At 46.2% G+C, this 104178-nt stretch overlaps 1 protein-coding gene across 8 annotated transcripts; it reads left to right on the top strand.

Annotated features, from left to right (window-relative positions):
• The first annotated feature begins 41503 nt into the window (after positions 1–41503).
• SPTLC1 (serine palmitoyltransferase long chain base subunit 1) lies at positions 41504–103153 on the top strand. 8 transcript variants are annotated; one of them, XM_036278507.1, is made up of 15 exons: positions 41504–41584; positions 44500–44607; positions 47292–47386; positions 52403–52496; positions 52983–53055; positions 66327–66459; positions 82635–82764; positions 87192–87281; positions 91033–91140; positions 91655–91750; positions 92104–92200; positions 93455–93509; positions 98837–98954; positions 102047–102120; positions 102738–103153. In XM_036278507.1, exons 1-15 carry the CDS (start codon positions 41528–41530, stop codon positions 102823–102825), a joined length of 1416 nt encoding a protein of 471 aa, XP_036134400.1. In that variant the 5' UTR covers positions 41504–41527; the 3' UTR covers positions 102826–103153. The 8 variants fall into 8 exon arrangements, with proteins under 8 accessions (XP_036134400.1, XP_036134391.1, XP_036134392.1 ...); XM_036278498.1 differs by having other exon boundaries at positions 102706–102833; XM_036278499.1 differs by lacking the exon at positions 102047–102120 and having other exon boundaries at positions 102706–103151.
• Positions 103154–104178: the final 1025 nt, after the last annotated feature.

Raw genomic sequence — 104178 nt, 5'->3', positions numbered from 1 at the left:
TCTAGCAAATCAAATTTAGCAATACATCAAAAAAATTATTCACCATGACCAAGTGGGATTCATTCCAGGGATACAAGGCTGGTACAATATTCGCAAATCAATAAATGTGATACACCACATAAACAAAATGAAAGATAAAAACCATATGATTGTATCAATAGATGCTGAAAAAGCATTAGATAAAATCCAGCACCCATTTCTGACAAAACGCTCAGCAATGTGGGAATAGGGGGATCATATCTCAACATGATAAAGGCCATATATGAAAGACCTACAGTCAACATCATACTCAATGGGCAAAAATTAAAAGCATTTCCCTTAAGAACAGGAAAAAGAGCCCTGGCCAGTTTGGCTCAGCGGTGGAGCGTCGGCCTGCTGTCCGTGGAGACCCGGGTTTGGTTCCCGCTAGGGGCATGTACCTCGGTTGCAGTTTGTCCCCAGCCCTAGTTGGGTCGTGTGGGTGGCGACCACTCGATGTGTCCCTTTCACGTCGATGTTTCTCTCTCTCTCTCCCTCCCCACTCTATCTGAACAAATAATGGAAAAATGTCCTCCAGTGAGGATAAAAATAAAAAAAAAAAAGAACAGGAACAAGACAGAGATGCCCACTTTCGCCACTCTTATTTAACATAGTACTAGAAGTCTTTGCCACAGCAATCAGACAGGAAGAAAAAATAAAAGAGATCCAAATTGGAAAGGAGGAAGGGAAACTGTCATTATTCACAGATGACATGATACTATATGTAGAAAACCCCAAAGACTCCATCAAAAATTTACCAGACTTAAGAAATGAATTTGGCAAAGTAGCAGGATACAAAATTAACGTCAAGATATCGATGGCATTCTTATACGCCAATGACAAACTCACAGAAAGAGAAACTAAAAAAAATCCCATTTATTATTGTGGCAAAAAAATTAAGATACCTAGGAATAAACTTAACCAAAGAAATAAAGGACCTATGCACAGAAAACTACAGGTCATTGAAAAAAGAAATAGAGGAAGATATAAAAAAGTGGAAGCACATACACTATTCATGGATTGGAAGAATTAACATCATTAAAATGTCCATACTACCCAAAGCAATCTATAGATTCCATGCAATCCCCATCAAAATACCAATGGCATACTTCACAGAATTAGAACGAATACTTCAAAAGTTGATATGGAACAACAACAACAAAAAAAAAAAACCTTGACTAGCCCCAGCAATCTTGAAAAAGAAGAACAAAGTAGGAGGGATCACATTACCAGATTTCAGGTTATACTACAAAGCCACTGTAATCAAAACAGCCTGGTACTGGCACAAGAACAGGCATATAGTCCAGTGGAACAGAACAGAGAACCCAGAAATGGACCCAAGGCAATATGCTCAATTAATATTTGAAAAGGTGGCAAGAGCATACAGTGGAGTAAAATCAGCCTCTTTAATAAATGGTGTTGGGAAAATTGGACAGCTACATGCAAAAAATGAAACTAGACCATCAACTTACACCCTACACAAAAATAAACTCAAAATGGATAAAAAACTTAAATGTGACTCATGAATCCATAAAACTCCTAGAAGAAACTGTAGGCAACAAAATTTCAGACATCATACGCAGCAGAATTTTCACTGATACATCACCTAAGGCAACAGAAACAAAGGAGAAAATGAACACATGGGACTACATCAAACTCAAAAGCTTCTGCACAGTGAAAGATACAATCATCAAAACGGAAAGGCTACCCACTGTATGGGAGAGCATAATTACCAATGATATATCAGAAAAGGGGTTCATTTCCAATATATATAGAGTGCTTAACATGTCAACAAAAGGAAGACAAAGAACCCAATTAAAGAATGGGCAGAGGATCTAAATAGACACCTCTTCCAACAGGACATACAAATGGCTAAGAGCCCTATGAAGAAATGCTCAACATCATTAAGCATCAGAGAGATGGAAATTAAAACAACAATGAGGTATCACCTCACACCTGTCTGAATGGCTGCCATCAACAAATCATCAAACAACAAGTGTTGGCGAGGGTGTGGAAAAAAGGAGACTCTGGTACACTGCTGGTGGGAATGCAGACTGGTGCAGCCACTATGGAAAACAATATGGTGTTACCTCAAAAAATTAAAAATTGAACTTCCATTTGACCCAGTGATCCCACTTCTAGGAATATACCCTAAGAAGCCTGAAACACCAATCAGAAAGAATATATGTACCCCCATGTTCACAGCAGCACTATTTACAATATTTAAGATCTGGAAACAGCCCATGTGTCCATCACTAGACGAATGGATAAAAAAGCTGTGGTACATATACACAATGGAGTACTACGCAGCTGTAAGAAAGATCTCTTATCCTTTGAGACGGCTTGGAGAGACCTGGAAAGTGTCATTCTAAGCAAAACAAGTCAAACTGAGAAAGACAAGTATCATATGATCTCACTTATCTGTGGACTATAATGAACATTACAATCTGAGTGATGGGGTAGCCCCAGAGTCTTGGAAGTGGGGTACAGACTGACTGTCTACAGAAGAAGGGATCGGGGGGAAAGATAAACCACAGAACTTATATGCATGTGTGCATGGGCAACAAAGCTGGGGAGAGGGTGGGGAGATAGGAAAAGGGGAGAATCAGTGGGGGGGGGGAGAAACATCTATAACAAACATAAAAAATTAATTTAAATTAAAAAAAAAGGGGGGCGGGGAGGAGAAACATCTATAACAAACATAAAAAATTAATTTAAATTAAAAAAAAAAGATTCAAGGTCATGAAAGTCAAGGAAAGACTAAGGAACTGTTCCCGACTGAAGGAGATGAATAATACACAACAGTTAAATGTGAACCATGGATCTGAACAGGATCTTTTTGCTATAACAGATTCTATACACAAGTGGCCAAAATGGAAAAGAATATGAGGATTAAATAATAGAATGTATTAGTGTTACTTTTCTGACCGTGAAGGTGGTATGCTGGGCAAGTGGAATGTGCTGAGTGGCAGGAAGTTAACACTAAAGGAATACGGGATGTTTGCACAATGTCAGCCATTTTCTCCCAAATGGTTCAGGGAAAAACTGTTCTTTGCACTGGCCAGTTTGGCTAAGGGGTTAGAGTGTCGGCCTATGGACCAAATGGTCCCAGGTTCAATTCCTGGTCAAGGGGACGTACCTGGGTTGCAGGTTTGATACCCAGTTGAGGTCATGCGGGAGGCAATCAATGTTTCTCTCACATTGATTTTTCTCTCTCCCTTCATCCCTTCCACTCAATCAAAAAAAAAAAAAAAAAATCAATGGAAAAATATCCTCAGGTGAGGATTAACAAAAAAAAAAAAAAAAAGAAGGAAAAAACAAAGAAGAAAAAAAACAAAAGAAGAAAAAAAACAAAACAAAAAATGAACTTGAAACTTTCTCTAATTTTAAGACTTTGTGAAAAATAAATAAATCAATAGAAAAGTGAAAAAGACTTAGGCAAATTTTATTTCCCCATAAGGAAAGACTTCTGAATCAGTGTTTAAGGTTACATACTATAAGTCCAATGGCACTATAACAATTACTATACATCCAATCGGTAGCCACAGCAGCAGATATCAAAATGATGTCTGCCTAAATTTTTAGGACCAAATATAGGGATGAAATTGGAAAATTTTTAAAAAACTTATCAACTAACACCACTAAAGTATGAATGACAACTTGGTTGTTTGGGTGTTATTTAATCAAGTGGTATTTGGGCAGTTTGATCATGTATAACATAATAGTGCTGGCTTTCATTTACAAAATCTGCTTTAAACTTAGATGAGAAAATTCAGTTTAGAATACTATATAAATTTTCATCATACACATATGATCCCAAAATATTTTTTAATGAAGATTTCACGTCATGTGTTAAATGAAAGACAAAATGTTATGTAAACAAACCAGTAAACAAATTTTTTTTTTTTATCCTCACCGAGGACATTTTTCCATTTTTTGTTCAGATAGAGTGGGAGGGAGAGAGAGAGAGAGAGAGAAACATCGACGTGAAGGGACACATCGAGTGGCTGCCACCCGCACGACCAACCAGGGCCGGGGACAAACTGCAACCGAGGTACGTGCCCTTAGCGGGAACCGAACCCGGGTCTCTCTTTACCGCAGGCCGACGCTCCAACCGCTGAGCCAAACCAGCCAGGGCCAGTAAACAAATTTTTATTAAAAAAATAAAATGGCATCGGAGTGAATGGAAGCTACATAGACTGTCTCCCAAGAACAAACTGGAATTACAACTAAAATAAAATTAAGTCATAAGGAAAAACCACCTGAAGAGCAGCTGGAGAGACCCTTTCCCCAGGGACGTGAGAAGGACCCAGATGGAGCCTGGTGGGAGCTGCGGAGGCCTGAGAGGGCTGCTGGGTGCCCGCGGGCTCTGATCCACTGTCACTGACCAGCTGTCACTCACCGGAAAGGAGCGGGGGGAGGTCAGATGTTACAGGGGCATTCCCTGCCAAACAAGGGGGCTGGGCAGAGGGAAGATAGACACATGCTCAGTAAAGTTGGGGTGACAGGGATGGCGGTGGCTGTCAATCACACCTGGGAATGGAGATGGTTGGCCAGAATGGGCGTGGCCACTGCCAGCCTGTGGAAATGTGGGGATATTTAATCCCCTAAACAAAGGAGTTCAATCTCTTGGGACTTCTGTTGCTGGGGCGAGCTCCCCTGTACCCTCCCATGTGACCCACGGCCACGTGGACCCCACACACAGCGCACGACTGGACCGCAGCTGGCCTGATGCTGGACTGGACCTGGCTCCAACATGGAAAGGGAGCTCTGGACACTGGCTCTGCTTCTAGCTCTACTGAAACCCCAGCTGCACTTCTGTGCCTGGGCTCGGGGGAACGGGGCCTTGGAAACCCAGGGAACAGACACGAGCCAGATGTGTCTCTGACCCAAGATCCCTGTGTTTCGTCTTGTCCTCATCAGTCTTAGTCCACTCTCGGTTTATCTCTTCTTTGCCCTTCTCCACATCCCACCACAAAACCTCAAGCCAACTTGATAAAACCCCATCAGCCCAGAGAGGAGAGTGTGAGCCATTCAAATAAAGAATATAAATATGTCATTTTAAAAGTCTGGACAAATTGGTACTAGTGTTTATGTCTATGGGTAGATTGGGAGATGTTTAGCTTTGGACACGACTGGTTAACAATTTGTTAAGGGGGCGGAAAGCACAAATGCATAATTTATGCTATCCTGATGAGCCCAAGGATCCTTAAACAGGGACAGGTGGGATCGCAGGTGACTGATTCACAGGAAGAAGCAGGTGGAGCCCGCCTGAGCTCCCAGTGCGAGGGCAGCAGACCCCTGAGATCTAGAGAAGCTGTCAGGCTGATGCCTGGTTTGTGCCCCAGCAGAGGTTCAGGGCTCCCAGCGCTTTTGAACGTCTTTGGCGCCCTCTCCTGGAAAATCTGCTGCACAGCTGCCAGAGCTGAGCATGTGGACAAATGTGTTATGCAGAGACAGAAATCAAACACCCGTAATTTTTAACAATGAATGTCAATCCTGGTTCTGCCGTCCTGGAAAACGATTTCTTACTTCTGCAGCGAAAGATTCTCAGAGCACTAACGGGTCTGCCTACTGGACAGTGATTCCAGTTTGGACAGAGTCTGAAGTCTTGTTAGAAAGATGGGCCAACTCACAGCCAACCGATCAGTCTCAGGAACTCAACTGTACATGAGCACAGAACGGCCCAAAGGCTGTTAGGCTTGTTTTAACACTGGAAGTGCTGAGAGTCATTAGCTGTTTCTCCATGGAGTCTGGAACGGGAGGGCCCTCAGCTTACCAAATAATTTTCAGGACTTTCACCAAGGGGCTGGCTGGCCTGGAGCAGCCAGCCAGCCCTTCTGTAAGCTGCAGTGTCTGTCAGGGAGTGTCAAAGGAACCCCCGGGAGGCCCACAGTGTGATGTCATCCCTGTGGTCTCACCTGCTGGGACGGTGTGATGGCAGAGCTGGAGGCAGCCCGTGGGGACAGAGAGGTCTCCCGGGCCTTCGGAGGTGCAGGCCAACCTCACAGACACTACACAGAATGTTTGCAAACCTAGGACAGCGAAATAATCACCAGGTTCTGACTAGACTCAGCCAGGAACTTCCATGGCCTTGGGTAGGACGGGCATTCTGGGCAGTTACCCACCAGGGGGAGCCCTTGTTTCCCTCCAGCCTCCAAGCAAGTCAAACCCACTGTTAAATGGGAAGCAGTGAGGAGGGGCGTGAAGGGGTGTAACCTCTAAACAGTTCTGTACAATGGCTGCCATCCCTGAAGACACTGTTTTAGTATATTTGGGGCCCTATTAATTACTTTAACTAATAAAGTCCACGAGGTCCCATTTTGTCAAGTCAATTTTATTTATTTATTTTATTTATTTATTTTTAATCCTCATCAAGGATATTTTTCTATTTATCTTCAGGTAGAGAGAGAAGGAGAGACAGGGAGAGAGAGATAAACATCGACGTGAGAGAGACACATTGACTGGTCGTCTCCGCATGACCCTGACCAGGGCTGGGGACAAACTGTAACTGAGGTACGTGCCCTTGGCTGGAATCAAACCCTCGACTCATTGGTCTGTGGGCCAACGCTCTACCGCTGAGCCAAACAGGCCAGGGCTGTCAAGTCATTTTTAAGTGCCAAAAATCTAATTTAACTTTAACGCATTGGTCATTGGGTCATTGGCCACACCCACCATGGGATATTTTTGGGACGATGGGTGCCGTGACCAAGCGGAGTTCAGGCTAGCCAGGGTTCCGTAGTTAAGGTGAACATACTCACTGTCCCTGTTTTGTGCTCAGTAACTTCCCTGTGATTATAGGGGAGCTCTTGTTCAAAGTCAGCAGTATCCCAAGGTAACACTGTAACGAGCCCCAGTTGATTGAATACATAAAAGTTTGCCAACTGATACATTTCAGTGGGTGTCCAAGTTCATGCAGAACCTGCACTGTAGCAGTGCAAAGCCTCTATCTCTTTTAGTAACTTCCGGATTTCCATCTGGGTCGCGATGGGAGTCTCTTTCTCAGTGTTTGGTTGTTTTCTCCCCCAGATCCAGGCTCCTTTTTCACGTCGGACATGTTCCCACTTTCCGTCGCTCCTCTCCCGTCTGTCTTTCTGCTGCTGTTGTAACTGGATATGCTTCCAGAGATGTTACAGGCTGAATGCGTGTGTCCTCCCAAATGCGCACGTTGAACCCCTCGCCCCCCTGCGATGGAATTGGGAGGTGGGCCTTTGGGAGGCGATTGGGGTTAGATGAGATCATGAGGGTGGGGCCCCCATGATGGCGTTAGCGCCCTTATGAAGAAGGAAGACAGAGGCAGCGATCTGCAAGCCAGGAGCAGAGTCCCCACCGAGAACAGGATCTCCCAGCCCCTTGGTTTCAGACTTCCGGCCTCCGGAACCTGGAGGAACAAATGCCTCTGTTGAAGCTGCCTCGTCCGTGGGGCTCTTCCCGGAGCTGAGCCGAGACAGGACTGCCTCTCTCTGCCCTGCTCACACTGCTCGCTTCTGTCCTCCCGAGAGCCAGGGTAGAGTGCCCACGGGCATGGCTTCTCACAGGGTTTCAAGACCACGGCTTAGCTGGGTCAGAGTATGCCCTCACTGTGCCAAAGGTGCCGTGAATGTATTTTCTTTCTTTTTTAAAAAATATTTTTTCCTTTATTGATTTTAGAAAGAAAGAGAGGGAGAGGAAGAGACAGACACATCCATGAGAGAGAACATAGACTGGCCGCCTCCTGCATGCCCCCCACTGGGGATCGGGCCCACAGCCTGGGCATGTGTCCTGACCGGGAATCGAACCGGGACGTCTTGGTGCAGGGTCGACGCTGAACCACTGAGCCACAGCGGCCGGGCTGAATGTATTTCTTGTAAGCTTGAGGATCAAGGTCTCCGTTAGCACAAGCACAGGCAGCAGAAGCACTGAAGGGCCCTGGCGATGACTATTTCTCTCTATTCTCCTTTTCCTTTTTGCTTAACTCCCTAAAGACCGCTCTTTCCTGAGCAACCACCAAACAGCTCTGTGTCTCACACCAGGTGTGGTCTGTCCCGAGCCTGGCTGGGTCACAGTTTCACTGTAGGACACATGGGTAGAACCCCGCTGAGACACATGACCTGGGGACACCTTACAGGACCCCAACCCACACCCCCATCCAAAATAGTAAAATCCACCTGACATCTGCCAAACCTGCAACATTGGAGCCCAGGGGGGCTACACAGCACTGCAGAGCAAGTGAGCTGCCCACCACCCGCCAGAACGGGGAGGTGAGGGTCCCCAGGGCCGCGGGCCCTGGCCCCACGTCCTGCACACCATGCCCTGCAATGACAGGGGAACCCCACCCAAAATCTGGTTTGGATATGCAAACTGGTGATGCCACACACACACAGAGGTGTGAAGGGGTTATTACATATGAAATTAGACCTCTGGGAGAGCAGGTCTCTCTCCAGCTGATCCCAAGTGGCCTGGGGCAGCCGGCAAAGGGGACCAGCCTGAGTTCCGGCTGAGCTTAGGGGTGGGCCAGGTGACAGGGCCCTGCGGGGTTTGGGTCTCCTGCTGATGCCGAAGGAGGGCGCCCAGGTGGTCTTGTCTGCTTGCCCAGATGTGGGACCCAAGGTGGAGACAGAGGGGGGTCCAAACTGGGGTCCTGCCTCTCACCCCACTCCCTACTAGCTAGTGCTCCCCTGCACCTTCAGAGGCCTGGGCCCCTCCACCCTGGGTCCCTGTCTCCGTCCTGCTTCAAGGGACACGTCACATCACAGAAAGCAACCCCCCCACACCCCACCCACACACCGCCGCCACCACCAGGCAATGCCCTGGTCCCCTAGTCTCCTGCACGCTGGTTCCCACGTTCCTTTCAGCCCAGAAACGGTGTCGTCAGTGCCCAAGAGCCACAGGAGAGAGGCAGCCCTGCTCTGGGAACGCCTCACAGTACGCAGGTGAGGGGAAGTCGCCGGGTGATGCAGGACCTGGAACCCATGGCTCAGCCTACCTGAACCGTGTGGGAGGGGCCAGCAAAGGGCGCAGCCTCTGCAGAGGGTATTGGAGGGGAGGGTTCCAGCCTCGGGGGCGCAGGGGCCTGGGGAGAGTGATGCGGGCTCCATGTGGCCGGCTCGGGCACCCCCTTGCACAGGGCGTGCCCAGCAGGCCCGCACTGCGCGCCCCTTCTCCTCTGAGGGGTCTACGGCATGGGGGGCCGGCCAGGCCCACGCAGCTGCAGACACAGGCCCCGCAGCTCAGACTGCACACAGACGTGCTCGCGGGCGGAGGCCCCACCAGGCCGCGGACATGGCCATCAGACGACGGGAGGGCCTGAGAGGCAGTCGGTTTGCTTGCCTCGGGCTAGTGGCAGTCGAGCTGAATCCGTTTCATTAGCTTTTTTCCCCACAAATGATTTCATGTTATTTATATTTAAGGTACTTTATGGTTATTTACTAAAGGAAAATACTTAATATCTGTAACAGTATTTTCAGCATATTTAACTCTGTGGTTCATCTCTGACCATCCTTGAGTTCGCGGCATGAAGTTTTCAGAATTAAAATCAAAGTCCTCCTGCCCAGATAGTGTGGCTCAGTGGCTGAGCGCCCACCCCTGCACCAAGAGGTCGCCGGTTCGATTCCCGGTCAGGGCACACGCCCAGGTTGTGGGACGATCCCCAGTGGAGGGCGTGCAGGAGGCAGCCAGTCGATGTTCTCTCTCATCGATGTTTCTGTCTCTCTCCCTCTACCTTCCTTTCTCTCTAAAAAGTCAATAAAGAAAAAAAAATTTTTTTAAATCAAAGTCCTCCCCTACTGGTCGAACACTTGTCTCTGGAGCCCAGTGACCTACGCTGACCTGGCAGGCTGTTCAGTTCCCTGTTCTCCTGGAGCCGCCGAGGCGGGGCTGGGCTTCGTACCGCCGGACAGTTCGGGACCGCCGAGTCTCCTGCCCTGCTGTGTGCCCGCGATCATGAATAACCCTCGCCCCACCCAGGGAGCCCCACTCAGACTCTGAGTGACGCTCAGGTCCGGGACAGAACACACCCGACAGCCTCTGAGGTCAGCCTTCAGGCCGCGGGCCTCGTCCACGATGAGCAATCACGAACGACCCCTGAATCAGAACCAGAGCAGTCCTAGATGTACATCCTAGGTGAGGCCCCCAAACACCCCGCATCGCATGGCGTTCTGGACTACAGAGCAGAGGTACTGTTCCCTGAAACACGCAGAGCACAGTCGGGAGCGAGACGACCGCAGCAGGCGAGAGGCATCCACAGGGCCCCTGAGCGGTCCGGCATTTCCCACCAGGACTTCGGAGCGCCGCCTACCGGACAAAGCCAGCAATAAAGCGTCCACTGGAGGCAGTGGCCTTCAACTGCAGGCCCGGGGTCCCGTTCCGGCCCTGGTGCTGTGCTGGACCACACGGTGAACATCATGCCATCGAGCTGCGGTGTTGGAAGCAGAAGCTAAGGGACGGCCTGCTTTCTGCTGTCTCCGTTGCCTCATCTCTCTGGGATCAGTTTCCCATATGCTTATCATCCAGGTTTCTTCTGGGAGTTACCAGAATATTTTCTTGTTTCTTGACATTGACCCTCTTTGCCCACGGACCCAACATCTGCATCGGCATGTTATTCAAACATGTTGGTCAATGCTCTCTTCTAAGGCCCTGGGGGCACACAGACCAGACACGTTTCACTTGCAGGAACCTCCGTCTCGCAGGAGAACAGTAAGAAACGGGCAGTTAAACCTCCAAACACTGGAGCTCAAGGCCCCTCGGAAAACACTTTTGGAGCGCCTCCTGTGCCCTGGCAGAGGGCCTAAGAAGGTGGGCAGATGGACAAGGCCCAGCTTCTGCAGGAAGAGAAGGCTGAGGATGACTACTAACTGGTTGATTGGGGGTGGAGGGAAGTAACAAGGCTCTTGAGGACCCTGGAACCCCCCTCATCTGTCCCTATCACCTACCCCCCGCCCCACTATGGACAATTGTCCAGACATCATTGCACAAACCTCTTTAGCCCGCATGTTGAGCTGTTACATTGAGGTCTTTGATCAGTTTTCAATTAATTGGTATATATGGTGTAGGGTCCAACTTCACTTTTTGCAAATGAGTATTCAGTTTTCCCAACATTATTAAAAAGACTGTTCTTTCCCCCAGTGAATGGTCTTGACATCCTTGTCAAAAATCATTTGACAGGATGTGTGAGTTTATTTCTAGGGTCTCTATTCTATTCCATTTGTTTATATGTCTTGTCTTTATACTAGTACCACACTGTTCTGGTTATTGTAGCTTTACAGTAAGTTTCGAAATCAGGAAGTGTATACCCAAACTGTGTTCATTTTCAAGATCGTTTTACCTATTCAGGGTCCCTTTAGATTCCATATAAATTTTAGGATGTGTTTTTCCATTTTTGGGGAAAAAAAGAAAAAAACTCATTGGGATTTTGATAGGGATTGCATTGCAATCATAAATCACTTTGCTATATCAACACTGTCACGTTTGGTGGAGTTTTTAGGGTTTTCTATGTACAGAATCATGTTATCTGCAAATAATGAGAGTTTTACTTTCTCTTTTACAAATTGGATCCTTTTTATTTTTTCTTCTTGTCTAATTGTTGTGGTTGAGACTTTCATAACTATGTTAAATAAGAGTGGTGAAAGTGGGCATCCCTGTCTTATTCCTGTTCTTCAGGTGAATGCTTTTAGTTGTTGCCCATTGAGTATGATGGTTGGCTGTAGGTTTTTTGTATATGGCCTTTATTATGTCAAAATATGGTCCCTCTATTCCCACATTGCTGAGTGTTTTTATCAGAAATGGGTGCTGGATTTAGTGTAATGGTTTTTCAGCATCTATTGATAAGATCATATGGTTTTTATCTTTCATTTTGTTTATGTGGTGTATCACATTTATTGATTTGCAAATATTATACCAGCTTTGTATCCCTGGGATGAATCCCACTTGGTCATGGTGAATATTTTTTTGATATATTGCTGGATCCAATTTGCTAATATTTTGTTAAGGATTTTGGCATCTATGTTCATCAGGGATATTGGCCTGTAGTTTTCTTTCTTTGTAGTGTCTTTATCTGGTTTTGGAATTAGAATTATGCTGGCCTCTTAGAACGTGTTTGGAAGTCTTCCTTCTTCTTGAATTTTTTGAAATAGTTTGAGGAGAATGGGTGTTAGTTCTTTGAATGTTCCATAAAACTACCCCGTGAAGCCAGCCGGGCCTGGGCTTTTGTTTGCTGGGAGTTTCTTGGTTACATCTTCAATGTTTTCTGTTGTTATTGGTCTGTTCAAGTTTTCTGTCTCTTCCTGGTTCAGTTTTGGAAGACTGTGTGATACTAGAAATTTGTCCATTTCACCTAGATTGTCCAATTTGTTGGCATATAATTGTTCATAGTATTTTTTAAGAATCCTTTCTATTTCTGTGTTGTCAGTTGTTACTTCTCCTTTTTAGTTTCTGATTTTGTTTACTTGGGTCCTCTCTCTTTGTTTCTGGTGAGTCTGGCTAAGGGTCCATCAATCTCATTTATCATTTCAAAGAACCAGCTCTTTGTTTCATAGATCTTTTGATTTTTTTTTTTTTTTAGTTTATATGTCATTTATTTCTGCTCTTATCTTTACTATTTTTTTCCTTCTACTTGCTCTGGATTTTTCTTTTTGTTTACTTTCTAGTTCTTTAAGTTGTAGAGATATTAGAAGTTTTTTCTTGTTTTTGAGGTGGGCCTGTAGTGCTATGAATTTTCCTCTCAAGACTGCTTTTACTGCGTCCCATAAATTTTGTGTTGTTGTATGTTCATTTTCATTGGTTTCTGAGAAGTTCTTATTTCTTCCTTGTACTCCTTGGTAACCCATTCATTGTTTAATAACATGCTCTTTAGCCTCCATGTGTTCAAATGTCTTTGCGTGTTCTTGTTGCAATGGATTTCTAGGTTCATGCCATTGTGATGTGAGAAGATGCTTGATATGATTTCAGTCTTATTGAACTTGTAGAGACTGAGCTTGTGTCCTAACATGTGGTTTATCTTTGAGAATGTCTCATGTGCACTTGAAAAGAATGTGAATTCTTCAGTTTTGGAGTGTAATTCTCTGTAGATATCTATTAAATCCATTTGATCTAGTTCATCATTAAGAGTCTGTGTTTCTTTGTTAATTTTTTGTCTAGAGGATCTATCCAGTGATGTCAGCAGAATGTTGAAGTCCCCGGCTATGATTGTATTGCTGTTGATTTCTCCTTTGAAATCCTCCAGGGGTTTTTAAATGTATTTTGGTGCTCCTATATTGGATGCATATATGTTTACCAAGGTTATATCCTCCTGTTGGATAGATTCTTTCAAAATTATGTAGTGACCTTCTTTGTTTATAGTTATGGCCTTCGTTTTGAAATCTATTTTATCAGATATGAGTATTGCTACACCAGCTTTTTTTTCTTTTCTGTTTGCTTGAAAGATTTTTTTCCACCCCTTTACTTTCAACCTATGTGAGTCTTTTGTTGTGAGGTGGGTCTCTTGTAAACAACATATATATGAGTCATGCTTTCTTATTCAATCAGCTACTCTGTGTCTTTTGATTGGAGTGTTTAATCCTTTTACATTTAAGATTATTATTGATGTTTGTTTATTTATTTATTGCTATTTTTGTTTATTGGGGTTATGTTTCTCTTCTTAATTCTTCTGCTTATTACAGCAGTCTTTTTAACATTTCTTGGAGTGCTGGTTTGGTGCTAATATATTCCCTTAGCCTTTTCTTTTTTATTTTATTTATTTATTTTTATTTCACCTTCTATTTTGAATGATAGCCTTGCTGAATAAAGTAGTCTTGGATTCAGATACTTGTTTTTCATTACCTTGATTATTTCATGTATTCCCTTTTGGCCTGTAGTCAGCTGATAGCCATATGGGGATTCCTTTGTAGGTAATCTGTTGCTTATCTCTTGCTGCCTTTAGGATTCTATCTTTGTCTTTAAGTTTTGGCATTTTTATTATGATGTGTCTTGGTGTGGACCTGTTTGGGTTCTTCTTACTTGGGGCTCTCTGTGCTTCTATTGCTCAGTTTCTTCTTCTGGCACTCCTATGATGCAAATGTTGTTACATTTCATATTTTCCCACAGTTCTCTTAAGTTGTCTTCCTGTTTTTTAATTGTTTTTTTCTTTTTGGTTCTATCCTGTCTTCTAATTCACTGATCCAATCCTCAGCTTCCTCTACTCTGCTGGTTATTCTTTCCAATATTTTCTTTATTCCTGTTATGTCATTCTTCATATCTGCTTAGTGGTTTTTCATTTGTAATTGGTTGATTTTCAGTTTCTATATCTTTACTCACACTGTGGAACGTCCTCATAATCATTACTCTGAACTCTACCTCTGATATCTTGCTTAATTCCATTTCATCTATATCTTCTTCTGTAGAATTCTGTTGTTCTTTTATTTGGAATTTGTTTCTTTGTTTCACTACTTTGGCAGTCTTAGCGGGTTTTGGAGCCTGCCAAATTTTCCCTGTGGGTGTTGATGTTCTGCTGGTTGTGGCTCCCTATACTGAGTTTAGGTGAGTGTGAGAGGACCCACATTAAATACCACTTTCAAGTCTTAACTTCCCTCGGTAGATTTTCAGTCCAAGAAAAGGTCTAGTTATCCTCTAGCTTTTGCCTTCAGGCTGTTAGTCTCAGTTACTTCATGAGCCTGGATTTGTAGCTCTCAGCTGAATAAAAAATTCCTCAGGTGTAAGATGATTTCCAGTCAGTGTGGCATTTGCTTTTGGTGTGTCTCAGTGGATTGAGCATCATCTCATGGACTGAGAGGTCCCGGTTTGATTTCTGGTCAGGGCACATGCCTGTGTTGCAAGCTCAATCCCCAGTAGTGGACACTCAGGAAGCAGCTTATTGGTGTATCTCTCACATTGAGCCTCAATTTGCATTTCTCTGACCTGGCTGGTGGTGTTGAATTCCTGAGGGAGGGGGTCATTTCTTCTCCCTGGAGCTCTTGTAAGAGGCTCTTTGTGTAAAATGGTTACCATCCTGTGAGGGAGTGATGCAGCACAAAACTCCCAGTGTCCTTTCCTCCAGCTCTCTCCTGAGCCAGGAGCCCCGGCCTCTCTCCACACAGTTCCAGTCCAGTCCACCCTCCCTCTGCCAGAGCCCAAGGTGAGTGGCTGTAGCTGATCTGGTGCTTTTTAAAACCCCCACTTTCTCCATGGGAACCGCACACAGCTGTCTGTGGGCTCCCAGCCCATCCTCTCATGCCTCTGCAGTTTCCACCAGGCTTGATTTGGTGTCTTCTTTCTGTCCCTGGTTACATGTGTTCTCTCCAGCTGCTTTTCAGTTGGTTGTGTCTTTATTTTAGTTGTACCTTAAGTTTGGTCCCAGGAGACAGTCTGTGTAGCTTCCATTCACTCGACCACCATTTTTTCCCCAAAATCTATTTCTTATCTTTTATAATGTTTTGACATCTTGAGGCCTCGTGGACCTAGAGAGGGACTGATCCTCCCAGGGTTAGCCAATTCCTAAAGATAGCAAACAATTTGCCTGCAAGCACGCCTTTGATATGCAAATAAACTAATCCAGAGACAGGGCCCCCAACCACTTCCATTATCTAACTCACACACCAGGCCAATATTCTCTCTACCCTAACCCACCCCAGGACCAAGTACCAGACAACTAGCAACCACTTCTACAACCCAGAGCCTGCCAAAATCCCACTGTCCAGTCCTAAACCTGTCCAGATACTTATCCTTCTTACCCCTTCCTTACCACAAAACAACAGTAAGGCTCTGGGTCATGCTCTCAGCTCTCCTTCAGCCTCCAGACCAACCCTGGTGCTTCCCCCTGTGGCCCTGTATGGCATGGCATGACCCCTTCTCTTGGGAACTGTAATAAACTCCTCTTTCAAGGGAGGCATCAATCCATATCTGTCATCTTAGCATACCTGATAAAAATAAATCTCAGGTACATACCAAAACAAAGCGGAAATGGGAGGGATCTTGACAGAGCCAAGATATGACCCCAGGAGAAAGAGAGAGGAAAGGGAGGAAGGTTGTCTGCAAGGATCTTATATTGAACTGTGGTTCTAAGGCATGTTTGGCAGGAATGTTGGGGAGGCCATAAGGCGAACTCTACTGACAAATGAGTCCCCACACTCTCAAAACAAAGTTGGCTTTGGTATACTTGCTGAGCTCAATGGCAGATTGTGGGAATCATAGCTTCAGCACAAACACAGCAATAAACTTCAGAGTGAGGCAGCTGGACCAATGGTCAGTTATGCCCTCTACATTTGGATGTGAGAGGTGCATTTTTGTGGACACTAAAGATAACAATTCTAGAACATAAAACAAATAATTTGAAACAGAATTAAATAGATTGGTTTAACCCATCTATTGATTAAATTCAAAACAAAAAAGGATTAGTAAACAGGAAAATGGATAAATAAACATTTTTCAATAGAAAAATTGAGGGTAAAAAGAAGGAAAAGATTGAAAGTATAAACATACCACATGAAAAACAGTGAAAATGTGTAACAGTAAAATATTTGTAGTGCAATAAAAATTAAAATAAAGAATTGGACAGAAATCTTATTAGAACAAGTACTGGCCAATATTTCTCCAAAATTAATATCAAGCCACAGATTTAAGATCTACACACATAAAAATAAGCCACACGTAGGTTTATCTTACTGAAATTGCTAAAAATCAAAAACAAAGAGGGAAAAGAAAGACATTTTGCTTTTAAAGGAATAAAAAATACTTCTCAAGAAAAATTATAAAATTGAGAAAATAATGAAACAACATTTTTGAAGTACATAATTAAAATAACTGCCATCTTGCCCTGGCCAGTTTGGCTCAGCGGTTAGAGCGTCGGCCTGCGGTCCGGAGAGACCCGGGTTCGGTTCCCGCTAAGGGCATGTACCTCGGTTGCAGTTTGTCCCCGGCCCTGGTCGGTCGTGCGGGTGGCAGCCACTCGATGTGTCCCTTCACGTCGATGTTTCTCTCTCTCTCTCCCTTCCTCTCTCTCCCTCCCACTCTATCTGTACAAAAAATGGAAAAATATCCTCGGGTGAGGATAAAAATAAAAAATAAAAATAAAAAATAACTGCCATCTTATAATTCTATATCTAGTAAAGAATATACTTTAGAAATGAAGGTGGTGCCTGGCCGGTGTGGCTCAGTGGCTGAGCATCAACCCATATACCAAGAAGTCACCAGTTTATTCCCGGTCAGGATACATGCCCACGTTGTGGGCCCAATCCCAGTGGAGGGCATGCAGGAGGTGGCCAATTGATGTTCTTTCTCATTGATGTTTCTATCTCTCTCTCTCCCTCTCCTTCCCTCACTCTCTAAAATCAATAAAGGAAAATAAATTGTTTCTAAAAAATGAAGGTGGTGGATTCCAGTCAAAATGACAGAGGAGTGAAATGCTGTTCTTGCCTCCTCCCATGTGTAGATTAAAATTACAACTAGCCCTGGCCGGTTTGGCTCAGCGGTTAGAGCGTCGGCCTGCGGTCCCGAGAGACCCGGGTTCGGTTCCCGCTAAGGGCATGTACCTCGGTTGCAGTTTGTCCCCGGCCCTGGTTGGTCGTGCGGGTGGCAGCCACTCGATGTATCCCTTCACATCGATGTTTCTCTCTCTCTCTTCCTCTCTCTCCCTCCCGCTCTATCTGAACAAAAAATGGAAAAATGTCCTCGGGTGAGGATTTAAAAAAAAAAAAAATTACAACTAAATTAGAGAACAATCAACCTGGAGAAACATTATAAGATTAACTGAATAGAAGTCCTATGACTAGGCATATAAAGAAGAAGCCACGAAAACCACCTGAAATCAAGCTGAATGGAAGTCCTACAACTACGAAATTAAATCGGGGGCGGCGGCGCAACAGGCTGGTCCCACACCCAAGTGTGGCGGATAAAAATCAGGAGGCTCCCGCGGCTGGGAAGGTCCTTCCTGAGGACTGAGGGGTCCCCGTCCCACACCAGGTGCCCCGCTCAGGGTTCCAGTGCCAGGAAGAGAATCCCCATAACTTCTGGCTGGAAAAACCTGCGGGAACTGAGGCTCAGGGAAGCTGAAGCGGCTGGAGCCCCAGGCAGCTCCTTAAAGGGCCCGCACTCGGACTTATCGGACTCGCTCCCTCTAAGCTTGGAGGGGAGGCAGCTTGAGGGGCACCAGAGACATACAGGGAAGAACTGAGCTGTTTGGCACTGGAGCAAGGGCTGGAGAGGGGGCTTTCTCTGGGACAAACGTGCTGTAAGAGGCCTTTGTTCCTTTGGTGAGCCCTTCCCTGGGGCGGCAGACAGCCACCATATCTGGGACTCCAGCAACCTGGCTCACACTGGTAGCCCAGCCCTGCTGACTCCCTGAGGCCCCGCCCCACCCCACCCAACTCTCAAGCCCACCCAAGCTGTTGCCACTTGCCTAACCATAGGATTGGCCTGTCTTGGATCCTGCTTCAGGTTTTTCCTAAATTCTTTCAAACGAGCAGCATCTGGTCTCAGTGAGCCCCATACCTCTCATTAAGTAATACACTGAGACACAGAGAGGCTGCCAAAATGAGACAGAGAAACAGGTCCCAAATGAAAGAACAGAACAAAACCCCAATAAAAGAACTAAGCGAAATGGAGATAAGCAACCTAACAGACACTGAGTTCAAAATACTGCTTATAAGGATGCTCAATGAACTTAGTGAGAACCTCAGTGAACTTAGGGAGGGCCTCAAGAGCATAAAAAAGGATCAGTTAGAAATCATGGATACAGAGTTAGAATTGAAGGAGGCATTAACTGAAATAAAGAATAATTTACACAGCTTCAATAATAGAGTATGTAGATCCAAGGAGCAAACCATCGATTTGGAATATAAGGAAGCAAAAAATGCCCAATCAGAACAGCAAAAAGAAAAAAGAATCCAAAAAAATGAGGATAGTGTAAGGAGCCTCTGGGACAACTTCAAGTGTGCCAACATTCGCATCTTGGGGGTGCCGGAAGGAGAAGAGAGAGAACAAGAAATCGAAAACCTGTTTGAAACAATAATGGCAGAAAACTTTCCTAACTTGGTGAAGGAAACAGACATACAAGTCCAGGAAGCACAGAGAGTCCCAAACAAGATGAACCCCAAGAGGCCCACACCAAGACACAGCATCATCAAAATGCAAAAGGTTCAAGACAAAGAGAGAATCTTAAAAGCAGCAAGAGAAAGGCAGCTAGTTACCTACAAGGGAATTCCCATTAGGCTCTCAAAAGAAACTTTGCAGGCCAGAAGGGAGTGGCAAGAAATATTCAGAGTGATGAAAAGCAAGAATCTACAACCAAGATTACTCTATCCTGCAAAGCTGTCATTTAGAATCGATGGACATATAAAAACTTTCCCAGACAAGAAAAAGTTAAAGGAGTTCATCATTACCAAACCGTTATTATATGAAATGATGAAGGGTCCTTTTGAAGAAAAAGATAAAATGTATGAACAAACAAAATGGCAATGAATACATATCTATCAACAATGGAATCTACAAACAAAATGAACAGGTAGAACAGAAACATTCTCATAGATACAGAGAACATTTTGTTGGTTGCCAGTTGGGAGGGGGGTTGGGGGAATGGGTGAAAAATGTGAAGGGATTAAGAAGCACAAATTCATTGCTAGACTGACAAACCTCAAAGGGAAAGGGGTTGGGGAGGTGGGGAGAAATAAACCAAAGAACTTATATGCATAACCAATGGACACAGACAATAGTGTGGGAAAAGGTGGGAGGGGGGCGGGAGTGGGGAGGAGGGGGTCAATGGGGGGAAAATGTGGAACATCTGTAATACATTTTACATCCAACAATAAAGATTTGAAAAAAAAAAAGAAGAAGAAGAAGCCACATTGAGACTGGTAGGAGGGGTTGAGTTGCAAAACAGGAAGGTACACACCCATGTGTGGCAGATGACAGTCAGGAAAGGTATTTCAGCTGAATAAGATCCTGCCTGAGAAGCAAGGTGTCCCTGCCCCACCCTGGCTCCCTAGTGCCAGGAAGAGGAGCTCCCACAACCTCTGGCTGTGAAAATCAGTGGGGATTCCCTCTGTCAGGGTGAGAAGGAAGGCCACTGGAAACCGAGGTATCCTCTTAAAGGACCTGTGCTCAGACTCAATCACTTGCAGGCACTCACCGTGGGCTACAATGGAAGGACATCAACTTGGAAGGCACCAGAGATACAGGGAGAAACTAAGTTTTGTGGCTCCAAGCGAAGGGCTAGAGTGACAGCCGTCACTGTCTCTGTGTTGAACTCTCCGCCCACATGGCAAAATCTGAATCTGCATTAACCTGGTGAGCCGCAATTGCTCCACGCTGATGACTCCATGAGACCATGCCCCACCCGACTCATTCAACACTAGGCAGTCAGATTTAGGCTCACACCCATGGAGGCTCTTTTAGCAGCTGGTCCTCACATGCAGCCAGCAGGCGGCAGCAGACCTTTGGGTATCTGTGCCTCTTACTGAGCAATCCTAGGCCTGGAAATGGTGGTAGCTAACCTCTCCCAGCACAGGCAACTACCAACTCTGGATCACTTTCTAGCTCCTGCCAGGCAAGCCAGGTCAGTCACAGGCAGTGGCTCAACTTGGCCTGGACCACAGCCCCTCCCAAGAGACCTGAGAAATAACAAACCAATCATTGGCTTCAGACGACAATAGAACACCAACCAATTAGCTCCACAAGTGGTAGACCCAAAGGGTGGTCTCAGCAGGCACCAGAGCCTTTTGGGGTGAATACCACTCCATGGGGCCAGCCCTGCACAGTAGCTAATAATCTGTGGTCATGGCCAATCCTCACAGCCAGTCAGCCTGAAGGTAAACCACACCCACTGATGTGCCAACAGCAATCAAGGCTCAACTACAATAGGAAGGCACACATATCCCCCACAAAACACATTCCTACAGCAACCGGCTCAGGTAATCAGGAAGACTGCACCACTGGGCCCCATAGGACACCTACCTCATAAGGTATCTACCAAGACTGGGATACACAGCAGATCTACTTAATACACACACAAAAAATAGATGCAGAGAGGCAGCCAAAATAAGGAGAAAGAGAGAGAGAGAGAGAGAGAGAGAGAGAGAGAGAGAGAAACATGCCCCAAGTGGAAGAACAAAAGAAGACTCCAGAAGAAGAACTAAACAAAATGGAGGTAAACAATCTACCAGATACAGAGTTCAAAACACCAGTTATAAGGATGCTCAAGGAACTTAGGGAAGAATAGATAAAGTCAGTGAGAACTTCAACAGAGAAATAGTAAGCATTAAAAAGAACGTAGAAATCATACAAAAGAACCAGTAAGAAAATAAAGACTACATTAACTGAAATGAAGAATAAACTGGAAGAAATCAACAGCAGATGAGAAGCTTGAATTGACTCAATGATTAGGAAGACAAGGTAGCAGAAAACACCCAATAGAAAAAAGAACTTTAAAAATCAAGATAGTTTAAGGGACCTCCAGGACAACATCAACTATAGCAATATTCATATCATAGGGGTACCAAAAGGACAAAAGAGAAACCAAGAAATTGGGAATATATTGGAAGAAATAATAACTGAAAACTTTTCTCACCTGGTAAAGGAAATAGACATACAGTCCAGGAACTGCAGAGAGTACCAAACAAGATGAATCTGAAGAGGCCTACACTCAGACACATCATAATTAAATTGCTACAGGTCATAGAAAAAGAGAGAATCTTAAAAGCAGCAAGACAAATGCAGTTGGTTACCTACAAGGGAGCTCCCAAAAGACTTTCAGCTGATTTCTTGACAGAAATTTTTCACACTGCCAGAGTGGGTTGGCACAAAATATTCAATATGATGAAAAGCGAGAACCTACAACCAAGACTATTCTACCCAACAATACTATAATTTAAATTGAAGGAGAGATAGACAGCTTCCCAAACAAGAAAAAGCTTAAGGAGTTCATCACCACCACATCAGTATTACAACAAATGTTAAAGGGACTTATTTAAGAAGTAGAAGAAGAAAATCATAAATATGGATAATAAAATGGTAATAACTCTGCACCTATCAATAATCATTTTAAATGTAAATTGATTAAATATGTCAATCAAAAGACATAGGGTAGCTGAATGGATAAGAAAGTAATCCCCATACATATGGAGTATACAAGAGACCCATTTCAGATCAAAAGATACACAGAGACTGGAAGCAAAGGGATGGAAAAGGTATTTTATACAAATGGAAACAAAAAATAAGCTGGGGAAGCAAACTTGTATCAGACAAAATAAACTTTAAAATAAAGGCTATAATAAGAGACAAAGAAGGATATTGCATAATGATAAAGAAATCAATTCAACAAAGGGATGTAAACATTTGTACATTAAACATGTAAACATTATGTCAACATAGGAATAAATATATATATATGTATATATACACACACACACACATACACACACACATATACATATATGACAAATATTGATGAACATGAAGGGAGAGACCAGTCCTGGCTGATTTGGCTCAGTGGTTAGAGTATCAGCCTGTGAACCAAAGGGTCTTGTGTTCAATTCCAGTCAAAGACACGCGCCTGGGTTGCAGGCTTCCCTGGCCCAGACCAGGGCCGTGTGGGAGGCAACCAATTGATGGGTCTCTTTCACATCAATGTTTCTCTCCCCCCACACCCCCATCCACACTCTCTAAAAAAAAAAAAAAAAAAAAATCAGTGGAAAAATATCCTCAGGTGAGGATTAACAAAAAAAGGGGGGAGAGATAAACAGTAATATAGCCATAGTAGGGGACTTTGATGCCCCAATGACATCAATGGATAGATCTTGCAGAGAGAAAATCAACAAGGAAACAGCAGCCTTAAATTGTGTATTGGACGAGATGTACTGAACTAGTATTTCTCGGAGCACTTCACCTGAGAGCAGCAGAATACACGTTCTGTTTAAGTGCACATAGAACCTTTGCCAAAATAGAGCACACTAGGCCACAAACACCTTTTCATAAGTTTCAGAAGACTGAAAGCCTATCAAGTGTCTTTTCTGAGCACAATGGAAAATAATTGCCAAAAAATCCCCCCCAAAACAAAACACAAACACATGAAGGCTAAATGACATGCTCCTACACAATGCAGATCAAGGAAGAAATCAAAATATATCTTGAGACAAATAAAATGAAAACATAACACCAAATCTATGGGCATTGTTAAAGCAGATCTAAGAGAGAAATGCATAGCAATACAGGCCTACCACAAGAAACAAGAAAAATCACAAATAAACAATCTAATTTTACACCTACAGGAACTAGAAAAAGAACAATAAACAAAGCCCAATAGGAGGAGAAGAAAAAAATAATGAAGAATAGAGCAGAAATAAACAAAATTGAGTGTAAAAAAATATGAAGATCAATGAAACCAAAAGCTATTCCTGTGATCTCATGGCTTCACAAGTGAATTTTACCAAACTTTCAAAGAATTAACACCTATTCTTCTCAAACTATTCCAAAAAACATTTTTAAAGGAAAGGCTCCCAAACTCATTTTACGAGGCCAGCACTATCCAAATTCCAAAACCAGACAAAGACGTTACCAAAAATAAAAAATAAAATTATAGGCTGTTATCCCTGATGAGCACAAATACAAAAACCCTTAAAATATTAGCAAACCAAATCCAGCAATACATTAAAAAGATCATACACCATAATCAAGTGGATTTATTCTGGGATGCAAGGGTCATTTAACATCAGCAAATCAATTAACGTGATACACCACATGAACAAAACAAAGAATAGAAGTCATATAACCATATCAATAAATGCAGAGAAAGCATTTGACAAAGATTAGCATTCATTTATGGTAAAAACGCTTAGCAAAGTGGGAATAGAAGAACATAGCTCAACATTACAGAGACCATATATGACAAACATACAGCCAACATCATACTCAGTAGCTAAAAGCTAAAAGTGTCTTCCTTCAGATCAGGAACAAGACAGGGTTGTTCACTTTCACCACTTTTATTCAACATAGTATTGGAAGTCCTAGACACTGCAATCAGACAAGAGGAAGAAATAATAGACATCCAAATTGGAAAGGAGGAAGTAAAATTGTCATTATTTGCAAATGACATGATACTATATAGGAAGAACCCCAAAGAGTCTACCAATAAAACTATTAGAACTGAGGAATAAATTCAGTAAAGCAGCACGATACAAAATTAATACACAGAAATTAGTTTCATTCTTATATACCAACAATTCAAATGAGAAATTAAGAAAGCAATCCAACTTAAAATCGCATTTCAAAAAATACCTAGGAATAAATTTAACCAAGGAGGTAAAAGACGGTACTCAGAAAACTATAAGACATTGAAGAAAGAGACTGAAGATACAAATAAGTAGAAGCATATACCATGCTTATGGATAAAATGAATTGACATTGTTAAAATGTCCATATTACCCAATGCAATTTATGGATTCAATTCAATCCCTATCAAAATTCTGATGGCATGTTCCACAGTACTACAACAAATAATCCTAAAATTTATATGATACCACAAAAGAGTCTGACTAGGCATAATTATCTTGAGAAAGGATAACAAAGTTGGAGATATCATACTACCAGATATCAAACTCCACTACAAGTCTATAGTAATCAAAACAGAAGGGTACTGTCATAAAATCAAACACATAGATCAATGGAACAGAATAAAGAGCTCAGAAATAAACCAATGTCAATTAATCTATGACAAAAGAGGCAAGAATATACAATGGGGTAAAGGCAATCTATTCAATAAACGGTGTTGGGAAAACTGGACAGATAGATGCAAAAAATGAAACTAGACCATGTTCTTACATCATATACAAGAATAAAGTCAAACTAGATTAAAGACTTAGTCCTGGCCGTTTTGGCTCAGCAGTTAGAGCATTGGCCCGTGGATCAAAGGGTCTCAGGTTTGATTCTGGTCAAGGGCACATATGTCGGTTTCAGTTTGGTCCCCAGCCTGGAGAAATCCCCAGAAAAATAATTAAATAAAATGAATGCAACCAAAATACCAGATGCAGAGTTTAAAACAATGGTTGTAAGACTGCTCAAGGACCTTGGGGAAGAATGGATGATTGTAGTGAGCACTTAAATAAAGAGACAGAAGGCATTAAAAATGACATAGAAATCATAAAAAATAACCAGTCAGAAATAAAGAATACAATATCTGAAATGAAGAATATACTAGAAGGAATCCACAGCAGATTAGATGCAGCTGTGGATTGAAACAGCAACTTACAGGACAAGATAGTAGGCACCGAAGCAGAGCATCAAAAAGAAAAGAGAAGTTGCCCTGGCCACTGTTGCTTAGTGGTTAGAGCATCCGCCTGCACATTTGAGGGTCACAGGTTCAATTTCCAGTCAATGGCACCTACCTGGGTTGTGGATTTGCTCCCTGACTCCCAGACAGGGTGCATGTGGGAGGCAACTGATTGATGTGTCTGTCTCACATCAATGTTTCTCTCCCCTCCCCTCACACACACACACACACACACACACACTTCCCTCCCACTCTCTCTAAATGGAAAAAGTATCCTTGGGTGAGGATTAACAACAACAACAAAGAGAATTTCAAAAATGAGGAAAGTCTGAGAGACCTCTGGGACAACATCAAGCATAACATCTTCATCATAGGGGTATCAAAAGGAGAAGAGGGCAAGCAAAGAATAGAGAACCTGTTTGAAGAAATGATGGCCCCAGACACACCTAGGAGCTGCACACAGAGGAGACACAGCCACACATCAGGTCTCCTACATATGCATGTCTCTCCTGAGAGGTTAGCAGAGTTCAAGCTCCAAGTACCTTCGCTCAAGTCTTCTGGAGATTTCTAAGAGTCTCCTCACACCAACCAAGACCTCCTCATTTGGACTGAGCAGCATGGCACTCACGTGCCAGTTCCCTAATTTGAACATCAGAACCCTGTGCCTCTGTTACAGCTCAGATTGCTGCATGTGATCCCGTGTCAGATGGGCTCAAGAATCAGAGAGCCCATGGACATGGACAATAGTGTGGTGAAGGCCAAGGAGGGGGGGCAAGGGGAAGGAAAATGAAAGACATCTGCAACAATGTCAAAATTAAAATTTTTTTCTTTATTGATTTTAGAGAAAGGAAGTGAGAAGGAGAAAGAGATAGAAAAATCAATGAGAGAGAACATCGACTGGATGCCTCCTGCATGCCCCCCACTGGGGATTGGGCCCACAACCTGGGCATGTGTCCTGACCGGGAATCAAACCTGCAACCTCTTAGTGCCTAGGATGATGCTCAACCACTGAGCAACACCAGCCGGACAACACCTAAATTTTTTAATAAAAAAAGAATCAGGGGTGTGAATGGTACACTGAAGTACAGGATAAACAAGGTTTTCATGATTGTATTAGTTTTCTCAAGCTGCCATAACAAAACACCTCAGACTGGGCAGCTTAAACAACAGAGACAGGTCTCAGTCTGGAAGCTGGGAGTCCGAGACCATGGTGTCGGCAGGGCTGGTTTCTCTGAGGCCTCTCTCCTTGGCTAGCAGACGGCCGTCTCCTCCCAGCGACCTCACACGACTGTCTCTCAGTGAATGTCTGTCTTAATGTCCTCTTCTTATGTCCTCATAAGAAGTCAGTCCCTTGTACACCTGTCAGATTAGGTCGGGGCCCACCCGATGACTGCACTTTAACTTAATTACCTCTTTAAAGGCCTTTTCTCCAAATTCAATCTCATTTTGAGTTACTGGAATTAGGATAGCAACATATGAATTTGGGGGACGACAATTCAGACCCTCACAATGACCTCATCCAGGATTCCTTGGTCAGCTCTTGGGGTTTTTTCTCCTCTTTGTGGCCAGGACATCCATGCACCTCTTTTCCTGGCCCATATTTGGGTTTCCAAAATCAATGTTTTTCATCATTCAATAAATTTTTTTGCATGACTTAGCTCCTTACATGCTGGACTGGACCAGAAGTCTGGTTAGGGTTAGGGTTAGGTTGCAGAGCTAAAACTAAAAGACACAGGGAGTCCCCAGCCCTCCCAACCCCATGACTGACTGGTCCACCAGAGTCTCCAGCAATTCACCAGTTTCAGTCCACGTTTTGCTACCCAGCACCGGTTCCCACCGAGATGTCTGCTGCTGGGCTCCTGCTCCAGGGAGCTGTGGTTCTCTGCATCTGTCTGTCTGTCTCTCCAGTTCGGGGGCCGTGGTTTGCTCTGTGACCTCACTCCTCCGATGGGCCTAAGGAGAATGGCTGATTTTCAATTTGTTCAGCTTCTACTTGTCATGAGGATGGAGTGGTGACTTCTAAGCTCCTTGCTTGCTGGACTGGAAAGCAGAAGCCTGGTTTCTATTGTCTATTTTTTATGGTAGGTTTTACTGTATAAGTAATACCTGAATGAATTGTTGTTGTAAAAGACTCAAGGACTGCCTGAGGCTGCAGAGAGAAATACGGAAGTCCTTTTCACCCTGCCCCCACGCCTCTGTGAGCGTCAGCGCTGCAAACTCAGGTTCTCACGGTCAAGATCAGAGAAAGATGTCCTCCTGCTTCTGGCAGGAGGAGGAGAGTAAACTACATGCAATGAGCCAGGGCTCTCCGCTCTTCTTCACCAGGCCTGCTCTCGCTCTGGGGAGAGGCGGACCCGGCCTGCGTGCTCTGGGGGAGGTGAACGGCCATCCCCCGCCCCCTCGAGCCCTCCCGTCTCACCCGGGAAAGAGGTGGGGGCTGCGCAGTGTTGGGGAAGGTCACAGTCCAGGGCACAGGTTCACCCAAAACCTGAGAGCTCATCCGAGGACTCAACACGTCCCCTCCTCCACACCCACCATCACAGTACTAACGGCCTGCTCACCGGAGCTCCTCTCACCAAGTACATTATGCCTGGTTTCAAGAAAAAAATGACGAGCCATACTAGAAAGGGAAAAAAATTCATACTTTGAAGCGACAGAGCAAGCATCCGAAACAGACTCAGACACAGTGCGGATGTTGGAATTATCCAGCCGGGGCGCTGAAAACAACTGTGGCCCGGCCGGTGTGGCTCAGTGGTTGAGTGTCGACCCACACACCAAGAGGTCGCCGGTTTGATTCCCGGTCAGGGCACATGCCCAGGTTGTGGGCCCGATCCCCAGTGGGGGGCATGCAGGAGGCGGCCAGTCGATGTTCTCTCTCATCGGTGTTTCCATCTCTCTCTCTTTCCCTCTCCCTTCCTCTCTCTCTGAAATCAATAAAGAAAAAAAAGTAAAAAATAAAAATAAAACAACTGTGGTATGCTAAGAGATTTAATGGAGGAAGTGGACACTATACAAGAACAGACTGGCACCGTAAGCAGGGAGATGGAAATGTCCAGAATAAAAGGCAACACCACAGCTCAAAACATCTGACATAAGTGAAGATGCCTTTGGTGGGCTCCGCAGTCCACTGGACGTGACTGAGGAGCGAATCTCCGAGCTTGAGGTATCTCAACAGCAACTTCCAAAACTGCAAAGCAAAGAGAAAAGAAGACTGAAAATAACAGAAAAGAATGTTCACACACTGGGGTGACTGCAAACAGTGCAGCACGCATGTAAGGGGAACACCAGGAGAAGAAAGAAACAGGAACACCAATATTTGAGGCAGTAAGGACGGAAATGTTCTCCAAATTTCTGTCAGCCACCAAACTACAGCTTCTGAAAGTTCAGAGGACACCAAGCGGGATAAATGTCCAAAATAAACTACACTTAGGCACGTCAAATCCTATCTTCAGAAAACCCGATAAACACCTTACCTACAGAGAAACAAAGATAAGAATGACATTCAACCTCTCAAAAACCATGCAACCAAGAAGACAGTGGAAGAAAATACAGGGTGGGGTAAAGAAGGCTTTCGATTGTGAGCATGAGAAACAGAGTTTATTCTTCTATTAATATTTATTAATGATTGCATTATTTTCTGAACAAACAACCGTAAACATAATTTTGCCCCTACCCAGGATTTAAAGTATTAAAATTAAAAAACCACCAACCTAGAATTCTTACCCTAAAAAAATTATCATTCAAAGTGAAGGAGAAATGAAGGCTTTCTCAAATAAACAAAAATTAAGGAAATTTGTTGCAAGGAGACCTACCTTGTAAGTAGTATTAAAAAAAATCTTACTCTGGCCGTTTTGGCTCAGCGGTTAGAGCATCGGCCTGTGGTCCAGAGAGACCCAGGTTTGGTTCCCGCTAAGGGCATGTACCTGGGTTGCAGTTTGTCCCCAGTCATGGTTGGTTGTGTGAGTGGCAGCCACTCGATGTGTCCCTTTCACGTCAATGTTTCTCTCTCTCTCTCTCTCTCTCTCTCTCTCTCTCTCTCTCTCTCTCTCCCTCCCACTCTATCTGAACAAAAAATGGAAAACAATGTCCTCAGGTGAGGATAAAAAAAAATTCTTCAGCCTGGGCTGGTTTGGCTCAGCGGTTAGAGCGTCGCCTGTGGACCAATGAGTCGCAGGTTCGATTCTGGTCAAGGGCACATACCTCAGTTTCAGTTTGTCCCCGGCCCTGGTCAGGGTTGTACAGGAGGCAACCAGTCGATGTGTCTCTTTCACATCAATGTCTCTCTCGGTCTCCCTCTCTCCCTCCCTCCCACTCTGTCTGAAGACAGATAAAAAAATATCCTCGGGGGAAGAAAAATAAAATAAAAACAATGTATTACTTTTCACACCCCACAAGAAACAGAGACATGAACAGTATCGTCCTGTAGTTATTTTCACGGTGGATTACATTGCTGATGTTCCTTACAGGGAATGAGAAAGTGTGGGGATGTTTGTGAATTTCTAACCACCTGCTCGTTCCTTCCGGGATTCTGAGCGGTTTCAGCAGTCCTGTGTCCACAGCGCTGGCATGGCGGGAAAACCCTTTCCTCTCCCTGGAGATGAGCTCCAGGGCTCAAATCCACATTTAATCCTCAGGAACAGGAAGGGAGCCGTGTTCGGATGGGTGGCCTTGCAAACCTCTTCAACTCTCTTGTGCAACCCTGCTGTTGAGAAACCCAGCTCCCGGCACCCAGCGAAGGAGGCCAGGATGCTGTCGAACTCGTCCTGCTCCTGGTGGATCCTGAGTGCTTGCCTTCAGACACCCTGCACATAATTCCAACCAAGTTATTCAAGAAAACCCAGGACACTCCTGCTGCCCTGGTCCGTCACCATTCCCCCTCAAACAAGGTACACTCCAGGCCCAGCTCGCGCCTGCCACACACCTGAGCACTCAGCTGTTTGGAATGAACACAGAGCGGTGGTTCATTTCCTCCGGTCTGTGATGTCAAAATAAAAGTGACTCTGCTCGAAAGCTTGAGGCTAAAAAGGATACAGTTTCATGTTACAAATCTAATTGCATCCAACTCAGCCCAGACTTTGGGTGAAGGAAGGACTTTGGGGCTCCCCCTGAGAAGGCCTGGGCCTACATTTGTAGGGCACTTTGTACAAGATGGAGACCAAGCCAGCTTCCCTAATCAAGTCAATGTGAGAAGGGGGAGGGGGCGGACAGGGACTCTGAGGAGCCTAGGGTCCTCTCGGGCTCCCCTTGGAACTGACCGGTTCACACCGGAGTACGTACCAACTGGACCAACATGGTGGCTCATGACGGGCTCCCGTGTTGCCTCTGCCCATTTCACTCGTGGCTGTCTACCCCTTGTCTCCCAGGCAGGTTCTGTTCCTTTCAACCAACCCCAGGTTCATCCAGGGGCACAGGCTACTGTGCAGGCCACAAAGTGGGTCACAGCAGGCACCTTAGCGACCCCCGTGGTGGACAGCTCAGGAGAGGACCGAGGTCAAGAGGGTGGAGGGACTCACCTGAGAGCACTGGGCGAGTGAGCCCCACGCACGGGGCAGGCGCGGGGGCGCTTAGTCACCAAAGGGCTACACTTACTCACGATGCCGAAGTGAACTGGGCCAAGCGTCGACTCCCTCCTTGAAACCTCGGTCGCTGATACGGGAGGAAGCAGGGAGACAAATCCGTACGCATGTCCCTTCTGCATGATGTCTGATCACATTTCTGTCCGTGGGACATGTGAATGCCTTCCTCACTCTGGACGACGCTGAGAAAGCCACCAGCAGCCTGTCCGGTCCCATCTCAGCTCCGACTGGACAAACCCTCCGACATTCTGGTGCAGGCTCCCTGCACCCGTCCCCACTGAAACGGACTCTTCTAGTGACCACAACTTTCAGTGATGGCTGTCTACTGTGCTAGGTGCTTCGTGGTCGTTAAACAATTGTATCTTCATGATCACCCAAGAGGGCATGCCCATCGCTGTGGTACCAGGAGGTACCACAGCACTAATTAATAGTACATTAATTTTATGTCATAGTAAATTAATAGCACTCCAGTCTGCCTCCAGTCTGTGACATAAAAAACAAAGAGAAACAAAAAAGCAGAGGGATTCTTAAAAATATTCTGAGAACCGCAAAGCTGGACTGGAGGCCAGATCCATCCCACTGGCCTTCATTCGGGGGCTGTGGCCTCCTAATCCCACTCCAGCTCCCAGATGTGGTCTGCAAAGCCCTCTGGAAAGAATTCAATTTAAACTTTTTTATTATTATTATTATTCCGTGCTCACATCATACTTGAAGCCCAAGGAGGATCTACAGCCTCCGGTCCTTGACTATCTAACAGGGAGGACTGACTTCATTACTTTGTTTCAAGTCTTTGTCCAACAAAGAAATGGAAAAGGAGAGAGAAGGGAGCCGGGGAGGGAGGGAGAGAGGACAGGCTAGAGCGGACACTTCCTGTATGGGAAAGGTGTTCCAGCAATGCACAGCCACGTGTCAGTCCACACACGCGAGTGTGCACATATGTGCAGGGCGTGTGCACATACAAACAGAGAGGCAATGTCCATATTTCACTCTCATGTAGGAACTGGAAAGATTCTATTGTACAAGATGATGAGTCATTTTGAAATGGAAATGCAAAAGGCATCTGAAAGCTGCTTCCTGAATGACAAGTGCAAGTCATCCATCCCAACCAGCAGAGCAGGGAGAGGGGCGGGGCGTACCATGACCACCTGGTGGGAACCAGGGAAGGTAACTGATGGTGTGGGTGGAAAGCGCCCCACCCAGCCCTGCCTGGTGCCTTTGCCCTCGCTGCTACTCATCACTTCTCCTTCTGCCTCTTTTTTTTGTTTAATTGATTTTTAGAGAGAGAGAGGAAGGGAGAGAAAGAGATAGGGACATCGATGAGAGAGAACATTGATGGGCCGCCTCCTGCATGCCCCACACTGGGGACTGGGACCACAACCTGGGCACATGACCTGACCGGGAATCGAACCAGTGACCTCTTGGTGTGTGGGCTGACGCTCAACCACTGAGCCACACCGAGAGACCTCTTAGGCATGTTAATCTGTACTTTAAAAAAATGTACAACAGGACTTCCGGTCAGGATGGCGGGTAGGTAAACGCGGTATCCGTCCTCCCACAACCACATTAAAGTTACAACTAAACTACAGAACAACCATCATCCAAAACCGCCTGAAATCGAGCTGAATGGAAGTCCTACAACTACGGAATTAAAGAAGCAGCCGCATCGAGACTGGTAGGAGGGGCAGAGGCAGATGAGCTGGCCCCACACCCACATGTGGCGGGTAAAAATCAGGACACCTGGGCTGGGAAGGTCCTCCCTGAGAACTGAGGGGTCCCTGTCCCACACCAGATGCCCCGCTCAAGGTTCAGTGCCAGGAAGAGAATCCCCATAACTTCTGGCTGGAAAAACCAGCGGGAGCTGAGGCTCAGGGAGGATGAAGCGGCTGGAGCCCCAGGCAGCTCCTTAAAGGGCCCGCGCACGGACTTATCGGACTCTCTCCCTCTAAGCTTGGAGGGGAGGCAGCTCGAGGGGCACCAGAGACATACAGGGAAGAACTGAGCTGTTTGGCACGGGAGCGAGGGCTGGAGAGGGAGCTTTCTCCGGGACAAACGTGCTATCAGAGGCCTTTGTTCCTTTGGTGAGCCCTTCCCTGGGGCGGCAGACAGCCACCATATCTGGGACTCCAGCAACCTGGCTCACACTGGTTGCCCCGCCCTGGTGATTCCCTGAGACCCCGCCCCGCCCTGCCCCACCCAACTTTCAGGCCCACCCAAGCTGTTGCCCGTTGCTTAACCATAGGATCGGCCTGTCTTGAATCCTGTTTCAGGTTTTCCTAAATTCTTTCAAACAAGCAGCATCTGGTCTCAGCTAGCCCCATACCTCTTGTTAAGTAATACACAGAAACAAACACAGGGAGGCAGCCGAAATGAGGAGACAAAGAAACAGGTCCCACATGAAAGAACAGAACAAAACCCCAAGAAAAGAACTAAGTGCAGATAAGCAACCTGACAGAGGCTGAGTTCAAAATACTGCTTATAAACAGTATTTTGGTCAATGAACTTAATGAGAACCTCAAGAGTATAAAAAGAACCAGTCAGAAATGAAGGAGGCGCTATCTGAAATAAAGAATAATTTACACAGATTCAATAGTAGAGTAGGTAAAGCCAAGAAGCAATCAATCGATTTGGAATATAAGGAAGCAAAAAACACCCAAGCAGAACAGCAAAAAGAAAAAGAATCCAAAAAAATGAGGATAGTGTAAGGAGCCTCTGGGACAACTTCAAGCGTGCCAACATTCACATCTTGGGGGTGCCAGAAGGAGAAGAGAGAACAAGAAATCAAAAACCTATTTGAAACAATAATGGCAGAAAAATTCCCTAACTTAGTGAAGGAAACAGACATATAAGTCCAGGAAGCACAGAGAGTCCCAAACAAGATGAACCCCAAGAGGCCCCACCAAGACACATCATCATCAAAATGCAAAAGGTTCAAGATAAAGAAAGAATCGTAAAAGCAGCAAGAGATAGGCAGCTGGTTACCTACAAGGGAGTACCCATTAGGCTGTCAGCTGATTTCCAAAAGAAACTTTGCAGGCCAGAAGGGAGTGGCAAGAAATATTCAGAGTGATGAAAAGCAAGAACCTACAACCAAGATTACTCTATCCTGCAAAGCTGTCATTTAGAATCGATGGTCATATAAAGTTTCCCAGACAAGGAAAAGTTAAAGGAGTTCACCACCACCAAACCGTTATTATATGAAATATTGAAGGGTCTATTGAAGAAAAAGATAAAATATATGAACAAACAAAATGGCAATGAATACATATCTATCAACAATTGAATCTACAAACAAAATGAACAGGCAGAACAGAAACATTCTCATAGATACAGAGAACATTTTGTTGGTTGCCAGATGGGAGGGGGGTTGGGGGAATAGGTGAAAAAGGTAAAGGGATTAAGAAGTACAAATTGGTTGCTAGACTGACAAGGGAAGGGGGTTTGGGGGAAGGAAGAAATAAACCAAAGAACTTATATGCATAACAATTGGACACAGTCAACAGTGTGGGGAAAGGCAGGAGGGGGGCAGGAGTGGAGAGGAGGGGGTCAATGGGGAAAAAATAAGGAACATCTGTAATACATTCAATAATAAAGATTTTAAAAACTATACAACAGAGTTACTGTAGACTTGTGTCCATGTGTTACAGAAGCCCGAGAAAATCAATACAGACTGGAGCTGGGGAGTGGGGTGCTGCCCTAAGAAATACTGAAACTGTGGCATGGCTTTGGAATTCGGTGATGGATAGAGGTAGGAAGACTCTTGCGATGCATGAGAGAAAACACCTAGATGTCCCTGAAGAGACTGTAACTGGCATGTGGACTCCAGAGGCAATCTGGCGAGGGCACGGAAGGCAATAAAGAACATGACGATGAAAGTTTGTTATCTCAGAAAACGCTTCTCTCTTGCCCGGCCCATGTGGCTCAGTGGTTGAGCGTCGACCCTGCACCTGGAGGTCCCGGTTCGATTCCCGGTCAGGACACATGCCCAGGTTGTGGGCCGGTTCCCAGTGGGGGGCATGCAGGAGGCAGCCCATTGATGTTCTCTCTCGTCGATGCTTCTATCTCTCTCTCCCTCTCCCTTCCTCTCTTTGTAAAATCAATAAAGGAAAAAAAATTTAAAAAAGAAAACACATCTCTCACCAAGAACGGAATGTCAGCAAATCTGGATGTTAAAGGCATTTTGCCGAGGGCTCAGGAGGAAATAGGAAGGGCAATCCGTGTGACATGGTGGCGAGGAACTTGGCTGAATGGTGTCCTCAGTGACTTGGAACGCAGGACTTATAAGTGACAAACAGGGACGGTTAGCTGAGGACGTTTCTAAGCAAAAGGGTGACGTGTCGACTGTTATTCATAATACAATGTGAGGAAAGAGGTAAATGGGGGAAGGAGCTGTCAAGCGGAAAAGAAACCAGCACTTGAGGATTTGCAAGGTTCTTGGCTTATCTGTATTAAAGGATGAACGAATGAGCAGATTTACTGTTGGGCAAGTGTGCTCTGGAGAGAGTACATAGGGCAGCTGGACAAACGTCTGCCGACAAGATCAGGCACATGGATCCACTCAACCTCTCAGCAGAGCCAGGGATAGACATGGAGCCCCCCAGGAAAGATCTGTGGGGGACCCTCTTGTCCAACGGCATGAAGCTTTATGACATACACAATGGGCCCACAAGGTGGTTGAGAATGTTGTATCAGCACAAACACTTCCGGCATGGTCTGAAGGGACAGAGACAGGACAAAGTGAGAGAGGGCTCCCAGATTTTCAGAGTCTTCGGGCAGGAAAGGGGCTGGCAGAGCTCCCGAGCACATGCTGCCTTTGAAGAAGGAAGGACTACGAAGGCCGAGGTCCAGGCTGCAGGGCTGAGAGCAAAGGCCTATCAAGCTTCCATGGGTACAAAGGCCTATGGAGCTCCCAGCCGGTGTGGCTCAGTGGTTGAGCGTCGACCCTGCACCAAGAGGTCACCGGTTCAATTTCCCTCAGGGCACATGCCCAGGCTGTGGGACCAATCCTCAGTGGGGTCATGCAGGAGGCGGCCAGTCGATGTTCTCCCTCATTGATGTTTCCATCTCTCTCACCCTCTTCCTTCCTCTCTCTCTAAAATCAATAAAGAAACAAATTGAAAAATATTAACAAAGGCCTTTGGAGCTGTAGGCCCAGATGGTGTCAACCTGAGCCACCGGGGATCATGCTCAGGCCTTGCAACCAAATGAAACTTGCCCTTCTGTCTTCCTTATTTGTTTGAACTGATAACTTCTTTTTTCCTTCCATTTTCTCCCTTTTGGAATGGGAACGTCTATCATATACTTGTTGCACTGTTGTATTTTGTATGTGACCTTCTAGTTTCTTTCTTTCTTTTTTTTTTAATCCTCACCCGAGGATATTTTTGCATTTATCTTCAAATAGAGCAGGAGGGAGAGAGGAAGGAAGAGAGAGAGAAACATCGATCTGAGAGAGACACATCAAGTGGTTGCCACCTGCATGACCTCAACCAGGGCCGGGGACAAACTGCAACTAAGGTACGTGCCCTTAGCGGAAACTGAACCCGGGACTCCCTGGTCTGCAGGCCGACACTCTAACTGCCAAGCCAAACTGGCCAGGGCATGACCTTCTAGTTTCTTGTGGGGGACCCTCAAGTAGGTAAAAAAGAATTTGCTCCTGGATGGAGTATGCCCAGAGACTCACCCATACCTGATTTAGATGACAAAGATGAAGATTGGGGACTTTTCGAGCTCATAACATTTAGATGAGGGTTAAGACTTTTGGAGCTGTTGGGATGGGAGGAATATATTTTGCCTGTGGGGCAGACGTAAGAGGCCAGAGGTTCGACTGCAGTGGGTCGAATGTTCGCCCATCAAAAGACATGACCATGTCCTAATCTCTAAAACCTGTGAATATGGTCCAGCCAATGTGGCTCAGTGGTTGGGTGTTGACCCTGCACCAAGAGGTCGCCAGTTCGATTCCTGGTCAGGGCACATGCTCAGGTTGTGAGCCCGATACCCAGTGGGGGACATGCAGGAGGCGGCCCATCGATGTTCTCTCTTATCGATGTTTCTGTCTCTCTCTCCCTCTCACTTCCTCTTTAAAATCATAAAGGATAAAGAATTTTTAAATAAATAAATAAATAAAACCTGTGAATATGGCCATATTTAGAAACAGTTTCTTTGCAGATGAGATCACCCTGGATTATCAGGATGGGCCCTAAATCCAATGACAATTGTCTGTAAAGAAGTACATAGAGGACCAGCAAAGAAGAGAAGGCTGTGTAAAGACAGAGGCAAACATTGTAGTTGTGCAGCCACGAGCTAAGGAATGCCTGGAGCCCCCAGGAGCTGGGAGACGCAGGAAGGAGTCTCCCCCAGAGCCCTTAGAGGGAGTACAGCCCTGTCAAAACGTCTTGCTTTTGAATTTCTGGCCTCCAGAACTGTGAGAGAATCATTTTCTGTTGTTTCAAGCCACCCAGGTGGTGATAATTTGTTATGGCTGCTCTAGGAAAACAATAAAGAGAAAATAAAACTGCTGCATAACAAAAAAAAACCAAAGTAGCGGCTTAAAATAATAAGCATCACCTACTTTGTTCATGAATCTGGGGGTTATCTGGGTTTAGATAGGCATTTCTTATTCAGGGTCTCTCAGGTGGTTGTAGCCAGAGGGTGGCTAGACTTGGGCCATCTCGATGGCACCTTCCTTCATATGTCTGGCACCTGGACTAGTAATGTTGCCAGATAAGTGCATTTCTCTGACACTAGTGGGAGTGGGGCCCTTGTGATATCTTGAGAAAATAAACTTTCTAACACTTGCACCGGAGAATGATTTTTATTTGCGTGAAATTATATCCCTGGGGTTCTAAAGTCCCAGTTCCCTTAACCCGGTCCTGCAAGACATGCAGCTGGGGCTCTACCAGAGCTGGAAGCAGGGCCAGTGTCCACAGTGTCCATTCCAGGGTGGAGCTGGGTCCAAGGGAGCATCAGGCCAGATTCAGTCCATCAGTCCATTGTGTGGGTCCCATGTGGCCAAGAGCCACGTGGGAAAATGCAGGGGAGCGTGCCCCCTGCAACAGAAGTCCCTAGAAAGCAAGAGGGCCAAGAGTCAGGAGAGGGAACTTTCTTTGTTCAGGAGCTTAAATATTCAGATTTCACATCCTTGCAGTGGCCACACCTACTCTGGCCAACCACATTTCTAGGTGATTGACAGGTAAGCATCTTTCCACGCCCCCTAGACTTTACCAGGCCTGTGTCTAAATTGCTTTTTCCAATCCCTTCTCCCAGTGATCATAGGAAGTAGACCTGGAGTGTTGAAGTGCAGCTTCCTGGCAAAGCTGTTTAATGGCATGCCTATGTTATCCAGTCTCCCTTTCACTCCTTAACTGTTCATAATAACCAGGCTCTTAATGGTATCTGTGAGACCCAAACAGCTAGGGGCTGGAGCTGGGGCCCCTTGGTCACCTCTTTCCTCTCTATGTGGTCCTCCCATGGTCCTTCTACATGGCAGCTGCATTCTGCTGCAGAAGCTGTCACAGAGACGTGCCCAGCCTCAGGGGAAGAGGACATAGACTCTGATTCTTGATGGGCATGTGAAGAAATCCACAGACAGTACCACTGACTCAATTCAGGGGAGATGGTGACGTTCTGCCCTCAGAGTTGTGTTGCTTTGGGGGGCAAAGAAGCTGCAATATCTATATCCCAGCAACCACCAGTCACCCACCCAGTCATGTGCTGCCCAGGAAAAACATTCTCAGATCCTTCCAATTCTCCAGGAGAGCAGGGAACAGGGGTTCTGGCAGCCTGAAGGCAGGTCTCTGACAAATGCAGGTGACAGCTGTTGGATTGAAAGCACCCGGGGGAGGCAATGTGGACGTCACTGTCCTGGATTCCAGGGGATGTTGGCACAGTTCTGAGATCGTCAGGGACCTAGTGCCAACCTCACGTGGAAGCTTAATGCATTGTGCTCGTGCCTGTCCCGAGACTGGGGAAAGTCAGGATGATGAAAATAAATGGCACTGGGGAAATCTGTGATTCCTTTAGGAAAAAATAATTCTAAGGCCCATGTCTCTCATCATACAAAAACATAATTTCCAGAGTAATTAAATAGCTCATTGTAAACAACAACAAATTGTTACAAGTGTGTGGGTGGTGAAAATGGTCTTTCTAAGCAAGATACAGCCCCAAAGGGAACAAAGGAGCAGGCTGGCACATTGTGTACAGTTTAAAACGTAGCGAGGATAGAAGACAACAAGAACAACTGGACAAAAGTGGGCAAAAGTAACTATCACATATGACAGAGGAAAGCGTACCATATTCGGAATGTATGAAGAGTGCCTATAAATCCTTAAGAACATGAAAAATAACCAATAGAAAAACAGGCAAAAAATATGAACTGGTTATTTTCAGACAGACCAGACATGCCAATAAACATATAAGAAGTTGCTAAACCTCATGAATAACCAGCAGCATGGAAAACAAAACTCAGTGAGGTATCGTTTTTATCTCCATTAAATTGGCAAACACTTTAAAAAAGATCGATTACCTCAGTACATATGTAAATGCTGCTAGCAAACTCTATATAGAACAGTCTAGCTTTAGTGTTTCAGTGAGCTGGGACTTGTGTAAAACCTGTAGTGAAATATTTTTAAACTCTTGGAATAAATTTGTACCAAGCAGATTTTGCCTGTTTTTAGTAAAGACTATAATTATTTAATAAAACTACTACTAACTGTGTAATGAATGTTCCAACATGCTCCCCCAGTACATGGCGTTATATTATAATATTTCACAGAAGATACCAGCAAAAAACAAAAACAAAAAATGATTGTTTATCTTCATGGGCTAGAGTGTGGTTATACTTCCAAACATTTTAGATTGGTGGAGCCATCTGGAGAACAGCGTGGCCGTATTTATCAGCATTAATAACATGCATACTTTTGACTAGAATTCCACTTTGACGAGGCTTGAAAGAAACCCCGACATGCACAGGAAAACATACTCACGTAGATATTTACTGCGGCACTGTTTGTAATGGGGAAAAGTGGGAAAAGCCTCGTGTCCACCAGTAGGGACATGTTTAAATAAAAAGAAACAAATATATGTAACCAATTAGTCCAAAATATAGTCTTCTTTGGCCGTTAAAAATACAAGATTTATAGACAAAACACGACAAGAAAAAAATAACAGAAAAATGCAAGTTGTGGAATAGTGTTGTCCCTGTGATCCCAGTTGCATTTAAGAAACCCAATGTAGCCCTGGCTGGTTTGACTCAGCAGTTGGAGCATTGGCCTGCGGACCAGAGAGTCCTGGGTTTGGTTCCTGCTAAGGGCACGGACCTCGGTTGCAGTTTGTCCCCGGCCCGGGTTGAGGTCGTGTGGGTGGCAACCAGTTGATGTGTCTCTCTCACGTTGATGTTTCTCTCTCTCTCTTCCTCCCTCTCTCCTTCCTGCTCTATCTGAAGATAAAAGCAAAAAAAAAAAAAAAAATTCCTAAGTGGGTTGTGCTGGTTAGTCCAGTCCCAGGCCTGTCGCTTCCTTGGTAAAGATCAGTTTTTACCTCTATTGAGCCCTGTCTGTTATCTCTTTGCATCTAGGCTAAGTATCTTTGAAATGTCAGTAATTTTCTTTCCCAGACCCCCAGAAGGCACAACCACCATCACAAGAGATCCTCATGGTTATCTTGTGGCCTGCACTTCATCCCTACCTGTTGTTAATGTTAAGTGTCATCTACCCTGTACCTACCCATGTAGAAGTATGTATCTCTCCACTTTACTTCTGATTGGAGAGATGAACCCCCAGCCTTCTCTGGCCTCAGTAATCTACCACCAGTGGATTACACAACCCTCCTTATCTTATCTCTTTTGATTCCAAAGTATAAAATGAGGCGCAACACTGCCACTGTCGGGAACATTACCTCCGTCTGGGAGATTGTTCTGGGCATGTCTTTATGGCTCAAATAGACTTTGATAAAACTTTCCTGCAGGCTGGACACTGTGAGGACACTGGAAGATTCCACACCTACAGCTGTGATGACACCTGCAAGGCCTGGGTCCATGCGACACACGGGTAAGTACTCTGGATAAGTTGGCTATTTGAATTCCTCGTTCAGTGTTTTTATATTTATTATTATTTTTTCCTTTACTGATTTTGAGAGAGAGAGGAAGGGAGAGGGAGAGAGAGATAGGAACATCCATGAGAGAGAACATGGATGGCCGCCTCCTGCACGCCCCCCACTGGGGATCAGGCCCACAACCTGGGCATGTGCCCTGACCGGAATCCAACCAGTGACCTCTTGGTGCAGGGTCAACGCTCAACCACTAAGCCACACGGCGAGGCCCTAGTTCTGTATTTTTAATGACAATACATTCCGGGATTGCTTATGCGATTCAAAAGCAAAGATTATGGCTTTCAATCACATTACCACGCCCTGCGCCCACATGCATGCGCAAGGCAAAGGCCGTTTGTTTACTCCGTCCACCTCCACAGCCCAGCATGCGGCCTGGCACCCACAACCGCGTGGGCACCGAAGCCGCAAGAACCACCCCTCCCTCCAACCTGGGAGCCCCGAAACCTGAGCTGGGTGGGTCAGAACCCCTATCTTCTCCTCGCCTGCACGGGCGCGAGTGCGCACGCGCGAGGAGGGTTGCCCAGCGCTCGGTCGCCCCGCCCCCAGACACCTACGCCGGGCTGGGCCGAGCGGCGCGCTGTGTGACGTCACTGAGGCGCGCCTTCCGGAAGGGAGCCCAGCGCGGACCATGGCCACCGCGGCGGAGCAGTGGGTCCTGGTGGAGATGGTGCAGGCGCTCTACGAGGTGAGCGTGGCCGCCGAGGGACCCCCGGCCACAGCCGGGCCTGGGGGGTGGGCGGCCCGCGCGGGAGGGCTCGGTCACGCCCGGCCGCGTCCCTAGCTGGGGCTCGGGCGCGCACCGCCCCGAGGGTGTGGGCTGGAGCTGCCCGGGCGCCGAGCTCGCCCTGGTGCTGTCGGGGCGCAGGAGAGAGGCTGGGCCCCAAATGCCAGAACTCGGGCGCTGGGGAGCGGGTGGCAGGAACTGCAGGCACGAGCTCGGCCTGGGAGGCACCGGGAAGCCGTGCGGCGGGGAGGTCGGGACGGAGGGGGGACGGCGGCGTTTCCGCGGGCGCGGTGAGAGCAGCCGGCTGTGGGGCTGAGGAGCGTGAGCGGCACGCAGTCGCCGTCCTTCCGTCCGCCTTGTGAAGAGACGGCTGTTTGAGTGGGTCTCTCGGGTGTGCTGGAGAGGCCGGCGGTGTGGCCCAGTGGTTGAGCGTCGACCCTGCACCAGGAGGTCCCGGTTCGATTCCCGGTCAGGGCACCTGTCCAGGCTGTGGGCCACATCCCAGTGGGGGGCGTGCAGGAGGCGGCCATCCAGGTTCTCTCTCATCCTCTCCCATCCGTGTTTCTCTCTCTCTCCCTCTCCCTGCCTCTCTCTAAAAGCAATAAAGGGGAAAATGACCACCTGGTGACTTAGTGGCCATGGTATTGGACAGCACAGGTCAAGACACTGGGCCTAGTGCACTAGGCAAGGAGGCAGACATTCTCGTGCTTGTAGAGCTCACATTCATTTACAGGGAATCTCAGCAACGGCAGGTTAGGCTCAGCGGTTGGAGCGTCGGCCTGCGGACCAGAGAGTCCCGAGCTCGGTTCCCAGGGGCATGTACCAAACAATGAAATAAAATATAAATAAACAAATAAAAATAAATAAATAAATAAATAAAGTGAGCCCTGCCCGGTTTGGCTCAGCGGTTAGAGCGTTGGCCTGTGGTCCAGAGAGACCCGGGTTCCGTTCCCGCTAAGGGCACGTTCTCGGTTGCAGTTTGTCCCCGGCCCTGGTTGGGTCGTGCGGGTGGCAGCCACTCAATGTGTCCCTTTCACGTCAATGTTTCTCTCTCCCTTCCTCTCTCTCCCTCCCACGCTGTCTGAACAAAAAATGGGAAAAAATGTCCTCGGGTGAGGATTAAAAAAATAAGTGAATCTCAGTTTTTTAAATTTAACATTGCTCCTTCCTGGCATGGGTGATGACAGTGTCAGCCAGGGCAAGACTGATCAGGACTTGCTGAAAAACTGTTGGCAGAGCAGCTGTGGCATGAGTGATGTCCAACATTAGGCTCGTTATAGTAAAAAAAAAACAAAAAAAAAAAGAGTTGCTAAGTTTTAATATTTATTTTTGTATAAATGAATAACTTTCTGTTTTGTTTTTGCTCTCTTTTTGAAAACTGCGTAACTGACCAAGAGTGACACTTGAGTGAAGTCCTCCTAGATGTAACATTTCCAGGAAAAGAAGTGGCATTTGTAAATTGTATTAATTCACTAGACAGTATCTCAGTTTTTCTTAGGATGCTTTCTTTATGGAGTGGGATGTGTAGTGAGTTGGACAGATGTTTGACTATTAGAATTCAATTAGTGAGGAACCCAAATGGATAGTTATCAGCAAATTTTAAAAGTCATCTTATCCCAGCCGCTGTGGCTCAGTGGATAGAGCGTGGGCACATGGACTGAGAGGTCCCAGTTCGATTCCCGGTCAGGGCACATGCTGGGTTGTAGGCTTGATCCCCAGTACGGGATGTGCAGGAGGCAACCGATCGATGTTGCTCACATCGATGTTTCTCTTTCTCTCTCTCCCCCTTCCTCTCTCTCTAAAAACAAAAAAGTCAATAAAAACATTAACAAATAAAAATAATCTTAAAGAGAGATTTCTGTTCTTGCTCCTGATTTCTGTGCACTTGGTGGGTAGAATTTGAGGAGACTTGGGTAATGTACTCTAAAGAGAAATAATAGTGTGTGTATTGTATCAAATGTATATAGTTTGAAAGTCATTTGTACATTGACCTGGAAGTTTACATATGAATTTTTCAGCAGTTTTCCTGTCTCCACATTCTGGATTTTTTTTTAACTGCGGTGACTCATCATCACTTCCTTCCAGTCTAATGTTTGAAAATAATTGTGTTTAAGTTTCTAAATACCTCTTTTAAATTTTCTGGTGGCAAACTGTTGGATAGAGCACCTTGTAACTGACGGGTTTAGGTGACATGTGGAATCTTCCACTTGCACTTTTTGTGTCTAGTAGTTGAGCAATGATTAAAAGCCCCCTTGGGCTCTTTATCTTGAACATGTACAGCTGAAAAGAAGACGTGACACAGATAATCTCATTAAGGTGTCTTTGTGCCTGTTGACATGGAAAACACTACATACTTTAGGGGAAAAAAAGACCTGCTGTCCCTTTAAGCATTTATAAGGTCTTTTTTTTCTCTGCCACATTGTAAGGATTTAAAGAGGCTTATCAGAAGAATACAGAAAATGCAGCAAGACATGCAAAACTCTCTAAGAATTGTGGAAACTGGTTTTCAAATAATTTTCTTAACTTGCCATGGGGTTCTAGAAGGCTTGTGAAGCTGTGATGTATTTGTTATAGTCATTTCCCAGCAGTAAAAATGTAAATCACCTATAGGATCTCATAGTGATGTTGTTTGACCCGTTGGGATTCTGTGTCAGATGTTAATTTGATGTGTTTTAAGCTGCAGTATTAGAGAATGTTTTATGTGTAGAAGAAACTGCCTACTGTCAGAAATGGGAAAAGATTGAGTAGACATGGAAGGAGCTTGGAAAGTCAGTTCTAAGAAGTAATAGGTTAAAGGTCATTGGAGGCAGCATTTGCAGGTGAATTAGGTTTTAGACGTGTTCATTTCACTTCTTTTGTGTTTGGCTCATCCTTAGGCTCCTGCTTACCATCTTATCTTGGAAGGAATTCTAATACTCTGGATAATCAGGCTGCTTTTCTCTAAAACTTACAAATTGCAAGAACGATCTGATCTTACAATCAAGGTAAGAAATTACACCTCTTTCATTATTTAGTGGGTGATGATAGTTGCTACATCTTTCCAAAAAGGGCTTGTGGCCAGTGCTACGCTAAAATATTTCCTGTAGTGTGTGGAAATCACCGGGAATGACACACATGGCAGGCCAAACATGGGAAAGCCAAGTCCTGCCAGGGGAGCAGCCTGGCACAGACGTCTGAGCTGTGCTGGGAGACAGCAGTCCTGCGAATGAGGAGGAGCGGCAGCACGGCTGCTGCTGGATTGTGGCTCCGTGTGCAGGACTCAGGAGTTGCTCTGGAAAAGCCGAACTCCTGAAGCCTGTGAACATTTTCCCTGCGGTCTTCATAAAGGAAGTTCAGAGTTGGAAAGACTCCTCCTCACCCCGCACTCCCCACCTCCCACCCCAAATGAATTTTGATCAGCTCTGATGGTAAGGGACCCGGCTCCAGCCCACGCCACGCGAACCTTCGGCAGCAGAGCGCCTAGAGGCTCTGGCGCTGCTCAAGGCCGTCCGTCAGGGCGCGGGATGGGGCAGGAGCGCTCAGTGACCGCCAGCGTTTCTGTCACTGGGATGGTTGTGCCAGTGCTGAGGGAGGCGCGGATTGTGAGAGAGCACGTCCCACACAGGTCTCTAAAGCTCTGGTTCACAGGCAGCATTGGTGCAGCACAGAGATGGAGCCTGGGCTTTCCTTTCCTGCCTGGAGCATCCCCAGGAGGAAGTGCGAGCGGAGGGGAGTCACCACAGAGTGTGCAGTTGCCTCCCTGGCTTCCCTGACCAGCTGCCGTCCTGATCGATCTTCATCATGACACTGTCAGGCACTGTCCCCTAGGGAACATGCGGCATATGGTTTCCAGGGCAGAGCGTTTCGGAGCCTGGGTAAAGCAGAACAGGTGTCTCATTGCATGGTTCTTGTAACCTCCGAGGTGCCAGTGCATACTTGAACCCCGTCTGCAGGAACCTGACCACAACTCTCTCCCTCTTCCCCCACACCTTTTACTGAGTACTGGTGGGCCCTGGCCAGTTTGGCTCAGCGGTTAGAGCATCGGCCTGCGGTCCAGAGAGACCCGGGTTCAGTTCCCGCTAAGGGCGCGTACCTCGGTTGCAGTTTGTCTCCGGCCTGGTTGGGTTGTGCAAGTGGCAGCCTCTCAATGTGTCTCTTTCACATCGATGTTTCTCTCTCTCTCTCTCTCTCTTTCTCTCTTCCTCTCTCTCCCTCCCACTCTATCTGAACACAAAATGGAAAAATGTCCTCAGGTGAGGATAAAGAAAACAACAAAGCAAAATGAGTACTGGTGGGATTATTGTGCCGCAGAACGGACGCTCTTTCTGTAGCATCGCAGTGAGGCTGGGCCTACAGGCCAGAATCCCGTCCGCGCTTTTCCTTTGGTGTTTGGGAACTTCTGTGAATGAGTAGGTGGCCATGAAACAGATTTCTAGCCACACTCTTTAAAGGGGTTGATTAATCCAAATATTCTTAGTTTTAGTTTAAACTTATCAATCCACACATATACACATTTTTTAAAAGAGTTATACATATACATAGTTTTAGGACAACCCTTTGCAAGCACATTGAGCTAGAAGGAGATTTAGTGTCGCTGACGTGGCCTCTGCCAGCAGTGGAAGGAAAGAGACGGAGTGTGGGAGTGAGACGTGCCCTTCCCAGGCTGATGGGTCTGCAGAGGCTCTCGAGGAGCAGGGCCTCTCGAGTGGACTCTAACGTCTCTGCGTGGTAGCGAGTGGACAGTGTGCACGACGTGTACTCCGGGCTGTACGGGTGCTGTTCTCCTCCGTGAGGTCGCTGGCAGAAACCGATGAGAAGTGTGCTGGTTGATTTATTCGGCCCTCGTTTGTGAGTGCCTGGACATCGGGCGAATGTGCTTCCAGTCCTGCTCGGGGTTGCCTTCCAGGAGGGAGAGGTACAGAAGCGTTTATTGGAAGTGTGAGACCAGAACGATTGAAGAGGGTCCATTTGCGAGGCGAGAATTGCTGTGACCTGATGTTAATACAGGTGCCTCATCCCATCCTGTACACCCAGACTGCCTTTTCAAAATTCCCTTTTTTTCTGATTCACAAAGGATAAGAAATGCAAAATAGTTAAAATACTAATAATGCATGAAGTAACAGATAAAAGGAACAAAATAGCTTTTCATGAGAAAATCTAAATGAAATTCCATTACAATACTGGTAGAGAGTTTTTTCCTGTATTTCATCTACACCTGCAGAGGCTTGTAGGAACAGTGCTTTGTGATCTGGCTGACCCCCTCCCATGATGCCCCCCTCGGTAACCACTCTGGTGTGGCTTCCTGTGTTGTCTTGGGGTAGAGCTGAGCTGACTTAGCAGAAAGCATGCTTGGCACCTTTGTGTTGTAGACTTTCTTGGTTTACAGTCAGTATGTCGTACTTCATACGACCCACAGTGAACACTTCTGATGATAGAAGTAAAGTGTTCTTAAATTTTCCAGTCACCCCCAGAACTACTTGCAGAAAGAGCATTTGGCCTGTGATAGGTGAGGAGGTTAAGTGCCCAGAACTCAAAAGTGATTCTGTTTCATTTCTAGCCACCAAGTAGACGTCTGAGTCCAGCAGTGTGTTCGTTATGACGGTTCCACTGCAACAACAGTTTAGATACTGCTGAAGCCCCTGTCCATGGACTCGCACTGTGCTGGGTTTCACCATCTTTTCTCCTGCAGGAAAAAGAAGAATTGATTGAAGAGTGGCAGCCGGAACCTCTTGTTCCTCCTATCTCAAAAGACCATCCTGCTCTCAACTACAACATCGTTTCAGGGTAAATCAGTTTGTTGCTGGGAGGACTTGCATTTGGTTTCCTGGGGGTAAACGCACCAGAGTATGTAATAGTGTAATGGTATTCCTTTCTTACCTGAAATCAAACACTTAGAAATCTCTGCACATCAGGAACTCCCTGCTTTAGTTCCCAACATAAAACTTTCTTTTAGGAATGGTAGGGGCATTTTTTGTAGTCTCCAATTTGGACATTTCAGTTTGTCACTTTTTCTAAAAAGAACATATATATAAAGATATATACATATAAAGAGGTATATAGGTGTGTGTGTGTGTATTTTTCAAAGTAATGCACAGATATGACAGTATGTCAGATGGTCAGATGCACTTAAAATGAAAAGCTGCACCTCTGTCTTCCCACCTGGTTTGTTTCTATTTCAGGTCTGTTGCAAGTTTCCTGCATAATAAGATATTAACTGTGCTGACACTACTGCTTGATTAACAGTGGAAAACACCTGTGAAACTGCAGCTCCCTTATCCTACCTCTCTTCTTGCATCCAGTGTCTGATCTGTTTGTTTGTTTGTTTGTTTGTTTGTTTGTTTGTTTGTATCCTCACCCGAGGACATTTCTCCATTTTTTTTGGTTCAGATAGAGTGGGAGGGGGAGAGAGAGAGAGAAACATCGACATGAAAGGGACACATCGAGTAGTTGCCACCTGCATGACCCAACCAGGGCCGGGGACAAACTGCAACCGAGGTACGTGCCCTTAGCGGGAACCAAACCCAGGTCTCTAGGGACCACAGTCCGCTGCTTTAACCGCTGAGCCAAACCAGCCAGGGCCATGTCTGATCTGTTTTTATTTTTAGTTCTTCTACTGGTTATCTGCTTTTTTTTTAATCCTCACCTGAGAATATTTTTTCCATTTATCTTCAGATAGAATGGGAGGAAGGGAGGGAATGAGAGAGAGAGAAACATTGACATGAGAGAAACACATCAACTGGTTACCTCCTGCATGACCCTGACCAGGGCTGGGGACTGAACTGCAACCAAGGTACATGCCCTTGACCAGAATCAGAGCTGAGACTCTAACCATTGAGCCAAACCGACCAGGGCAATCTGTGCTTTTTGTATGTGCTTTTTAAATTGAGAAGTGTTTTGAAAATACAAGACACATATGTATTAACCATCTAGAATTAATAGGCAGTAACACTTTGCTGTCTTTACTTGACATCTGTTTTTTAAAGGAAATAAAAAATTACAAATGTAGCTAAAGAAACCCCTTCCCGTGTATCACTTACTCTTGCCTTTCATACAAGATCACCACTGTTGAAGTTGGTGGTTTCTTATTTTACCCCTTTACAGCAGAGGGATTGTCTCATCTGCTTATTGCTCCTTAGACACTTGCTCCATGTCGTGAGCCTTCACATCCTTTTCCTTTCAGTGTGCGGAGTGTTTCCATTGTGATTCATAGTGTAATGGAAATGCTCGGCCAAAGCCACAAAAATATGTTTTGTTGATCCTGGTAAGTACAGACTTACTTTGCAATTTATGCAATACCTCTTTTACATTCAGTACTGAGCTGACACAAGAGAAAGTGAATTTACTTAACTTGGATGAGTTTTTAAAATTTAAGTAGCCTTCTTGAAATATAACCCGTGTACCATAAAACTCCCCCTTTTAAGGTCCACCATGAAGTGGGTATTAGCGAATTCACAGTGGTGCAACCATTGCCACCATCCAACTCCAGAATATTTTCATCACCCCACAAAGAAATTCCACACTCATTAACCATCCCCCTACTCCCCAGCCCCTGGCAGCTACTAACTTTCTCTATGGATTTTGCCTATTGTGAATATTCCATGTAACAGGAATCGTGCAGTACGTGGTCTTTGGTGTCTGCCCTCTTTCCCTTAGCCCAGTATTTTCAAGGTCATCCGTGTTGTAGCAGTGTCAGCGTTTCATTCATCTTTGTGGACGAATAACATCCCACTCTGGACAGATCCCGTGTGGCTTAAACATTCATCAGTTGATGGACATGGGGGATGTTTCCACTTGGAAGTGCATAAAAAAAGAAAAAATACATCTCTATAGATAGATATTGATACAGATATAAATATTTGTGTATACATTTTGTGTGAACATGTTTTTTGTTATTGTTTTTTATCCTCACCCGAGGACATTTTTACATTTACCTTCAGATAGAGCGGGGGTGGGGGGGAGAGGGAAGAAGAGAGAGAGAAACATCCATGTGAGAGAAACACATCGAGTGGTTGCCACCCACACAACCCCAACTGGGGCCGGGGACAAACAGCAACCGAGGCACGTGCCTTTAGCGGGAACCGAACCCTGGTCTCTCTGGTCCGCAGGCCAAGGCTCAACCGCTGAGCCATACCGGCCAGGGCTGTGTGGACATGTTCTCTTTCTCTTGGCTGTATACCTAAGAGTGGGACTGTGAGCCATTTTGAGGCACCTCCAGACTGTTCCAAACTGGCTGAATCATCTCACCTCCCACCGGCAATGTGCGAAAGCGCTAGTGTCTTCACAGCCAGGCCCGCACGTGCTCTCTGTCTCTGAGTGTGTCCACACCAGGTGCGAGGTGGCATCCCAGATCTGCTAGTGCTGCTGAGCCTCTCTTCATGTGCTTATTGGTCATGCGTACATCTTTGCAGAATAGTTTGCTTAGTCATTTGCCCATTTTTTAATTGGGTGATTTGCCTTTTTCTCACTGAGTTGTAGGAGTTCTATATATATTTTGGATACTGAGCCCTTATTAAATATATGACTTGTAAATATTTTCCCCCATTCTGTAGGTTTTTGTATCTTTTCTCTCATACTGTGCTTTGAAGCACAAATGTTTTTAATTTTAATGAAGTCCAGGCCGTCTCTCTGTATGTTTGTTGCTTGTGGTTCTGTGCCATATCTAAAAGGCTTTGCCTCGTCCAAGGTTATGAAGATTGACTCTTCTGTTTCTTTACTTAAGTCTATACTTTTTGCTCTGTGGTGTATTTTGAGCTAATTTTATGATGCTGTGAGGAATGCCTTCTTTTTTCTTTAGTATGTGCTTTTTATTCCTCTATACTGTTTATTTTTCTTATTGTTGAAAGTATTACAGATGTCCCTCTTTATCCTCATTGACCCCCTCCCCCTCTTGTCTTCCCAGCCTAGTGTTCATGTCCATTGGTTGTGTATATATGCATATAAGTTCTTTGGTTTATCTCTCCCCTCGCCTCCCACCCCTTATCCCTCTGAGGTTTGTCAGTCTGTTCCCTACTCTCATGCCTCTGGATCTCTTTTGGTTGACAGCATATTTTTTCGTTATGTTCCACAAATAACTGGTACGTAGTATAATACTCTCCAGGTCCCTCCATGTCGTCTCAAAGGGTAAGAGATCTCTCTTTCTTACAGCTGCATAGTACTCCATTGTGTACATGTATCACAGCTTTTTCATCCACTCATCTACTGATGGATACTTGAGCTGTTTCCAGATCTTAGCTATTGTAAATAGTGCTGCTATGAACATACGGGTGAATACATTCTTTCTGTTTGGTGTTTCATGCTTCTTAGGATATATTCCAAGAAGTGAGATCACTGGGTCCAATGGCAGTTCAATTTTTAATCTTTTGAGGTAACACCATACTATTTTCCATAGTGGCTGCACCAGTCTGCATTCCCACCAGCAGTGCACTAGAGTCCCCTTTTCTCCACACACTCGCCAACACTTGTTTGATGATTTGTTGATGGCGGCCATTCTGACAGGTGTGAGGTGATACCTCATTGTTGTTTTAATTTGCATCTCTCTGATGATGAGAGATGTTGAGCATTTTTTTTATGTGTCTCTTGGCCATTTGTATGTCCTGTTTGGAAATCTATTTTTCAGCCTGAGACACTGAAATGCTAATCCGAAGCCCTGTGCAACGGGCTAGGCATCCTGACTGGCAGTGGACATTGCTCTCGGCAGTCAGACCAGGACCTGTGTGCCTGTTTCAGGGGACTCCAAACTCAGTATTTTCTGCTGTTCTCCTCTTAGAGTGTCACTGAAAGGGAATACTCCAGTGTGTTGGGATGGGGGTGTGGTCTGGGAGCTGAGTTGGAGGACAGAGGAGGGCTCAGTGTCCCGTTTTTATGATGTAGATTCATACTTGATTTCTGTTTTCAGAGTGGTACCCATTTCTTCACTCGTCCTTGGGAATTTTAGTTTACATTCAGCCTTTCCAGAGTAAAACTGGCACCTTTCTGCATGGCCAAAGGGGATCTAAGGAAATGACTCCTTGTGAGGGTTTCCAAGCCATGCTTCTGAGCCCACCCCTGCTCTTCCCCTTTCATGGGCAGCTCGCCCCCAACCTGGGAGCATTTTCGGGTTTGCTGGGCATTTCCCTGCCAGCATCCACTCAGCTTTCTCTGTGGTCTCCTGGACTCTCCAAATACCACTCGTCCATCTGCTCTTGAACTCCCAGCGCGTTGTTGCTGCCTTTTCCTCCTGTGCCCTGCGGTGGGCTCAGACATCCGACCCTGTGGGCGTTTCCCCCTGTGCCCTGCGGTGGGCTCAGACATCCGACCCTGTGGGCGTTTCCCCCTGTGCCCTGCGGTGGGCTCAGACATCCGACTCTGCAGGCATATTTTTGAGCTATCAGGAGAGACCAGAGGTTGAAATGTGTAGTTTTTTTTTCTTTTTCTTTCATTCTGTCTTGTTTACCAGGACTCATTGGTAGATTTTTTCTATTAGTAAATAATATGTACATTCCTAGAATAAACCCTATTTAAGCATGAATGTTTGTTTTTTATACATTGCAGGATTTGTTTTGCTGATATTTGTTTGGGGTTTTGAACATCTACGTTGAAAAATGAGTTTAGTGCCTTATCTTCTTTTCCCTTACTCTGCTGGTCCAGTTTTGGTATCAAAGATATATTAGTTTTATCATTTTCTTAGCAACACTATGTGTATACCTATGGTATACTTTCACTTTTCACAAACACAAAGTACAAGAGGTAGGAGGCTGGCACACAGCGGGGGTCGTGTGTGCTGTAAGCAGGGCGGGCTCCCCATTGCTGTCTCTTCCCCAGCCCTCCGAGCCACAGCATCGTGGTGAACGGGAAAGAATGTGTGAACTTCGCCTCCTTCAATTTTCTCGGATTGCTGGATAACCCCAGGGTCAAGGTGAGTAGCAGCTGTGCTGAAGGGGAAAGACTGTACGACCGACTTAAGAACCGGACATGAGATCAGAGATGAGGGCGGAACATCCCATTCTTCTTTCCCGGGGGTGTGGCCTGGGTCTCCACAGGCTGGCAGGGCTGTCTCTCTCGTGGCTTAGTGTTGGGGGAGCCGGACCTGGTGGTGGTCGGAGATGTGTCTAGGGAATTGCTCCGTTTCCTGTTGGGATTGTCAGCCAGTAAATATTTTTGAGCCCAGACTTATGTCCACAAATGCCAAAAAGTATAAAGGCGTTGAGTTAACCAGGATGTGATAGTTGAGTTAATAGTACATTTCTGTGTTTGAAGTTATATCCCTAAATCTTTATGTCTGCTTTTCTTTGTATCCTATTGTTAGGATATCGTAGTTCTAAGGAAGGAAGGAAAATGGGGAGGGCGAGAGGCGTTCTGTGGGCTATGCCAGTTGTGAACTCTTATTTTTTCTTCTACAAAGGCCGCAGCCTTGGCATCTCTAAAGAAGTATGGAGTGGGGACTTGTGGACCGCGAGGATTTTATGGCACATTTGGTATGTTTCTGTATTTTTTAGCCTACTATTTTCAAGATAAAATTCCCTTTGATTTCAAAGCTCCTTGGAAAAGATGTCCTTAATTAGTTGCAAGGTAAGCTGGTGGGCTCTGTTTCTTCCCCGACTTTCTGGAACATCGTTCTTTGGAGTCATCGGTTGGGATTGAAGGTCAGCTGTGGAGAAGAGCTGTCGTTACTTTAGGAGTGAGGCTCTTAGGTCAGCCTGAGCTGCTGTTCCCTGTGCCCCGAGAGGCAGGCTGTGAGGGGACAGTTGTTTCTGGGGTGCATGGCAGTCGTAAGGGGATGGGCCTGTGTGGCGGCTCTGCTCCGCATAGGTCTTCCCTGTTCGCTCCAGTGCGGAGGGCATCGTCCCGGTGTGCATGGCTGCAGCCAGGGCAGGCGCAGGGGAGCGGGGAGCAGGGCAGCAGTCTCTTCAGGCAGGCAGGTGGTGCTGCGCATCTCTGCCCACACTGCCATGGTGAGCCCAACCCAGGTGACGCCCCGCTGCAGGGGGCAGGGAGACAGCTCCAGTGGGCAGCCACCCCAGGCCGGGAGAAAGGGAGGATGGGTTGGGAGGTGACAGACTGTGTAGCTCTTTCTGGAATAAGATGAAGGGTCGTTGATGTCCCTGTGTGTGGGTGACCGGGGGCAGTCTGGCTGTGACCATGAGTATGTGATTTGAAGCACTGCGAACTTCCCTAGTTGAGATGTGTCAGGGATGACCCTGGCATTTACTGGTTGTGTTTATTACATGTATATTGTTCTTTTGAAATGGTTGGAAATGTTAAATAATTGTTCACATGAATACATTCCTGGAAGTGACGTTCTGGGTTACAGAATGGGAGTGTGGGGAAGGCCAGCCAAGGGGGCTCTTCTGTCTTCTGTCCTCAGTTCCATTTCTGGGCCTTCTGTGTGTGTTTCTGTAACAGTTAGACTTTTTATTTAAGGGAGCACTTTTCTTTATTCCTTAGCAAGTTAGTGGTTAAATGATTTATGTGGAAAACAGGTGACAGGAGTGAGTGTCCAAGAATCCCACAGCCGGAAAGGATCTTAAATCTTATACTCCTGCCCTGGCCAGTTTGGCTCAGCGGTTAGAGCGTCGGCCTGCGGTCCGGAGAGACCCGGGTTCAGTTCCCGCTAAGGGCACGTACCTCGGTTGCAGTTTGTCCCCGGCCCTGGTTGGTCATGCGGGTGACAGCCACTCGGTGTGTCCCTTCATGTCGATGTTTCTCTCTCTCTCTCTCTCTCCCTTCCTCTCCCTCCCTCCCACTCTATCTGTACCAAAAATGGAAAAATATATCCTCGGGTGAGGATAAAAAAAAAATCTTATACTCCTTGCCCTGGCGAGTTTGGCTCAGCTGTTAGAGCATCGGCTTGCGGACCGAAGGTAATGGGTTCAATTCCTGGTCAAGGGCACGTACCTGGGTTGAACGTTTGATCCCCAGCCCTGGTTGATGTGCGGGAGTCAGCCAGTCGATGTGTCTCTCTGACATTGATATTTCTTTCTCTCTCTCTCTCTCTCTCTTTCTCTCCCTCCCTCCTTCCCTTCCATTCTATCTAAAAATCAATGGGAAAATATCCTCATGTGAGGGTGAACAAATAAAAAATAAAAATCTTGTGCTCCAGCACCCCAACTGTTCATAAGATGACGAGAAGGCCCAGAGAGGTTAAGTGACTTCTTCAGAGGCACACAGCTCACTAACTTCTGCCCTAAAACTGGAAACCAAGTATGCTGTCTCCTAGTCCTTTTTTTCCTCATTTATTATCATCTTAAAAATTTTTTTTTGTTTTTCAGTTACAGTTGACATATAGTAGTTATATTAGTTTCAGGTGTACAACGTAGACATGTATAACTTACGAAGTGCTCACCCCAATAAGTCAGTACTCCTCTGACCCCGTACATACTCAGGAGACTATTGTGACTGCATTCCCTGTGCTATATTTCACATCCCCAGGACTGATTTTATAACCACCCATTTGTGTACACTCAGTCCTTCCCTGTTTCCCCAGCCCCCGACCCCTCCCCTCTGGCAGCTGGCAGTCTGTTCTCTGCACTTGAGCCTGCTCCTGCTTTGTTTGTTCATGCAGGTGAGAGCACAGGACATCTGTCCCTCTGTCTCACTCACCTCACTCACACACTGCCCTCCAGGGCACCTGTCTTCAGCCAGCTGTCTGTTTGGGCGCTCAGGTGTGTTCCCCACCCCCCCGGCTGTTGTAAATAGTGCCACCGGCTGTTGTAAACAGTGCCACAGTGAACAGAGGGGTGCGTGTGTCTTTTTGAATTAGTGTCCGGGTTTCGGCAGATAATACCCAGAGGAAGGATTGCTGAGTGCTTCTCCGACTCTTGTCACAGCCTCGATTTTAACGTCTGTTTCATCTGATGTAAGTGTTGATGCCCCAACTTTTCCTCACATTTCCATTTGTTTTTTATTTTTTTTTATCCTCACCCGAGGACATTTTTTCGTTCAGGTAGAGTGGGAGGGAGAGAGAGGAAGAGAGAGAGAGAGAGAGAGAGAGAGAGAAACATCGATGTGAAAGGGACACATCGAGTGGCCGCCACCCACACGACCAACCAGGGCCGGGGATAAACTGCAACCGAGGTACATGCCCTTAGTGGGAACCGAACCCGGGTCTCTTGGGACCGCAGGCTGATGCTCTAACCGCTGAGCCAAACCGGCCAGGGCCTCACATTTCCATTTGAATGAAGTATCTTTCTCCACCCTTTACCTTTAATCTGTGTCTTTCCATCTGAAATGGGTCTCTTGTAGATGGCATTTGTAAGGATCTGTTGTGTTTTTTTTAATTTATTTTTTATCCTCACCTGAGGACATTTTTGCATTTATCTTCAGATAGAGCAGGAGAGAGAGAGGGAGGAAGAGAGCGAGAGAAACATTGATGTGAGAGAGACACATCTACTGGTTGCCATCCACTCGACCCCAACTGAGGTACATGCCCTTAGCAGGAACCAAACCCAGGACTGTCTGGTCCGTAGGCTGACACACTAACTGCTGAGCCAAACTGGCCAGGGCAAGGATCTTGGTTTTTTTTTGTTTTTGTTTTTTTTTATCCTCACCTGAGGACATTTTTTTGCATTTATCTTCGGATAGAGCGGGAAGGAGAGATGGGGTGAGAGAGAGAGAGAGACATTGATGTGAGAGAAATGAGTCAACTGGTTGCCACCTACATGACCCCAGCCAAGGCGGGGACAAACTGCAACCAAGGTATGTGCCCTTAGCGGGAACCAAACCTGGGACTCTCTGGTCCGCAGGCCAATGCTCTAAGTGCTCAGCCAAACCGGCCAGGGCAAGAATCTTGTTTTTTTTATCCATTCAGCCACCCTATGTCTTTTAATTGGAGCATTTAATCCATTTACATTTAAAGTAATTATTGATAGGTATGAAGTTATTGCTGTTGTATTGTTTATCTTTTTTATCATTTTCTCCTCCCCCTCTTTCTCCTCTCGTCCCTCTAACATTACTTGTAATATTGGTGTGGTGGTGAACTCCTTTTGCTTTTTGTTGTTGTTATCTGGGAAACACTTTACTTGTCCTTCATTTCTAAATGATAGCCTTGCTGGGTACAGTCATTGTAGTTGTGGGTCCTTGCTTTTCATCACTTTGAATATTCTGTGCCAGTCCCCTCTGGCCTGCAAAGTTTCTGTTGAGAAATCAGCTGACAGTCTATGGGAGCTTTTTCTGGAGGTACTAGCTGCTTTTAAGATTCTCTCTTTCGCATTTTAATGGTGATGTGTCTTAGTGTGGGCTTCTTCAGGTTCATCTTGTTTGGGACTCTGCACTTCCTGCACTTGTATGTCTGTTTTTCATCATGTTAGGGAAGTTTTCCATCATTATTTCTTCACATTGGTTTTAAATCCCTTGCTCTTTCCCTTCTCTTTCTGACACCTCCATGATGCAAATGTTGGTACGCTTCATATTGTCCCAGAGGCCCCTTAAACTGCCCTCATTTGGGGCATGTTTCTTTGTCTTCTCATTTTGACTGCTCCCTGTGTTTGTGTCTCCATCTCCTGGTCTTGGGAGTGGCCTGTGTAGTAGGTGTCCGTGGGCCCAGTGGTTCCATCTCCCTGGTCACCTGAGCTGGGTGCTCCAGGTGTGTCCTGTGTGGGCTGTGTGTGCCCTCTGGTAGCTGAGCCTTGATTACTGTTGGCAGGTCAGTGGGAGGGACTGGCCCTCAGGCTGACTGGCCGTGAGAACTGGCTATGACGACAGTGGAGGAGCTGTTGTGCAGGGCTGACCCTACGCAGCAGGGTTTGCTTTAGCGGGGCTCTGGTGCCTGCTGAGTCTGCCCTTTGAGTGTGTCCTTTGTGGAGCTGGTTGGGTGGTGCTCTGGTGTGGGCTGAAACTGGCCACCAGGTATTTTGGTTCTGGGCCTCTTGGGGGCCACTAGGGTGCAGGCCAAAGTCAGCCATGGCCTCTGCTCTGCCACCTAATGGGAGCTACAAAGTGATCTCCAGTTGATTGCCACTTGTGCTTGGATTGGAGGCACCTGGAAGAGGCAATGCTTAGCAATGAGGCTGGCTCCTTAGCAAGAGGTATGGGGCATGCCAAAGGCAGACGCTGCTTGTTTGGGGTTTGTGAACCTTTGAGGGAGTTAGAGAAGTCCACAATATGAGCCAAGGCTGGCCATTTGTATGGAACGCTGCTAGTAGTGGCTTTGGTGGAGAGCACATTTGATGGGGCAGGATCTCAGGGAATTCCAGTGTGAGCCAGGCTGATGGAGACGCAGACATGGTACCCACCTGCCAGCTCTGTGGGGAGGGCTCAGCAAAGGAACATGGCCTCTGCCAGCACTTCTGTTGTGAGAAAGCTGCCCCTCCTCCCTCACCCAAAGCCAGTCAGTCAGTCCACTTCCTCCCCATATGCCCGTGGTGCTCTCTGAGCTGGATCTCAGCGCAAGTCCCTCAGAGTAAGTCCATGACGGGCTCTTTACCAGGAGTGGCTAGGACTCCGGAAGCCCTCCATCTCAGCCACCGTGCGCCAGTTTTCACAGCAGGATTTATGGGGACTTCTCTTACTGGCACTGGGGCCCCTCATTCCTCAGGGAGACCTCCACAGCTTAGACATCCCCCCCATTTTTAACTGCCACACGTGGGGATGGGACCAGCTGCCTCTGTCCCTCCTGCCGTCTCACCATGGCTGCTTCTGTACGTCCCCAGTTGTGGGATCTCTGTCCAGACAGTGTGCAGGCATTCTCCGTGGGCCTTCTGCAGATGAGTGGGGCTGTGATGTGGGCCAGGGAGGAGGTTCGGCCACTCTGCCGTCCAGACCGGTGCTGACTCTGAGTCTCCTCAAGGACTTGGATGACCTCCGATCAGTCCCTCTGCTCTGACCCAGTGCCGCATGGGTTGTTTGCCTGGTTCTGATTGGTTGGGAATGATTTTCTTGATTAAGTTAGAAAACTAAGAAAGCATTTTTATGGGGTTGTTTGTTGTGATCTGATCAACAAGGCTTTCTTCCTGTGATCTGCCTACTGGGGTAAAGTAGTTGCTTTCCTTAAAGCCTTTCTTCTAGTGGATTTTATGTGCATGTGTGGCCTTGACCCTGGTTGGGAGTTAATCTGAGCTGACAGATAAGAGATTTATTGCTAAATCAAGTCATGAACAACAAATGTTTTAAATCTTCAAGACCAGTTTTCCCAGATCTTTGGAAATATTGTTAGAACATAGCCCAGTCAGCTTGCCATCTGGATCATCTGAGATTCAGTATGCACGTAGGGTGTTCTGTGCTCCCAAATGTGGGGGCTGTAGGTGAGCGGTTTTTAAATTGACTTCCTTGATTGAATAATTCAGTCTGTGATACATAGACTTCAGTAAGGTCACAGACAGTGACAGGACTTCCTGTCCCACTGCCATCCCACTCCCTATAAAGACAGCTACTGTCTGTAGTGTCTTGTCAGTTCTCAGAGACTATTTTTAGCAGATACAGTCTGCTAAAAATATATATTTTCCCTGTTTTTGCAAAAATGGTAGTGTACCACACATGTTCCTTAACCTTGCTGTTGGAGTGAGTGTTTTAATTTGGATTTGAGCCCGGCTGGTGTGACTTTGTGGGTGAGCATCAACCCATGCACCGAGAGGTCACCGGTTTGATTCCGGTCGGGGCACATGCCCAGGTTGTAGGCTCAACCCCCAGTGGGGGGCATGCAGGAGGTGGCCCATCGATGTTCTCTCTCATCGATGTTTCTCTCTCTCTAAAATCATTAAAAGCATATTTTTAAAAAAATTCATTTTGTTTCTTAGGCTAAATATTGTGCACACTAAAGGCCCAGCAGGTAGAAGTAACACATTTTTATAACAGTCCTGTGAGGGCGGTGATGAATTGTCCCCCTTCTCATTGCTCTGTTTTAGTGCATTGTAGGACCGGGCATGTGCTTATCAGACTGGGAGCCTCCTTCCCCTCCGAGGGTGACGGGAGCCCCAGTACACTTCCACCGCTTCTCTGATTGGGAACTTCTTTGTTTTGATTATAAGACATACGGATCTCATTTACCTGTGATTTATTGCTGATGCCGAGTGTCTGCTTTGCATATATGCCTACTTGGCTCTTCGGTCTTACACTAGATCACAAGGCTGTTACTGGCAGGTCTCCATGGTGAGAGAGGGGCATGCAAATGTGTTCTAAAGCCAACAGTAAATAGTTGTTCATTGGTTTATTTCGAATATGTTTTCTCATTGTTTTACAGCAGTCAGCCGGAGCATGGCTGCATGTTGCGTAGGGAGTGCTGGGGCCTAGAGTTCCTGGGCAGCCACTCCCCCCGGCCAGGGCACACACCCCCCCCCGCCCTCCCCCCCTTGGCCAGGGCACGCACTCTCCCAGGGCAGGGCAGGCCAGCGCCTGTTCACGCTGCTCAGGCGTCTGGGTAAGAGTCATAGATTCTGTGAAACTGTTTGAGAGACATTCCCCACTATATTTATTCTCTGATGAGTTCACAAGCGATACTACTTGTACTTTTAATTTTAAGAAAAACTGTCCAGCCCAGCCCGTGCAGCTCAGTGGTTGAGTAATGTCCCATGGACTGAGAGGTCGCTGGTTCGATCTCTGGTCAGGGCACATGCCCGGGCTGTGGGCTCGATCCCCAGTGGGGGGCGTGCAGGAGGCGGCCGATCAGTGTATCTTACTCATGTCCATGTTTCTGTCTCTTTCTAAAAACAAATTGATAAAAACATTTTAAAAAATCAAAGTGTCCAAGTCTCAAGTCATTAAAAAACAAAACAATACAGAGTGTAACACCGAAATTTGGAGCCTGAAGAGAAAATGTAGTTGGTAGATTATTTTTTAAACTGTTTGAATGTTGATATCTGCTCTTATCAGATTATGAGGAGATGTGATGTACATGGAAACTGGAAGTGACATTAATGTAAGATAGTCGTTAAATATCTGGGGTTGGGGTACGTTAATTAGAAAACCATGTAACTGTTTTTACTTTTTAAAAAAACATTTTTTTAAATTCTAGAAATACTGATTTAATTGAACAAACGCACAGCCTATTTATTTCCTTTTGCATGCCAGGCATTGTTCTGAGTTTTATAAGCATAAACTCGAGGTTCTCAGAACCACCTTTTTTTTTTTTTTTTTTATCTGTGTCTTTTATTTTTTATTTTTTAATGAATTTTTATTTATTTTTTTTGTTACAGACATTTTACCTTTTTACCCCGTTGGCACCCCCCACCCCACCCCACCCTCCACCCTGTCCCCGGCTTAGTTGTCCATGTCCATTGGTCATGCATACATGCATATAAGTTCTGTGGTTTATCTCTCCCCCCCCCCCCATCCCCTCTTCTGAGGGATGTCAGTCTGTGCCCTACTTCCATGTGTCTGGGTCTACTGTATTCCTCAGACTGTTATGTTCATTATATTCCGTATATAAGTGAGATCATGTGGTATTTGTCTTTTTCTGCTTGGCTTCTTTCACTTAGGATAATACTTTCCAAGTCCCTCCATGTCGTCTCAAAGGATAAGAGATCTTTCTTTCTTACCGCTGCATAGTACTCCATTGTGTATATGTACCACAGTTTTTTTATCCATTCGTCTACTGGTGGACACTTGGGCTGTTTCCAGATTTTAGCTATTGTAAATAGTGCTGCTATGAACATGGGGGTACATATATCCTTCCTGATTGGGGTTTCAGGCTTCTTAGGGTATATTCCCAGCAGTGGGATCACTCGGTCAAATGGAAGTTCAATTTTTAATTTTTTGAGGTAGCACCATATTGTTTTCCATAGTGGATGCACCAGTCTGCATTCCCACCAGCAGTGTATTAGAGTCCCCTTATCTCCACACCCTCGCCAACACTTGTTGTTTGATGATTTGTTGATGGTGGCCATTCTGACAGGTGTGAGGTGATACCTCATTGTTGTTTTAATTTGCATCTCTCTGATGATTAGTGATGTTGAGCATTTCTTCATATGTCTCTTGGCCATTTGTATGTCCTGTTTGGAGAGGTGTCTATTCAGCTCCTCTGCCCATTTTTTAATTGGGTTCTTTGTCTTCCTTTTGTGGAGTTGTATGAGCACTCTATATATATTGGAGATTAACCCCTTATCTGATACATCATTGGCAATGATGTTCTCCCATACAGTGGGTTGCCTTTCCATTTTGATGATTGTTTCTTTTGCTGTGCAGAAGCTTTTGAGTTTGATGTAGTCCCATGTGTTCATTTTCTCCTTTATTTCTGTTGCCTTAGGTGATGTATCAGTGAAAATTCTGCTCCGTATGATGTCCGAAATTTTGTTGCCTACATTTTCTTCTAGAATTTTTATGGATTCACGGGTCACATTTAAGTTTTTTATCCATTTTGAGTTTATTTTTGTGTATGGTGTAAGTTGATGGTCTAGTTTCATTTTTTTGCATGTAGCTGTCCAATTTTCCCAACACCATTTATTAAAGAGGCTGTCTTTACTCCATCAGAACCACCTTTTGATGCAGGTACAAAAGAAGGACCGGAGAGGCTCCGAGCAGGTTCATGCCTGCCCAGGCTCCGCACCTGGTGATGATGGAGCCCAGATCTGAGCCCCCGATGCCAGCCACAGCCAGGCCCCGGCCGATGCTGCCTCCCCGCCCTCCCTTTCTGTGAGGAGCAGCTGCAGCACGGCAGCCAGTGCGGGCAGAGACAGGCTTCCTGGCTGCCTCCCCTGTGGCCCTTGCAGTGAAGCAGAGACGCAGTGCTGACACCCCATGTAGACCGAGGGCACCGGTGGGCGAGGGGGCGGTGCCCACAGAAGGCAGAGAGAAGGTGGGGAACAGCCCTGGCAGTGTCCCTCGTGCTGCCCCCCAGGCCCTGGTCAGGAGAGGTGCACCTGTGACAGACTGCCGTGCAGGGCTGCCCGCGGCTGGAACCCAGCGTTCATAGGTGGCAATGGGGCAAGGCTGGTCTTTTTTAAACTTTTAATATGGAGTGAGAATCAGTGAGTCATTGATTTGTTGCATAGAGAGTCTTCTTACCACTTTATGGCAGGGACATGAAAACGATTATGGGTATATGTAGTGATGAGAGTAGAGTATTCCTAACATACCATTTTCATCAACTGGGTAATGTCCCTGAGGCTCTGACACACAGCCAGGTTGTTTTTCTGTCTTCTTGCTAACCAAGGAAAAGAGTTGATTTTTTAATCCTCACCCGAAAATATTTTTCTGCTTGTCTTCAGGTAAAGTGGGAGAGAGGGGGAGAGAGACAGAGACAGAGATAGTGATGTGAGAGAGAAACCTTGATTGGTTGCCTCCTGCAGGCCGGGCTGGGGACAAACCGCAACCAAGGTACGTGCCCTTGACCAGAATCGGACTCTTTGGTCTGCGGGCTGACACTCTAACTGCTGAGCCAAACAGACCAGGGCAGAAAAGAGTTCTTTAGAGCTAAGTCTAGAGAGTGATTTTTTGTTAGCAAAAGTAGCTTGCATCCATAATGTGTTTTTTCTTCATGAAATAGAGATTCAGTAAATGAAAGCAATGAACTTGTAGCTCGGGTAGTCCATCTGCTAGCTAAACTGAAGATTTAGAGGCAGTTTAGCGGCAGCAGTGTCATTGAAGGAGGCCTTCCACAGGAGACCTGCCTTCACGTCTGGTTGGAAGTGAGGTGGCGGGTGGTGGGGACCTCCCTGCAAGGAGGCCTCCCGAGAGCCATGAGGAGGGAGGAGGAGAGGAAGACACACCTGAGCACAGCCGCGTGGGGTGGCTGGTTCTCCAGTGCTTTGCTGCTTCCCGGTTCTCAGCCAGATGCTGCCTGGAACCTTCAGTTGGCAGCATATGTCATGAAAGGGCAAGCAGTCGCGTACAGGGTGAAGTCCTCAGACTCCGGTGTCGATGTTGCAGGCCTGATACTCGGAGAGCCAGGTGCTCCTGGTGCCACTTTGATCAGATGGAACACATTCTTCTTTGTTACTGTAAGCTCAACTTATTTAATGCTGACAAAATGATAGCGTCGGTTTTATAAGATGACTATAACCAATGAGTAATGAAAATCTAATGGTTTTTTCTATAATAGACTATGCTGGTGTACCTGTTTCAACTTATAAATGGGAAGAAGCGTGCTTATTAGTTTTTTCTATCATTACTTGATTGGAAGAAGATAAATAGTTCATTTTCACAATTTTATAACATCTTGTAAGAAATCTGTAAATAAAGAGGGCTTCAATTTCTGGGTACTGCTACCACATTTTCTAATCCTAGCTCTGTCTCTCTTGCCATCCAACTGGGATTTAGTCTGGACCATCTGTGTCTTCCTGGTTCAGTGTTGAGTGTCCCCTGTCTTTAGTCAGAAGTCGCTAGGGATGTGCTGTGGTTCTGAGTGTGGAGGGGACCCAGGCGTGTCAGAGCCGTCGGCTCAGCTGCACCTGCCTCGGCCCGGAGGTGTCTGATGGCAGCTGCGGGATGACTTCGTGGTGTCTGAGTGTGGAGGGGACCCAGGCGTGTCAGAGCCGTTGGCTCAGCTGCACCTGCCTCGGCCCGGAGGTGTCTGATGGCAGCTGCGGGATGACTTCGTGGTGTCACTAGTTGAGGCAGAAGCCCTGGTGCAGTGCTTGTCAGAGTATCTGTCTGTGTGTGATAGTCCTGGATGTTTGATTAGTAAATGAACTGAGAAGGTTGTTGGATCCCGCCTCATCTGACACTTTTTTCAGTGTAGTCCTTCGTGAAGTTACAACTTTAAAAATTTTTAATTTTGGCTTCAACTAGTTACAAGGGATCACAGTAGATCAGTTTGCCTCATAAATCAGAGTGGGTTTGCAGGTTTTATTTATTTATTTATTTTTTAAATTTTTTAAATCCTCACCCAAGGACATTTTTCCATTTTTTGTTCAGATAGAGTGGGAGAGAGAGAGAGAGAAACATCGACATGAAAGAGACACATCGAGTGGCTGTCACCCGCACGACCAACCAGAGCTGGGGACAAACTGCAACCGAGGTACATGCCCTTAGCGGGAACCGAACCCGGGTCTCTCCAGACCGCAGGCTGACACTCTAACCGCTGAGCCAAACCGGCCAGGGCGAGGTTTTAGACTCTTGTTCACATGTGCTAAGAAAGTCATTCATTTCTGGTAGCTGAGCTGACCTCCCTCACGTGTCCCTCCTAAAAGGTGGTAAGAACCTGGCCCCTGATGGTTCATCATGTCTCTTATGTGGGAATGTTTAATCCACTCAACGTCGAGCTGTGTACCCATTGGTTACATCATCCCTTCTGTGTGTCTGGTTCTTCAGGTCTCTTCCCTCTCCCCCTTCTCACCAAGAAGGCCCCTGTGGGGGAGGGGCACACCTGTCCCTCAGGAGTGCGGAGCTGCGGGCCCTGCCTTCTCCCTGGGCCCTGGAGGGAGGTGCCAGTGCCCTTGGAGGGCAGGCTGATGCTGAGGGCAGGGGTTCTCAGGCTCCTGGGGTGCTGCTTTCACCCATGGGGCCTCACATCGGGGCCAGAGGGCTCTGCCTGCCCATCAGCCCTCTGCAGCACCCCTCTCTGCTGCCTGCACCTCCAAGTCCCCTCAGTGGCCGTGCCGTGGTTCCCTTTTCCACAGTCTCAGAGTCTGCCTCTGGCCCCTCTGACCCTCCTTTCTCCCTGCAGCTCCAGGGCAGGCTCGCTCCTCTGCGTCTGAGCTCTCCTTGTGCGGGGCATGTGGTGAAGCTGTGCTCCAGCCCAGGCTTGGGCCCTGCTGGAGTAAAGAGCTCAAGGAAGTTTTAAAAATCTTTTTCTCCTAATGATGCTTCCTTTTAAGACCACTTTCAGGTTTTCAGGTTCGAAGCCAGCCAGTGCCTGTTTGTTCTAGACATCAGTGGCTCTTCCTCCCGGCCTGCAGCCGGCCTGGGAAGTGAAAGGCTGGGGGCCGTGGTATGGGAGAGAGGAAACGGTGTGATGATGACGGCTTGTCCCCACTGTTCCAGCGCGTTCTCCCTGAGCTGTCTGCGAAAGCGCGTACTCTCTTGGCACTTGACCTTTCCGTTCCCCAGGACACTTCAGGAAGCAGGCAGACCTCCGTCCTGCAGGTGCTGGCAGGTGCCGCCGCTCCTCTGACACCCGCTGTAGGGGAGGGACCCCACTGCCCAGAACCCGTCGTGATGCAGTGTGGGGTTCTTTGCAAATGAACTACTTTTTTTTCTTTTTCTTTTCCTGTTAAAAGCTGGTTGAAGGTTGTCTTGGTGCCTGACTCATTCCTCTCCTAAAATGCAGCGAGATGTTAGTAGTTAGTGTTGTGCATTGGTTGAGGGACTTAAGAGCTGGTCAAGTCGCTGGGCCTTGAATTCTTGAGCTAGAGTGACATCAAAGCAGAATCCAGATTGGAGCTGCCTGTGACAGATTGTGCAGATGGATGAGTAGCTGGTTCTGTTCACAGGCGTTAGAAGTAGTATTGGCCCAGAATTATCTTTTTTTTTTTTATCCTCACCCGAGGACATTTTTTCACTTTTTGTTCAGGCAGAGTGGGAGGGAGAGAGAGGAACAGAGAGAGAGAGAGAAACATCGATGTGAAAGGGACACATCGAGCGACTGCCACCCGCACAACCGACCAGGGCCGGGGACAAACTGCAACCGAGGTACGCGCCCTTAGCGGGAACCGAACCCGGGTCTCTCAGGACCGCAGGCCGACGCTCTAACCGCTGAGCCAAACCGGCCAGGGCGGCCCAGAATTATCGTAATAGAGCTTATGCAATGTATGACTTAAAAACAATTACATTTTGGCCATAAGGTGACAGTATTAGTAACTAAACTGTTTATTTTTATTTTTTAGTTAGTGAGAAGAGTAACATGACAGTGAACCATGTAATTTTCCTTGTTGAATAGATGTGCACTTGGACTTGGAAGACCGCCTGGCGAAGTTTATGAAGACAGAAGAGGCCATCATCTACTCCTATGGCTTCGCCACCATAGCCAGCGCCATTCCTGCCTATGCCAAGCGAGGGGACATCGTGTTTGTGTGAGAGCCTTTGCCAAGTCCTCTGGAAATAATGCTGACCCTCCCAGAAAATTAATTTGTTAGAGGTTATCTGCCTAAAATAATGCTGATTTTTTGTTTTTAAAGAAATTCAGAATCAGGACAGTGATTCTGCGGAATTTGCGAGGCAGTCGTTAGAAGGATGAGTACGTGAAGGTGTCAGCTCAGCTGTCTTTCATTGTGGTTTATGTACTGAGATGGAGAACCAAGCCGCCCTGGAGGAGGCCGTCCCCTTCCCCAAGCGGCTCTGTGGCGTGTGGTATCCTCCTTAGGCTGCAGTCACAGCCCCCTCGTGCTGCCTGGCACAGTCCCTCCGCTTACCTGTACCCCGCCCCACCCTGTCTCTGCTGCTCTTGGGTCATGACATGCTGAGAACACAGAAGCCATGAGTCGGGCACTCCCTCACTCCCATGTGCAGATCGGCACGCTCACGCACACGCACACGCACTGGGTGGGCTGCACTCCCTGCAGGGGAGGGACAGAGACACGCAGCTGCCTGCGCCTCTCAGCAGCCTCTGGCCGAGCCTCTGTCATCTTTCGAGTGGACTATCAAATGACTTTAATTTTAAAAACAAATTTACTTTGAATTTTGAAAAACACATTTACTTTTTCTTTTTTTTTTTATCCTCACCCGAGGACATTTTTCCATTTTTTGTTCAGATAGAGCGGGAGGGAGAGAGAGGAAGAGAGAGAGACAGAGAAACATCGATGTGAAGGGACACATCAAGTGGCTGCCACCCGCACGACCAACCAGGGCTGGGGACAAACTGCAACCGAGGTACGTGCCCTTAGCGGGAACCGAACCCGGGTCTCTCTGTACCACAGGCCGACACTCTAACCGCTGAGCCAAACCGGCCAGGGCTACTTTTTCTTTTTTTAACACCATAGCCAAAATAATCTTTTTAAATGCAAATTGGATTATGTCCTACTTTTAAGAGCTTCCACTGTCCCTGAAATAACAACCCAGTGTTCATTTTGATCTTGCATGTTCTAGACTACTTCTTCAAGTTCATTTTGTGCCATTTCCCCTCAGGTCATCGTGTGTAGCCTCACCAGCCTTAGAAACGTTCCCTCTTACGTCGGGGTCTGTGCACATGCTCAGTATATTATTCCTCGTCTCTTCTCTTGCTTAATTCCTGCTCACCCTGCAGGAAGGTCTCCCCAACCTCTGCAGACCCTGGCTGCATGTGGGGAAGAGCTTGCAGCCAGAGGGCCTGGTGCCGTGTGAACCCAGGACCACGTGGCATGCGCTGCCTTTCAGGGTCCTTCTGCTCCTCACGCGTGTGCAGCACACCCCTCTGCTCTCTGCTCATACTGCCTCAGATGCACTGCAACCCAGCCATGCATAGTGGTTCGCTGCCTTTCGGTAGTGCCCAGTGAGGACCAGTTCAGTGGGTGAAAGAATGGAGGCTGGCGCTCAGCAGAGGGATCGGAGTGACTGGACCTCAGAGCTCCGCTCACCTGGGCCTGCAGCTCCCGCTGCTTCTCACGGGCTGATGAGCTCCTGCTACTGCCGCGCGGGCTCTGCTCATCCTTCCTACCTGCAGCGACCTGGGAACTCGCCAGCACATGGCCCATAGTGGTGTTTCTCCTGTGACCACGAGAGTGGAGGCTTAACTTTTGCATAGTAAGAACATCAAATAAGACTTGTCACAGACTTAGGTGCTGATCTGAAGTGTTTCTAGTTTTTAGTGAAAACATAGTTGCAACTAGAATGTCATCCATTATCACCTCACACAAGCACCCCATTATAAACTTTTTGAGTTTTAAGTCCAGAAAAAATGTGCAGTTACAACTGAATTTGTATTCTTTCTTTGTCACTTAAGTACTATATTATCCTTTTGGTTTTAACTGCTAGGACACCTAGGTTAAGTTCGCTTCCAAACGTTCTACCCCATGTCTTTGAACTTCAATTTCTACAGAATTTTAAATATTCTGCCTGAAATTCAGTAGGAACATTAGAGGTAAAATGGTGTTTAGTATCCTAGCCAGTGTGGCTCAATAGTTAGAGTGCTGGCCTGTGCACCAAAGGGTCATGGGTTTGATTCCAAGTCAAGGGCATATACCTAGGTTACAGGTTTGATCCCCGACCCTGGTTGGGACACTGTGGGAGGCCAATTGATGTTGGGACACTCTTACATAGATGTTTCTCTCTGCCTTTCCCCTTCCCTCTCCCTTCCACTCTCTAAAGATCATTGGAAAAAATAGCCTTGGGTGAGGATTAACAAAAAAATAAATAAAAAATAGTGTTTAGGCCCTGGCTGGTTTGGCTCAGTGGTTAGAGCGTCGGCCTGCGGTCCTGAGAGACCCGGGTTCAGTTCCCGCTAAGGGCGCGTACCTCGGTTGCAGTTTGTCCCCGGCCCTGGTCGGTTGTGCGGGTGGCGGCCACTCGATGTGTTCCTTTCACATCGATGTTTCTCTCTCTCTCTCTCTCTGTTCCTCTCTCTCCCTCCCACTCTACCTGAACAAAAAAAGTGGAAAAGTGTCCTTGGGTGAGGATAAAAAAAAAAAAATAGTGTTTAGTAAACAATTTGATAAATTGTTTTTGATAAGTTCATTAGACATAAACAGTATGTCCGATGCTTCATTTTCTTCCTTTCTTAGTAAACAGTGATGATGCCTTGCCAATAGGAGGTCTCAGCACAGGGGTTGTTCACATATTTAGGTCTGTCTGTGGGAACTACAGTCTTATGGGAACTCCCTTGTAAGTTACTAACTGCTTTTCTCTTGCTGCTTTTATGATTCTCTCTTTATCTTTAATCTTTTTACATTTTGATGATGATGTGTCTTGGTGTGGGCCTCTTTGGGTTCATCTTGTTTGGGACTCTCTGTGCTTCCTGGACTTGTATGTCTGTTTCCTTCACCAAGTTAGGGAAGTTTTCTGTCATTATTTTTTCAAATAGGTTTTCAATTTCTTGCTCTCTCTCTTCTCCTTCTGGCACCCCCATCATATGAATGTGGATATGCTTGAAGTTGTCCCAGAGGCTCCTTACACTGTCCTCATTTTTTTGGATTCTTTCTTCTGTTCTGATTGGGTGGTTTTTGCTTCCTTATATTCCAAATCGCTGGCTTGATTCTGGGCTTCATCTACTCTGCTGTTGATTTCCTATAAATTCTTTATTTCAGTTAGTGCATCCTTCATTTCTCACTGGTCCTTTTTTATGCTATTGAGGTTCTCACTAAGTTCCTTGAGCATCCATATAACCAGTGTTTTGAACTCTGCATCTGATTGATTGCTTATCTTGATTTTGTTTTGTTTGTTCCTGAAGTTTTGTTCTGTTCTTTCATCTAGGACATGTTTCTTTGTCTCCTCATTTTGGCTGCTTCCCTGTGTTTGTCTCTATGTATTAGGTAGAGCTGCTACGTCTCCTGGGCTTGGTAGAGTGGCCTAATGTAAGACGTGTTCTATAGGGTCCAGTGGCACAGCCTCTCTGATCACCCAAGCTGGGCACTCAAGGTGTACCCCTTCCCACCCCACCCACCCTGTGAGCTGTGTACACCCTCTTATAGTTGAGCTTTGATTGCCTTTGGCACATCAGTAGCAGGGATTTACCCCCAAACTGATCATCTGCAAGGGCTGGCTGTGACCCCTGACCAATGTGGAGGATCAGCTGTGCAGGGGCTCACCCCACAGAGCAGACCTACTTCAGTAGGGCTCTGGTGCCCACTGAGTCCACCCCTTGAGTGTGTCACTTCTGGAGGTGGTTGGCTGGTAATGCTTCGATGTGGTCTGAAGCTGTCCACTGGGTGTGCTGGCTCTGGGGCCTCCCGGGAGGTGCAGGCCACGGTCAGCTGCCACCTGTGTTCTTCCTGGGCCACCTGGCATGCGCTACAAAGCAATCTGCAGATGGCTGCTACATGCGCTGGGCTCAGAAGTTCCCAGGAGAAGTCAAGCTGCAACCCAAGGCCAGCTGCTGCTAGTGCCAGGCCTGCCACTTAGCCAGAGGTATGGGCTCGCTGAGACCAGGTGCTGCTTATTTGAGAGATTGTAGGAAATCTGCAGCATGAGCCAAGACAGTCCATTCCATGGAAAAGCTGCTGGAAACAGTTCGGGTGGGCCCAGAATTTGGGTGGAGCAGAACCTTGGGAAATCACCAGGGGCGGAGGGAGAGGTCTTAGGAAAGGAACAGTGGGCTCTGCCAGCACTTATGTCTGTAAGAAAGCTGAGTGCCCCCCGGCCCCCGGACAGTTCAGTTCCTCCTCATATGTCTCTGGTGCTTTTCAAGCTGCTGCCTGCACTGAGCTCAGAGGGAATAAGTCTGAGTAAGTCTGTGCATGGGCCCTTTAAAAGGAGCTGCCTGGGACTTAAGGAGCCTTCCGTCTCCCTCCGCCTCAATCCCCACTGGTTTTCACAACCAGAAGTTACGGGAACATCTCTTCTTGGCCCTGGAACCCTGGGATGCAGGGTCTGGTGCGAGGCTGGGACCCCTCATTCCTCAGCACTGAGATATCCCGACCAAGCTTTACCTGCCACGTGTGGGTATGGGACCAGCCCATTCCACAGTGTCTTTGTCCCTCCTACCAGTCTCAGTGTGGCTTCTTTTTTAAATCCCAAAATATAGGACTTCCATTTCGCCAGATTTCAGGCGGTTCTGAATGATGGTTGTCCTGTAGTTTAGTTGTTCCTTTTATGTGGTTGTGGGAGCAGGCAAATACCAAGTTTACCTGCACCCCTGCTGACTTCTTTAACCCTGGCAATCACTAGTGTCCATTTCTGCAATTCTGTCATTTCAATATTGTTGTGCAAGTGCAGTTATACAGTAGGCAGCATTTTGGGAATGGCTTTCTTCAGCATTAATTCTCTGGAGATTTATTAAAGTTCTTCGGTGGATCAAGAGTTTCTTATATGGATTGCTGAATCATATTTCGTAGTGTAGGTGCACCACAGTTTGTTGAACCATTCAGCTCTTAAGGACATCTGAGCTGTTTCCAGTTTAGGACTATTACAAGTAAAGCTGCTGTAAACATTCACATAATGGTTCTGTGGACATAAGTTTTCATTTCTCTGGGATAAATGCCAAGGAGTGCAGTTACTGAGTCATATGGTATTGTATATTTAGCTTTTAAAGAAATTGCCAAACAGCCCAGCTGATGTGGCTCAGTGGTTGAGCGTTGACCCTGCACCAAGAGGTCACTGGTTCGATTCCCAATCAGGACACATGCCCAGGTTATGGGCCCGATCCCCAGTGGGGGACATGCAGGAGGCAGCCACTCCATGTTCTGTCTTGTCAGTGTTTCTCTCTCTCTCTCTCTCTCCCTCGCTTCCTCTCTCTAAAATCAATAAAGAAAAATAGATAGACTCCCTGCAGCCAGAGGGGACCCAAGTGTACTGCCAGTAGGGAAACTATTTTTCAGAGTGGCTGTATCATTCTGTATTGCTGTCGACAGTGTGTAAGTGACTTAGTTTCTGCACATCCTCAGAAGCATTTGGTAATATCACTATCATCTTCTTTTAGCCATTCTGATAGGTATGTAGAGATATCTTACTGTGGTTTTAATTTACATTTCCCTGATGGCTCATGAAGTTTACTTTTTTTGGACTTTGTCTGGTCTTGGCATCAGAATAATACTTCATCTGATGAGTTGGAAAGTGTTCCTTTCCCTTCTGTTTTCCGGAGAAACTACATAAAATTGTTAATTCTTTAAACATTTAGTATATTTCTCCAGAATAACCACCTGGGCATGGAGATGTATTTTTTTGGAAGTATTTTAATTATTAATTCAATTTCCATAATTATAGGGCTATTCAAATGATCTGTGTCATATTGGGTAGGTTGAGATAGTTTGTTTTTCAAGGAATATGTCCATTTCTTTTAAGCTGTTAGGTTTATGTGTGTAGCATTTTTTGTAATATTCCCTTATTATCCTTCTAATGTCTGCAGAGTCTGCGGTGATATCCCATTTCATTTATGACTGATGATCTGTGTCTACTACCCTTTTTTGTCAGTTTTGCTAAAGGGTTGTCAATTTTATTGATCTTCTCTTTGTTTTATTGATTGTTTTTCATTCTATTTTTGTTTTCAGTTCTGCTGACCTTTAAGTATTTCCTGTCTTCTCACTATTGGTTTATTTTGCTCTTTATTTCTAGATTCTTGAGGTGGGAACTTAAATTACTGATTTGAGGCTTTGTCTCTTTTGTAATGCATTGGTACTATGAATTTCCCGCTCGGCATTGCATTAGTTGTGTCCCACAAATTTTGATGTGTTTATTTTTGTTTTAGTTCATTGTGTTTTATTTCCCTTTAGACCTTCTCTTTGAAGTGTATTGTTTAGTTTCCAAGTGTTTTAAATGTTTAAATTTGTTGCAGTTTGTCTTAGGGCTCATGAAGTAGTCTGTCTTAAAATATGTTCTGTGCTCACTTTGAAAAGAATGTTCTTCCATGGCTGATTTGGTTCAGCGGTTAGAGTGTCGGCCCAAAGAGTCGCGGGTTCGATTCCTATCAAGGGCACATACCTTGGTTGCGGTTCATCCCCAGCTCTGGTCGTGCAGGAGGCAACCAATCAGTGTGTCTCTCTCACATCAGTGTTTCTCTCTCTCTCCCTCTCCCTCCCACTCTATCTGAAAATAAATGGAAAACTATCCTTGGGTGAGGATTCTTAAAAAATGAAGAAGAATGTTCTGTTGTTCAGTGGAGTGTTCTGTAAATGACAGTAGGTTGGTTGATAGTGTTGTTGAATTCTTCTGCACCCTTGCTGATTTTCTGCCTAGTAGCTCTATCAGCTGCTGCATTTGTGACATTTCAATTTCTCATTTTACTATTATCAGTTTTTGGTTATCTTTTGCAACTCTATTGTTTGGTGCACACTTAGGATAAGGTTCTTGGGTAATTGACCCTTGTTATCATTATATGGTGTCTGTCTTTGTCTCTGGTAATTTCTTTGTTCCAAAGTCTACTATATTAGGTATTAACTTAGGCAATTCTACTTTCCCTTGGTGAATATTTGCATGATGTATTTATTGTGTATATGCTTTCATTACCTATATTATTGTAATATATATATATCTCCTAACTACTTACATTATTACATTTGAAGTGAATTTCTCATAGGAAGTGTATGGTGGGGTCATGTTTAATCTACTCTGTCGATCTCTGACTTTAAATTAGATACTTTAGCCATTTACATTTAGTGATATATGAAGGCTTAAATCTTATTTTGTTTGTTATTTGCTCTCTGTGTTTGTTTTTCTGTTTTCTCTTTCTTGCCTCTTTTTTGATTATTTGACCATGTTTTGGGATTCCGTTTTTATTTATTCATATTGTTTTTTTTTTTTTTAATCTTTATTGTTGGATGTAAAATGTATTACAGATGTTACACATTTTTCCCCCATCGAACCCCTCCTCCCCACTCCCACCCCCCTTCCGCCTTTTCCCACACTACTGTCTGTGTCCGTTGGTTATGCATATAAGTTCTTTGGTTTATTTCTTCCCATCCACCCTCCTAACCCCTTTCCCTTTGAGGTTTGTCAGTCTAGCAATGAATGTGTGCTTCTTAATCTCTTCACATTTTTCACCCATTCCCCCAACCCCCCTCCCAACTGGCAACCAACAAAATGTTCTCTGTATCTATGAGAATGTTTCTGTTCTACCTGTTCATTTTGTTTGTAGATTCCATTGTTGATAGATATGTATGCATTGCCATTTTTTTGTTCATATATTTTATCTTTTTCTTCAAAAAGACCCTTCATCATTTCATATAATAACGGTTTGGTGGTGATGAACTACTTTAACTTTTTCTTGTCTGGGAAAGTTTTTATATGGCCATCGGTTCTAAATGAAAGCTTTGCAGGATAGAGTAATCTTGGTTGTAGGTTCTTGCTTTTCATCACTCTGAATATTTCTTGCCACTCCCTTCTGGCCTGCAAAGTTTCTTTTGAGAAATCAGCTGACAGCCTAATGGGAACTCCCTTGTAGGTAACTAGCTGCCTTTCTCTTGCTGTTTTTAAGATTCTCTCTTTGTCTTGAACCTTTTGCATTTTGATGATGGTGCGTCTTGGTGTGGGCCTCCTGGGGTTCATCTTGTTAGGGACTCTCTGTGCTTCCTGGACTTGTATGTCTGTTTCCTTCACCAAGTTAGGAAAGTTTTCTGCCATTATTGTTTCAAACAAGTTTTCAATTTCTTGTTCTCGCTCTTCTCCTTCTGGCACCCCCAAGATGCGAATGTTGGCACGCTTGAAGTTGTCCCAGAGGCTCCTTACACTATCCTCATTTTTTTGGATTCATTTTTCTTTTTGCTGTTCTGATTGGGCATTTTTTGCTTCCTTATATTCCAAATCGATGGTTTGCTCCTTGGATTTACATACTCTATTATTGAAGCTGTGTAAATTATTCTTTATTTCAGTTAATGCCTCCTTCAATTCTAACTCTGTATCCATGATTTCTAACTGGTCCTTTTTTATGCTCTTGAGGCCCTCCCTAAGTTCACTGAGGTTCTCACTAAGTTCATTGAGCATCCTTATAAGCAGTATTTTGAACTCAGCATCTGTTAGGTTGCTTATCTCCATTTCGCTTAGTTCTTTTATTGGGGTTTTGTTCTGTTCTTTCATTTGGAACCTGTTTCTCTGACTCCTCATTTTGGCTGCCTCCCTGTGTTTGTTTCAGTGTATTACTTAATGAGAGGTATGGGGCTCACTGAGACCAGATGCTGCTCGTTTGAAAGAATTTAGGAAAAACCTGAAGCAGGATCCAAGACAGGCCAATCCTATGGTTAGGCAAGTGGCAACAGCTTGGGTGGGCTTGAGAGTTGGGTGGGGTGGGGCGGGGCCTCAGGGAGTCACCAGGGCGGGGCTACCAGTGTGAGCCAGGTTTCTGGAGTCCCAGATATGGCGACTGTCTGCTGCCCCAGGGAAGGGCTCACTAAAGGAACAAAGGCCTCTGACAGCACGTTTGTCCCAGAGAAAGCCCCCTCTCCAGCCCTTGCTCCAGTGCCAAACAGCTCAGTTCTTCCCTGTATGTCTCTGGTGCCCCTCAAGCTGTCTTCCCTCAAGCTTAGAGGGAGAGAGTCCGATAAGTCCGTGCGCGGGCCCTTTAAGAAGCTGCCTGGGGCTCCAGCCGCTTCAGCCTCCCTGAACCTCAGTTCCCGCTGGTTTTTCCAGCCAGAAGTTATGGGGATTCTCTTCCTGGTACTGGAACCCTGAGCGGGACACCTGGTGTGGGACGGGGACCCCTCAGTCCTCAGGAAGGACCTTCCCAGCCGAGGGGTCCTCCTGATTTTTATCCGCCACACGTGGGTGTGGGACCAGCCCGCCCACCTCTGCCCCTCCTACCAATCTGGATGTGGCTGCTGCTTAAATCCGTAGTCGTAGGACTTCCATTCAGCTTGATTTCAGGCGGATTTGAATGATGGTTGTTCTGTAGTTTAGTTGTAACTTTGATGTGGTTGTGGGAGGATGTGATACCGCGTTTACCTACCCGCCATCCTGACCGGAAGTCTATCCATATTGTTTTTGAATGTTTCCCTTTGTATTGTTTTTTAAGTCGTAGCTCTGACATTATATATACATGTAAATTATCACATTCTACTGCTCATTATTTTACCAGTTTAAGTATAAAACCTTTACTTCCTTTATATCCCTTTAACCTTCTGGTTTATAATATAATTGTTTAACTATTTTCTGTACATACATTGCAAACCACATCAGACGGTGTTAGAATTTTTACTTTAAGCATCCAAAATAATTTAGAAAACTCAAGAGGGGAAGAAAAGCCTAATGTGTTTGTTCATATTTTTTATTTTCTGTGTTCTTTGTTCCTTCCTGATAATCTAAGATTCTTTCTTTTATTTTATGTATTTATTTCTATGTGAAGAACTTCCTTTAGCCATTCCTTTGGGGAAGGTCTGGAGGACGATTTTTAGTTTTTCTTCAGCTAAGACTGTCTTGGCTTCCTCTTCATTCCTAACGGATATTTTTGCTAGTTGTAGGATTTTTGGTTGACTTTTTTTTTCACCATTTGAAATATATTGTAATTTTTTTTGTTGTTGTTCTCCTTGGTTTTTGATAAGAAATCTTTCACTCAAGTTCTTTTTCTTTTATATATTAAGTATCCTTTTTCTTGGGGTGCTTTCAAGAATGTTTTCTTTGTCATTCATTTTCAGAAGTTTGACTGTAATTGTCTTGGCATTTATCTGGGTTTACATGTATGAATGTTGCTCAACTTCTTTAATCTTTAGGTTTTAGCCTCTTGCCATATTTGGAACATTTTCAGTCATTATTTCTTTGACTACCTTTTTAGCCCCACCCTCTTTCTCTTCATTGGGACCCCACTGATGTGAATGTTGCATCTTTTATTGTAGTCCCACAGATCCCTCTTTCTAATCAATTTGATCTCTAATTTACATTGACTAATTTCTGTTATTACACTCCTTCAGTTCACTGATTCCTCTGTCTCTTCCGTTCTGCTGCTTAACCCATATCCACCAAGCTTTTTCTTATGGTTTTGTTTTTCAGTTCTAAAATCCATAGGATTTGTTTTTGTCTCTTCTGTTTCTTTGTGGGAGCTTTCTGTTTTTTTATTTGTTTCAAGAGTGTTTATAATTGCTCATTGAACTTTTAAACTAATTTTACTTTACAGTAAATATGTTACTAGTCTTTGAAACAGAAATGAGAAAAATAAAATATCTTTTTAAGTAATGCAGTATGATCCAAGTTAAAAAAACACAAACAAAAAAACCCTCCCCCCTGGCAACCATCACTCTGCTCTCTGTGTCTGAGTTGGTTTCTGTTCTGTTTGTTTATATTGTTCTTTAGATTCCACATAATGTATAAGTGAAATCATACGCTTTTGTCTTTCTCTGAATAACATATTTCACTTAGCATAATACCCTCTAGGTCCATCCATGCTGTCCCAAATAGTAAGATTTTGTTCTTTTTGTGGCCAAATAATATTCCATTGTATATATGTACCATAGCTTTTTTTATCCACTCATCTGTTGGGCATTTGGGTTACTTCCATTTCTTGGCTATTGTAAATAATGCTGCAGTGAACATAGGGGTGCATATTCTCTTGAATAAGTCTTTTGAGTTTCTTCGGATATATACCCAGAGTGGAATGCTGGGTCATAAGGCAGTTTCATTTTTAATTTTTTGAGGAACTGCCATACTGTTTTTCACAGTGTCTGCACCAGTCTGCACCCCCACCAATAGTGCATGAGGATTCCCTTTTCTCCACGTCCTCACCAACACTTGTTTGTTGATGTGTTGATGATAGCCATTCTGACAGGCATGAGATGATTTCTTGTGGTTTTTGTATCTCTGATTATTAGGGACGTTGAGCATCTGTTTCATGTGTCTGTTGGCCATCTGTATGTCCTCTTTGAAGAGGTGTCTATTCAGGTCCTTGGCCCATTTTTCAATTGGATTATTTGTTTTGTTGGTGTTAAGATGTATAAGTTCTTTATATGTTTTGGATAGTAACACCTTATCAGATGTATCATTGGTGAACATGTTCTCCCATTCAATGCCTTTCCTCTTTTTTTTTTTTTTTTATCCTCACCTGAGGACATTTTTTCGTTTTTTGTTAAGATAGAGTGGGAGGGAGAGAGAGAGACAAACATCAATGTGAAAGGGACATATCAAGTGGCTGCCACCCACACGACCCAACCAGGGCCAGGGACAAACAGCAGCTGAGGTACATGCCCTTAGTAGGAACCGAACCCTGGTCTCTCTGGACCACAGGCTGATGCTCTAATTACTGAGTTAGACCGGCCAGGACTTTTCTCATTTTTAGTTGGATTTTTATGTTGAATTGTATGCGTTTATAAATTTTGCATATTAATCCCTTGTCAAATATGTCATTGGTCAATATATTCTCCTATTCTGTAGATTGTCTTTTAATTTTTTTGGTGGTTTTCTTTGCTGTGCAAAAAGGTTTTAGTTTCATATAGTCCCATTTGTTTATTTTTTCTTTTGTTTCCCTTGCAAGAAGAGATGTATCAGAAAAAATATTACTAAGAGAAATGTCCAGTTACTAAGAGACAATATTCATGTCTATGTTTTCTTCTAGGATTTTTGTCTTATCAAGTCTTACATTTAAGGCTTTAATCCATTTATTTCTTGTTTATGGAGTTTATTCTTCTATATGATGTAAGAAGGTGGTATAGTTTCTTGGTTGTTTTTTTTTCTTGCATGTATCTGTCCAATTTTCCCAGCACCATTTATTGAAGAGACTATCTTTACCCCATTTTGTGTTCTTGCCTCCTTTGTCAAGTATTAATTGACCATATAGGCATAGGTTTATTTCTGGGCTCTCTATTGTTTCATGGATCTAGTGTTTAATAAAGTTAGTGTTTATTAAAATACATTTCATTTTCAAAATGTAATAGAATCTACAGACACCCTATATACATGATTTTAGGACACCCTGTGTATGTCTGTGCTTTTATGCCAGTACCATGTTGCTTTGATTACTATAGCCTTATAGTATGGTTTGATATCAGGTAGCATGATTCTCCAACTTTGTTCTTCTTTCTCAAGATTGCTGTGGCTATTTGAGTTTTTTTGTGGTTCCGTATAAATTTTTGGATTATTCTAGTTTTGTAAAATATGCCATTGGTATTTTGATAGGAATTGAGTTGAATCTGTGGATCGCTTTGGGTATTGTGGACATTTTAACAGTGTTGATTCTTTTTATCCATGAACACAGTATATGTTTCCACTTATTTTTCCTTCTTTGGTTTCTTTCTTCAGTGTCTTACAGTTGTCTAAGTACAGTTCTTTTAGTTTTATCACTTCTAGTAGTTTTATGGTGGGATCTTTAGGGTACTCTCTATACAATATCATTTCACCTGCAAATGACCGTTTTATTTCTTTCTTTTTTTCTAATTAGGATGCCTTTTATTCTTCTTGCCTGATTGCTGTGGCTAGGATTTCCATTACTATGTTGATTAAGAGTGGTGAAAGTGGACATCCCTGTCTTGTTTCTGATCCTAAAAATGCTTTTAGTTTTTGCCCATTGAGTGTGATGTTAGCTGTGTTTTGCCATATATGGCCTTTATTATGTAAAGATATGTTCCTTCTATTCCTTCTTTGCTGTGACTTTTTATCATAAATGGGTGCTGGATTTTGTCAAATGTTTTTTCTACATCTGTTGATATGATCATGTGATTTTTATTCTTCATTTTGCTTATGTGATGTTATCACATTTATTGATTTGCAGATATTGTTCCAACCTTTCACCCCAGGAATAAGTCCCACTTGATCATGGTGTTGTATGATCTTTTTTATGTATTGCTAGATTCGGTTTGCTATTATTTTGTTGAGGATTTTTGCATCCATGTTCATCAGGGATATTGGCCTACAGTTTTCTTTCTGTGAAGTATCCTTTATCTGGTTTTGGAATTAGGATACAGCTGGCCTCGTGAAATGGGTTTGGGTGTCTTCCCTCCTCTTGAATTTTTGAGATAGTTTGAGAAGGGTAGGTGTTAGCCCTTCTTTGAATGTTTGGTAAAATTCACCTTTGAAGCTATCCAGTGCAGGAGTTTTGTTTGTTGGAAGTTTTTGGATTACTGCTTCAGTTTCATTAATTGTAATCATTCTGTTCAGATTTTCTTTTTGATTCAATTTTGGGAGATTGTATGTTTCTAGGAATTTATCCATTTCTTCCAGATTGTTTAATTTGTTGTCATATAGTTGTTTGCAACATTTTCTTACAATTTTTTGTATTTCTGTGATGTCAGTTGTTACTTTTTCTCCTCTTCATTTCTGATTTTACTAATTTGGGTCTTCTCTTTTTTCTTGATATTTCTTGTTCAAGGTTTATCAACCTTGTTTATCTTTTCAAAGTACCGGTTCTTGGTTTCATTGGAAACTAATTTTTATTGGCGTACGATTGACATACAATATCCTATTAGTTTCAGATGCACATTACAGTGATTTGGTGCTTATATATATTCATGTGAAGTGATCTCCACATAACTCTAATTACCATCTGTCATCTTACAAAGTTATTACAGTATTACTGTTATATTCTCTCTGCTGTACATCAGTCACATCCCCATTGACTCATTTACATTTTTATAACTGGCCCTGGCCAGTTTGGCTCAGCGGTCAGAGCATCAGCCTGCAGACCAATTAGTGGCGGGTTCAATTCCGGTCAAGGGCATGTACCTTGGTTGTGGTTCATCCTCAGCCCTGGTCGGGTCGTGTGGGAGGCAACCAGTTGATGTGGCTCAGTCACATCGATACATCTCTCTCTCTCTCTCTCTCTCTCTCTCCCTCTCTCTCCCCCCTTCCCTCCCTCCCACTCTACCTGATGATAAATAGAAAAGTATCCTCGGGTGAAGAATAAAAATAAATACATAAATTGAATAAAATAAATTTTTGTAGCGGAAATTTGTACTTCTTAATGTCTTTCACCTATTTTCCCAGCTCCTGAATGCCTCCTCCCTCTGGTAATCACCAGTTTTTTCCTCTGAGTCTGTTTCTGCTTTGATTTGTTTGTTTGTTTTTGTTTTCATTAGTTGCACATATAAGTGAAATTATGTGATATTTGACTTATTTCACTCAGCATAATACCCTCTAATATTTCATTTTTTTAATGGCCAAGTAATGTTCTATTGTGTATATGTACCACAGCTTTTTTATCCACTGTCTGTGATGAGCACTTGGGTTGCTTGCGTATCTTGGCTGTGTAAGTAACATCGGGGTGCATGTGTCTTCTGAATTCGTGTTTTCATTTTCTGTGGGTAACTACACAGCAGTAAAGTTACTGGATCGTATGTTGGTTCTGTTTTCTATTTCTGGAGAACATGTCTTCATCATGACTGCTCTGAAAGTATCATCAGAAGTCCTGACACCCCGGTGGCCTCAGCATTGATACTTGTTGGCAGTTTTCTTTCCTTCTGTCTGGAGTCTTCTGGTTCTTGGTGTGGCTAGTGATGGTTGAAGCCTGGACGTTTTCATATTATGCTGTTATCATGTGCCCTTTATTTCAACCACTGTTTTGATTGGCTTTCTCTGACACTCTCCTGATAGGTGTGGGGGTGCTCTGTGCCTCATGACTGCCAGGTGGAGGTTCCCAGTCAGACTCTGTTGACAGAGAGGTGGGGGTCCTCTCCCTCCACTCTCTCCTGCACCTCCTCTGGTACAGCCACACTGAGAGAGGGAGGGTGCCCCTAACCAGGGCAGGTGGGACTTGGGGCTCTCCACATGGCCTCACTGACAGCACAGTTGGGGCCACATGTTATCGTCGGCACTGATAAAAGTCTCAGTTCCCTTATCCAACACCACCCTGGGGGTGTTGAAGGGCCCTGTAGCCTCACAAGGGGCGAGTTCAGCCCCGCCCTGCAGTGTTCCTGGTACAGAAGGCACAGCCTGGGTTCTGCCGTGGGGTGGCGGCGTAGAGCTGTTAGCGATTGCTGGGAGCCTGTGGCTACAGAGCGTGGGCTCTGTTAGAGCTTTTCTGTCTGTGTCCGTGCATTTCCAGGTGGCCAGTTTTATGAGCTCCAAGTCTGGGAAATCCAGGACACTCATTTCATGTCGTGTTTCAGGTCCCTCGCTGGTCTGACATTTCTCTCCATCTCTCAGTCTTCTTATGTGTGTTTTGTGTGTAATGTTGGGGGTTTGGTTGCACCTAGTAAGAAAAATAGGGAAAGTATGTCTGCTCCATCTTCCCAGAAGTAGGACTCTTGCATATACTTTTAATTAGTACAACCTAATTTAAAAATGTATTTCCTCCAAATTAACCCAGTTTAGATCTTACGGGTTTCATCTGCAAGATTCAGAGTTCTGCCCTGGGTTTACAGATAGAGTCACCATGCAGTATTGCTTCTCATGACAGTGTGACGGCGGGAGGTGACATTTCAGGCAGAGATGCACTGATGGTGAGATGTAGTGCGCGTGTATTTCTCGGAAAGAGAAGGCTGCCATCAGTAAACCGAGAGGTCACCCGTGCATGCTGTTAATGTGCATGCTGACTTCCGAGAGGTGGAACACAGACGGGTGCTGCTCAGGGCAGAGCTGATGTGGCCATTTTGTGAGGAGAACTTGCACCGGGAAGTGCGAACAATGATGTGTGCTTGTTCCAACGAGTTTTATGTGTCCATTGTGGTCACATTAACAAGGGAATGTTGGCCATCTTACAATAAAGGGAACATTCTTTCTCTGAGAATACTGACAAGGCCCTTTAAACCCCAGTTCAGTTGCTCTCTCTTCTTTACAGAGACAGAGCTGCCTGCTTTGCTATTCAGAAAGGATTACAGGCATCACGGAGCGACATTAAATTATTTGAGCACAATGACATGGCTGACCTGGAGCGACTGCTAAGAGAACAAGAGGTCGAAGATCACAAGGTACAGTTCTTCTGAGGGCCTCCGTGAGCGCTTGTGCTTGCTGAGCAGCTGAGGGATACATGAGAGGGTGATCTGTCCTGGAACTTGCCTGCGGACCGCATCTGGACCGGCAGCACGTCCTGCTTAGTAAATGTGCTCCCTGTTGTAGGGCCAGGTCTGATCGTGGGCCTCCTCACTGCCATGAGTGCACGTGGCGGAGGGGGGAGGTGTCAGGCGGCTCTGAACTGGGGAGAGGCAACAGCCCACACTCCTGGGGTGGGGAACGTACGCTCCCAACTCTGCAGAAATGGCTCCAGGACTCACGAGGGTGTTAATGAAATGGACCTGTTGAATTCAAAATAGATTAGTTCATATCAGAATAAGTCATGTAGCCAACAAGGGGGAGAAACAGTAACAGCAGATCTTAGTTTATGAATTTGTGAGCACAGTGAGGCTTTCGCCACCTACCTTCCTGCTGCAGCTCTGGCAGGGGCTGCCTGGGGAGTAGTGCCGCAAGCCCGGTTTCCTGGGTCTCGCAGCCCATTCACACCTGTCTTCCCCTTGGCGGAGCGGGGCTTGTTCCTCCGAGTTCACGCAGAGGGCAGCGGAGGGGGTGTGTTCAGAGCATCACTGTCCGAATTATTGTTTATCTTCTGATGCTGTGGATGAAGGAAGTAGTTCTGGTCTGTGGTTCTGCAGGAGCCATTGTGTGTGGACTGGGCTGGAGCCTGGTCACTGCAGACTTGGTCTCAGCGCCACGTTCAAGAGGACTGTTCCAGTAACTGATAAAGGTGCTCATCACGCTCCTCAGTTTTGTGTTACTTTTTGTTCTTCCAAATATGTGCATGTTCCTCTGGGATTCTGTTGTCTTTGTTGGTGACAGCTGAGAGCAGGTCTCACTGAGCACGTGTATGTACTCTGTGACGGATGCCATCTGTGGTGACGTTATAGCTACACAGCTAGGGAAGCTGGCCGTGGGAACTGGCCCACTGCTGGCTCTTTCTACAACTCGTGGAAAGATGTCCCTTGCCCTGGCTGAGTCGTAGGGTGCTGCCAGACTGAAGACGCTGCTCGGAGTGTGGCCAGGGACCAGTCTGCTCTAGAGTTTATTGTGCCCAGTTAGTATTGTATCAATTTGGAAAACATCACACTCCAGTTTTGCGTCTGTGTGTTTGTCTTACCATATTTATTACCTGTGGAATTTTTTTTAATGAATAACAAGAAATAAAATTATCTTGAAATGTATTTCCATTTTATACTTTTAACCTTTTTTTTAAATTCTCACCCGAGGATATTCTTCCATTTATCTTCAGATAGAGTGTGAGGGAGGGAGGGGGACAGAGAGACATCGACTGGCTGCCTCTTGTATGCCCCGGACCAGGGCCCGGGACTGAACTGGAATCGAACCTGCGACTCTTTGGTTTGTGGACCAACACTCTAACCACTGAGCAAACTGTCCAGGGCTATAGTTTTTACTTTTTTTTTTTTTTTTTTAATTAATTTTTTTATTCTCACCTGAGGACATTTTTTTTTATTTTTTGTTCAAATAGAGCGGGAGGAAGAGAGAGAGAGAAACATCGATGTGAAAGGGACACATCGAGTGGCTGCTACCTGCACAACCCAACCAGGGCCAGGGACAAACTGCAACTGAGGTACGTGCCCTTAGCGGGAACCGAACTCAGGTCTCTCTGGACCGCAGGCCGATGCTCTAACCGCTGAGCCACACCGGCCAGGGCTCATTTTTACTTTTTTACTAATTAATTTATACTATATTTTTCTGCCAAAAGTAGACTTCCTAAATTACTCTACATTTAGTTTTGAAAAATGATTTTTTTTCTCAGTTTTATTTTCACATAAATGTAAGTGTTAAGTTTTTGAATATTTTCTACATAGATGCTTACCTTTTCTTTGAAAGTGAATTAAAATATTGCAGTTTAGTCCAGGTTTGGATCTGTGTGTTTTTGTTTTGTTTTTTAAATATGTTTTTATTGATCTCAGAGAGTAAGGGAAGGGAGAGAGAGATAGAAACATCAGTTTGCCTGCCACCCAGGCATGTGCCCCGACCAGGAATCAAGCTGTGACCTCCTGGTGCCTAAAACCACGCTCAACCACTGAGCCACACTGGCTAGGCAATTACTGTTTTTATTAATTTCCCAAGATATTTTTTAGTTCTTTTCCTACAGGGAGGGTTCTCATGTTCCATATTCTTCTATAAAAAATAAAGGAAGAACAGTAGATAAAAACAGCATTTTATAGAAGAAATACAAATAACTGAGCAAGTGAAAAATAATCTGGCTTCACTAGTAATTAGACAGAGTTGGGGGTGGGGAGAGAGAAACATTGATGTGAGAGAGACACATTGACTGGTCGCCTCCCACAGGACCCCAAGGCGGGGCTGCAGATTGAACCTGCAGCCCAGGTACGTGCCCTGGACAGGGATCGAACCCGCGATTCTTCGGTCCTCAGAGTGACACTCTAATTTCAAAGCCAAACCATCTAGGGCAGAACACTTTTTAATAGTGACGATCAGTGTCAGTACTGATACATGTGATGGGACAGGGCCCTCCTATACCTCTGGGAGTTTCAGTTGACCCAGCATTTCTGGAGGGCAAGTGGGCACATAGATCCCAGTACTCTTTTTTTTTTTATCCTTACCTGAGGACATTTCTGCATTTATCTTCAGATAGGGAGGGAGAGAGGGGGAAAGAGAGAGAGAGAGAAACATCAATGTGAGAGAGACACATTGACTGGTTGCCACCCACGCAACCCCAACTGGGCTGGGGACAAACTGCAACCTAGGTACGTGCCCTTAGTGGGAACTGAACCCGGGACTTTCTGGTCCGCAGGCCGACACTCTAACCACTGAGCCAAACCGGCCAGGACTATCCCAGTATTCTTAAGTATCCATACCCTTTGGACTGTTAATCTGGGGTGCTGTCACTAGAAGAGAATCAGAAATAGTGTGACAGGTTGAAGGATATTTACAATTCGATGTAAAGAAGCAGCAAAGCAGGGGCCACTGGCTACATCCAACATTGGGAGAGCCGTTCCTTTATGGTAAACCCACAAGGTGGAATACTGTTTCTTCCCTAAGACCATGTTTTGAATAATACTAAGTAATGTGGAAATGCTTGTAACATAATATTTTTAAAATTCACATCCTAAAACTGTTGCAGTAAAATCCTGATTTGAGCAACATAATTTATAAAGATACGGTTTTTACAAGAGAGACAGACCTTATCATTGTGTGGTGTGACAAGCTAATTTGTTACATTTCTTTTTGTACTTTTCTATTTCCCAAGAGTTCTGCAGTGAACATTTTTAAATCCTAAATAAAATACTTCGTTTTAAACGGCAGGGAGAGGCAGGATGCCCCCATGTCCATCTGGGACCCCCAGCAGACCTGTGGCCTTTGGGTTTGTGGAGATGACCAGGCGGACTGACGATGGATGCTTGAGCACAGACAGACACCGCTCAGAGTTTCCACTGTGGGTGCTGACTTATCCCTGACAGCACAGCTCTGATACGTAGTTTCTAGTCCATCAGACAAACCTAAAGGCATGCAACCTTTGATGGGAAGGTGGTGGTAAACTGCCTGTGGGTCTCAGTGTTGTTCATCCCAGCACACACAGCGTCCACACATTTGGCAGGGGAACTTGGAATCACTGGGGTATAGGGAAAGTGTTGTCTGAAAATGTCCTTCCATACCACCGACTTCCATCATCACTAGATGAGATCATAGTCAGGTTTTACCTGACCCACTAGTGAGGAGTGAGGAAGGAAAAGGATTTCATCTGTTTTTTAGTAAATGAAGTAAAGCAGAGTTTATCTCTGTTGTTTTTATTGTGGAAAATTCCAGGCACATTGAAAGGGGACACAGTAGTATTATGAAGTCTCTGTACCTCCTCCTCCCAGCTTGTTCTCAACATTCTGCCATTCTTATATCATCTGGATCACCATCCCACTTCCCACTACATCTCTGTGTTAACTGACATCATTGTTACAGTATTTTTAGTTTAAGGTAGTTGTACAGACACTGAAATGCACAGATCCTGGCCATACAGTTCTGACCAGTGGTTAGACCTGTGTAACCCCAGTACCATGGCCCCTCATGTCATCAGACATCCTTCCATTCCAGAAAGTTCTCTGGGCCCTTCCCCAGTCATTCTGGGCTGCAGGGTTTGTTTGTGTTATAATAGTTTCATAGTGCCTCCACCGTGTGTGTGCACATGCATGTCTGTGTGTCTCGGGTCTCCTAGGTGATTGCAGGGGCTAGAACACATATCTGAGAGGAGAACCCATGATTCTTCTGCTCATAATAGCACGGTATCAGACCTGGGCTTGAAATTCATCCACGCTACCTGTTTATTTTGATAAATAAATCTTGTCATAGATTTTGTATATGGAGTTACTAATATTTTAAATGTCTGGGTTTTTTTCTCTTAAAGAATCCTCGCAAGGCACGTGTGACGCGACGTTTCATCATAGCTGAAGGGTTGTACATGAACACTGGGACTATCTGTCCTCTTCCGGAACTGGTGAGCAGCCGTGTTGGTTCATTGTTTTAGTGTCCAGACTGCTGGGCAGTCTGCCTTCTGTTTATGACCACTTGGAATGTGTGACCTGTGCACTGCTCTGAACAGTAGGTGTCAGAAGCACCTCTGATCATACCAGGGAAGTAGACTAATGTGAAATGCCTACCGAGCCCATGGAGGAGTCAGCTCCGCTTCTCTGAGGTATGAGGACATACAGTGGAACAGTTACAGAGTAGTCTGATGAGCTTTGAGGTCTGCACCCCTGTCCACCACCACCTAATCAAAGTACAGACAGACCTATCAGTCCAGAAAATTCCCTCAGGCCTCTTCTTAGCCAGGACCCCCAGACCTGGCCCAAGGCCATTATTGATCTGTTCCTGTAGTTTTGCCTTTTGTTGAACTTCGTATAAATAAAATTGTACATGACTATTGAGATTTCTTAAAATTGAGATGACATTTACATAACATAAAATCAGTTGGTTTTTTTGCTTGTTTTGATTTGGTTTTGGTCAACTTCCAGTATCAGTTGTAGTTTCCCAATTTACCGGAATGGGAATTCACGTTTGCAAATACTGAGGTAGTTTGAAGAACCTAAAATGAGGCTCAGACATTATTGAGCACTGTCTTGCTACAGTTAATTGTGTTCAGTTCTAGAGAAAATAACTGGTCTGGAAGCTGAGAAAATTAGCTGTGAAGGGTCCAGTTCAGTGGCATCGATCCAGGCGCCATCCACGGGCTGGTGCTGAACCCTTTTCGTAACTCCCAGGGAAGACTTCCTCAGCGACTCAACCACGGACTGTTTATTGAATTGTTTATTTCCGGGAGTTTCCAGTTAATGTTTTCAGACCACAGTTGGCTGTGGGTAATGGAACCGCAGTGTGAGCTGAGCTGAAGGAGGACGGCTGTGACGTGACCTTGGTGTGTGGCTTCCTGCACCGAGCGTCCTGTTCTCCCGGTTCTCCCTCTGTGGCACCAGCACCTCGGCCCTGCGTAGCGCAAGGACGTCACCTGTCGGGGACGTCCTGCACTGTCTGTCTGCTGATGAGTATTCGGCTGCTTCCACCTTTTGGCTCTTGTGAATAGTGCTGCTGTGAACATTTGTGTGTGTTCATCTGAATCTGTTTTCAGGTTTTTGGTGTGTGTATCTAACGGTGTAATTGCTAGATCATAGGGCAGCTTTGTGTTTAATTACGGAGGCGCTGCCACACTGTTTCCCACAGCGGCTGTGCCCTTCTGTCAGTGTGATACGTTACACTGATTGGTTGCCCTGTGCTGAACCACCCTTGCATCTGACCACTGACATTTGAATCCGTGACTCCCTCAAATTGAATAAGGATGGAATGTAAGGGTTCCATATCTTCTTTTTCAAGTTTTCACTATATTTAGAGAAAATACAAATACATCCTAAATGTCAGGGAAAGAGATATATTGTTTTCCTCTCCCCATTTTTCTGTCCAAGACTGATGGGACCATGAAGGGAGGCAGTGGCCAGAAGGTGCTAGAACTGAGTGTTTCAGGCCACAACTGCAGTACCCATGGCAGCGTGCAGCCCAGCAGGGGAGCAGCAGCTGGAGGGCCGGGCAGGTCCGCCTGCGTCAGAACTAGTGTGGGCGATTGAGGGCGCACAGCAGGGTGACTGGGGCTCCTCTCCCTGATCTGTGCTGTCATCGTGTTATTAAATATATTCAAATGGGATTCTCAGGAACTTCTCATTCATGTTAATGGATGGAGAAGAGTCAATATTGAAAAGATATGATTCTCACCAAACGAGTGTATTCATTTTTAATTAGAATCCAGCAAAAAGCTCAGTGCCCTCCCCACCTGAATTTGATATTGATTAGCAAGATTAGCCAATAAAAATCATGATTAAAAAGTAAATGATCACCCTGGCTGTGTGGTTCAGTTGGTCAGGTGTCGTCCCATGCCCTGAAAGGTGGCCAGTCCGATTCCTGGTCAGGGCCCACGCCTGGATTGCAGACTCAGTCCTTGGTCAGGGCACATGTGGAAGGCAACTGATATATATATATATTTTTTAATCCTCACCCAAGGATATTTTTCCATTGATTTTATTTTTAGATAGAGTGGGAGGAAGAGAGTGAAGAACCATCGATGTGAGAGAAAGAAATCGATTGGTTGCCTCCTGCATGACCCTGACCAGGGCCAGGGATCGAACCTGAGACTCTTTGGTCTGTGAGCCAGCACTATAACCACTGAGCCAAACCGGCCAGGGCACAATTGATACTTTAAAAAAAAAAAAAGTAAATAAATTATCTGAGACTTGTGATATGGAACATACACATTTTCTGCATTATTTCTATTGTTTCAGTGTGAAAAGATCTTAAATTAAATCTTTAGTAATCAAAATACATGAGTCATGGGAGTATTCAAGAGGTCAGCCTCTATCATATATATAAAAATTTAGTGGTTGATGCCCTGGCCGATTTGGCTCAGCGGTTAAGCGTTGGCCTGTGGTCCAGAGAGACCCAGGTTTGGTTCCCGCTGGGGGCACGTACCTCGGATGCAGTTGGTCCCAGGCCCTGGTTGGTCGTGTGGGTGGCAGCCTATCGATGTGTCCCTTTCACGTCGTCGTTTTTCTCTCTCTCTCCCTCCCACTCTATCTGAACAAAAAATGGAAAAATGTCCTTGGATGAGGATAGGAAAAAAACAATTTAGTGGTTGATAATCTCTGTACTTTAACTCATTTGTAAAATTGATCACAAATATGTCATATGGGGTAAACATTAGGGAGTGAAAAACTTATAAACAAACATGCATATATTCATCTTCCCACTGGGTAAACAGAAATATAAATAAAACGAAATGCTTAGAAGAACACAGATAAGCATCTGAACCTTTGACGGGAAAGGTCCGTGTAAGCCTGGAAGTAAAGGGAAGAACATGTGACGGAGCGTGCCCTGGGTTAAGTGCCGTGGGCCCAGAATCAAACCAGTGTTACGAGGAGCAGTGTGCACGTCCCAGGACTCAGCAGCTCCGTTATGTGTCTGTGCTCATGTGTCTTACCACTGACTTCTTTAAAAACTGCCATTGTGCTGTCTGTATCACTGAGTTAAATTGAACCCTTTAGAGCATCTAAAATTCCACTGATTTTTGTTGTTCGTGGCACTTAGAGTCTGTAAAATGTGCTGCAGATACTGAACTGCAGAGTCTTAACTGTTGCTCCTGGGCAGACAGTCGGCTTTCTGCAAGTCTCCAGTCACAACATTACATCATTCTGCACATGACTGCATTTTATATGTGTTTCTGTTCAAAGACACCTGATTTAATTGACTTTCTCGATTCACTCACATTAGCTCACGGCCAACAGCGCTCTGACTCCTGTCTGAGCGAAGCTTATCTAACACACGTGTTTTCTCCGGGAGGCTCGTCACGGCCTCGCTTAGGAACACCGACAGCACTCAGCACTCTGCTGGGGACCATTTAAACAACAGATCACCAACAAAAATCACAAAGTGCGCAAACACGTGGCAGTAAATAGACTGTGATAGGATACTTGCTTACAGTGTGAGCTGGAGCCGCCTCCTGTTCCACTCCGCGGGGGCGTGCACGTCAGGTGGCTCGGTTTCCAGCGTGCACGGTGCCTGGAGCGTTGATCTGGGCACAGACACACACCAGCACGTGGGCAGAGCCACAGAGGAGCCTGCCTGGGGAGGAGGGCCGCACACGCTCTTCCCGGGGCATGCTGTTTGCTCCACTAACCAACAGAGTTTTGACTTTATGTTTTATTAACACTCAGGTTAAGTTAAAATACAAATACAAAGCCAGGATCTTTCTGGAGGAAAGCCTTTCGTTTGGAGTCCTTGGGGAGCACGGCCGAGGAGTCACTGAACACTTTGGAATCAATGTAAGTCTCCTGTTCTGGAGCGTTCCCTCATACAGGAAACAGCTCTGTCCTTCAGACAGCATCCCCGGCACCGGCATAGCCACTGTCTGCTCTGCACCGGGCCCACAGAGGGCCAGGGCCGCCACGCCCGCGGGCTGTAGGAGCAGAGCCCTCAAGATCAGTTCTGTTGAAACCTCACGGACCTTCTGTGGGGAGACCATGAAATGGTTTTGTTTGTACCTTTGTTTTGTTTTTAGCATCAAACTGCTTTGGATTTCATCTTCTAACGCCTCTCTTCTCTTGTGTACACATTGTTAATGTGGGAGGAGATGGCAGAAAGGACAGAGGGAGACACTGTCCGGGGGCTGAACACCATCCTCTGAAGGGCAGAGCTGTGCGTCCATCCTCTGTTCACATCAGTAGTTTGTAGAGCCCAGATTGGAATTCATGATTCATGCTGAAATGTTGTCTCTAGGCTTGAAATTGGTCTGTTTTTGATAGAGGAATAATTAACATTGTCCCTCTTTTCTGGCAGATCGATGACATTGATCTTATCAGTGCCAACATGGAGAATTCACTTGCCTCTATTGGGGGTTTCTGCTGCGGCAGGTCTTTCGTAATCGACCATCAGGTAGGTTCTCTTTGGAGCAGAAGCAGCAGCTGAAACTCACTGTTCCTTGGTTACCTCACAGTGTAACTTATAATTATCAAAATTTTGTTCACAGTTAATCACACAATTTTTATTTTAAAGTCCATTTGTTAAAGAATCACTGAAAATATTTACATTTAGAAAGTATCTCCCTTTCTTAAAAGTCTTGTTTTTGTTACATGTATGGCTTTTATACATGCCTGGATCTTACTACCTCAGTGTTTGTATATGATATTCAGTAGGTGATGCAGAAATTTGGTGCCTTTAGACTTCTTAGCCAGAGAGAGAGACAGAGAGAGATGCATTATGTTTTTACCTTGTTTGCTTCTTCTCAGCGGCTTTCCGGCCAAGGCTACTGCTTTTCTGCTTCTTTGCCTCCCCTGTTGGCTGCTGCTGCGATCGAGGCCCTGAACATCATGGAGGAGAACCCAGGTACGACCTTCCCACCCGGAGGTCAGGTTCTGCACGTCACGTTGCTGTGCCACTCATGTCTTTTTGGAAGAGTCAGCTGGAGGAAAGGATTTCTCAGGCAGAGCCCTGGTCTGAACTGCGTTCTTGGGCATGGAGAGAGCGGCCGTGCACAGCCGGCCTTACGTAGGGGTCAGGCAGCGTCCCTCCTGTTCTGGGGCAGGGGCCAGAGTACTGGTTCCCTCGGGTGGAGGTGCCCAAGGAGGGCTCGGCTCTGGGCTTGTCATTTGGGTGGTCTTTTTTTTTTCCCCCTTTAAGAAATTAGCTGAAGTGTGTTACTAATTTTTGTGATACATACTTTTATGACTGTCGCTTCGTTTCCCCTTCAGCCTTTGAATCGTCAGGTGGTACCTCGTTTATCAGCCATCAGAGGTTACCTAATGGGCAAAGTTGACTAAATTTAAAATGTGGCTTTGGCTGTGATCATGTCTGTTCACCCAAGCTGGAAACAGAGTGTGAGAAACACATGACTAGTATATCTGATTTTTAAATTTTCCAAATTTTCAACTTTGATTTTAACTCAGAGACTGGGGGAGACGTGTGTGTTTCTGTGCACTGTCCTGTGCCGCTCGGCAGGGGGCAGCCTTCCTGCCTGCGCAGGTCTTCTAGTGTCTGCGTTTCCCTGGGGAGAGGGGAGACATCAAGGGAAAGATTGTAAACTTTATTATATACAGTCTCTGTGTTTTACCCAATTATCTATTTTTTACCAACTTTACCAATTTGTTAGTTTTGTAACAAATTATTGGTATCCTTTTATCCTCAGCCAGATTATGTATAGAGTTTTCGTGAGAACAAGCGCCAGTGGGCGGAAGGTGTGCAGAGCAGTGTGTGCACGTCTATGTGTGTCGTGTGTGAAAGGGTCTGCAGTGCTTTCAGTCCGTGGACTTGATCTGACCCTGAGCATACTTTAGGTCAGTAGTGTCACATCTTCCAGTACATAGCTGGCCCTTGAACAGCACAGGTTCGAACCTCACAGGGCCACTTGATGCAGTTTGTTCCCATCTCCTGTTGGGAGTCTGAGGACGCTGAGGGTCTGCTGTGCACGTTGGCCGTGTCCTTCACACCTGCGGATGGGGTCCCGCAGGCGCCGAGGGCAGCTGAAGGTTCTGAGAAGTCAGAAGTTAAACATGGATTTTCTCCTGGGTGTGGGGGAGCGGTCAGCACCCCTAACGTCACATTGTTTGAGGGTCACGGTACTATGAGTGTTTTTTCCTTCAGGTGTCTTTGCAGTGCTGAAGGAGAAGTGCAGACACATTCACAGTGCTTTACAAGGGTGAGTTTGTATGTTTTCAACCAACTGGAGTTCATCTGCACCACATGGAAGCAATTAATGAAACATGCGAATGTCATCTCAGGCTGGGGTCAGTTTGACTGGGTTGTAACTAAGAAACCACAAACTCAGTTTGCGCATATGTGTTTGTATGTATGAAACCAGAGCATCCATTGTATCGTTATTTTAAAGAATCATGATGTTTTTCTAAAAACTGGCACAAGCTCGTTAACAAAATGTTATAGCAGTATACAAGATAAAAATAAAAGTAACCCAACATGCAGCCACCGGAAGTAGTCAGCATAAACCCTAGACTACACATCTGTACAAATAAGACATAATATGAGCCCTGGCCAGTTTGGCTCAACAGTTAGAGCATCAGCCCGCAGACCGGAGAGTCCCAGTTTCAGTTCCCGCTAAGGGCACGTACCTTGGTTGCAGTTCATCTCCGGCCCCGGTTGGGGTTGTATGGGTGGCAGCCAGTTGATGTAGCTCTCTCACATTGATGTTTCTCTCTCTTCCTCCCTCTCTCCCTCCCGCTCTATCTGAAGATAAATGCAAAAATGTCCTTGGGTGAGGATTAAAAAAAGACATAGTGATGGGCTGCACCATTGGATGACATTGTTCATACTTCCGCATTCCTCTCTCAAAGATTCCTGAGTTTTATTTAAAGTTAATGTAGGAAAAAGAGACAAGTGAATTGGAGCGAACCTCACTGGCGGTTCATTTGTTTGACGACACCAAAGCTGCAAGGTCCCCGAGAGCTGAGAAGACATGGAGGGCGGGGCGTGCTCAGGCACATTCTGGTCCTCGTTGCCCCGGGTGTTTCTCAGGTGACATCTGCCTTCTGGTGAGGAAAGGCCTCTCTCTAGTGCCAGTTATGGAAACGAGAAACTTTCCTAAAAGAGTCATGAGCAGATCACAGCTGTTCCAGATAAAGAAGGGGCAGAAGTAATTAAGGTTCTGGGTGTGTTTGCCTAATAGCAATAACAATTCTTGCATGATTTATGGTGGAGAGAGACCATCTGTATCGACTGCATTACATTGGGTTGTGGAATATTAATGTACAATCAGGCCAGCAAGCTGGAGTCCCTGCCGGTGCAGGACCGGTGCCCTGCGCTCTGTCCGGCAGTGTCGGGGTGTTTGGTGTGTGGTCCCGTCTGCTCTCTCTCCCCAGCTCTCCCACACCTCTTCGTCTTTCCACTGTCCTCGGCTCTGTCTGCATCTGCCTTCAGCTGTGCACGTGCAGGTGTGGGAGCCAGTCTTGCGTTGTTGCAGCCAGAGCCATGTTCCTCCACCCTCAGGGCTCTTCTCACTGAGGGCCAAGGGCCTTTGGTGTCCCTCCTCGTCGTCGAGGGTCCTTCTGCTCCTGGGTCCTTCCGCTCCTGAGCACTCAGTCCCCTCTGCCCTCTCAGCCCCTCCCTGGCCTCACCTTCACCTCCAGCTTCAGTGCGCCGGTCTCCTTGTGCTCATCTTCCCGGCCTCCCCGCGCTCATCTTCCCGGCCTCCCCAAAGCCTCCGCGTCTGGCTGGAGCCCCGCCTCCACCTCTGCCCCTGCCCTCGCCCGCCTGCCCGCAGAGGCTGCCAGCACGCGAACTCAGGGCGTGTCCCAGGAGCCTGGGCCCAGCTGGCCGCTCTCCACGCGCATGCCCCTCGGATTCTGTCACCGTGCTGGCCTTCTCCCGCCTCCAAGTCACTTCCTCTGGCTCCTCTGGAGACCAGTTCAGCATCCTCCTCTCGGGCCAGGCCACAGTCCTCTTCTCAGTTCCCTCCTTGGAGAAGTGGCACCAGAAACATTCCTAGAATTTTCATTGTAACTGCATCAAGTTTTCTGTTTCGTGTGGAGGGAATCTGTATCCACTTATTTGAATTTTCTTTTGTGTCCTTTAATGGAAATTAAAAATTTTCCCTAAAGCTCTTGTATCTCCTGGGACCTTAGATATCCTGTAGATTTTGTTCCTGTTATGAGTAGGGTTGTCTTTTCTTTCTGTTCTCTAACTATTGCAGGTTTATTAGAATGTTACTGTTTTCTCTATACTGGTCTTGCATTCAGCAGTCTAAGGTCTTATTAATTCCAATAGTTCTTTAGTTCCGTTATGATGGTGTACATAGAAATTCTTTACCTGCAATAATGTTTTTCTCTTCCTTCTTAATTCTTAAACATTTTAGTTCTTTTTCTTCTTTTATTACATTGGTCTGGGTCTCTACTACTCTACTGAGCAGGCAGTAATAGCAAACATCCTCTCATTCCCAATATAAAAGTGTTTTTCTTATTAACTATAAAACAGCCCTGGCCAGTTTGGCTCAGCGGTTAGAGTGTTGGCCTGTGGTCCGGAGAGACCCGGGTTCGGTTCCCGCTAAGGGCACGTACTTCGGTTGCAGTTTGTCCCCGGCCCTGGTTGGTCGTGCGGGTGGCAGCCACTCGATGTGTCCCTTCACGTCGATGTCTCTCTCTCTCTCTCCCTTCCTCTCTCTCCCTCCCACTCTATCTGTACAAAAAATGGAAAAATATCCTCGGGTGAGGATAAAAAAAAAAAAAAACCTATAAAACATCATACAATAAGTTTTTGGTGGATGGCTTTTATCAAATTATTCTTAGGTTTGTAGAATTTTTAGAATTATAGACTGGCTCATGCTGACTTGCATGTATATGTTTTCTGTTGGTAAGCCATCCTTGCATTTCTGACTAAACCACTAGATTGCAGCATGATTTTCTACACTATGAGATTTAGTTAGCTTGTATTTTAATTTGAATTTTTATATCCATACTTAATAATTTAACTGGACCTGGCGAGTGTTATGCTAAGTGAGATAAGACAGAAAGACAAGCACCGCATGACCTCACGCATGCGGGGAAGAGAAGCAGCTGGTGCTGGCAGAGGGCGCGGGGTGGGCGGCAGAAGGGGTGCGGGTGAGTGTGGTCCGGTGCTGAGCGCACAGGCAGCAGGCAGGGGTGCGCAGCTCACTCCTGACCCTGTGCAGTCTTGTTGCCGGTGTTCTCACAGCGGATTACGTTTAAAAATAAATAAATAAATATATAAATGATCCTGTGATTTTTAATTTTTTTTTTTTTTTATCATCCTCACCCGAGGACATTTTTCCATTTTTTGTTCAGGTAGAGTAGGAGGGGGAGAGAGAGGAACAGAGAGAGAGAGAGAGAAACATCGATGTGAAAGGAACACATCGAGTGGCTGCCACCCGCACGACTGACCAGAGCCGGGGACAAACTGCAACCGAGGTACATGCCCTTAGCAGGAACCGAACCCGGGTCTCTCAGGACCGCAGGCCAACGCTCTAACCGCTGAGCCAAACTGGCCAGGGCGATCCTGTGATTTTTAATACTGACCTCAGATAATCTAGGATCAGTGTTCTGGTAGCCTCAGTGAAGGGGTGAGCAGTTTTCTCACTTCCTGCTCTGTGAAGCCACTGTGAGACCAGGCCTGGTACGTGTCCCTCAGTGGGCAGGACCCCACCCCCACCCCGCTCAGGTTCGCTGGGCCTGGGCCTTTGGACGGGGTATAGCCTGATTACCTCTGTGCCTGCACGATTCTCCTTTATACTCTATTTTTTTTCCTTTGTGTTTTTATGATAAACTTTCCAGACATGTGCCTAACTTATTATTTTGTGTGTGTGTGTGTGTGTGTGTGAATACTCACCCGAGGATATTTTTCTATCTATTTCTTTTAGAAAAAGTGAGAGGGAGGTAGGGGGAGGGAGAGAGAGGGAAACATCGATGTGAGAGAGGCACATCCATTGGTTGCCTCCCATTCAACCTCGACAGGCCAGAGATCGAACCTACAACCCTTCAGTCCATAGGCTGACGCTCTGACCACTGAGCCAGGGCCTAGCTTATTATTTTTTAATTTAATTTTGTGTTTTTCTCATAGTTTCTTTTTCTTCTTTTTTTTTTTCCATTTCTTTTTTTTTTTTTTTAAGCTTCTTACATTTAGGTTATTGGTTTTATTTATTTTCCAATAAATTTCTTACAGATAAACAATGTCAATGGCAGTTATCAGTGTTCACTTCTACGTAATTTTTTTAGTCTCTAAGCAGTGATTCTCCTCCGGGCTCTGAGGTGCGCCTGGAGGAGTCAGAGCCTAGTGTGACCGCTTGCTGGGAGCTGGAAGAGCCCTGAGCTCTAGCAGGCTGTCCTCCCAGACTGTCAGGGCACGAGGGAGACCTCTTCCGAGCTGCTGGTGGCTCTGTCCTGGGCCTAGCCCATGCTCAGTGTTTGTCCATTTGGATAACATAATATGCTTTCCAAAATTCTTATTTAAAACGTTTAATAGGCCCTGAAACACAGCTTTTAAGCTTCAGAACTTGACCTATGATTCTATGTCCACTTGGTTTAATTACACTTTCATCTGACATCGTCATGGTGGCCAGGGGGTCGTTTGTTTCCTTCCTTCTCCCACCTGCCCCACCCGGCGGGCAAGACGAGCCCCTGAGATCGAAGCACAGACTCGGTTGGGCTATGGGCCTGTATGTATTAAGAGAATCCAGCCCTGGCCAGTTTGGCTCAGCGGTTAGAGCATCGGCCCATGGACCAGAGAGTCCCAGGTTCGATTCTGGCCAAAGGCACGTACCCCGGTTGGGGTCGCACAGGTGGCAACCAGTTGATGTGTCTCTCACATCGATGTTTCTCTCTCCCTCCTACTCTGTCTGAAGATAAATGTAAAAGTATCCTCAGGTGAGGATTTAAAAAAAAAAGAAAAATCCAGGCCATTTAATTCACATGAGATACTATTTGGAAAGCCATTTTAAAAATTCTCTCCTGAGCCCTGGCCGGTTTGGCTCAGCGGTTAGAGCGTCAGCCTGCGGTCCAGAGAGTCCCGGGTTCGGTTCCCACTGAGAGCACGTACCTTGGTTGCAGTTTGTCCCTGGCCCTGGTTGGTCGTGCGGGTGGCAGCCAGTCGATGTGTCCCTTTATATCGATGTTTTTCTCCCTCTCTCTTCCTCTCTCTCCCTCCCACTCTACCTGGACAAAAAATGGAAAAATGTCCTTGGATGAGGATAAAAAAAAAAAAATTCTGTCCTGAGAGTACATGACCTAAAAATAACTGGTACTTTTTTATGTACATGTTGAATACATTTAAAGTTCACATAGGATATGGGTTTTGAAAGCATATTGTTTTGCTTCTACATTAGTAAAGAAAACTAATCTAGAAGGTTCCCCCCAGTCCAGAAACCCTAGATTCTAGAGTCCCTGGTTGGAGTTGCAGCCTGGTTGGCTGTGCGACCACGGTGTGGCGCGTGGCGCTCCGAGGAGGAGACGCTGCGGTATCGTGCAGGGCGGCCAGAGGGCTCTGACGTGTGTGTTCTCCCCGCAGCATTTCTGGGTTGAGAGTGGTGGGCGAGGCCCTGTCCCCCGCTTTTCACCTGCAGCTGGAGGAGAGCACGGGGTCGCGAGAGCAGGATGTCAAGCTGCTTCAGGAGATTGTCAGCCAGGTGAGTGTCCAGCTGTTCCCGTGGTTCTCCTTGCACTGCTCCTCCGAGCCGTCTGTGCCCCTCTTCACAAAGCTCCCTGCCCTGGGAGAGGGCGCAGCGGACTCGCCGGAGCCAGCCGGGTCCCGGTGCGCTGTCAGCAGAGCTCACCGCCGGGTCTGCCTGCCGACCAGAGGTGGCGTGTGCCCCGCTCTCAGAGTGCAGCACACTCCGCCCCTGCAGCGTTTCACGGGCCTTCAGAGCACCCTTTGCTTGCCGGTCACAACTCTCTCCCGTGCGGTGGAGGCGGCGCTGTGTGTTGTGACCCCACATAATACTGGACAGGGACTGTCGGGGTGAACCCCAACAGAGCTCAGAAATGGGCCTCAGAGATCTTGTAACCAGAAAGGAAGGAGGACCACTCTGTATCGATGCCTGATTCGGGAGATCAGTCTTTATCGTCTGAAAGTGAGTTTACAGCTAATTGTAACTCAGTCACGAACCAGGAGATGCTCCCCAGGGAGACCGCTTGCCTTTCCTCTCCGGCGGAGCTTCTCTTGGAGCCCCGCCCGGCTGGCCGTGCTGCCTGCCCCGGGGAACTGCCGTGGCCCCGCAGCTCTGGGAGCCATGTGCCGTCACTCACGGCTGCGTCTGCTCCTCGACCTGCTGGCTCCTGTGGGCCTTTCCTTCTGGAGGCTGCTCCCTGGGTCCTCACTGGCCAGCATCGGGCCCTTTGCCCGGCTGTGGCCCAGGATGTCAGGCCGCTTAGTGTGGGGGCCACAGTGGAGGCCAGCCTCAGGCTGCTCAGCTGCCTTCAGGTGCCCTGTGCCCTGCGGGCATGAGCCTGTCGCCTAGAGAAACGGGCTCCACACATCTGTGGTCCGTGCCTTCTGGGGTCGGTCCTCTTGGAAACCAAACGCTGACAGGTCCGGAATGGGAGGTCCTAATTAAGGAGATGTGTCAGATCATGCTAGAGGCACTGCAACCTTCTGAGTGAGATGTCACAGGTCCCTCTGGCAGACAGCTGTGCAGGCCTGAGGACACCGGCCCAGAGGGCAGGACCGTGGTGAGGAGATGTCACAGGTCCCTCGGGCAGACGGCTGTGCAGGCCTGAGGACACCGGCCCAGAGGGCAGGACCGTGGTGAGGAGATGTCACAGGTCCCTCTGGCAGACGGCTGTGCAGGCCTGAGGACACCGGCCCAGAGGGCAGGACCGTGGTGAGGAGATGTCACAGGTCCCTCGAGCAGACGGCTGTGCAGGCCTGAGGACACCGGCCCAGAGGGCAGGACCGTAGTGAGAAGATGTCACAGGTCCCTCTGGCAGACAGCTGTGCAGGCCTGAGGACACCGGCCCTGAGGGCAGGACTGCAGCCCGGCACCACCTGGGTGGTCAGTGTGATGTCACCTGGATGTGTGTGGACAGAAGGCAGTGCAGCACCCGGCAAGGAGGGTTCTTACGCAGGCGTCATACCAGACCAGTTTATAACACACACGTAGGCTGAAGGCCAGGCCAGGAGGCCAGCTGTGGCCCGTCGCCTTCCTGTGCCAGCCTATTTCCCAGACTGGCCATGGGCCTGGCAGATGCCGCTGGGCGGGCAGGCCCGTGACGCTGCGTGCCCTGCTGGAGTCTGCAGTGGCACCGCTCTGCACGCGTGCACGACGTGGGCCTCCTCTGGATGTGGTGCGAGCCCTCTTAGCCCACCTGTGCGCACTCGCTGCGCAGCCGCGGTCAGCTCTCACTGCCGCCTGTGCAGAAGGGACAGACAAGGGCCAGTGAGGGACGTGACGGCACGAACACCCTGCTCCTCGCGGAGGTGACCCGTGGGGGAAGAGCGCGGGAAGGCCCCAGCCCTGTCTGCGGGCTGGCTCCGGGAACTCCAAGGCTGAAGGAGGGAAGCAGGCTAGCTGCGTGCTCGCGCATCGTCACAGCGCCCGTCCTGAAGCCCTGTCTCGTAGCTCACTGTTCCTTTGCGGTGCCTGCGGCAGGTGGAAGGGTCCTGGGCTGTGACGTGTCTATGCTTTGTAGAGCTGAGGTTTCGTCAAGTTGTTTTGAGGAGTCTTGGCATAAACTGAGTGATGGTTCACACCGCTCCTGAACAAGCCAGGCTAGAGCAGCCTGTGCAGCCGAGCTCGGGAGTGGGCCTCTCGGTGGGCACCCTTCCTGACGCAGAGCCCTGCCCTGCCCCACACACATGGCGCCACCGCTCTCTGTGCCGCCCGTACTGGTCAGTCCTTTAAACATGGCTCACAGGCCATGAAAGTCACTGTTTTAAAGTGTACAGTTGAGCCCTGGCCGGTTTGGCTCAGCGTTTAGAGCGTTGGCCTGCAGTCCAGAGAGACCCAGGTTCGGTTCCCGCTAAGGGCATGTACCTCGGTTGCGGTTTGTCCCCGGCCCTGGTTGGGTCATGCAGGAGGCAGCCACTCGATGTGTCCCTTTCATATCAGTATTTCTCTCTTTTCCTCTCTCCCCCTACCGATCTGTCTGAACAAAAAATGAAAAAATGTCCTCGGGTGAGGATAAAAAAATAAATAAAAAATAAAGTGTACAGTTGAGACGTGTTTCGTATACTCACAAGGTTCTGCGACTGTCACCAACTTCAGACGTTCTCGTCAACCCAAGAAGAAAGCACCGTGACACACTCCCATCATCGGGTCTTTATTTCGGTAGAGAATGCTTTAAGCTCTGAAAATGTCAGCGGGCGAGCGAGGGCTGGGAGCGCACGGGTGTGTGGCCGCACGGGTGTGCTGGGGCCCGGGTGCATGGGCAGACGGGTCGGGCGCCGCCAGCCTGGGAGGTGTGAGCGTCCCTCTGGAGCCTGCCGGTGCCCGTCCTGAGTGGTTGTCTTCAGGGCTCTGCTGCTGCGTCCCCATGCCCTAGTCCGCTCGGTCTGCAGTGACAGCTGCCAGCACCTGCGGCTGTTTCCATTTAAACTGAGCAGAACAGGAGCTCGGTGTCCGTGGCACTGGCGGCTCAGTGCCTGACAGCCCTGGCAGACGGTCCGTCCCGGGAGCTGTGTGGGCGGTGCCCTGGAGAGCTCCTGCCGTGTGGTTCCGTCTCTCCTCGCAGCCCTGACCGCATGTCTGCAGCCGCCTGACCTGCCCCTTTCCTCCCACAGTGCATGGACAGAGGCATCGCGCTCACACGGGCCCGCTACCTGGAGAGAGAAGAGAGGTGCCTCCCTCCTCCAAGGTTGGTGGACGTCGAGGGCAGCCTCACTTCTGTGCTCCTGCTTTTAAAGTCTGGGTGGAGTGTGTCATGTTTTGAAAGTTTTTGAAAGGCTGTCACAGGGCAAGGACGAAGGTCTGTCTAAAATAGAGTACATCAACTGTGGTTCATTCTTAAATCAGATATTTTCAGGTTTTAACTGAAAATCCCACAGGATTCACGGTGTGCTCTTAATGGACTGAGACAAATGTCAGAAGGAAGGGAGATAGCGGAAGTTTTGGTCAGCGAACACCCCCCCCTCCACCCCGTGCCCTGAGACAGCACACAGTGTGTGGCAGTCCCCACCGCAAGGACGTATGCTGGCTGGGGTGGGGACCGCAAGGTGCAGGAACCTGCATGGGGACGTGCCCGGGCCGCCCTCTGTGTGCTCACAGTGCAGTGGAGAGGGGACCCTGAAGTGTGGTCTTGGCAGGTATGCAGCACCGTGAGGTCCCGGGGTGGGCCGGTGAGCAGCAGCAGGCCAGCCCCGGGACAGCCACGTCCCTGTGGCATTTCAGGCACAGAAGGTGCAGGCTGACCTGCGGCCCTGCTGTGTCCCCTCTCTTGCAGCATCAGGGTCGTGGTCACAGTGGAGCAGACAGAAGAGGAGCTGGAGAAAGCTGCGTCCACCATCAAGGAGGTCGCCCAGGCCGTCCTGCTGTGACCTCTCCGGGCCGGGCCACCGCGTAGCCAGAGGGCTCCGTGCTGCTGAGGTGAACGGCCAAAGGCCTGCGGGGACTGAGACTGCGTCTCCCGGGGTGGCTTGCGTGACCAAGACGATGCTGGTTGTTTTTACAAAGAAAACATCAGAAAGCCCAGAACTGATTGTTTTTTAAAGGAAAACTAATGACAGCATAACTGGTGTTTAAATTGCTGTTCAGTGCTGTTTAAATGTTTCATTAGACTGCTACTTTGTATTCTTTTCGTTGTTGTCATCGTTTAATCGTGGAGGTTCCCTGTGTCTTCTCTCCCTTCTAGGGCAGATTCTGTGAGCGCTGCAGGTTTCATGGGGAGCGACTGCGCCGTTGGGCTGAGGGGAGCCCTGCGCAGAGCACCGCACAGCCCTCCTGGGCCCTCCGTGCGCACGTGCGGAGCTCCGTGGTGCCGACAGGCGGGGTATTTCTTACACACTTGTCATTCATAGACACGAAATACTGCTGTTACACCACTTCCACCACTAATCTTCGCCTCTCAGACCAGAGAGTAGTCATTAGACTTCCTACGTGAGCAGTAATGTAAATCAGACACTATTCTCTTCTGTTCTAACAGAATTAACCTTGCTGTTTTCTATGAGTAGACCTCGTGTGTTTCAGGAGGGCTACTGTGATGACCCCAGAGTATGGCCATGTTCTCGGTATCAGAGCATCTCCAGTGTCCTTCTCTGGGCAGCGGGCCTGCCGAGGGCCGTGGGACCGCAGGCTTTTCTAAGCCAAGGAAAGGAGGGTTTCTTTCAGCTCATTAATTCCAAATATCCAAAACTGATGTAAAGCACTAAAAACAAACATGTCAAGCTGTACGTCAGCTGCTTTTTCCTCAGCAACCTGAGTTAGGGGTGTCAGTGTGACGGCCACACATTCTGCATAAATGTCACAACCATTTTTTTCCTCTTATTGAAGGTAAAGGAATAAAATTGTAAAAATGTCACTTTTATAGTTTGTGTTCCCCATCTTTTGAAATAACGCTTTTTTATGCTTGGTTTCTATTTTGATTGAGTCATTTCAGACACCTGCCTTGTGACTGCCGCTGCCTAAAGGCTCCATTCTGCGGGCTAGATCTGTGTGGTTTGCTTTTCATGAAGATAAACTCACATTCCTGCTAGTCTGTTTGTGTGAGTAATGTACTCAACAGGATAGGCCCTTGACTTAACTTTTTTACACATCTGGGTGGTGTTGGTGGGGCTGGGGAGGCAGAAGAGGCATGTAGTACAACAGTGTATGCAGCATCAGACGTTTCCTAGTCCCTACTCGGGTAGGCCTTGGCCGCAGAGAACCACACAGTACCCGAGCCAGTGTTATAAATGATGAGGACAGGAACTTTTCAGCT

The sequence above is a fragment of the Molossus molossus genome, unplaced genomic scaffold (genome assembly GCF_014108415.1).
Source record: "Molossus molossus isolate mMolMol1 unplaced genomic scaffold, mMolMol1.p scaffold_m16_p_29, whole genome shotgun sequence".
Lineage (NCBI taxonomy): Eukaryota > Metazoa > Chordata > Mammalia > Chiroptera > Molossidae > Molossus > Molossus molossus.
This window is presented reverse-complemented; position numbering and strand designations above follow the sequence as displayed.

What these genes read in the sequence shown, in the direction of transcription:
- SPTLC1 (XM_036278498.1), top strand. Translation starts at nt 41,528, where the DNA reads ATGGCCACCGCGGCGGAGCAGTGGGTCCTGGTGGAGATGGTGCAGGCG. An exon ending in TGGTGCAGGCGCTCTACGAG is followed by an intron (nt 41,585 to 44,499) that starts GTGAGCGTGGCC and finishes GCTCATCCTTAG; the next exon opens with GCTCCTGCTTACCATCTTAT. An exon ending in CTTTCGTAATCGACCATCAG is followed by an intron (nt 91,751 to 92,103) that starts GTAGGTTCTCTT and finishes GCTTCTTCTCAG; the next exon opens with CGGCTTTCCGGCCAAGGCTA.